Source organism: Oncorhynchus clarkii, chromosome 13 (assembly GCF_045791955.1).
Source record: "Oncorhynchus clarkii lewisi isolate Uvic-CL-2024 chromosome 13, UVic_Ocla_1.0, whole genome shotgun sequence".
In the NCBI taxonomy this organism is placed as follows: Eukaryota; Metazoa; Chordata; class Actinopteri; order Salmoniformes; family Salmonidae; genus Oncorhynchus; species Oncorhynchus clarkii.
This window is the reverse complement of record NC_092159.1, coordinates 45,740,890-45,882,553: the sequence shown is the minus strand read 5'-3', so window position 1 is coordinate 45,882,553 and position 141,664 is coordinate 45,740,890. Positions and strand designations below refer to the sequence as shown.

At 42.8% G+C, this 141,664-nt stretch overlaps 9 protein-coding genes and 1 pseudogene across 14 annotated transcripts in view; 8 read left to right on the top strand and 2 right to left on the bottom strand.

The window, feature by feature from the left end:
• Positions 1–4,573, top strand: part of LOC139423980 (phospholipid phosphatase-related protein type 5-like) — a 45,619-nt gene extending 41,046 nt beyond the window's left edge. The window contains exons 5-8 of one of the 3 annotated variants that reach the window (XM_071175648.1): positions 201–451; positions 602–778; positions 3,219–3,346; positions 4,094–4,573. In XM_071175648.1, the coding sequence (XP_071031749.1) occupies positions 201–451; positions 602–778; positions 3,219–3,346; positions 4,094–4,202 (665 nt within the window). In that variant the 3' untranslated portion in view covers positions 4,203–4,573. Of the gene's footprint in view, positions 1–200; positions 452–601; positions 779–3,218; positions 3,363–3,865 lie in introns of all 3 variants that reach the window. The other 2 variants (XM_071175651.1, XM_071175649.1) reach the window with 2 other exon arrangements.
• A 37,250-nt stretch (positions 4,574–41,823) lies between these two features.
• On the top strand, positions 41,824–58,963 carry LOC139364882 (TLC domain-containing protein 4-B-like). 3 transcript variants are annotated; one of them, XM_071102067.1, is made up of 7 exons: positions 41,824–42,357; positions 44,196–44,348; positions 47,967–48,056; positions 51,434–51,492; positions 51,617–51,711; positions 51,883–51,956; positions 52,059–58,963. In XM_071102067.1, exons 2-7 carry the CDS (start codon positions 44,203–44,205, stop codon positions 52,393–52,395), a joined length of 801 nt encoding a protein of 266 aa, XP_070958168.1. In that variant the 5' UTR covers positions 41,824–42,357; positions 44,196–44,202; the 3' UTR covers positions 52,396–58,963. The 3 variants fall into 3 exon arrangements, with proteins under 3 accessions (XP_070958168.1, XP_070958169.1, XP_070958170.1); XM_071102068.1 differs by having other exon boundaries at positions 42,034–42,774; positions 52,059–55,680; XM_071102069.1 differs by lacking the exon at positions 41,824–42,357 and adding an exon at positions 43,044–43,231 and having other exon boundaries at positions 52,059–55,678.
• A 1,419-nt stretch (positions 58,964–60,382) lies between these two features.
• On the top strand, positions 60,383–74,726 carry LOC139364881 (calponin-1-like). The gene is made up of 7 exons (XM_071102065.1): positions 60,383–60,693; positions 69,678–69,799; positions 70,013–70,079; positions 70,716–70,853; positions 70,996–71,112; positions 71,302–71,448; positions 71,626–74,726. The coding sequence occupies exons 1-7, from the start codon at positions 60,634–60,636 to the stop codon at positions 71,863–71,865; spliced, it is 891 nt and encodes a 296-aa protein (XP_070958166.1). The 5' UTR covers positions 60,383–60,633; the 3' UTR covers positions 71,866–74,726.
• Positions 74,727–76,850: 2,124 nt separating this feature from the next.
• Positions 76,851–79,186, bottom strand: LOC139364880 (uncharacterized). 2 transcript variants are annotated; one of them, XM_071102063.1, is made up of 11 exons: positions 79,155–79,186; positions 79,035–79,062; positions 78,846–78,922; positions 78,631–78,712; positions 78,237–78,459; positions 78,015–78,082; positions 77,856–77,911; positions 77,578–77,666; positions 77,398–77,471; positions 77,122–77,245; positions 76,851–76,961 (listed from the first exon to the last, which is right to left on the bottom strand). In XM_071102063.1, exons 1-11 carry the CDS (start codon positions 79,173–79,175, stop codon positions 76,952–76,954), a joined length of 852 nt encoding a protein of 283 aa, XP_070958164.1. In that variant the 5' UTR covers positions 79,176–79,186; the 3' UTR covers positions 76,851–76,951. The 2 variants fall into 2 exon arrangements, with proteins under 2 accessions (XP_070958164.1, XP_070958165.1); XM_071102064.1 differs by having other exon boundaries at positions 78,846–78,919.
• A 26-nt stretch (positions 79,187–79,212) lies between these two features.
• Positions 79,213–81,894, top strand: LOC139364879 (transmembrane protein 205-like). Its single transcript, XM_071102062.1, has 4 exons — positions 79,213–79,441; positions 79,982–80,090; positions 80,260–80,423; positions 80,695–81,894. Exons 2-4 carry the CDS (start codon positions 79,991–79,993, stop codon positions 80,995–80,997), a joined length of 567 nt encoding a protein of 188 aa, XP_070958163.1. The 5' UTR covers positions 79,213–79,441; positions 79,982–79,990; the 3' UTR covers positions 80,998–81,894.
• A 1,685-nt stretch (positions 81,895–83,579) lies between these two features.
• Positions 83,580–96,816, top strand: LOC139364878 (ras-related protein Rab-3D-like). The gene is made up of 5 exons (XM_071102061.1): positions 83,580–83,833; positions 88,463–88,702; positions 93,167–93,285; positions 93,378–93,502; positions 93,716–96,816. The coding sequence occupies exons 2-5, from the start codon at positions 88,463–88,465 to the stop codon at positions 93,901–93,903; spliced, it is 672 nt and encodes a 223-aa protein (XP_070958162.1). The 5' UTR covers positions 83,580–83,833; the 3' UTR covers positions 93,904–96,816.
• A 929-nt stretch (positions 96,817–97,745) lies between these two features.
• Positions 97,746–103,587, top strand: LOC139364871 (erythropoietin receptor-like). Its single transcript, XM_071102048.1, has 8 exons — positions 97,746–98,062; positions 98,431–98,566; positions 98,759–98,925; positions 99,028–99,179; positions 99,327–99,483; positions 99,627–99,714; positions 99,847–99,934; positions 100,103–103,587. The coding sequence occupies exons 1-8, from the start codon at positions 97,963–97,965 to the stop codon at positions 100,799–100,801; spliced, it is 1,587 nt and encodes a 528-aa protein (XP_070958149.1). The 5' UTR covers positions 97,746–97,962; the 3' UTR covers positions 100,802–103,587.
• LOC139364872 (ATPase SWSAP1-like) lies at positions 102,358–105,309 on the bottom strand. The gene is made up of 2 exons (XM_071102049.1): positions 104,663–105,309; positions 102,358–104,187 (listed from the first exon to the last, which is right to left on the bottom strand). The coding sequence occupies exons 1-2, from the start codon at positions 104,924–104,926 to the stop codon at positions 103,636–103,638; spliced, it is 816 nt and encodes a 271-aa protein (XP_070958150.1). The 5' UTR covers positions 104,927–105,309; the 3' UTR covers positions 102,358–103,635.
• LOC139364870 (zinc finger protein 653-like) lies at positions 104,975–110,215 on the top strand. Its single transcript, XM_071102047.1, has 10 exons — positions 104,975–105,389; positions 105,615–105,652; positions 105,761–106,072; positions 106,216–106,751; positions 106,888–107,062; positions 107,402–107,492; positions 107,634–107,745; positions 107,926–108,040; positions 108,775–108,874; positions 109,096–110,215. Exons 1-10 carry the CDS (start codon positions 105,094–105,096, stop codon positions 109,271–109,273), a joined length of 1,953 nt encoding a protein of 650 aa, XP_070958148.1. The 5' UTR covers positions 104,975–105,093; the 3' UTR covers positions 109,274–110,215.
• A 6,001-nt stretch (positions 110,216–116,216) lies between these two features.
• LOC139423979 (tetraspanin-1-like) lies at positions 116,217–138,487 on the top strand (annotated as a pseudogene).
• Positions 138,488–141,664: the final 3,177 nt, after the last annotated feature.

The following is a 141,664-nucleotide window of genomic DNA, read 5'->3' as shown; positions in this document are numbered from 1 at the left end:
TGATGATGGCTAAAACTGGTGTGAAGAATTTCAGACAGATTTGCATGTTCATCACTTCAGGTGATCATGAAGGCTTTTGCAATTTCACACCTCCGCTGATAACAGGGGATCCGAGGGAGGCTGGGGATAACTAAACTCCTCCTATTTTAGTTGGCTGTCATTGATCTCTCTCGTTCTCTCTCTTTCTCTCTCTCCCTCAGGGGTGTTCTCCTTCGGCCTGTTCACCACCACCATCTTTGCCAACGCGGGTCAGGTGGTGACAGGAAACCAGACGCCTCACTTCCTGTCTGCCTGCCGGCCTAACTATACGGCCCTGGGGTGCACATCCAACATGCAGTACATCACCCAGCCCCGTGCCTGCACTGGAAACCCCCTGGTAGTGGCATCCGCACGCAAATCCTTCCCCTCCAAGGACGCAGCCCTCAGTGTCTACTCTGCAGTCTACACTGTGGTAGGTTCTGGTCTGGGGAGTAGGAGTTTGGACAGTTTGATACACATGTTTTGGTATACCACCCTATAGTATAGAGTTGATACCCAGCCTACAGTATTACAATTATTGACAGTCCTCCTGGTCTCCTCCCCCTACCTCTGTCTGTCTCAGATGTATGTGACGCTGGTATTCCGGACCAAAGGCACTCGGCTGACCAAGCCTACGGTCAGCCTGACCCTGCTATGCCTGGCCATGCTGGTGGGAGTGGTCAAGGTGGCAGAGTACCGCAACCACTGGGCCGACGTCCTGGCCGGCTTCTTCACTGGAGGAGCTATCGCTGTGTTTCTGGTGAGGGGGAGGGAGGCGAGGATGGAGGGAGCTGCTGAGGGAATGGTGAGGGAGAAGAGGGTGGTTAGGGAAGTCATTATTCAGGGAGATGAGGGTGATAGAATGTAACAGTGATGTATATTGCTGACATTTTCCGTTGATATTTAAGTTCATAAGCACAGGGGCTGTTAATCCTGGTACTTCTCGCCATGGGATGAGAAATGTCACTCTCATTTCACTTACAGTGAGCCCCAAAAGTGTAATATTGAGGAGTGAGAAATCTAGAGGCTGGAATTTCATACCCCCCCCCCCCCCGCTAACCTTCCCTGTTATTGTAGTGGTAAGAGGTTATTCATGATTCATTTTATCTTTAATCATGTTAGCATCCACATTAATGTAGATGTGTTTAGAAGATATTCTATTCTTATTTACAATTACTCAGTTACACCAGCTCTGTCAGGAGGAATGGGCCGAAATTCACCCAAAATGACACAATATGTTATTTACCATTCGTAAATTATACTAAATTGGACTAATTGACATAATTTGAGTCATTTGGAGGTGTACCTGTGGATGTATTTCAAGGCCTACCTTCAAACTCAGTACCTATTTGCTTGACATCATGGGGAAATCAAAAGAAATCAGCCAAGACCTCAGAAAAAAAACATTGTAGACCTCCACAAGTCTGGTTCATCCTTGGGAGCAATTTCCAAACGGCTGAAGGTACCACGTATTTACAATAGTATGCAAGTATAAACACCATGGGACCACGCAGCCATCATACCGCTCAGGAAGGAGACGCGTTCTGTCTCCTAGAGATGAACGTACTTTGGTGTGAAAAGTGCAAATCAATCCCAGAACAACAGCAAACAACCTTGTGAAGATGCTGGAGGAACCCGGTACAAAAGTATCTATATCCACAGTAAAATGAGTCCTATATCGACATAACCTGAAAGGCCACTCAGCAAGGAAGAAGCCACTGCTCCAAAACCGCCATAAAAAAGCCAGACTATGGTTTGCGACTGCACACGGGGACCAAGATCATATTTTTTGGAGAAATGTCCTCTGGTCTGATTAAACAAAAATAGAACTGTTTGGCCATAATGACCATCATTATGTTAGAAGGAAAAAGGGGACGGCTTGCAAGCCGAAAAACACCATCCCAACCGTGAAGCATGGGGGTGGCAGCATCATGTTGTGGGGGTGCTTTGCTGCAGTAGGGACTGGTGCACTTTACAAAATAGATGGCATCATGAGGATGGAAAATGATGTGGATACATTGAAGCAACATCTCAAGTCATCAGTTCAAGCTTGGTCGCAAATGGGTCTTTCAAATTGACAATTACCACAAGCATACTTCCAAAGTTGTGGCAAAATGGCTTAAGGACAACAAAGTCAAGAAATTGGAGTGGCCATCACAAAGCCCTGACCTCAATCCTATAGAACATTTGTGGGAAGAACAGAAAAAGTGTGTGCGATCAAGGAGGCCTACAAACCTGACTCAGTTACACCAGCTCTGTCAGGAGGAATGGGCCAAAATTCACCCAACTTATTGTGGGAAGCTTGTGGAAGGCTACCCAAAACGTTTGACCCAAATTAAACAATTTAAAAGGCAATTCTACCAAAAATCGAATTGAGTGTATGTAAACTTCTGACCCACTGGGAATGTGATGAAAGAAATAAAATCTGAAATAAATCGTTCTCTACTATTATTCTGACATTTCACATTCTTAAAATAAATTGGTGATCCTAACTGAGCTAATATGGAATATTTACAAGGATTAAATGTCAGGAATTGTGAAAAGCTGCGTTTAAATATATTTGGCTAAGGTGTATGTAAACTTCCGACTTCAACTGTATCCATGTTATTGTTTTTATTGTCTTACTATTTAGTTTTTTTTGCGCAAATATTTGTCTTACTTTTTAACTCTGCAATGTTGTGAATGGGCTCTTAAGTAAGCATTTCACTGTAAAGTCTACACCTGTTGTATTCGGCACATCTGACCAATACAATTTGATTTGATAAGTGAATTTGCCCCAATACTTTTGGTCCGCTAAAATGGTGGGACTATATACAATAAGTTCTGTAATTTCTAAATGGTTCATCGGGTATTGTTGAAAATGCCCTCAAATTAAAGCTGACAGTCTACACTCATAGCCATTGTATCATTTCAAATCCAAAGTTCTGCGGTACAGAGTCAAAAAACAACACAATTATCACTGCCCCAATAATTTTGGCATTACCTTTTATTTTCTTATTAACTCAGTTTTTCCCTCTCTCTCTCTCTCACTCTCACTCACTCTCACTCTCACTCGCTCTCACTCTCACTCTCACTCGCTCTCACTCTCACTCTCACTCACTCTCACTCTCACTCTCACTCACTCTCACACTCACTCATTCACTCACTCACTCACTCACTCACTCACTCACTCACTCACTCACTCACTCTTCTCTCTCCAGGTGACGTGTGTGATCAACAACTTCCAGCAGACGAGGCCCCATCCCCTTCCCCCGCGACCCCAGCGCCCTGAGTCGGTGCTAGGCATGCCCATGGTGGCTCTGCCCTGTGTGGAGAGTCCACTCGAAAAGTTAAGTGGAACTCAGGTAAGGGGTGGGGGTGGGTGAGCGGCAGGGCTGCACACACAGGGGGGGGGGCGGACATGCACCCCTTCTCTCCCCTTCTGTCGTCCCCCCAATCCCAAAAGTAGATGTCCCCTCACAGTGCATGCCCCAGCACCACCCCTTAACCCTCAACCCCGACCAAAGCACAAGAACACCAAACCTTGTCTTTAGAGGGAGCCGTTTGCAGTAGTCTCTTCCTCAGCATTCATTCACCATCCCTCAGTGGTTTAAGCTTTGAAGGCCTCTTAGAACTTTGAAGTGAATGAGAGGTGCACTGTGAGCTCTTTAGATAAGGGAGAGCAGAAGGCACTAGAGAAGGACAACCTGTTGGAAGTGTGATTCAAGGGAGCAGCTTTGAGATTGCTTGTGTCTCCTCTTGTCTGTCACCTACACTAACCCTCACCTGACCTCCTCTCCCCTGTCTCCCACCTTGCTCTTTTCCCTTATCCCTCACTTGATCTCTATCCTTCTATCTATGTCACCAGCATCCTGCACTCTCCTCCTCCTGCCCTCCCTACAATCCCTACGTTCACCACCCATTTTGACCAACTTTGGATCTTTTTCTCTTGCTCCTCACTCGTTTTTCTTTTTTTCATCACTCTTTCCACCCCATCTTTCTCTCTCTCTTTCATTCCCTCTCTCTCTCCTTCTTCCTCCCTCTCTTCTCTTCTGTCCCTCCCTCTCTATTTTTCACTCCTCTCTCTCCCCTGCAGACTCCGAGGGGATCTCCTTTCACAGAGATCACATGACCATCAGCCGTATCGGTTCCCCGCCACCCCAGATGTCCTCATTCCGTCTCGCTCCATTTCCAGCGAAGTCTAGACCAGCCACACGAACATGAACACTCACACGAACACCACTGCGCCGCCCACCCGGCAGGCCGCTACTCCACCCTCTACAGATCCTACTCCACGCAGGTCTAGACTTTCAAAACGCACGCACACAAACACAACACACACAGCATACTCAGACCTCTACGAACCTCCCCCTAACCTTGTCCAAGCCCAAACCCCTGGGGGAACCGAAAGGTGAGCTCATAAAGTGAGACTCACAAAGACTTAACAGCTGTCCAGCTGAACATTCAGTACAGTGTCAGGTACAAGTATGCCTCTTTCATTTAGCTGTTTTCAGAGGCTTCTTTTTTGTTTTGCAGACTTTTTTTTTTTTGAATGTGCTTCATTGTGTGAAGTACACATTTCACTGACATCACAAGGTGATGTTTCATCTTCTACGTGCTTGTAAGGAGAAACTGTCAGAATCCATTTGAGAACTGTGTTGTTTTGTGTTTTCAACTGTCTGTCGGAGGTGTCCTCACAGGCAATGCAGCCAGTCATCCTGAAACACTTCAGTCATTTGTGTCTCTGTGCAATTGTAAGATGAATCCAAACAACCGCTCAATGAACGCTCTCCGCTGGCTTTAGGGCTCATTTTCAGTATCCTAGAATGAGCCAATCATCAAATATCTGCAAGAGTCAACAAACTCAAAATGTTTACGGACCAATCACCTTCTGTAGCAACTGTGGTACTTAATTACTGTACCATCCAAATACAGCATAGAGACAACACACACAGATCAGACCTCTCTTCAGCTCTGCACGACATTACCCAGATCAAAGGATTCTGTTCATATCACTGAGGAGAAGACGATACAAGAACAAACAGGATGAAAATGCAGACGGTTTATTTTTCTCCGCTTTCGATTGGTTGCAGCTGCCGCAAGTCAGCGTGAAATAGATACAGATTTGGTAAGACCGGATGAGACACATTTTGAAATACATCACAAGTGACAGGACATGAGCTTTGTACAGTACAAAACATTTTATTTTACACTCAATGTATCTGGACAGGGAACCTTGGTTACCAAAGCTTTGTCATTGTGATGTCACTAAAATACTTGTTTACTTACACACCCCTTTTGCCTGGAATGGAACGGATCACATCGGCATGGAACGGATCACATCGGCATGGAACGGATCACATCGGCATGGAACGGAACGCCACACTGGAAAACCAAGATTCCCTGTCTCTGGGCTGTAGAGAGATATTATTGGACTTTGCCTATTCATGTGATAATGTGATTTTATTTATGAGGAGATTGATCGTAGATGTATTTATTTGATGTGTATATATGGTGTGGTTACCACAAACAGTTTCATTTTGATTTGCACAGCCCTCACTCATATCCAGTGGTGTAAAGTACTTAAGTAAAAAATACTTTAAAGTACTACTTACAGTGGGGCAAAAAAGTATTTAGTCAGCCACCAATTGTGCAAGTTCTCCCACTTAAAAAGATGAGAGAGGCCTGTAATTTTCATCATAGGTACACTTCAACTATGACAGACAAAATTAGGAAAAAAAATCCAGAAAATCACATTTATTTGCAAATTATGGTGGAAAATAAGTATTTGGTCAATAAACAAAGTTTATCTCAATACTTTGTTATATACCCTTTGTTGGCAATGACAGAGGTCAAACGTTTTCTGTAAGTCTTCACAAGGTTTTCACACACTGTTGCTGGTATTTTGGCCCATTCCTCCATGCAGATCTCCTCTAGAGCAGTGATGTTTTGGGGCTGTTGCTGGGCAACACGGACTTTCAACTCCCTCCAAAGATTTTCTATGGGGTTGAGATCTGGAGACTGGCTAGGCCACTCCAGGACCGTGAAATGCTTCTTACGAAGCCACTCCTTCGTTGCCCGGGCGGTGTGTTTGGGATCATTGTCATGCTGAAAGACACAGCCACATTTCATCTTCAATGCCCTTGCTGATGGAAGGAGGTTTTCACTCAAAATCTCACGATACATGGCCCCATTCATTCTTTTCTTTACACGGATCAGTCGTCCTGGTCCCTTTGCAGAAAAACAGCCCCAAAGCATGATGTTTCCACCCCCATGCTTCACAGTAGGTATGGTGTTCTTTGGATGCAACTCAGCATTCTTTGTCCTCCAAACACGACGAGTTGAGTTTTTACCAAAAAGTTATATTTTGGTTTCATCTGACCATATGACATTCTCCCAATCTTCTTCTGGATCATCCAAATGCTCTCTAGCAAACTTCATACGGGCCTGGACATGTACTGGCTTAAGCAGGGGGACACGTCTGGCACTGCAGGATTTGAGTCCCTGGCGGCGTAGTGTGTTACTGATGGTAGGCTTTGTTACTTTGGTCCCAGCTCTCTGCAGGTCATTCACTAGGTCCCCCCGTGTGGTTCTGGGATTTTTGCTCACCGTTCTTGTGATCATTTTGACCCCACGGGGTGTGATCTTGCGTGGAGCCCCAGATCGAGGGAGATTATCAGTCTTCCATTTCCTAATAATTGCTCCCACAGTTGATTTCTTCAAACCAAGCTGCTTACCTATTGCAGATTCAGTCTTCCCAGCCTGGTGCAGGTCTACAATTTTGTTTCTTTGGTCTTGGCCATAGTGGAGTTTGGAGTGTGACTGTTTGAGGTTGTGGACAGGTGTCTTTTATACTGATAACAAGTTCAAACAGGTGCCATTAATACAGGTAAAGAGTGGAGGACAGAGGAGCCTCTTTAAGAAGAATTTACAGGTCTGTGAGAGCCAGAAATCTTGCTTGTTTGTAGGTGACCAAATACTTATTTTCCACCATAATTTGCAAATAAATTCATAAAAAATCCTACAATGTGATCTTCTGGATTTTTTTTCTCATTTTGTCTGTCATAGTTGAAGTGTACCTATGATGAAAATTACAGGCCTCTCTCATCTTTTTAAGTGGGAGAACTTGCACAATTGGTGGCTGACTAAATACTTTTTTGCCCCACTGTAAGTAGTTTTTTGGGGTATCTGTACTGTACTTTACTATTTATATTTTGCCTACTTTTAATTGACTACATTCCTGAAAAAAATGATGTACTTTTTACTCCATACATTTTCCCTGACACCCAAATCATTTTTTATGCTTAGTAGGACAGGAAAATTGTCAAATTCATGCACTAATCAAGAGAACATCCCTGGTCATCCCTACTGCCTCTGATCTGGAGGAGTCACGAAACACAAATGCTTTGTTTGTCAATTATGTGAGTGTTGTAGTGTGCCCCTGGCTATCCATAAATTAAAAAGATTTGCTTAATATAAGGAATTTGAAATGATTTATACTTTTACGTTTAACTAAGTATATTTTAGCAATTACATTTACTTTTGATACTTAAGTATATTTAAAACCAAATACTTTTAGACTTACTCAAGTAGTATTTTACTGTGTGACTTTCATTTTTACTTGAGTCATTTTCTGTTAAGGTATCTTTACTTTTACTCAAGTATGCTCATATCTCACCCTCCACTCCCCACTCCCTCCCACTGGCATATGGTTTTCTACCACTGTTTGGTTCTCTTCTTTGTGTTGTATCCTGACTATACCGTCACTGTGCTGTGTAATGTTTCCCTCTGCTGGACAACACACACACACACGAAAACGCTCATAAGAAAACATACATTTAATATTGACAAACTTACCAAAATACACACACTTTTGGATGTACATACACATACTCACCCAACGAAACAAACAAACACACACACTCACTTACCTCTCCTAATCTCTAGCCTGTACCTCCCCTCTTTTCCACTTTCTTACACTTAAACCTATTTGTATGGTTTTGTAAATAGTAATTTTTTGTAATGAGAATGTGATTTTTACACAGACACCCCACTGCTCTCCTTACATTAAGTTGTTATGGAGAAATGGGAACATTTAATTGTATCAACTTTATTACTGAAGACAAGAGTGTATGTAAAGGTTCTGGTCCACTCTAAATCAGGCCTGGATTGGACCTCTCCTCGTCCCAAACTGGCAGCCATTCTGCATCAAACCAGGTGCCCTCCCGGACCAAGGTTGGAGTCAACCAAAGATGACTCGTGGTTTTATGCTAACAATAGAATCCCCTCATGGTTTAGTTTCTCTTGTAATAGTTCACCTGCCAGCCCATATTGGGCCAGTAACCAAAATGTTGCTGAATTGAATCCCCGAGCTGACAAAGTAAAAATCTGTGGTTCTGCCCCTGAGCAAGGCAGTTAACCCACTCTTCCCCGGGCAACGATGACATCGATTAAGGCAGCCCCCCCGTGCCTCTCTGATTCAGAGGGGTTGGGTTGAATGTATTCAGTTGTACGGCTGACTAGGTATCCCCCTGTGAATGCATTCAGCAGTACAGCTGACTAGGGGTCCCCCTGTGAATGCATTCAGCAGTACAGCTGACTAGGTATCCCCCTGTGAATGCATTCAGCAGTACAGCTGACTAGGTGTCCCCCTGTGAATGCACTCAGCAGTACAGCTGACTAGGTATCCCCCTGTGAATGCATTCAGCAGTACAGCTGACTAGGTGTCCCCCTGTGAATGCATTCAGCAGTACAGCTGACTAGGTGTTCCCCTGTGAATGCATTCAGCAGTACAGCTGACTAGGTGTTCCCCTGTGAATGCATTCAGCAGTACAGCTGACTAGGTGTCCCCCTGTGAATGCATTCAGCAGTACAGCTGACTAGGTGTTCCCCTGTGAATGCATTCAGCAGTACAGCTGACTAGGTGTTCCCCTGTGAATGCATTCAGCAGTACAGCTGACTAGGTGTCCCCCTGTGAATGCATTCAGCAGTACAGCTGACTAGGTGTTCCCCTGTGAATGCATTCAGCAGTACAGCTGACTAGGTGTTCCCCTGTGAATGCATTCAGCAGTACAGCTGACTAGGTATCCCCCTGTGAATGCATTCAGCAGTACAGCTGACTAGGTATCCCCCTGTGAATGCATTCAGCAGTACAGCTGACTAGGTATCCCCCTGTGAATGCATTCAGCAGTACAGCTGACTAGGTGTCCCCCTGTGAATGCATTCAGCAGTACAGCTGACTAGGTGTTCCCCTGTGAATGCATTCAGCAGTACAGCTGACTAGGTGTTCCCCTGTGAATGCATTCAGCAGTACAGCTGACTAGGTGTCCCCCTGTGAATGCATTCAGCAGTACAGCTGACTAGGTGTCCCCCTGTGAATGCATTCAGCAGTACAGCTGACTAGGTATCCCCATGTGAATGCATTCAGCAGTACAGCTGACTAGGTGTCCCCCTGTGAATGCATTCAGCAGTACAGCTGACTAGGTGTCCCCCTGTGAATGTATTCAGCAGTACAGCTGACTAGGTGTCCCCCTGTGAATGCATTCAGCAGTACAGCTGACTAGGTGTCCCCCTGTGAATGCATTCAGCAGTACAGCTGACTAGGTATCCCCCTGTGAATGCATTCAGCAGTACAGCTGACTAGGTGTCCCCCTGTGAATGCATTCAGCAGTACAGCTGACTAGGTATCCCCCTGTGAATGCATTCAGCAGTACAGCTGACTAGGGGTCCCCCTGTGAATGCATTCAGCAGTACAGCTGACTAGGGGTCCCCATGTGAATGCATTCAGCAGTACAGCTGACTAGGTATCCCCCTGTGAATGCATTCAGCAGTACAGCTGACTAGGTGTCCCCCTGTGAATGCATTCAGCAGTACAGCTGACTAGGTATCCCCCTGTGAATGCATTTGGCAGTACAGCTGACTAGGGGTCCCCCTGTGAATGCATTCAGCAGTACAGCTGACTAGGTATCCCCCTGTGAATGCATTCAGCAGTACAGCTGACTAGGTGTCCCCCTGTGAATGCATTCAGCAGTACAGCTGACTAGGTGTCCCCCTGTGAATGCATTCAGCAGTACAGCTGACTAGGTGTCCCCCTGTGAATGCATTCAGCAGTACAGCTGACTAGGTGTCCCCCTGTGAATGTATTCAGCAGTACAGCTGACTAGGTGTCCCCCTGTGAATGCATTCAGCAGTACAGCTGACTAGGTGTTCCCATGTGAATGCATTCAGCAGTACAGCTGACTAGGGGTCCCCATGTGAATGCATTCAGCAGTACAGCTGACTAGGTGTTCCCATGTGAATGCATTCAGCAGTACAGCTGACTAGGGGTCCCCATGTGAATGCATTCAGCAGTACAGCTGACTAGGTGTTCCCATGTGAATGCATTCAGCAGTACAGCTGACTAGGTGTCCCCCTGTGAATGCATTCAGCAGTACAGCTGACTAGGGGTCCCCATGTGAATGCATTCAGCAGTACAGCTGACTAGGTGTCCCCCTGTGAATGCATTCAGCAGTACAGCTGACTAGGTGTCCCCCTGTGAATGCATTCAGCAGTACAGCTGACTAGGGGTCCCCCTGTGAATGCATTCGGCAGTACAGCTGACTAGGTATCCCCCTGTGAATGCATTCAGCAGTACAGCTGACTAGGTGTTCCCCTGTGAATGCATTCAGCAGTACAGCTGACTAGGTGTCCCCCTGTGAATGCATTCAGCAGTACAGCTGACTAGGTGTCCCCCTGTGAATGCACTCAGCAGTACAGCTGACTAGGTGTCCCCCTGTGAATGCATTCAGCAGTACAGCTGACTAGGTATCCCCCTGTGAATGCATTCAGCAGTACAGCTGACTAGGTGTCCCCCTGTGAATGCATTCAGCAGTACAGCTGACTAGGTGTCCCCCTGTGAATGCATTCAGCAGTACAGCTGACTAGGTGTCCCCCTGTGAATGCATTCAGCAGTACAGCTGACTAGGTATCCCCCTGTGAATGTATTCAGCAGTACAGCTGACTAGGTGTCCCCCTGTGAATGCATTCAGCAGTACAGCTGACTAGGTGTCCCCCTGTGAATGCATTCAGCAGTACAGCTGACTAGGTATCCCCCTGTGAATGTATTCAGCAGTACAGCTGACTAGGGGTCCCCCTGTGAATGCATTCAGCAGTACAGCTGACTAGGTATCCCCCTGTGAATGTATTCAGCAGTACAGCTGACTAGGTGTCCCCCTGTGAATGCATTCAGCAGTACAGCTGACTAGGGGTCCCCCTGTGAATGCATTCAGCAGTACAGCTGACTAGGTATCCCCCTGTGAATGCATTCAGCAGTACAGCTGACTAGGTGTCCCCCTGTGAATGCATTCAGCAGTACAGCTGACTAGGTGTCCCCCTGTGAATGTATTCAGCAGTACAGCTGACTAGGTGTCCCCCTGTGAATGCATTCAGCAGTACAGCTGACTAGGTGTCCCCCTGTGAATGCATTCAGCAGTACAGCTGACTAGGTGTCCCCCTGTGAATGTATTCAGCAGTACAGCTGACTAGGTATCCCCCGTTCCCTACACACCAAAGTCAGTGAATTAGGACAAAGTGCACTGTATACTACTATCACAATCTTGAGGGGGTCTGTTGCTTTTACATTTTAGTCATTTAGCAGACGCTTTTATCCAGAGCGACTTACAGAAGCAATTGTGGTTAAGTGCCTTGCTCAAGGGCACCTTGTCATCTCTGGGATTCGAACCAGTGACCTTTCAGTTACTGGCCCAGCGCTCTTAACTGCTAGGCCAAAAATTACAGCAGCTACAAAATACTACACAAATGGATTGATTATGTTTGGGTCAGAATGTGTGTTCCTTGGTGCACATACAATACATCTGCAGTTTGATTTAGTTATATTTTAAAATAATAAGACGATAAATAATGCAGTAACAAAAGAAAAGTGTTCTGAGTTTTAACACTTCATTTCATCTTGTTACAACGTACCTTCTGTTTTGTAAGGATTTGTCTGATGAGAACAATAAATGGATATTGCAATAAAAAGGATGTTGAGTGTTCGCTCTTGCCTTTTATGAGGGCAGGACACATTCTGTTTTACTGTCATTGATTTTATCCTTTGACCAATCACAATGCTGATTGTTGCTCAAACGTGGCCCAGGGTGTGGATCATAGCCAACAGGAATGTCTTGTACTTTTTAATCAATGTTCTCATTTTATTTTCTCTATTGGACATAATATGCACTTCTGCCTCAGCAACAATCTCTAAAGGTTTGAGAAGAACATAATAGTAGGGTTACTGCCACCTGCTGGTGAGAGACGCATTACATGTAAATAATTTTTATTATTAGTCAATGCAGAGCTGCAAAGTCTGAGTTGATAACTCTCTAACCTCTGTGAATATACAAGTTGTTTGGGAAGATTAAATATTCACTTACCTTTTGAAAATCTTCCTCTGATTTGTCATCCAAAGGGTCCCAGCTAAAACACAGTGTCGTTTTGTTAGATAAAATAATTTTTTATATCCCAAAAAGTCTGTTTATTTGGCGCCATCGATTTGAGTAATCCACTCATTCAACTTGCAGAAAAGGAATCTGAAAATCTACCCCTAAACTTTGTTTCAACAAGTCAAAATACATTTCTATTTACTCCTCAGACAACCTAAAATGTAATCAAACTATAATATTTATTTTGGAAAGAAGTATGTTCAATAGGAAACCAATTTTAGCAGGTGCGCAACTTCGTCATGGCTCGCAAAAACACGGATTTCCAAGACTGTCCTCTTACAAAAACTGCTATATCTTATTCATGAGCCTGAAGTCTTGAACATAGACTGCTGACATCCTATGAAAGCCATAGGAATTGCATCCAGAGAGCTATTTTACAATATGACCATTCTCTTGCATTTCTAAGAGGATGGCCTCTCAAAAAAAAATTCTGGTTGGTTTTTCTTTGGGTTTTCTCCTACCATATCTATTGTGTTATATTGTCCTACACTATTTTAGCATTTCTACAAACTTCAAAGTGTTTCCAATTGTATAAATTCTATGCATATCCTGGCTTCAGGGCCTGAGCTACAGGCAGTTTACTTTGGGCACATCATTCAGGCAGAAATTCAGAAAAAAGGGGCCTAGCCCTAAGACGTTTTAAAATGTCCTTATTACCTCAGTAATGTCTAAAAACTAGCAGACATGCAAGTTACTGAACAAGGAAACACTGTATTTTTTGTTCTTAGCCTAACAATTCCACAAATGGTAAATATATGTTGGGAGAAAATGTAGAATATATGAATTATGTGCAAGCTAGCATTTGACAGTAATCGCAAAGACACTACAAATTGTAATAGCAATGACTAGGCTTTATTGATTACGTCCGTTGACTATGCAGTGACAGTAGAAGGCCACAAGATGGCGACCTATATCAGATATTTCCACCGGTGCTATCACTGTGTTATTCAGAGAGGCAACGTACCTATGTTAATAATGCAAGGTAAGCACTTATCAGAGTGCATCACTGATTACGAGGTTGTCATTCCTGTTTCTTGTAGGTGATGTTCCAATATTTTAAGGTATTCCAATGACACAGTAGCATTGGCTCTTAGGCTCACCTCATTTACTACAAACTTAGATTTATATAGATATCTTAGAAAATAAACCTTTGACTCACAATGATTCCAGAAGCTTCAAGACCTTTTAGAATTGCACCTGCAATTTCTAAACCTGGGTGAATTAATATAAAGAACCAAAGACTCCATGTAGAGAGGTTGAAAGACCCTATGGGGAGAAATGTTCCCCTCACAGCCGGACTCTGGGGTTTATTCAGGATGATTTAAACCTGGATTGAGTGCTCTAAAGTGTGAACAATGTGCTGAATATCAGTTGAGAATGTAATTCCATGTGTATATTCTGTTATTGATTTTTCTTATTTCTAAACAATGCTAAATTCCTGACCCTTAGCATACATAGAAGTTGTAAAACAGGCCAGATTAATATTTATTACGTTTAATGTTACACATTCCGAATACAACCCCAGAACCATACTGCTCAACCCTAAAGTCTCACCAGGTGCAGTGACTTGAGGCAGCAGCAGATTCCCTTGTCAAAGAGGAAGTTATGTGCGATCAGCTGAGTTGTTCCATTGAGGAAGTCACACGTGTCATCATCATCATTAACTGAAGGAGGCGAGGCAGGCAGGATGAGTCATGATGGGGAAAGAGAGAGAGAGAGAGAGAGAGATGGTGTATAACACTCTACAGAGAGGAAGGGGAGAGAGTGACAGACCGTCCCGGATGTTCCGTGGTTGATAGATTAGGTGATAGGGGTATAGAAAGAGATGGAGGGAAGCTGATTGATGAGAGAAACCCAGGCAATGTTCTGTGACTTGTTCTTCAGTGCTCTCTCACTCTCTCTCTCTACACACACACACACACACACACACACACACACACACGCCAACTGAAGGTCAATATTGATTATAATTGTTCAGTTTGACATATCAACAGCCTTACACTCCCCATTCTCGATACAATGAAATAGAAATGATAAATGTACCTACATGTAAAATGCAGAGAGTGAGAAAGAAATGGTAAGAGTATCATTATAGGCAGTGTGCAATGAAGTTGTCTCCGGAACATGACTAGCAATTACATTTACCCTTGGAAAAGCATGCACACGTAATCAGGCTATGTTTAAACTCCTATCCAGTGGAGGCACGAGGTTAATTAGTGTACATGGCTGAATCAGACATGCAGGAAGCTCAGGAATCATGTTTGTTCAGATACATGACAGTGTAGTGTCCACGGATAATGCTCACATGAAGTATTTCTACATTTACACCGCCACCCTTTACACTGCAGTGATAAACAGAGTACACTCGCTACACCTCTACTCACCACCCGCCTTTCTCTCTCTCTCCCTCTATTGTTTTCTATATGTCTTTCTCTCTCACCATCCCCTCTCTCTCCCTCCCCTTCTCAAGCACAAGCACAAGGTACACACTTCCCCCCTCTCACTCGCGCATTATCTTTCCCGGAAATTGCATTTCCAGCACAGCTAGGGCCCATTATAAAGAGGGAGCGACATGCTGTAACCTTTTTATAAAGCTATTAGTGATGCACCTGCCCCTCCTCCTTCCCAGCATCCCACTCCACCCGTTTCTCCCATCAGCCCACTCTGACCCCCCCTTCCGAGCTTCCCTCCCTACCCCTTCCTCCAATCAGCCCACTCTGACCCCCCCCCCCTTCCGAGCTTCCCTCCCTACCCCTTCCTCCAATCAGCCCACTCTGACCCCCCCCCTTCCCCCTTCCGAGCTTCCCTCCCAACCCCTTCTTCCCATCAGCCCACTCTGACAGTGGGCTGATGTCAGTGTCAGTAATGTTATTAGCCTGTTTCTACACCCATTACCCTGATCTAACCAAACCCCTGGCCTGCAGCTGCTTAGGGAGCAGGGTACTGGGTGTACTGATAAAGTGGTTTTGGTGGAAAAGACGGGTAGAGAGAGCGAGAGAGAGAGGCTCCCTGGCAATCAATGAATGTAAACAATGAACTGTCTATCTCTCCATCCCCCCCAACCGATTCCTAGATATCTAAACACAAACAGCCAGTGTAACACCAGAGCACGCATCAAACATCACACAAAGGCTCCTAGAGGCAGCAGCATGCGGACCGCGGCTCAGTACACAGCATCAGCACAAATACATACGGATCTCTGCTGTTGTTGTTGCACAGTCATGTGGCCAGTTACGAGAGCGATAAAAGGCAGGGCAGGGGAGAATGGAGAGCCATAGTGAGTGAAGAGGATGTTGAGACAAGCCAGACACACCGACGGACAGAGACCAAATCCAATTGCATGGGCTGGTTCCAAGAAGTGGGAACAGAGAGTGGAATTGAAACTGCGAAGCGAGGAAGAGGAGGAGGAAGGAAGGATCGTTTTCTGTAGCAGGCGGTGCTACAGTCAAGAGCCCAGCAGCCCTTAGAGACGGTGTCCCTGTTCTGTCCCACACCACCCTGGAGGGCATGATGCTGCACTCACTTCACCCCACTCACTGTCTGTGTGATGGAAACACAACAGTTTTACAATTCACATATTGACCCACCCATGGATGAGAATGAGCAGTAGCTGGAAGTAATGTGTGGATTCATCCTCCTCACATTTCCCCAGTGTCTCTGGAAGTTGGCTAAAAGGCTTGAGTCACTCTCAGCCAGTGAGGCACTCTGCTGTCCCTACCCCCCACTCCTCCATCTCTCCCTCCCTCCTCTATCCCAGCCAGCGCTGACACCCAACCCCACAGCAGACGCCCTGCTGATCTATACCATGACATCATCAGCGTGAGCCACCATCAGAGCCTGTGGAAGAGACGGTGACCTGAGGGAATGAGATGCCTCTCTCTGCCTGCTGTTAATCTGACTGATGGCAGGATCAGGACCTCATCACTTACACACACACACACACACACACACACACACACACACACAGAGAGAGAGAGGGAGAGGGAAGGTAAGGTAATGGCCCATGAGCACATGCTGCCAGAGGAATCTTCTGGGTGTGATTAGTTATGTCCTAAACTGAACATGCATCCACTAAGGACTAGAGATTGTTAAGGTGAAAGCCCACCACATTGGTACTATCACTGCAATACTCTTACAGAACAGGAAAGAGAAAAGGATACAGTCTTATGTATTTGGTGAAAAGCAAAAGTGTTTGATGGGATGACAGGTGGGAACAAAGGTGCTCTTGTGACTCTGCCTCACTGACGACAAACAGTGTCTGTTGTCTGAACTCTGAATGCAGGAGGAAGCATCGGAAGCATCAACCAACCAACCACAGACCCAGCTGGGGCTCTTCATAGGAACGTCCCTTGTCAGGCTACCAGCCAGTCAGGAAGTGAACTCAGGACAGAGGCCTGAGTTCCTTCCCTCCCTTTCTCTCTTCCTTGAAGTCATCTCTGATCCAATGCAGTTGGACCGGTGTAAACATGGATTGGTTGATATTTCCATGTCAAGAGACAGCAATAAACTTGCAATGTGAGTCCATACCTCATGCAGTACCTCTAGCCGATCACGGACCAGACAGACTGTCAGGGTCTCTACGGGATCCACTTCCCATCTAGAGTCTGGGCATCTGGAACCAAGTAGTGGTGCTGGAAGCCTGGCCTGCAGTGGGCGCGGAGTGAGTCTGTCTCCCCAGGGGCTGGAGCTCAAGTCTGGCTGGGAGTAGTGGGGAGGCTCCTGTGGGGAGCCTGCTCCACAGTTGTAGTCAGAGCCAATGAGAGGAAGAGAGGAGGAGGTGAGCAACAGCAAGCATCACACCTCATTCTCAACTGAACATTACACATCTTTGCACATGTGTGTGTGTGTATGTCTTTCAATACAATTTCCTCTGTCATTTCAGCTGAGGGTAAATGTCAGGAAATACTCCAAGTAAGATGTTCCTGTATGGGCCCTCTGAAGACATTTCAGGGGAATGGTAAATAGCCAATAGGCTGCCTTATCCCTCTTCAATCTAACCATCCTACATTTGACTATGTGATAGAGCAAACTGAAGTGTTGCTTTGAGTTCAGTCCTCTCTGCTGATTGTGTTCAGAGTGAATGGGCTTGACTTTGAGTTCCCCCCAGAGCAGGTGGCGCCACTGGCAATGAGGCAAAAGGGGCTTTGATTTCTAAGCCAGTGGCTCAGTGCATATTCAAACTAGCTCTTTTGTTTGTGTTGCTCCCAGCCCTGAGTCAGACAGACATGCAAGGAATACAAATCAGACCTTTGACAGGAGCAGTTAACCTGGCTCTAAATATAGCTGCCCTGGCCGGTTCTGGGAGAGACGGAGCACAGGGAAGAGAGGAGGAGAGGAGTGGAGAGGAGGAGACAGAGAGCAGCGTGGAGCTCTCTGTGGGGCTGCTGCTCGTTGCTCTCTTTCTCTTTCTCTCTTTCTCTCTCTTCTCTCCCTGAACTAGAATATGGAGGAAAGTGTAAGAGCAGAAACTACATGGAGCAATGACTGATGTGCTGTACTGATGTATCCAGCTCTGTGTGTGTGCAGGGACGTGCGCGTGCGTGAGTGAAAGAGAAAAATAGAGTGAAGGAGAGAGGAGGGAATGGGAAGCAGATTGACAAATGAAAGATAGGGAGAGTCTGTTTAATAAAGCAGCAATCTGGAGGGAGCGAGGGAGCGGGAGAGAAGGATAGAAGGAATGAGAAATGTGCTCATTCCAACAGGGATCTGAGGAGACTGCAAAGGAGGAAAGAGAGGGGAGAGGGGGAGAGTCAGACAGAACACAACAGGACGGGCGGGCGGTTAGAGGCATACAGGACTCCTGTTCAGTACTCCGCTGTGCTCGCCAGGCCATTTGGAACTGCACACACCACAATGCCATTGCCTATGCATATTTAGTCTCTTGGGTAGCAGATAAGAGAAGTGGAAATTCTCTTCACAAAAAAGGAAAAAAAAATAGGCGTAGATTTGAAATAAAACGTTTACTTTTTGCCTTCCATTGTATAGGCAGATTTATTTGAGCCTCTGACAGTTTCACTTCAGAAATACTCATTTGTATCTCTAATAAATTGTGACAAAATACACAATATCAATTGATTGACAGACTAAATCCATTGCTATATTTTTTAATGGCAGATCTACAGGCCAATGGGGAGCTGTGAAATAGCCAGATGCATAGAGAGCAGGCTATCCATGGTGCAGACCTGTGTTATCCCCCAGAGGATGAGGATGGTTTGGGGAGATTTGGTAAGCAGAGATCATAGAATTGAAGCTGTCTGTGGTTAAATGCCACACCTGGAAATCCCGTGAGATTAGATTAGAGTGGATACAACCCATTTCTGAGATATCACTGTCACTCACCACATAGCCTACTGTGTTCCTCAGGCAACATGGAGTGACCACTGCATGGGACTCTGCATGCACTAGCAAGACATATGCACTAATTGCAATGATATACCCATCATAGCCTCATATGTTTTGTATGTTATCCTTTATTAAAAAATGATTGGGAGTCCCATAAGGCAGTGCACAATTGGCCCAGCGTCTTCTGGGTTTGTCCGGGATAGGCCGTCATTGTAAATAAGAATTTGTTCCTAACTGGCTTGCCTAGTTAAATAAAAGTTGAATAAAAAATTTAAACATTTGGTCTTTATTAAGATATATTTAAATATTCTTTATTAGTCCTATAATTTGATGTATATGTTTTAAAGTATAGTGTACCCAGCATCTAGGTGACAATGTTCCGGCAGCCTTCATTTGATTTGGCCCCCATGTTTTCTGAGCAAACAACATTTTTATTTTTATTTCTTACTTAGATTGTAAAATCACAAGGAAATCAGCTCAAAGTGATTTTAAATTAGGAAGTATTTTCCCAAGTATTCCAACGCATAAATAGAAAGGCATTTGTGATTGTATCCAACCCAAGGTAATCAAGTTTTAAAATATGTATATATTTTTTTTTGTCAAATACTGTTTTATCTGTTTTTGATTCTTGCGGTCAATTTCCAGTGTATAAATTATGTATAACTATGTTCAGGCGCCCCACCGACCATACGCTCAAGGAAAAAATGATGATCCCTGTTTTATAACCATGTTATAGTGCAAAGGCGAGGTGGGGCATGAATTTATAACAGAAATGTCGATCAGTCTGCCCTGAATCTAAATTCAGGACCATCTGTAATTTTAAGTTACAGGTAATTAACGCATTCCACGGTCATGTTTAGGGCAAAACGGCTCAAAGAGGGAGGTCTCTTAGCAGCATGGCACTGGTGTAATTAGTGTCCCTGGTGTGCAGTTTCATAATTCGACAACTTTTCTGAAGGTTACATTAGAATAATTGTCCTGCATTTTTAGCACCATTGTTTAATGTGGTTATTAATACAATGAAGGCAGTTGGCTGATTACAATAAAATGGTAGGCATTAGACTTCACTGGATTATTATTATTATTAGGCTATTATGACACAATCACAGAAGTCATCACCCGCTCTTTTTGGTACTTATAACCCTCATTATCTTGATCCGTAGGCTATGCATCGTGATGATGTGTGAGCGTAAATGTATTTCTCTCCCAATCTCGAGTCGCCTCCGCCGCGCCCCTTTGACCACGTTTGAATCTCAACAATGGGAGGTTCGAAGCGAGATAGAATCAGAGAGAGAGAGAGAGGCATAGAGAAAGAGAGACAGAGTGAGCGAGAGAGAGAGAGAGAGAGAGAGTGAGCGAGAGAGAGAGAAATACAAGAGATAACGAAGGGAAAATGGTGTAAGCGTGTGGCTTCTGCCTCCCGGATCTTCTTTTTTTTTTTTTGAAAAAGGGAGAGGCATTGGGATGGAGTATCTAGAAAGCGGGAGAGAGAGAGTTGGAGGGGGCGTTTCTCCTGGCTATGATTATCAGATATTTCCAATACATTGTCAACATCGTGTCGTCTACTTGAGTAGGGGAAACTGACAGGACTAAATAAAATTGGTGAGTATATGACATCTGAATGTAATATTTGGTAATGCTTTATATTTCTCCTCTTGCTGACAAAATACCCCAGTGGCTTACAATCACGAAACCCACGAGGATTTATAGATTGGTTGAAATGATCATATTTTGAACCAAACATTCGTGATCAATTGAACTTCATTGATACAATAAGGAACAGTACTCTTAACTGGTTGCTATGTAGGCTACACGTGATGGTAAATACTTGTTTGGCCATGGTAAAAGATAGCCCTTCATCATCAAGTGGGAAAAGCGCTGAGTGTTTGAAGCGCATCACAAAGCCAATGACTTCTCAAGCTATGTTATTCCATTTTACTTATCTGAAATGTAATTGTTTGATCTCAAATGCCCTTAACAGGACTGACTGTTTTTGTAAAGGCTAGTCTATGCATTCAGAGATAGACCTACGTGACTTGGTAGACTACCTTGTTCTAAATTCGTATTCCTCAATAGACAGCTCGAGATGTCACGAGCGACTTTATGAATGCATTTTGAGAGTGAGGCCCAGTGTATTGCCAATGATTTACTTTTACCATGTCTGTTTGTTTTTACAGTAAATTCAAGTTATTGTTTGTAAATAGAAGTTGATATAGATACAACACTCAATAACCTAAACCTTTGGAAAAAAAGGTAGCCAACTAAAATGAGATATGAAACTATTTTGATCAATAGGCCTACAGCTGAAAGTGTTGCTTGTTTGTGATTTTTCTCTATTGGGCCCCTTTGTTTTTTAAAGGTTTGTCATTTGGTTTAAAATAATGCCACATATGAAACAGGACTATCCATATTGAATATGTGTAGCAGATGGCAACCCAATGCACAATGCAACACACAGATGAATGATATTCATTCACCTAAAACGTAACAGTATATTTAGGCTTAAAGCTAGAATCCTTAATTGCTACATCATTTTTTTAAATGTTAAATTAATGATATATACCCATTGCACAGGAGGCTGCTGAGGGGAGGATGGCTCATAATAATGGCCGGAACAGAGCGAATGGAATGGCATCAGACACATGGAAAACACTCATTCCGCTTCGGCCATTACCAAAAGTCTGTCCTCCCCAATTAAGGTGCCACCAGCCTCCTGTGACCCATTGATTCTCGAAGAATGTATGCCTCATGAGCTTCAACTATATTAGGGCCTACCCCATCAGAAACCAAAATATAAGCTTGTTTTACTCCATGTAAACAAACACCGTATAGCAACAAAAATACAAAACATGGTTAAACTATCATTTTGATTTCCTGGATGGTCAGCCCTTGCATCCATAGCTCTGACTATGAATTTGAGAGTGGTAACATTTCCCCAGGCCCATCCCTCGACTTTTTACCAAAACGGAGGTGGGGTGGCTGCTTTGTTATTCTTTCAATTAGGTATTCAAGCTTTTAAAGATAGGTATTCACGTATTTAAATAAATAAATATAATTTTTGTCGCTACACGGTTAACGTAATTTCTTTAAAAAGAAGGTGATTGATGTGTCAGTCGTATTCTTTCACAATCTTATTTAGAATTGAATGATAATCTTTATAAAACACTGTAACTATTTGCATTTGTCCTGCATACATTTTTTGGGTTGTGAATTGTTTATATCTCTTGATCACTATTTATAAGTATCTTGCATTTCAGTCTCTATGTTGTATATTTAAATGAACTTCTTTGAGGCAGGCAAGGTATTTTGTTTCAGTCAATCAATCAATTTTAGCCCATCAATACAACGTCCAAGGTTTATCCTATAGGTTTACCCGCTAGTGAGATACATAATTCAATAATGTGTGAATTATTACTCGAATGTCAGTCATATGAGCTTGGGACACATACTGCCTATAGACTGAATTGGATTGAATTAGTAGCATTTGCAGGGAACATTGTGAGTGTGCGTGTGAGCGTGCAAGTGTGTGTGTTTGCGCATGTGTGTGTATGCATATGCGTGTGGAGTGTGTGAGTGTGTGTGTCAGTCTCAGTGTGCAGTCAGTTTGCCCATAGGCACACCGGCCAGCATGAACTCCCTGAACTCAATCTTTGTCCATTAAATTCATATTGATCAAGGAGCAGAGAGAGACATAGAGTTCCGTCACATCTGTTTTTGGACTGGGCTTGAAGCTGTGAGTGTATCTCCTCTAAGGAAGGAGATGAGAACAGAGAGGAATAAAAGAAACCAAGGGAAAATAGAAAAGGAGAGGGAAATGGGTGTGTGTGTGTGTGTGTGTGTGTGTGTGTGTGTGTGTGTGTGTGTGTGTGTGTGTGTGTGTGTGTGTGTGTGTGTGTGTGTGTGTGTGTGTGTGTGTGTGTGTGTGTTTCTCTAAAAGCCAAACAAGCGGGACATCCATTTAGTAAACCAGCACAGACCTCTCCACTGGGAGCTGTCCTTGGTTCTGATCTGTGCTCCAACCCTCCTCCATCCCTTCCACCCCCCCGATCTCCTCCCAACATCTCCCATCCCCCCCCCCCCCCCCCCCCCCCCTCTCCCACCCTGCTAATTGACAATCTTAGCCTCTCCATTTGGCAAGCAGTGTGTGTCTGTGTGTGGGGGGGAGGGGAGGGGGGGCTAGGAATATCCTCAGAGGGCTCTGAACATACTATGTTGGGAAAAGGCGAGAGAGGGATCAAATCTAATTTTATTGGTTGTATACACAGATTTGCAGATGTTATTGCAGGTGCAGCAAAATGCTTGTGTTTCTAGCTCCAACAATGCAGTAATACCTAGCAATAAATGGCTCACTGGAGAGACTCTATCCGAAGCGGTGCAGCCAACGGGTTTCTCCACGCATCGCGCTGACAGAAACAAACATCTTTCTGGTAAGAAGAGGGGCGGGGGCGTATGCCTCATGGCCAACGTGACATGGTGTGATGAAAGAAACATACAGGAACTCAAATCCTTCTGTTCACCTGATTTAGAATTCCTCACAATCAAATGTAGACCGCATTATCTACCAAGAGAATTCTCTTCGATTATAATCACAGCCGTATATATCCCCCCCCCAAGCAGACACATCGATGGCTCTGAACGAACTTTATTTAACTCTCTGCAAACTGGAAACGATTTATCCGGAGGCTGCATTCATTGTAGCTGGGGATTTTAACAAGGCTAATCTGAAAACAAGACTCCCTAAATTTTATCAGCATATCGATTGCACAACCAGGGGTGGAAAGACCTTGGATCATTGTTACTCTAACTTCCGCGACGCATATAAGGCCCTGCCCCGCCCCCCTTTCGGAAAAGCTGACCACGACTCCATTTTGTTGATCCCTGCCTACAGACAGAAACTAAAACAAGAGGCTCCCACGCTGAGGTCTGTCCAACGCTGGTCCGACCAAGCTGACTCCACACTCCAAGACTGCTTCCATCACGTGGACTGGGAGATGTTTCGTATTGCGTCAGATAACAACATTGACGAATACGCTGATTCGGTGTGCGAGTTCATTAGAACGTGCGTTGAAGATGTCGTTCCCATAGCAACGATTAAAACATTCCCTAACCAGAAACCGTGGATTGATGGCAGCATTTGTGTGAAACTGAAAGCGCGAACCGTAGTGGAGAGGGTAGCAAGTTTTAAGTTCCTCGGCATACACATCACAGACAAACTGAATTGGTCCACTCACACAGACAGCATCGTGAAGAAGGCGCAGCAGCGCCTCTTCAACCTCAGGAGGCTGAAGAAATTCGGCTTGTCACCAAAAGCACTCACAAACTTCTACAGATGCACAATCGAGAGCATCCTGGCGGGCTGTATCACCGCCTGGTATGGCAACTGCACCGCCCTCAACCGTAAGGCTCTCCAGAGGGTAGTGAGGTCTGCACAACGCATCACCGGGGGCAAACTACCTGCCCTCCAGGACACCTACACCACCCGATGTCACAGGAAGGCCATAAAGATCATCAAGGACATCAACCACCCGAGCCATTGCCTGTTCACCCCGCTATCATCCAGAAGGCGAGGTCAGTACAGGTGCATCAAAGCTGGGACCGAGAGACTGAAAAACAGCTTCTATCTCAAGGCCATCAGACTGTTAAACAGCCACCACTAACACTGTGTGGCTGCTGCCAACACACTGACACTCGACTGTATCTTTATGTAATACATGTATCACTAGCCACTTTAAACTATGCCACTTTGTTTACATACTCATCTCATTTGTACATACTGTACTCGATACCATCTACTGTATCTTGCCTATGCTGCTCTGTACCATCACTCATTCATATATCCTTATGTACATATTCTTTATCCCCTTACACTGTGTACAAGACAGTAGTTTTGGAATTGTTAGTTAGATTACTTGTTTTTACTGCATTGTCGGAACTAGAAGCACAAGCATTTCGCTACACTCGCATTAACATCTGCTAACCATGTGTATGTGACAAATAAAATTTGATTTGATTTGATTTGATAAATAAATAAAAACAATAATCCATAAAAAATGATTAAGAAATATCAGAACGAGCAATGTCAGAGACAGGAATATATACATATAGTGAGTGTGTGTGTGTGTGTGTGTGTGTGTGTGTGTGTGTGTGTGTGTGTGTGTGTGTGTGTGTGTGTGTGTGTGTGTGTGTGTGTGTGTGTGTGTATTTCTACTGTGTGTATGTATGTATGTATGTATGTATGTATTATATATATATTCTGAACAAAAATATAAACGCAACATAAAACAATTTCAAAGGTTTTACTGAGTTAGAGTTCATATAAGGAAATCAGTCAATTGAAATAAATTCATAAGGCCCTAATCTATGGATTTCACATGACTGGGCAGGGGTGTAGCCATGGGTGGGCCTGGGAGGGCATAGTCTCACCCACTTGGGAGATAGGCCCACCCACAGGGGAGTCAGGCCAAGCCAATCAGAATGGGTTTTTCTCCACAAAAGGGCTTTATTACATATAGAAATACTCCTCAGTTTCATCAGCTGTCCGGGTGGCAGGTCTCAGATGATCCCACAGGGAAATAAGCTGTATGTGGAGGTACTGGGCTGCCGTGGTTACACATGGTCTGCGGTTTTCAGGCCGGATGGACGTACTGCCAAATTCTCAAAAAGGACGTTGGAAGCGGTTTAGGGTACAGAAAATAATATTACATTCTCTGGCAACAGCTCTGCTTGACCTTCCTGCAGTAAACATTATTAAAGTGACCAGTGTTCAATGACTATGTACATAGGGTATCAGTCTCTAAGGTGCAAGGTAGAACAGTGACTAAGGCTAGTGGTGATTATTTAACAGTATGATGACCTGGAGATAGAAACAGTTTTTCTGTCTCTCGGTCACAGCTTAATTTAGTATTTTTCTTTGGTACTTTTTACCCCTTTTTCTCCCCAATTGGTAGTTGCAGTTTTGTCCCATCGCTGCAACTCCCGTATGGACCCTACAGAGGCGAAGGTCGAGAGCCATGCATCCTCCGAAACACGACCCTGCCAAGCCGTACTGCTTCTTGACACATTACTCGCTTAACCCGGAGGCCAGCCGCACCAATGTTTCGGAGGAAACACCGTCCAACTGGCGACCGTGTCAGCGTGCATGCACCTGGCCCGCCACAGGAGTCACTAGAGTGCGATGGGACAAGGACAAACCGGCCGGCCAAACCCTCTCCTAACCAGGACGACGCTGGGCCAATCGTGCGCCACCTCATGGGTCTCACAGTTGCGGCCGGCTGGGACACAGCCCGGGATCGAACCCGGATCTGTATTGATGCCTTTAGCACTGCGATGCAGTGCCTTAGACTGCTGCTCCACTTGGGAGGCTGTCTCTGTCCCAACTTTGATGAACCTGTATTGTCTCAGTCTTCTAGATAGTAGTGGGGTAAACAAGTCGTGGCTCGGGTGGCTTAGGGGGCCCCCGTGTTGAGGGTCAGCGTGGTGGAGGTGTTGTTGCCTACCTTCACCACTTGGCGTAGGCCCGTCGGGAAGTCCAGGACCCAGTGCCTTCCAAGCTTAGTGATGAGCTTGGAGGGCACTATGGTGTTGAAGGCTGAGCTGTAGTCGATGAACAGCATTCTTGCATAGGTATTTCTCTTGTCCAGTTGGGATAGGGCAGTGTGCAGTGCAATGGCGGTTGGATTTGTATGCTAATTGTAGTGGGTTTAGGGTGTCAGGTAATGTAGAGGTGATATGGTTCTTACCTTAACTAGCCTCTCAAAGCACTTCATGATAACATAACTGAGTGCTACAGGGTGATAATCATTTAGTTCAGTTATTTTCACTTTCAAGGGTACAGAAACAATGGTGGACATCTTGAAGAAAGTGAGGACAACAGACTGGGATATGGAGAGATTGAATGCCAGTAAACACTTCAGCCAGCTGGTCTGCACATGCTCTGAGGATGCGGCTTGGGATGTCGTCTGGGCTGGCAGCCGATAGTTAACATGCTTAAATTACTTATGTTGTCCACTGAGAACGAGAGCACACAGTCCTCGCAAGCGCCAGGGGCCCGTGTCAGCGACTCTATTTTGTTTGCCTTGAAGCGGGCAAAGAAGGTGTCTGCGATCTGGCTGGCTTTCCCTTTATAATCTGGGATTGTCTGGAGTCCCTGCCACATATGTCTCTTGTCACGAGCCATTGAATTGCGACTACACATTGTCCCTGTACTGTAATTTTGCCCCTTTGATTACCTTACGGAGGTTGTAGCTGGTCTGTTGGTACACATCTGTGTTCCCAGTCACCTTGCCATGGTTAAATGCAATGGTTTGCGTTTTCAGTTTTGTGGGAATGCTGACATCTATCCAGGGTTTTTGGCCTGGATAAATTCTAATCGTCAGTGGGAATAACATCCTCTATGCACCTGAAGAACCCCGTCAGCGAGTCAGTGTACGGTCAGCATTTGATGGTTAGGTATTCCAGATCAGGAGAACGAATCCCTGGAAGGAGATCCTCGCCCTGAGCTTGTCTACCTTTTATTGTCCAGTTTATTGTCCAACAAGTAATATACTCGGAAGCAGTGGATGGTATGCACGCCGTCTGAGTCCGACTCGGGCCCCATTCCTGACTCGGGCCCCATTCTTCTTTGGCGTCAACATTTTGGTGCAGCCCCCAGGATGAATAGCTCCTGTCTCGGGAAGTTCATACAAAGGATCCAGGTTTCTGCTCAAATTTCGGGTGAATGACTACCGATCTAATATCCCAAAGTTATTTCCGGCTGTAGGTAATAATAAAATCAACGTTCTGAGCAAATAATGTAATAAAGAAATATTGCAAAGTTGTCACGGAGCTAGAAACAGGGCTACCATATCTGTCGACACCATCTTCTCGTGTGAAAATAAAACATCTGTGTGGTATTTGGGCTCCACTTAGTATTGTAAAACATACATTGACATCTGTTTGATAATTGGCTTCCCTGGCTCCTCGGCTTGGGTCATGCTACATGCCGGTTTGGTGGAGAGGAAAACAAAGGTGTGTTATTGTGAGTTTAAACTAATGGGGGAAGGGGTCGCATTGGTCAATAGTTATTCTACATCTTTACAAAGAAAAATCACTGTTGGTAGTCATAAAAGAGACAAACCACTGGACACACACTGGTTGAATCAATGTTGTTTCCACGTCATTTCAATGAAATTATGTTGAACTAACTTGGAATAGATGTTAAATTGACATCTGTGCCCAGCGGGTATTGAATACTATCATACTGCCAAGCTAGCTTGTTACAGCCTTTCCACCATAGCCTCTGAGCATTCTGTATGTTGTGTGGTGATTTGAGACAGAAGCCATATTAGCAGCTTCCGCAATTTGTTAGGAGCTTTAGAGAGGAGCGTCCGTTAAATTGCATAGATAAATATGGTGAATAATTGATGTGATGCGTAGTGGGGAGCTGGTTTGGAGTGGCACGGATGCTCCTGGAATCCCACAGACTGTCAGTGGTAGATAGGTGTATGTATAGCTGTATCTCCTCTTCTACTTTAGGTGTCCATACCCAGGGTGTAGTCCTGTTAGACAGCCCTGTCATGTTCACAGTGTAGACATTATATTGTATATACCTCTATACAGTGTCATGACGTTAGCCTGCGGATAGGTTTATGACAGTCATAAATACCTCTTACCCCCTTTTTCCTCTCTCTACCCTACTGATGTTACATTTGCAAAACCCTTGGTTAACATAGAGATTCTGGGAACATCAGAAGGTGGGGGGAAATTAACTATATTCTGGTAATCCAAACAATTGAACATTTATGCGGTGGTACTTAATGAATATGATTTCAGTTCGGTTGTCATCTGAGACATTCTCATCAATGATAAGATGACATAAACTCTACAGTGTAAAGTCTACATCAGAGTTATCGGATTCACATGGAATTGTTGTTCAATTTAAATGTTTGAATATGAAATTATTTGTGATGGGATGAAATGAAATGTGATTTTAGCTTCTAAAATGAGAGATTTGTGTTTTCATAAGATAGGGCTCTGCTCAATCAGTGGCCCGCCCCTGTGAAGGGACATGGGCTATAAAACTTTTCAAACACGCCCTCCTCTCCCTTCCTATATAAGCCCTTGACGACAATATAACCTCCTGTTCCGAGGACGTGAGGACGACGGGCCGATGTCAGAATGGTTCAGATCAGCGTGAGCTTTGGTTGCGAATGGTATGAACTTTGAACTCTTATTCACTACAGAAATGATACCTCCTAGCCGTTGAGTTAGCAACAGCCGCTGCAAACGAGGGTTAGAAAGGAACAGACAGAGTATCCCGTCTATCACACAACGACGTTACTACAACGTATCCAATTGACAACCAGAGACATTCTTCCAAGGACTCGGTTGGGCAACACGGCCTTCCATCTACCACCAACCTACCGAAGCGCAGCTCAGAGTAAATATTTATTGCATTTTCCTTTTCCAAATGGGCGGTAAGAATGCATAAGATACTGTATTTACGATAGCACAGCTTCGCCCTTTGTTCCTCAGTCTTCCCGCTCTTTCACTCAAACCCAGACCCTTTTCTTTTGTGTAACAAGCTGTCATATCTGTTCCGCCCGCTAGGGACGTTTTCCTTTATGACGTAATTTGTAATCAAGTTATGATTTAATTATGTGTATGTGTAATTCTGTGTGATTAGTTAGGTATTTAGTAAATAAATAATTAAACCCAATTTTGCATTGCTGATTCAACTTGTTAGCCAGGGTTCGTGCAGATAACTAAGAATTTACAACTTTCAGATGAGACTGAATTAAGATTTCGATTGATATTGACTGCTATTGATGTAAAATATTACTAGGTCTTTAAGAGTTTATTCGGAAGATAACAGCTCTATAAATATTATTTTGTGGTGTCCGACGTTAATTACATTTACATGATTAGCTCAATCAGGTAATATTAATTACGGAGAAATTATTTTATAGAATAGCATGTCATATCACTTAATCCGGCAAAGCCAAAGACACAACAACAGTATAGACATATAGGCATCAATAGAAATCATATAAACAGTAGCCTAGAGTATATGTCATAAAGGCCCATCTGTACACCTCATACAGTATGTTCCATGATCATGTACATTTTATAGATGACATCTTTGGTTCAGGGCTACAGTACTAGCTACATCCCATTGGGGTTTGGGATATGGGAGACTGCCCCTCTCCATCCTTCCCTTTAATTCACTCTCCTGTGTGAGAGCCTAAGGCAGTTTTTAAAGAGGGAGTGGAGCTAAAAAGACAGCTTTGAATTTCAGGCCTTGGAACCACAAGGATGCTATCAGACTCCTACCAAAATCCTCCCATTTAAACCCTTTCAGGGCTTTCTGTCTTCCTTCTTTCACTCCTCCTCCAAACGTGTGGTATGTCACATGCAGAGGTGTTTAGAATAATAGAGCTGGATTCATTCCTTTCATGTGCTCGCCTTTTAGCAGAGACGTGCAGAGCAGTGTTTTCTGGGTTTGATTCCAACCCCTTGAGGAAGCAAGGGCATGAGGATGTGAAGTCTCCTTATCTCCACTGACAGCCAATCACCGCTCATCACGCCAGTCCAAAGCCAGGCGATAGCAGGCCCTTTAAGTTTACAGTCTGCCTGTCCCAATAAACATATCTCTCACTCAGTCCCTGCTCCCTCCTTTACGCTCTCTCTCTTTTTCTCTCTCTCCATTTCTCTCATGTGTTCAGCGTGGGGGCCTGGTCTCCCGGTGCTGCAGGGGCAGCACACTCCTTCAGATGTGTGTGTGACTGTGGCTCTCACTGATAGACACAGGGACAGGGATGGCAAGCCTCACAGCTTACACTCAGTCAGGGGCCGGGAATTCAAAAACTGCCAACTTTATTTTACACTGGTGTGGTGCGACAAGGTGACCGCACACGTGAGCTTGCAGTTACATCACGTTCAGCTGGCCTTTCACTCACCCCACACTGTGGGATATGGACTAGATGTCAGATATGGACTAGATATGGGAGAATTACTGCATTTTAATACTATTACAGGCATAGATACAGGAGATATAGACATATAGAAGACATAGATACAGGAGATATAGACATATAGAAGACATAGATACAGGTGATATAGACATATAGAAGATATAGATACAGGATACTTATTCATTCATTGACTGTTAATTCCAAATTACTACTCCAAACTGAAAGACGATTCTTCCTTTGCAAGTTGTTTTTCTTTTTTTCTCTAGGACCTGGACAATGTTAGCGGTAAATGAACCCCCACCCACCCCTCCATTTCTCTTCCACTGTAATGAAGCATGGATAGGGGATGGGGAGAGGAAAGGGAGGAGAGAAGATGGAGGGGAGGAGGTGGCCGGAACGTTTGCTCCCGTCTCGACCACGGGTATTCTTGGGTTGATAATACAGATGTCGATGTTATTGCTTGAGAATACGCGTAGCTGAGTGGAAGCCATTTTCCTCAACCAACTTTTCCTTCTGGAGTCATATAGACATACAGGAGCAACATCCTCCTCCAAAGATCAATCTTCACTTTTGTACTATCATTTGTTTTAAATGTTCTACATTATATGGACCCTTAGTGTTGATCCAAGCAGCCTCAACGCTGCCCAACACTCTCTCTCTCTGAGCTGTGTTGTGACCGGTACCTTGAGCCCCAACCAGACATCCTCTTCAGAAGGTAAGCGCCTCCCAGCCATATATCACATCCCTTTTTTGCTCTGATTATTCCTCCGCTTGACAGATGCCCTTATCAGAGGCAGTGCGTGGTGAATGGGGAATCCAATAAGAGTTTGTGAGGAAGTGGGCCTGGGCGACACCACACCACACATCAGAGGTCCAGCAGCAGCTCCTGTGGCTCGTGGCGAATAAGGTCACAGCCAAAGAGCAAATCCAATATCCAGACTGGCAGGTAGGAGCATGGACTGAATGCATTAGAGCACAAAGATAAATCTCAGCCTGGATGCTGTTTTACAGGCTGGTTGGAGGTGGTACAGGGACAGTCAGATGGGCAGGTTGAGGCATGGCAACAGGGAAGGACAGTCTAGGCTGAATGGTGTGGGAGATTTAACAAGCATTCCAACCAAAGATGTGTGTGTGAACTGGTGTATTTGTGATACAGTGATCTTGGTTAAACTACCTTTTTGTAACGCACATCCAAAAGTAGACATTTGACAAAACAGTATCATTGCCTTGCAAAGGTATTAGATTTTTTCACATTTTGCTGTGTTGCAAAGTGGGATTAAAATGGATTAAATTGTCATTTTTTTGTCAACAATCTACACAAAATATTCTCTAATGTCAAAGTGGAAGAACATTTATTTTTTTATACAAAACATTATAACTAAAGTATAGTTGTTGCGTAAGTTTTCAGCCCATTTTTTTTTTAGGAGAGCCTTAGTTAAATCACATAAAACAGTTACATGGACTCACTCTGTGTGAAATAATAGGGGTTGACATGATTTTTAAATGACTAACCCTTCCTCTGTCCCCCATACTGTACATACAATAAGGTCCCTCAGTCAAGTGTTGAATTTCAAGCACATATTCAACTCCAAAGACCAGGGAACTTTTCACATTTTTATAAAAAAACAAATTAGACATTGAATGTCTCTTTAAGCATGGTCAAGTTAATAATTATGCTCTGGATGATGTATTAAACCATCCAGACACCTCCAAGAACCAGTCATCCTTCTGAACTGAGCTGCAGGATGTTGCTCAGGGATGTTACCATGAGGTCATTGGTGATTTTAAAACAGCTATTTTAAAACAGAGTTCAGTGGCTGTAATGGTAGAGAACTGAGGATGGATCAACAACATTGTAGTGACTCCACAATAATGGCCTAAATGACAGATTAAAAAGAAAAACACAAATATACAATATATTCCAAAATGTGCATCTTGTATGAAACAAGGCACAAAAGTAATACTGCAACAAAAAACATAGCAAAGAAATACACTTTTTGGCCTTAATGCAAAGCCCTATGTTTGGGACAAATCCAACACAACACCTCACTAAGTAACTGCCTCCTTATTTCCAAGCATGGTACTGGGGAGTTTTTAAGGATAAACACAGGCAAAATCCTAGAGCAAAACCCGCTTCAGGAATTCACTTTTCAGCGGGCAATAACCTACAACATAAGGCCAAATCTACACTGGAGTAGCTTGCCACTTAGAAGGCCAAGTTACAGTTTTGACTTGAAATACTGCTTGAAATACTATTGCAAGACTTGAAAATTGTTGTCAAGCTATGATCCCCAACATCTCGACAGAGCTTGAAGTATTTTAAATAGAATAATAGGTAAATATTGTACAATCCAGGTGTACAAAACTCTTAGACTTACCCAGAAATACTCACAGTTGTTATTTCTGCCAAAGGTGTTTCTAACATGTATGATGGACTCAGGGAGCTGAATACTTATGAATTACTATATTTCATTTATAACATTTGTATTCATCTTACATTTTTTATAAATTTTTTCTATCTTTCACTTTGACATTAGAGTTTATGTAGATTGTTGACAAAAAAATGACTATTTTAATCCCACTTTGTTGCACAATAAAATACTGTATGAAGAAATCGAAATCGTCTGATAACTTTTGCCAGGCACTCTACATGTAATACTTCCACTTGTTTTAACTGCACCTGTACGTGGACAAGCAGAAGAGAACTAGTGGGGTTGTGTCGGGTGGTCAAATGAATAACTTCCCACCGTGGTGGTTTTCATTTGAGTGTTTTTTTTTATAGGGTGTAATAAGATTATGTAAATCCCTTCATTTCACAGTGGGAGGAGTCTGGGTCTCATCCATGTAAAGGGTCTTTGACAGCGTCTCTGCACTAAACACTGGAGACACTCAGCCAAGAGGATTCTCCACAGCAGCCCCTCGAGACAGCACTGACATGAGCTCCTCTCCCTCAGGGTGGTGTGTGTGTGTGTGTGTGTGTGTGTGTGTGTGTGTGTGTGTGTGTGTGTGTGTGTGTGTGTGTGTGTGTGTGTGTGTGTGTGTGCGTGTGTGTGTGTGTGTGTGTCTGTCTGTCTGTCTGTCTGTCTGTCTGTCTGTCTGTCTGTCTGTCTCTGTCTCTGTCTGTCTGTCTGTCTGTCTGTCTGTCTGTCTGTCTGTCTGTCTGTCTGTCTGTCTGTCTGTCTGTCTGTCTGTCTGTCTGTGCACGTGTGATAGACAGTTGGCCTAAGGTTAGCACAAGACTCCAGACTCTTTATTCCAGTCTCTTCCTCCATTCTTTAATTCATGATAGAACTTGATCTCTAAGCCCCTGCTCATTAACCATTTTAATAACTTAATTTGTCCCTAATAAAACAAATTCCATGTTGACCCCATGTAATGGAAAGCTAGAAAGTAAACTACGGACTTGGCGGGTAAGATGCCCAAGATTTGGGTTTGTTTACTTAATTACATACAGTACTGTATGTATTCAAGTTAACAATAAATGCTAAAGAGATTGCTCACACTGTTATTCCCTCCACTCCCATGGTCTTGCACTCAGCAATGTTACAGTAATGTCATATTTACAATTTTTCTATTTTGGCTATATCAACTGACCATGTTTATTTTCTGTGCATCTTGCATGCGCTTGACACTAGCATATCACTAATGAGATCTACATCTGTGATGAAGCTGGTATGCTACTGTATATTGTTCACAATGAGCAACTACATCAACACCGGACAAGTCTGACTGCAGCCTGTCTCTCTGTACACTTCTCCTAATAACCATCCCAGTGAACAAACAGAACAGAGACTTCAGACTGGGAATAAATAAGGAGGTCTTGGATTTGCTGGGTGGGGATAGCTGTAATTTCCCCTGGATGGGTCACTCCATTACAATTACCCTGTAATATTTATCTAAAACAAAAGGCTGTGTGCGGGAGCAGCCGGCCGCAGGGAGGAAATCACTATGTAATAAGGGCCCTCTCTTTAGGACCCTGTCTTTATCATGGAGGAGCTCTTATGAGATGTGGCAGATTAGAGGAGGGCAACAGAAGGCCAGGAGAGAGCCATGGAGATTATTACCGTCATTGCAATGATCATCACTAATTGTCATCCAACGTTTGCACCTGTGGTAAATGTAAATGTAAACTAACCATGTGTGTGTGGGCTGTGAGTGTGTATGTGTGTGTGCATGAGAGAAAGTGAGTGGAAGAGAAAAAAGAGTTTGCATCCTTTTATGTGTGTGCATGCATGTGTGCGAGAGTGATTGGATGCATTTAGAATGAAGAAATAGATAAAGCTAGAATTAAATAAATAAGATGCAATCACATGCATTGCTCTTGGTGCCTGGCAACCAGATCTCTTGGTTGTCATGGCAACAGTTTCTACCGAATGTGAGGTGATTGGCAACCATGCCAACGAGGAGGGAATAACATTTGACCCCTCCTGCTGACGAGGAGAGGTGGGGGGCAGAGGGGAGCTGAGAGAGAGAGAGGGGGGATGGAAAAGAGTAGGCCAAATAATATAGATATTCATCCTCTGAAACCTCTTCTATCACACTCCTCCTTCTCAAACTCTCCCCTCTAGCACCAGCACACTACACTACCACAGATACTAACACACACTCATGCTGCTCGCCTGCACACACACACATTCACACAAGCCCAAACTCACACTCTCTCACTCACTCTATCACACCCCCACCTACAGACACACAAACACGTACAGTATCTACTCAACACAATCTCTCACACATGCATACTCAGCAGACCTGTATTCATCAGCAAGGCATTGTTTTGCTCCTGAAGCTATGCGAAACAGAAGGCAGTGTGAAATCATTATGTGAGCTGCTCTGCCAAGAGGAGGGCCTCTCTCTTCCCTCTCCATCTCTCTATCTCTATCCTTGTTCTTCACTCTATATCTCTCTTTCTCTTTATCTCTCCTCTCTTTCCTCTGTCTGCATGGCTAAACTAATAAGTGAGTGATTAATGGTCTGCTAATTGCTGTGTAATCTCCGTTAATTAGCGTTGAGATTTTTCAGTGGCTGAGTGCAGTGAGAGACAGATCTAGAGTTACTGACAGTTGTACCCACAGACATACACACAGAAATACAGACTCAGAGAGGGAGAGGAGAGAGAGAGAGCAGGGGGAGACAGACCATGGGACAGATGAGGGAGTAATTTGATAATGTATACATATATACAGTATTTGCTTGTTGGTCAGGAACCCTCATGAATATGTTCTTTATTACTGAATGGAGTTTCCTCTTTGTTCACTGGTTATTCAACCAAGATGGGCAGAATATAGCACAGCAGTGTGTCAGTCAGGTCAAACCTGCACATTCACCAGATACAGATCAAATGAATTAAAGTGCATAAACAGTACACAATGTCTGTTCACAATTCCCATTTAGACTGTAAACCAAACACTGGCAGTGCTTTTGAACTCTACACCTGACCCACATGCACCACAGTGTCTGGACTGGAGTATCTGCAGGTGTTTTGCACCAGTGTTTAGACTAGTAGATGTAGCTAGAGCCCCAGGGATGTAAAGTAGCCTCTGGGAGTTGGGCTCCAGGTAAGCCAGGTGACAGGTGTGTGGGTGTCTTCAGGATGGAGAGCAGCCATCTCAGGCCAGAAGTGCTGCTCCACAGATGTGTCGGTGAGAGTCATAACAGACCAGAGCCCAGCTGCTTAGAGAACACATTGCGCCTCGTCTAATGGCTGCCCTTAAACTGTGCGTGGCAGGCCTTGTGTTAGACGGTAAACAGGGTTAAGTTCTGCTTGACATTCATCAGGGCAAATGTATGGGCTGATATGTTGTTTGTGGTCATTGTGTGTCTGTGTCTATGTGACCTGTGTGCAATATTTGTGCTTCATGCTTTATATGAATGTGTGCTCTGCTTGGTTGTGTGTATGTGCATGTTTCTGTTAGTTGTGTGTGTGTGTAGGTGTTGCATGGAATAGATTGTGCATGGCACAGTACAATTTATGGCACCTTCTACCACCCTCCCTTTCAGACGCCTCCACACGCCCCCACACACAGAGACCTGGCAAAATCTGTACTGCTACACATCTCATTCCAACTGTTTTACATTAATAGCAGAATATTACATAATGTGGAATAAACTGAATATACACACAGAATGTATTCCTTTGGGATGAGGGTAAAGAGAGCAAAGGAGTTTGGTAAATATGGTTTATAATTTGTTTCTTTGCCATATTCACTTCTTACATCATGAAATATTGGCGCTCATAATGCCGAGTTTCACAACCACAGGAGTCACTGACGACAATAAACACCTCGACTACCTTCAGAGCTGCTGCCTGTTACTGTATGATAACAATGATGCCATCTTGTGTTCCTCACCGGTACGACAAGGCCTTCACATATTTTGAAAGCTTTGTCTCGTTTTGGCCTTTGACCTTTCTTTTTTAATATGAATTACAATAATAATACGGTCATTTAGCATACAATTAGCATGCATGTTCCTTATATACAGGTTTTGTGGACATTTTACTCCCAATCTTGGCCTTGTCAGCACTAAGCCCCAGGTCCAAACAACTGGGCCACTTTACTAAAACTGCTAATCTAATGTCATTATGGATGAAGTCAGCATGTTCCAGGTTAGTTTGTCCTCATTAAAATTCTATTATTTTACAAGTGAATTGGTACTTGCAATAAACTAAGGCTACTGATTTGCACCAGAATTAGCTATTTAAACATACAGTGCCTTGCGAAAGTATTCGGCCCCCTTGAACTTTGCGACCTTTTGCCACATTTCAGGCTTCAAACATGAAGATATAAAACTGTATTTTTTTTGTGAAATGACATTTATTGGATATTTCAAACCTTTTTAACAAATCAAAAACTGAAAAATTGGGCGTGCAAAATTATTCAGCCCCTTTACTTTCAGTGCAGCAAACTCTCTCCAGAAGTTCAGTGAAGATCTCTGAATGATCCAATGTTGACCTAAATGACTAATGATGATAAATACAATCCACCTGTGTGTAATCAAGTCTCCGTATAAATGCACCTGCACTGTGATAGTCTCAGAGGTCCGTTAAAAGCGCAGAGAGCATCATAAAGAACAAGGAACACACCAGGCAGGTCCGAGATACTGTTGTGAAGAAGTTTAAAGCCGGATTTGGATACAAAAAGATTTCCCAAGCTTTAAACATCCCAAGGAGCACTGTGCAAGCGATAATATTGAAATGGAAGGAGTATCAGACCACTGCAAATCTACCAAGACCTGGCCGTCCCTCTAAACTTTCAGCTCGTACAAGGAGAAGACTGATCAGAGATGCAGCCAAGAGGCCCATGATCACTCTGGATGAACTGCAGAGATCTACAGCTGAGGTGGGAGACTCTGTCCATAGGGCAACAATCAGTCGTATATTGCACAAATCTGGCCTTTATGGAAGAGTGGCAAGAAGAAAGCCATTTCTTAAAGATATCCATAAAAAGTGTTGTTTAAAGTTTGCCACAAGCCACCTGGGAGACACACCAAACATGTGGAAGAAGGTGCTCTGGTCAGATGAAACCAAAATTGAACTTTTTGGCAACAATGCAAAACGTTATGTTTGGAATAAAAGCAACACAGCTCATCACCCTGAACACACCATCCCCACTGTCAAACATGGTGGTGGCAGCATCATGGTTTGGGCCTGCTTTTCTTCAGCAGGGACAGGGAAGATGGTTAAAATTGATGGGAAGATGGATGGAGCCAAATACAGGACCATTCTGGAAGAAAACCTGATGGAGTCTGCAAAAGACCTGAGACTGGGACGGAGATTTGTCTTCCAACAAGACAATGATCCAAAACATAAAGCAAAATCTACAATGGAATGGTTCAAAAATAAACATATCCAGGTGTTAGAATGGCCAAGTCAAAGTCCAGACCTGAATCTAATCGAGAATCTGTGGAAAGAACTGAAAACTGCTGTTCACAAATGCTCTCCATCCAACCTCACTGAGCTCGAGCTGTTTTGCAAGGAGGAATGGTAAAAATGTTCAGTCTCTCGATGTGCAAAACTGATAGAGACATACCCCAAGCGACTTACAGCTGTAATCGCAGCAAAAGGTGGCACAACAAAGTATTAACTTAAGGGGGCTGAATAATTTTGCACGCCCAATTTTTCAGTTTTTGATTTGTTAAAAAAGTTTGAAATATCCAATAAATGTCGTTCCACTTCATGATTGTGTCCCACTTGTTGTTGATTCTTCACAAAAAAATACAGTTTTATATCTTTATGTTTGAAGCCTGAAATGTGGCAAAAGGTCGCAAAGTTCAAGGGGGCCGAATACTTTCGCAAGGCACTGTACATAAGCTACGAACAGAACCTTTTATATTCAGACAGTAGGCTAACGCAATTGAACATGGAGTTTGGTGTTGCATTGCTCACAAGTGACCCTTCCATTGTCTTTTCTGAACCACACACAAATCAGCTTCTTGACAAAAATAGCCATAAGAGAAAGCAGTGTTACCCATCATTCTCTTATTTTCCATCAGCCACTAGACCGACTTATTTTACTCCTTTCCTCCCATCTCCTTTCATTCAGCCATATTGAATACCCACTAACTTTCTCTCACATAATTGAGTACCGTCTTCTCGCAAGATTGTGTCTATTGCAGAGGGATCTCATGGATCCTCAATTCTGTTCCTACTGGGCAAAATAACCTGTCTCTTAGTCTCTACAGTACATGCGATGCACGTTGCACTATAATTGAATGACATAAAGTACTTTAGCTGGGAGGGGCCTTTTCTTTCTCAGCTGCTGACCTCCACCTCTAGATCTTCCTGAAATCCAATCAAGTCTCAAACAGCTGTTTCCTCAGGCCACGGCCAAGGCTATGTATGTATGTGTTTCTGTCATAGATTTGACTCTCATCTCCTTTCTTCTTTTTCCTCAGAGACATGTTCTCCTCAGCCTGCCAATCGACGACCTTCTCCTGGGCTGGATGACAACTATCCAGGACCTCCATCCTCTTTGCCAGTGACATCACACAAACCACTCTCTATTCCCTATGCTTCCCCTGAACTTGACAGTGGTTCACTGTTCCTGTTGACACACACCCAAAGATTCAAATAGTATCTTGAAATCTACTCTGCCCTCCAGCTAGTAGTGCTTAAGATTCATTGCTTATCATTACTGAGGACACCCACAATTGGCACAGCAGTAAGGTGACACATTCACTGGATAATTTTGCTAGCATGAGCCTAGAATAGCTTCATTAAAATAGCTACTCTCATACACATATCATTATCATGATCTAATTTATTTAATTATTTTAAAGAAATGTATGTTGCGAAAATAAGAGTGACAATGTGTTTAAAGAATGTGTTACTGGCAATTTGAGTTTGATTTGGTCAGAAAATAAATCTGTTTGACAGCCTTGATTGTGGTAGACACAGCAACCTCCCATCATGCACCAGGAGAAAATGATTAGAATGGTTTTGACTAGATGATATACAGCTATGGATGAAAGTGACTTTTTTGTAGCAGGTTAGTAGAATTTAAGCTGCAGGTTAAGAGAATGAGCTTAGAAGGTTAGGATAATTAGATGGAGGTTATGAAAAGGGTTAGGGTTAGCTAAAATGCTCTCCTAACCTGTTACAAAAAGTCACTTCCGTCCATACCTGTAGCCTAGCTAGTCAGAACTGATAAGAATTGACCTGTTAATACCACTGCTTAGTGCTGATAGAAACATGGTATGACAACCAGGCAGCACTTTGGTGTCAATTATCTGCCAGTTATTCTACAGGCTATCTTCACAGAGCAGGCATTCTGCATTTTAAATATAATTATAAAAACACATCCACAGTAGAAACATCTGTGGTATGACCAAAGGTCAATGCAGCAATCTGAGCAATTCACATAGTTTAGCAGAAAGCAGATGTTATGGAATAAGCCATGTACTTTACCACTGTACTATACTGGACTGTATAGCATACTGTTTTCCTCATTTAGCTAAAAGCAGCCTTTATGGAATAAGTGGCTACATGTTAGAGGCCTGTCATAAGGATTTCCTTTATCTTTCTCTAGGCATACGGATAACAGTGGGCATGGCAAAGCACTGCCCTCACACAGTTTATGTAGGGCAAGTTTTGAATGTTGCCTGCACTCATGACCATGAAACCTCAGGAAGGGAAACAGTATTTCCCTTCAATTTTAAACTGAACGTCAATAAAAACACGTGCTACTCTGTGCAATAGTTCACGATCAATAAAGTGTTAGATAACAAAAATGGCATTTGTAAAAATTCTATAACTGTTCTTACAATCCTGAAGTAGTTTTCATTTCATATTTCCATTGCATGTGATTGCATTATGTCTCCCAAGGACGTGATTTTTTGGAAGACTGAGTGGTGTTTAATCTGCTCTGATTAGCAGTTCATGTTTGGTTAATCTTTGAAGTCCTTGATTGTTAACGATAGGATTACTTTCACCTGTGTCATCTGTCTCCATCCACTCTTTCAGCACTTTACTGTCTTTGTCACTGGATCTCTAGCCCATGGCCTTCTATTTACAAGAAGGCTCTAATCTAGTTTATAATCAATGCCAAATACCTAAGTGTTAACATGGGAAGTGCAGGGAACACAGGATGTTATGGCACCTTAATTGGGGAGGGTGAGCTCATGGTAATGGCTGGAGTGAAATAATTGGAATGATATCAAATACATAAATCACATGGTTTCCAGGTGTTTGATGCCATTCCATTTGCGCCATTCCTGGCATTATTATGAGCCATCCTCCCCTTAGCAGCCTCCTGTGCTGGGGAAACCAGACAGACAACCTTGACTCAGGAGGATGACTCAGTAGGTGACAGCACAGAGCCATACAATTACAGAAATAACCACTCCTTTCAAAATACATTGGATTCATAATATCTCTGTCTGTAAAACCCTTTCAGTTTCCAATTATAATAAGTAAAATACACATATGAAATACACACATATGGAAATGTGCTCATGTAAAAAATGTAGCCTTGATTTAATTGGCCTATGGCAAGTGTAAAAATATGACCTAACTATTTGTGGTGTGTTATTCAATAGCTTGTCAAGCTGCCGGCAGTCCTTCGTGTTTTAGTTGTGGACATCATACAAATGCAGGGTTCATCATAGCAACGATGCTAACTAAGCCTTTGCATGCTATTGGTAGTGGTATCAGCTGTTCCATGTCTTTGTCATTGAAGAATATAATGCTGTAATGAATGTGGCCTTTGTTTATTGTGGGTGTGGCCAAACCAAGGGGTGTGAGCTAGAGGGCGGGTGGTATCTGCGTGTTCGCGTCACAGGTCAATGCTAGCTGTCAATTGGAAAACAAAACGTCTAACTCCAACTTTATATTTTAGGCAAAACTTGGAACCCATTGTTGCAGGGAAATTAGCCTGGAATCCGCAATTATCTAGTTACTGTAATAGTTATGCATGAATGTCGCTGCTTTCGTCGTATAGCCATTTTCACGAGGACGTACACTAGAGAGCTAGCTAGTGGGCTACTGCTATCTAGCTGACTTGCTAAATTGGCTACCTAAGAAAGTGAAAGAAGACGGCAGCTGAACCGAAGCCATACCAATTTACTCAGACCTATGCGACTGATATCAGGTAGTTATTGATCTAGCTAGCCTTTCACTTATTATTTTGTTCACAACACAGCGATACATTGAGCTAATGCACTGCAATTTGTATGTAATAAACATCTAGCTAGTGACCGCAATACGACCAATGAATACGACCCTGGTTGTGGCAGTATAGCACTGTTTTCTAGTCAATAGCTGAGCTCTCACAATTCGTGTAGTTAGCTTGGTTAGTCAACTTGTGGCTAAACTGGAAAGTGTACTACTGGCGACAATGTTTCCGAAAATCGAAGGATTGTACACGTTTCTTGTCGTGCACACGTTTGCTGTGTCACGCGCTGCAGAGAACAAGGGACTGTGCTGACAAGTTACGCATGATGATGTAGCTCTCTGCAACCGCAAAAAAAGAGCACTACACCAGACGGGAGAAGCTGTCCATTTACCAGTTATGTTTTAATATCCTCATTATTTTAAACTCTAGGCCAGGGCAAGTAATTGTACTCATTAACCCAAGCGTTGGTGAGGGGATTTGTGTCTGCATCCCAAGATTTACGTTATTAAATTGAAAGGAAATCTCATCACTTGTCAGTTGGCCTAGAATGCCAGTCGTAATTTTACCGTCATATGAGCTGCATTTAGACTAAACAAATATTACATTCATTGTATTTTTGCACAATCTGTCTTCTAAAAACCTCAATGGCATATGCATTGCAGGAGAGAGGGGACGTTTTATATTTCCACTGGAACATGGGAAATTTAACCTCTATTTGTGTTGGTCGATATACCAAAAGGTCATAGTTTGCTGACAACAGCATAGAGAGCAGGAGAACAAGGTCAAAGTGGATGGTGGTTGTCGGTATGCAGGCCTTTCCCCTCCTAGGCAGTCAAAACCAGCTTGCCAGGTGAAGAATGCTAATGAATAATTGAAGCACATGCAGCATATGATCAGCATGCTCTGGAACAATGAGGCTTCTCTCAAACACTGCTATTTTATTGGTCAAAATGCTATCTGGATAATACTACAAATTCCTGATTGCTTACAGAGTTAGGCCTATTCCAGGGAGAGCTGGCGTTATTGCATGGGCCACTGCAGTAGCTAAGCTACCGGTTTCCTGTGATAGTGTTGATCAGCTTGACACAATGGCCTGTCCTCACATCCATAGATCTGGAGATTGAACAATTATTTTGCTCAGAGCACATGGAACTGTGGTTTGTAGTAGCCTATGTTAAACAGTGAATGTGTTTGTATCAGACTAAAGTGGCATTAGGCTGTACTGTACCAATGCTCCTTTGTACTGGAAATGTGTGTTGATTTTGACACTAGACACCGAGTGAACATGGGGTGTTCCCTATTGTTCGGCTGTCGCTCTGTGGGTCCAGTCCTATTTTCTGTACATTTAGGCCAGGGGTACTGACTTACCCTATGAGGTTCTGAGCCTGCTGGTTTTCTGTTCTACCTGATAATTAATTGTACACACCTGGTGTCACAGGTCTAAATTATTCCCTGACTCTTGATAGCGTGCATTCACCAACAGGAACCTCTAGCTCTTTACAATCATATTTCCTTTCAATTCTTAGCCACAATTGCAAATTTAATCCCTGTGCAAAATATTTGTCTAATAATGAATGATTTATTTTCTCTCGTTTCTGCTCTTTTACAACCATCTCCTTTTCAATGGCTCTCTCCCTTGCCCTCCTGTCCCTCCTTTGCCATCCTGTTTTGCTTCCTTCCATCCTCCACTTCTTCTCCTATTCCTTCCCCCCCCCCCCTCTACATTCCCCCTGCCAGTCTAGGGGTATTGTGTCTTCTGTACAGTAACAGTACATGCCTCTCACCCTTCTCTCTCCTGGTGTGGTACACTGTAGGTGAGTGATGGAGACAAGAGAGTTGACTGTGGTGGCTGGCAGCTTCGTGGGGTTTCAGCTGCTCTTCTCCGTGGCCAGCCCGCTGTTCTCCTCAACCTTCACCCCTGGCTACGGCCGCCTGCCCTCCACCAAGCTCACTGAGTGGAACTCCAGGTACAATACCCTTCCAACAGGCCTCTTAACAGGTTTCACATTATAGACTAGTACTGTACCGACTCTGCTGTAACACACCTCTATCAGACATTAACCCAGGCACACTGATCTTAGGTCAGAAATAGAGGTTGACCGATTTATCGGAATGGCCGATTTTAATTAGGGCTGATTTCAAGTTTTCATAACAATTGGTAATCTGCATTTTTGGACACCGGTTATGGCCGATAACATTGCACTCCACGAGGAGACTGCGTGGCAGGCTGACTACCTGTTATGCGAGTGCAGCAAGGAGCCAAGGTAAGGTGCTAGCTAGCATTAAACGTATCTTATAAAAAACAATCAATCTTAACATAATCACAAGTTAACTACACATGGTTGATGATATTACTAGTTTATCTAGCTTGTCCTGCTTTGCATATAAATCAATGCGGTGCCTGTTAATTTATCATTGAATCACAGCCTACTTCGCCAAACGGGTGATTGAACAAGCGTATTCGCGAAAAAAGCACTGTCATTGTACCAATGTGTACCTAACCATAAACATCAACACCTTTCTTAAAATCAATACACAAGTATATATTTTTAAACCTGCATATTTAGTTAATATTGCCTGCTAACATTAATTTATTTTAACTAAGGAAATTGTGTCACTTCTCTTGCGTGCTGTGCAAGCAGAGTCGGGGTGTATGCAGCAGTTTGGGCCGCCTGGCTCGTTGTGAACTGTGTGAAGACCATTTCTTCCTAACAAAGATCGTAATTAATTTGCCAGAATTGTACTTAATTATGACATAACATTGAAGGTTGTGCAATGTAACAACAATATTTAGACTTATGGATGCAACCCGTTAGATAAAATACAGAATGGTTCTGTATTTCACTGAAAGAATAAACGTTTTGTTTTTCGAAATGATAGTTTCTGAATTTGACCATATTAATGACATAAGGCTCGTATTTCTGTGTGTTATTATATTATAATTAAGTCTATGATTTGATAGAGCAGTCTGACTGAGCAGGGGTAGGCAGCAGCAGGCTCGTAAGCATTCTTTCAAACGGCACTGTCCTGCATTTGCCAGCAGCTCTTCGCTGTGCTTCAAGCATTGCGCTGTTTATGACTTCAAGCCTATCAACTCCCGAGATTAGGCTGGCAATACTAAAGTACCTATGAGAACATCCAATAGACGAAGGTATATGAAATACAAATGGTATAGAGAGAAATAGTCCTATAATAACTACAACCTAAAACTTCTTACCTGGGAATATTGAAGACGCATGTTAAAAGGAACCGCCAGCTTTCATATGTACTGAGCAAGGAATTTAAACGTTAGCTTTTTTACATGGCACATATTGCACTTTTACTTCTCCAACACTTTGTTTTTGCATTATTTAAACCAAATTGAATAGGTTTAATTATTTATTTGAGACTAAATTGATTTATTGATGTATTAAGTTAAAATAAGTGTTCATCCAGTATTGTTGTAATTGTTATTATTATATATAGAGATCACCTTCTGAGTCAAAATGCAAGCCGAGAATTACCGTTCCGTTTTTTTTTTAACATTACAAAAGAAACGTACGCCAATGCAACATTGACCAATTAAAAACAGTACTGTAGCAATGAGGTTTGTGCAGTAAGCTATACAAATCTTAAAATCTAGACAGAAAATATTTACACAAGAAGCAACCTAATATCACACAGTCAACCTCTGTCATTTAGTAAGTTCACCATTCTGCGATTTTTCACTGTTAACATTGCACAGTGTTCAACACAATGGCTCCTTATGTCATTATTTATACACTATCACCTCATATTGGTTTTGCTTGAATTGCCCAATGCGTTGTTGTTGGGCCATTTAAAAAAATTATACTTCAAAATTTGAGGAAGGCCATATGATCACACCAGTAATAGATCCATTGTTGCATTACTTCTGAGGCACTGATTGAGAATACATTTAAATAATTTGTCTTTTATTTTACTGGGCAGATGGTGCCTGCATCTAATGGTCAGTCTCAGCGGAGGGAGAGAATAGCAGACTGAGGTTCCGCCTCTCAACATCCCTCCGCTCTCTCTTTCCTCCACTGACACTGACCAAAAAGAGACACCGTCTTCCAGCTGATGGTAACTCGAGTTGCACCGTTATTTCTGCCTCATGCACATATTCATGTTGTTACTCCTATGAACAAAGAAAGTGAACTATTAAAAGACCCAAGACGCTAATAATAACAGCAATGCAAGCCTATAGATACACTTTCCTACTCATTCATTACTGCTGCAGTGCTTGTTGTAGCGCTGAGTGGAAATGGGAAGAACATGTGTTTTATGGCTTATAAAAGTGTTGAATACAAAGTGTTGACAGTGCTGAGGGAGAACTTTAATGTGATCTCACTCATAAAACAGCAGTTCTTTGACATATTTGTTGACAGTTTCTCTAGTCATGGTTTTAAACATATTGAAATCTCACAGTATCAATTTTGCTGTAGCTTTCTTTTATGCCTGCTACCTTACTGCCAATACAGTAATCTGAGCCACCCGATTGGCCAGCGGTAGGACTATAGTGCACTTGATTTGCTCTCCAGCCCTGCCGGGAAGGCAGAGTTTGTACCTTCAGACACATGAAATGGTTCAAAATGGCAACAGTTCAGCTACTTGGCACACAGGGCAGCTGAATCGGTTGCACCTACCACCATCAGCCCGAGACAAATAAAATAGGAACACAAGGCTTTATCGTTGTTTAGTTTTTTTACAGAAAGGTTTGTCGATCGACTAGGAATGCCTTGGAGATCCACCAGTTGATCGCAATTCACCTGTTGGGGGGAGTCCTGAGCCTCAGTTCATACAGGGGTCATGCACACTAAACACTGCTACAGGATGTGTGTACCATGGCATAACAAGCCAAAGGTGCCGCGCTGATAGTGGTTGAAGTTTGATACAAAGTTACCCTTCATTGCATAACGGCTCCCAGTGTGTCAGTGTGTTATTATTTATTCAAGCTTTGCTTGTAAAGGTACACAGAGAATATCTACAGAAAGATGCACAGCAGAGATGTAACCCTGAGGCGTAGGCTAAGGAACGCGGCCTAGCTAGATGGAGGGAGGGGCTAGAGGGAGAGCTAATGCTCTTGCCCGTTCTGCTTCATAAGAGACTGTCTCAAATTCCACTCTCCTCCTTGGTCATGGTAGTTATGCTCTCAGATAGTCATGTTATAATGGTGACACTAAAAATAACAATGTTCATTGTACAGTGGCTGGTTTGTGGAGCCAGCATTGTTAGGCCTGTGGGACAGCTGGTGTGCTCAGGGTCTGGGGACTGTGTGCTGGTGAGGGGCGATAAGAGGCGTGGTAGCACTGGAGTTCTCTTCACTAGCCCAGATAAAGAGTCCCAGAGGTCAACGAGACCTGAGTAGTTTTACACACACACACACGATTCTCCTTCAAATGAGTTTGATTGCCAAGGTTCCACACGGCCCAAATTAGGTTTCTTCATTGTTTTCTCAGTGCTATAAAGGATGTTATTGTTATGTTACTTGAACTGTTTATTAGTATTACTGCTGCCGTGGTGCTAGTCTTGCATCATTCTCTGCCATGGCGCTGACTGTCCCTGTTTTCTGTGTGCTTGCCCAGATTGGTGTCCACTGTCCATGCCCTGATCGTGGGCCTCTTCTGTCTCTACATCCTGTGGTTTGATGATGCTGTCAACGCAGACCCCGTCTGGTAAGATGAACTGCATTACTGTCTGCTTTCTGTCACTCTAGCAGCCATGGCTACTAGCCTACCCCAAGAGGGTGGGAAGGATGATGCTGCCATTCCCCACTGTCAGAGAGAAATCTCGGTGGAGTCTCCAGAGGTGTAGATTCAGTGGATTTGTCCTTTCATTGTCTTTTCTATGTTCTCTCTCCTACTGCTGACTGTGATTACATCATTGTATCCTGAAAGAGAGGAATGGTAATTTCCCCCTCTCCCTCCCTCTCCCTTCTGTTTCTGTCTTCTACTCTCTTTGCTCTCCTCTTTCTGTCTTCTACTCGTGTTTCTCTCCTTCTGTTTCTCTTCCTCTCTTCCTCTGATCAGACAGGCCAGAGTCCTGCCAACAAGGCTCCCTTTCATAGCAAACAACATCAGCCCAGTCTTCAGCCCCCCCCTCTCCCCTGAGTCCCCCTGACCCCCAGCAGCACCCTGCGTCTCTGGCTGTCTGATCAATACAGCACTTCCCTCGCTCTCATTGTCTGTCTGTCGCTGATGTAGCGGAGAAAAGGGGAAGTGAAGGGCCAATGGGGAGGAGTCCTGCCACCCCCCTTCATCTGCTCTGTGTCCAAATGTCTCACATTTAGACTACTCTCTTTTTCCTTCTTTCTTTGTTGTTCCTTTACTCTCATAGGGTTTGTTTAATAGGGGTGTAATTGTTGTACCCTCCCAGCCTAAGCCATGTTGTCTTGTTTCTTTCCTTTGTTTTGGTCTTTGTGTCTGTGTAGTATTGGCACTGTCCTTTTGTCTCTTATGTATTTGCTTTCCTGCCCATCTCTTTTAGTCTCTTACTTTTCCTCTATTTAGACTGGTAGCCATGTTATTTTGCTAGCGCAGTAGCTAGTTCCTCTTATTGCAACACTGAATGGCGTAAGCATTAAATCCTCAGACAATCTGATTGCATTACAGCATCATTTAGACATGCCACAGACTGGCATTGTGCTGGGCTTCACAGAACTAACCGCCCACAAAACCTGCATTGTGACAGATTCAGCTTCTTGCAACGTCACTCTGGCAGTTCTGCCTGGGTTTTGTCGTCATAATCCAATCAATCCAAAGCGTTTTCCAAATCCGCCTCCTTCACATCGCTTGATTGGTTTATCTGAGCTTTAAAGGTACAATGTAGGCCTCCCGGGTGGCGCAGTGGTTAAGGGCGCTGTACTGCAGCGCCAGCTGTGCCACCAGAGACTCTGGGTTCGTGCCCAGGCTCGAGGTCCGTGGGGCGATGCGCAATTGGCCTAGCGTCGTCCGGGTTAGGGAGGGTTTTGCCGGTAGGGATATCCTTGTCTCATCGCGCACCAGCGACTCCTGTTGCGGGCCAGGCGCAGTGCGCGCTAACCAAGGTTGCCAGGTGCACAGTGTTTCCTCCGACACATTGGTGCGGCTGGCTTCCGGGTTGGATGCGCGCTCTGTTTTAAGAAGCAGTGCGGCTTGGTTGGGTTGTGTATCGGAGGACGCATGACTTTCGACCTTCGTCTCTCCCGAGCTCTACGGGAGTTGTAGCGATGATAGTAGCTACTAACAATTGGATACCACAAAATTGGGGAGAAAAAGGGGGTAAAATTCAACAACAAAAAACAAACAAAACAAAAAAAGTACGATGTAACCAGTGAGCGCAGAATACAGACTCAATTGGTTTAAAACAATAGAGTCCAGTGATGTAACCCCAGGTGTGGTTTACTGTACCATTAAGATCCCTTTATTGGTCAAATACACACAAGGTCCAACTGAACTGTGACTTCTGCTTTTTAGCCCAACACTTCCAAAAGACTCATACATACACATAAATATAGAGGTTTTGGAGAGGTGCAGGGGACTACCACACTGGGTGCCCGGGGAGCTGTTGCTGGGGGGGTTAAGTGCCTCGCTCATGGACACAACGGCAGGCAATGGAATCTAGGATTTGATACCAGCAATCCTCCGGTTGCCAGCTCACTTCCCAACAGATTTTTCCCGGCAGACCCGGGATTCAAACTGGCAACCGTCCGGTTGCTGGCTCGCCTCTAACCGCTAGGCTACCTGCTGCCCTGCCATACCTGGATCAGTGATGGAATCTGAGAATCTTTGGACCGATCTCATCCTGACCCCTCCTGTTGATCTGTCTGAAGTTTATCTTAGCTTTAACAGTTTCACAAGTTTATCTACGAATGTCTTTGATTCTCTATATGGGTGAATAGATTATTAGGCTTATGGGTGGGCTCCAGGATGTACAGTAAACATGAGGAAGTGGAGAAACGATTGGCTGCATATGACATTGATCGTGGCTACATGAGTGGGGTTCAGAGAGGATGTTGCACTCAGACATACCCGTTCAGGGTACGTTGGGGTAGAGGTGAGGGAGGGCGGTAGAGGTGAGGGAGGGTGGTGTCACGTGGAGCCCCCCTCTGATCCAGAGAGCACGTCGTGGTGTGCTGTCACAGAGAGCCATGACCCCGCCCTCAGCAACAGGATACCTGTGATGGAGAGAGGACAAAATCACACACATTATGACCACAGTCACTTAGCAGATGCTCTTGTCAAACGCCTCTTGAACTCTAGTCGACACCCAGGCCTAGGCAGTAACTGTGGCCCATGTGATACGGTGAACTGATAACCATGGCGTTGCCCAAACCTTGTCCAAGCAACTGAGTCGTACAATCCACTCCTACAGTCAAGAGAAGTGGTTCTCATTCTTACAGTATGTACTATATGCAGGCTACTGCTCACATGTACACACATCCTGACACGTATTTGTCCATGAGCACACAATTACACAAGGGTACAGCAGGCAAACAGAAACACACCCTCTGTGTGTGAGCACAATGCATTTGTCAACACAGTGCTGTTTAAACTGGACCTTCCCTGGACTACGGTATGTCAGCAGTAGCAAGACTGACTCTTGACATGGCCATAAGAAAAATGTGCCCATTTGAATGCTAGAAAAAAGATTGTAGTTAGAAGTTTCATTTTATTTAAATGAACTCTCATTGGAGACCCCTGCAGTGGACTTCACTAATATAGTATGTAGAATGTTTTGTGGACTTCACTAATATAGTATGTAGAATGTTTTGTGGACTTCACTAATACAGTATGTAGAATGTTTTGTGGACTTCACTAATATAGTATGTAGAATGTTTTGTGGACTTCACTAATACAGTATGTAGAATGTTTTGTGGACTTCACTAATATAGTATGTAGAATGTTTTGTGGACTTCACTAATACAGTATGTAGAATGTTTTGTGGACTTCACTAGATTTCTGTGAAATCGTAAGTAGCTTTTGTTTCTGTTTTACAGTAGTTTTACTGCATTAATCTGTAATGTGGCAACTGTTATTCTGAAAGAACACTTTGTTTTGTTTTTGCTGTACAGGGGGGAGCCTGGACTAGTGAAACTTAATGTGGCCATAACGTGTGGTTATTTGCTCTATGGTGAGTCTCTCTCTCCTCATGTTTATCTTCTTGTATAATAATAATAAGCCATCCACATTTCCCTGTAGACAGTAGATGAAAATAATAAACTGTGTGCTAACTACCCACTTGTTGTTCTGTGTAGACCTTGTGCTTCTGGCCACTAACTGGAGCACAATGGGGGACAGCTTTTTTGTCTGCCACCACTTGGCGGCGCTCTATGCATATGGATATGTCTTGGTGAGTCTGGGGGAAAACCATGAGCACTGTGGTTAATATTAGATGGCTCTTTGGGTTTTGGTATTGAAATACTCACGTCTTCTTTCTAAAGATGTGTTGCACATTTAGTCTGTGTTTAGTTTATTTCTGCCCATGTCTATTTGTGGTAATACGTCTTTACGCCCTCTGCAGTCTCGTGGCGTGCTTCCCTATTTCGCCAACTTCCGTCTCATTTCAGAGTTATCCACACCTTTTGTGAACCAAAGGTAAGCTAGCTCTCGTTTACCCTATATTAATGAATACTCCTCCTGTTTATCAGCCCCTGCCTCTGTCAGTGTTGACATTATTCCGTTCTCCTCCACGTATAGGTGGTTCTACGAGGTGCTGAAGTACCCTCGCTCGGACCGCTTGGTTGTGGCCAACGGCATGGCCATGGCAGTGGTCTTCTTCATGGTGCGCATCTTCGTCATGCCTCCCTACTGGGCTCGGGTGTTTGCCACCTTCGGAACGGAGGCCTTTGAGCGCTTGGGCATCGGTGCTCAGGTGGCCTGGATCACATCCTGTATCGCCCTGGACATCCTCAACACCATCTGGATGTACAAGATCGCCCGCGGCTGCTACAAGGTCATGATGGGCGCCAGAGGCAGGAAGGCCAAAGAGGTCTCCCCGCTCAAGCAGAACCATGTGAATAACCACACAGACTAAGAGATACTGGCCGGAGGGGGGAGATAGACAGACGCTGTGGAAGGGAGACAGGAAGGACTTCAAGGGCTCTTATAGCCCCTGCTAGCTCCAGCCTTGCTATTATCTCCATACCCAGAAATCATGCAGCCGAATGGATTCAGGTCCTCATCAGATTCAGCCTCACAGAATGAGACTGGTCCCACACTAGCTTCTGTACCTCAGTGTTTCATCAATGGTATGGTGGTACCCTGGCTGGGTTTGGTCGGAGATGACAGAGTAGCTGTTAAGTAAACTCATTCTTGTTCACCTTCAACTTCAACCCAAACTTAGTCATCTGAAGTGCCTGTGATGGACAGGTAGAAAGCAATAAAAGAAGAAACTGTACTCTGGCTCTGTCAGAGACTCCCTCGGCCATCATCCTTTACCCTTTTCAGTTCCCTGACCCGTCCACCCAGAGGGGAGCCTCCTGCTTTGCCCTCAGAATAAGTACCTGTTAGTGTGCTAGTTTGACAGACCGAGACACCGCAATTCCTCTTACTGCATTTGCTGTGGCCTCCTTTTTATGAACACCACCTACATCGCCAGTAGACCGGTCCCCCTCTCACAGCAACAGTTCAGATTGAATCACCACTGGATTTCCCATCCACAGCCTGGATGCACATCCAGGGGAAATGGAGACAGGGATGTGGGGATTGGATCCTACCGCTGCCGCCAACTCTCCGGAATCATGTTTTTCATTGGACGCTTTTGCCTCATCTCGTCCAGGGTCTGGCTGTGCTCTGTTTGCGTCTCTGGGATCTCAGTTATCCCATTTGTTCCTCCTGTTACTCAACCTCAAAACCAGGAATTGACAACGCGTCTTAACTTCACTACACTATCATAACCCTCTGTCACAGCGGAGCGGTTGAATCCATCCAGTTTGATGCTTCTGTTCTACCTCTCCCCTGCCTTATAAAGACTTGTCAGTCCCTCCATATGAGAATAATCACAATGAGGTTTTTTCTCCTTCTGTAAAGATGTTTTAGCCTTTGGAAAGATCTCATCCATTATCTCTAGTTCAGTGGACTGGAAAGGACGTTTTCTCTGTTTCTCTGGAGATTTTCCCAGCCACTGCAGTGTAACACTACTGTTAAACACAACCCTTGATCTAGTGTCTATCTAAGGTACCTCTGGGGATTTTAACTTCCATTTTTCTCCTCTATTTTCTGTGTTCTATTGAGAACTGAATTTGGAACAAGAGCGGGTCCCTTTAGGGGGGAAACATTCTCCTGTCTTAGGTGCTGTTCTGCCTACAGAGTGGCAGCCACAGGAATGCTGGAAATGTGACGTTCCCAATTGTTTCTATAGATATTCATGTAAGATCAATTATGAATGACCTATCTGACAAGAACAGCCATACGCTGGCAATGTTGTACTATATGTGTAGCCATGTAAAGTCCTACTGTATTACTCAGTTGGAAATCGTCCTTTCAAATCAAGTTGAATTGATTGATTCAAATCACAGAGCTTGTCAAGGAAACGTTGGATTATGATGATTTATACTCTAGTTTGGATCACTAAACAGGATAAATATGAATTGCATTAATCTATGGGTTCCTCTGCACTTCATTTTAATCAGTGTATTTTATGTGTTTCACCCAGCTGTATTGAGTGCATGTTAAGTGTTTTGTTTTCTGTCCTCCTCCCTGTCCCTACAGCGTTGATGTTGTTTGGGACGGGGGGTCTGAAATGTTTGACTTTTCACTGTGGAATGAAAGCACACTCCCCATGGTGGAGCAATAACCTTTTGAGCCCCTCCATGTACCACCGAGGAGGGTTGTATTGTCGTGCCTTTACGCAAACAGGAAATCTTAATGCAGTCCGGTAGAGATTAGCATGACATTTTAATGTAAAACTGCTGTTTTTCCTTTTTTCTCGCTATTGTAATCTCTTCTCTCTATGGATACTGTTATGTATATATTTTTGTACCCTGCACAATAATGAATCCAGACAAGTATTCTCCAAAGTGGACCCCTCTGTAGGGCCTGCTTGTTTTTCTTCTGAATACGGGAGCAGGCCTCGATATGAATGTTGTGGTGGTTCTAGTGACATTAGGAGGAGTGGGAAGTGGCTTAGAGGCTGCTGGTTATGACCAGAATGGAGATGAGATTGTAAATGTAATTATTGTCATGTAGTTATTCAGCTACTTCAGCTCGGTTGAGAAGCTAGTGAGATTCAGCTCACTCTTCTCACCCAGTCCTCCAATACTTCAAGCTGTGAATAGAGCAACATGTTTATCATTCATCAGTCAAGAAAACAATATTTTCAACTGAGTACATGTGTAGCCTGATGATGAGATTTCTGGTTCACCAGTAGGCTGTGGTGTGCATTTAAGTCTGCTTCGGATGCCTGTGAGAGAGGTTGTACTTCTGCACAATGTCCAAAGTTTGTACAAACTATTAATTGGATGTTTAGTGTTTCACTGGCTTCAGTGTGTCTGTGGTGTGTTGAATTGCAATGTAGACCTCTGGGTGATTTAAAATAGTCAAAGTTTTGGTTTTTGAAAATGAGGAAGTGACACAGCGGTTTCTGTAACATCATGCCCGAGTGCACTTGTATCCGCAAGAAATAACCGTGTGGCCTTCTATCCCTTTGAAAGGCTAACATTGTGTATTAAGAGAAGGTACAGATGGACTCGGGCCCTGGTGAGAAATGAGGACATGTTGTAGCTCCTGGAAGAACTGGTAGAACCGTTGCATTTATTTCAGCTGCATTTCATCTCTTGTCTAAGGTTGAACTTAGCAGCGTCTCAAGACTTTTAGCCATTTGATACTAAATGCAATGGATTAGCCAGTAAATAACCTTTAACTGAATCCATGAATTCTTGCCCCAGCTTTTTGTGGACTCTCTCGGGTAGTCCTGCTTCACCTGTGGAGCAGATCTGTAGACCGCAGCAGTCGCATCCTTTGAGTCACAAGGAGGTGCGGAGATGGAACAAATTAAGTCAAGAAAATAACTAATATACATGATAGTGATGAAACGAGTGAACATGAACTAATGAGGAAAAAAGCATAGATCAAATGTTGCCAGTGGGTTTTTGGTTGTTTTTTTTTATTATTTTAATGCAATGACATTTATTGTTACATTATTTTCTGAATATTTTAATGTGAAAAGAACAATACACAGGCCTTAGGGTCCCTGTCTCAACACCATGTGATTTAGATTGTCTGTCTACAATGACCACTACTAATGATGTCGTTGTAGCACTGAAAGTTCAGAATTACTTGAAAGTTTTGCTCTTCAATAAATTTGAAGACAGAAAAAAGATTTGTCTCAATCGTTGCTTTTTGGCTTCAGATTAACAATTCAAACACCATTGACTTTCAGGTATTTTGTTTACACTGGTGCACACAAACTGAGACAATTTCATGAAAATACTGCATGTTGGATGCATCGTAGTCAGAATGCGTACAGCAGTGTTGGATGGTTCTAAGCCTTCTAAGGTATGTTTGGATCAGTCCAGTCTAGCTAGTCCATAACATTTTAATTGTTACATGCTTTGTAAACAACAGGTGTAGACTAACAGTGAAATGCTTAGATATGTACATATAGGTAGGGCTACTGAGTGGCACAGTGGTCTAAGGCACTGCATCTCAGTACTAGAGGCGTCACTACAGACACCCTGGTTCGAATCCAGGCTGTATCACAACCGTCCGTGATTGGGAGTCCCATAGGGCGGTGCACAATTGGCCCAGCATCGTACGGGTTTGGCCGTCATTGTAAATAAGAATTTGTTCTTAACTTACTTGCATAGTTAAATAAAGGTTACATTAAAAAAATGAAAAGGGATAGTGACTAGGCAACAGGATAGATAATAGTTACCTGTGTGAGAGGGTGCCAGCTACCGCTCCTCTTCTGCCCATTCTAGAGGAGTTAGAGAGAAAGAAGCATCTGAACCACTGTTTGGCTCTGATTGAATCCAGCTCTACTGTGTGCGCCGGTCAAGGGGCTGGGTCACAGACTGGGCCTGGAGAGCGTTACCAAACATGGTCACATGAGACTCAATGAAAGTCTCTTCTGCTACACACACACACACACACACTATGTCACCTACACTAGTACACAACATAAATGCACAGACGTCAGTGCTTGTAATGTTTTTGTAGTCTGACAAATCTGTTGTTGCTCCTTGGATCACAAATCTGTCTGTTTACTGTAAGTGGATAGTGTATTTAAACACAGATCTGATCGTTTAGGTCTATAAGTATTAGTGAACTCAAATTTTCCATTTTTACATAGCATCTTCACAGCTTTCAGCAGTTGCATTCAAGCTCCCCATGTCTTTTGCCAGCACTATTGAGCAACATAGCAACTAACAAAGGCAGTATTGGGATGTTTGAGGAGGTATTTGTGCAGAAAGCTTTCCCAGCCTTAAAAAAACTACTCTGAAATCAACATTCCAGACTTCTGAGAGGCTATTAAAAATAACTGTTTTTTTTACAAGGTACTTGAAACCCTTGACAATTCAGTGGGGATTTAACATGACTTTTAACCAGTTTATCAAATAGCACTTTGCTATACTATACACAAACACTTTATAAAAGCACCCAGACACTTGGGTATTAATTCACAAAAAAAAATATATTAGTCAAGCCCAGATTTCAGTCCTACTGTACATAGACAGCCCAAATTATGATGCTAAGAACCCAGCCTTCTGAATTCTTCTCAGCCTAGGTTGAGGAGGCCTTCTACCCTAAATAGCCAGACCGAGTGGTTGAGGGTGTGGAGAGGGGGGAGCTGGAACTTTGGAAATGCCCCTCTACCATCCAGAACAGCAGTTTTCTGTCTCTCGGTACTTCTCCATCTTTCTCAACAGTTCCAGCTACACATGTGCACATTTCTTTGCTTTGTCAAATATTATGACTTGCACAATTTGTCTGCCTCTTGAATCTTGTAGCTCTCCCAAAGCCTGTCTTCTCATCTCCCTTTGCCTGAGCTCTGTTTGTAGCCTTAGGTGTCCTTCCTACCAAGGTGTACTCTCTCTAATGGCTCTTTTCTTGTGTTTCTAATTCAGTTTGAATTTAAAGTTGTAATGTTATCCAAACCTTGTCATCAAGACTCCATGCAACACAGTATTTCCAGCATGTTAGCGTTCAAATAAACAGACCATCATAAGAGGTTTCCAATCTGGAGGTGTGGTATGTTCCCTATGCTTCCTCTCACTGTAAATGACCCACAAAAGACCCACAGCACAGCAAATGTGTAACAGTAGTTCATTATCAGTTTGAGGGATTCCACTTTCACATCACATTACATCTGGGCTGCTCCAGCCAGTTATGGCCCTTCCTTCTCCCGCCATGCCCAAATAAAGTGTCCAAATTCCTCCCGTGTGCCTCTTCTCTCCTTGAGATGTTTATAAGACCCTTGCTTGGTCCCACACTCAGCTACTCTCTCTCTGTGCTTGTGCGCTTCTGTATTTCACTGACAGTCTGTTTATGGCCACGTTACATAAGGCTCCACTATAATTTTAGTTTGTCATCGCAGCCTCATACCTAAAGTAAGACTTTAAGGTGAGCTTTAAAGGGGCAATCAAGCATAAATTAGTGTTTCCTTTGATTCTTGAAGAATGTAACTCATAAATGCCTCATGAGCTTAGTTGTAATGTACTACCCCATCAGAACCCAAAATATAAGCCTTTTATACTCCAATGTTTATAAACAAATTCAATGTAAACAAACACTGTATAGCCTCAACATGGTTAAAACTATAATGTTGATACCATGGATGGTCAGTCCTTGCATCCATAGGCATGCCTATGAATTTGAGAGTGATTACATTTCTCCAGCCCCATCCCTCAGCTTTTTTTTACCAAAACAGTGGTTATTGTTTCAACTGCTGATTGGCCCTTTATGGTGTAAGAGCTTGTTTGTGAAGATAGGACTCAATCTAAGCTTTGCTTAGTGTACCTTTTTCTGGTCATTGTTTGTTAAAGTGTGTACTCAGATTCACAGTGTTCCTCAAACTCTTCATGGCTATGTCCTGTTATTAAATGTCAACTATTGGGTTATAACGTAGTTGTTAACATTGTTAATGGTGCTCAGTAGTTAGATCAGTAGCTCAGTAAGAGTCTAAGCTTCATAACCTCTTGGTTTATACACTATAGACTACTGTGTGTAAAGATGTCTGCCAAACTCAAACGTCTACTAACACTACAGCTAGCCTATCAGGCTGAAACTCATTTATCGTCAAATAATGTGTGACCTTTTCCACACAAATGCAGTGTATTTGCAATCGTCTGAGCTGAGTCATTATTACTCTTCTCAACCCAAATCATTTACTTTTATAATGTTAGCAGGTCTGTGATCTTCTAGAAACCATTATAAAATAGGTATTTCTCCACTGGTGTACTGTTGGAAATAGTTCATTTGTCTTTGTCGCAGGCAGAGAAAGTCCACCTGACTTCCACTCTTCTTCATTTGAGAAGCCCTGCAAAAAAACACATTGGTGTCCCAACGATATGCTCCAACGTGTAATTACACTGTAACTGGAATTAGTCATTAATTGTCCATCATTGTCTAGGAACCTCCATATTAAAAAACACTTGGAATCATGTGAGCTTTGCAGACCCTTTCACTGCTGCTGAACCATACTACTCTTGGCATGTTATCATCAACTTGATTGATTTACAGTAATCCTGCCTGTATTGTTACTGGGTCAGGGTGTTTGAACTCCACTATTCCAGCACTCCCACAGCCCTCCACCATAACCCCTTTCCCCATCCTCCATTCCCCTCATAGTGCTTTTTCCAGAACCTTCTCCTCATGCCCTGTCTGGTAACGCATTACCACCATATGTGTGGGAGAGTGAAAGTGGGACAGGACAAACAGCAGTAGGGTGAATCATCATGCTGCTCTCTGGGGAGCAGTGCTGCCTGTTCCCCTTTGACACTCCACAGCCCGCTGGCTTTGCATTCCATTCCCTTGTCATCTGCCTGTGGACGAGCAGAGCAGTGGAGTGAAACACTGGGGTATAAGAGGAAAACCAGCTCATTGTTCCAAGTGACGTCAGGCCCCCAAGCCATATAGGTCAGACCAACGACCTCGAATGAAACTCTATGGAACACACTATACTATATGTGTGGGTATAGGGGGTGTATGGGGGTGTTGTATAGGTATTGACAAGATGGTAGAAAAACACTTACCAACAAGGGTGTTTAGCACTTTTTCTTGGCTTCTTTTCAAAAATATTTTTAAAGTAGATTGTAGTATTTAGTTCCAAGTTTGTTATGGAAAAACCAAGACATGAATTGTAAAGCATCAGGGTTGAAAATGGTAAAGGAAGAATACATATAAAATGTGAATCACTATATAAATACATTTGGGATACATTCAATGTATTATTATCAGGATGAATCATATTGCTATTCATACTGAAATCCTTTTGCATAAGAAAGTGATCAATTAAATATGCTCAAGTGAGAAAGTGTCCATTTAGCCTTTTCAATATCTGCTTTCTTAGCCATCCTTGACCATGACCATAATTAGGGTTACACTGGTCTTGAACCTCTTTGCCCAACAATATAAACCAAGCTTCTTCAGGTTTATGATGGATGGGTCAATACTTTCAGGCCTGACAAATAATTTTGTCATATAGGATCTACACATACAGTAATGAAACACCTTGCCGCATGTATAAATATTACTTTATAATACTTTGTATAAATATAAAGTTAAATGTGTAATTCAAAACTCTAAAGGTCTGCCTTGACCTGTGATTGTGAGGTAGACCCTCAACTATTTAATAATAGCTATAGGTCTATGAATTTGTGATGTGCTTGATATTTATTTCATTTGGTAATGAAAGTGAAATTGGATGCAGTAAAATTAGGCAATTGAAAAGGATCATCCATCCAACATCCAATTCCCCTTAAGGTGGAAAAAGTGACACTGAGCGAGTCTAATGCCATACTGGTGACATCACCCAGAGGAAGAGGCAACGTCGGGATTGGATGGTGGCCCTAGCCAATCGCGCCGCACTCCAGAAATCCACAGATGGGAAGAGTTTAAAAAAGATTGAGAAAAGTGTTGCAGAGTGGTCCACCGCCTCACCAGAGCGAGCAAGAACGTTACAGAATCTGAATACTCCTGCAACATCCGCGGGTCTGTCATATCAATTGGAGTCCAGGGAGAAAGAGGACTTTGCTGTGGGTTTTCTCGTGCCAGGATAGAGGGGTGTATTTCACCATTTTTAAATATCCTCTGTGAATAATCAAAGATAACTATGTCAAAGAATTTCAAAGGTGGACCATCCTTCGGACTTTCTGCTGAGGTCAAAAGTAAGGTATGTATCTCGCATTTCATGTAGCTTTCCTTTTAATTGAAATGAAAATAATGGGGTCTTTGCGTAATTTGCATCAGTGGGCCAAGAGAATGCTCGCAATCAGGAAGGTGCGCACTTGACGCTCGCATATCTTGTTGTTGGTACGCGCATCTTCTCAGATGTATTAGTTGTAGGGGAACCAATGGTATATCGAGGGCCAATAATATATTTTTAATTTCTGTTAGGAGGTTTTGTCGAATAGGCTTTTTGGACCGTCAAATTGGACTGTCAATGGTGATCATGGATTACTCATTAGGCCTATACTGATAAATGGCAGCCTACCATTCTGACAGTTTACTTTATCGTTTAATATGTGAGGGTATCCAAACCAATTGTATCTGATTCATAACTTTGAACTGGGTCGTTTAGATTACAAGTGATATCATCTCACCTGTCTGCCACAGAGCACAATGACAGAATTACTCCCAGATGAGCCCACAAGGCCTGATTTCAAGGTGTCTCTAGAAGGCTACCAGTATGTACATATTTTTTAAAGAGGCAATCTGTGATCGCTACATTCATTTTGGACTTTTAAATTCATGATATCCATTGATTATTGAAGAATATGACTTCATAAATCCTTCATGAGCTTACCCCATCATCAGAACCCATCAGTGGTTACATTTCTACAGACCCATCCCTAAGCTATTTTACCAAATGAGTCGCGGTTTGTTATTGTTTCAACTGCAGATTGCAGCTTTAAAGTCTAGGCGAGAACTAAATGAGTCATCAACACCCATCAAGAGTCAATGGACCAGTTACTGTAGGCCTACCATGTAGGCGACTGTGCTGTCAACATCCACTGATGTTCTGGGAGAGATTGTATTTTCAGTGACAGTGCAATGACAGTGATGCACAAAATGTGTGTGTGTAACATAACTGCTGACAACCCATGTTCAACTTGGACATAGCATGACTCTGCCAATGGGATCAAATAACTATCCCATGATATTCCAGAACTCCCAACTCCATGTCTGTCAATGACAACTGAATTTGCTATCCCTATCATCAACCTTATCGTGTTGGAAGAGCTGTGGTTCCTGCATACATAGTGGTTTCCTATCCATACTTTCACAGGGGCACTCTTCAAACGAACATTTCCTTATAGTTGGCCACCGTGCCTTGCGAAAGTATTCGGCCCCCTTGAACTTTGCGACCTTTTGCCCCATTTCAGGCTTCAAACATAAAGATATAAAACTGTATTTTTTTGTGAAGAATCAACAACAAGTGGGACACAATCATGAAGTGGAACGACATTTATTGGATATTTAAAACTTTTTTAACAAAGCAAAAACTGAAAAATTGGGCGTGCAAAATTATTCAGCCCCTTTACTTTCAGTGCAGCAAACTCTCTCCAGAAGTTCAGTGAGGATCTCTGAATGATCCAATGTTGACCTAAATGACTAATGATGATAAATACAATCCACCTGTGTGTAATCAAGTCTCTGTATAAATGCACCTGCACTGTGATAGTCTCAGAGGTCCGTTAAAAGCGCAGAGAGCATAATGAAGATCAAGGAACACACCAGGCAGGTCCGAGATACTGTTGTGAAGAAGTTTAAAGCCGGATTTGGATACAAAAAGATTTCCCAAGCTTTAAACATCCCAAGGAGCACTGTGCAAGCGATAATATTGAAATGGAAGGAGTATCAGACCACTGCAAATCTACCAAGACCTGGCCGTCCCTCTAAACTTTCAGCTCATACAAGGAGAAGACTGATCAGAGATGCAGCCAAGAGGCCCATGATCACTCTGGATGAACTGCAGAGATCTACAGCTGAGGTGGGAGACTCTGTCCATAGGACAACAATCAGTCGTATATTGCACAAATCTGGCCTTTATGGAAGAGTGGCAAGAAGAAAGCCATTTCTTAAAGATATCCATAAAAAGTGTTGTTTAAAGTTTGGGAGACACACCAAACATGTGGAAGAAGATGCTCTGGTCAGATGAAACCAAAATTGAACTTTTTGGCAACAATGCAAAACGTTATGTTTGGCGTAAAAGCAACACAGCTGAACACACCATCCCCACTGTCAAACATGGTGGTGGCAGCATCATGGTTTGGGCCTGCTTTTCTTCAGCAGGACAGGGAAGATGGTTAAAATTGATGGGAAGATGGATGGAGCCAAATACAGGACCATTCTGGAAGAAAACCTGATGGAGTCTGCAAAAGACCTGAGACTGGGACGGAGATTTGTCTTCCAACAAGACAATGATCCAAAACATAAAGCAAAATCTACAATGGAATGGTTCAAAAATAAACCTATCCAGGTGTTAGAATGGCCAAGTCAAAGTCCAGACCTGAATCCAATCGAGAATCTGTGGAAAGAACTGAAAACTGCTGTTCACAAATGCTCTCCATCCAACCTCACTGAGCTCGAGCTGTTTTGCAAGGAGGAATGGGAAACAATGTCAGTCTCTCGATGTGCAAAACTGATAGAGACATACCCCAAGCGACTTACAGCTGTAATCGCAGCAAAAGGTGGCGCTACAAAGTATTAACTTAAGGGGGCTGAATAATTTTGCACGCCCAATTTTTCCGTTTTTGATTTGTTACAAAAGTTTGAAATATCCAATAAATGTCGTTCCACTTCATGATTGTGTCCCACTTGTTGTTGATTCTTCACAAAAAATACAGTTTTATATCTTTATGTTTGAAGCCTGAAATGTGGCAAAAGGTCGCAAAGTTCAAGGGGGCCGAATACTTTCGCAAGGCACTGTATATGTACAGATGGGCAAAAAAGTATTTACTCAGCCACCAATTGTGCAAGTTCTCCCACTTAAAAATATGAGAGAGGCCTGTAATTTTCATCATAGGTACACTTCAACTATGACAGACAAAATGAGAGAAAAAAAATCCAGAAAATCCCATTGTAGGATTTTTAATGAATTTATTTGCAAATTATGGTGGAAAATAAGTATTTGGTCACCTACAAACAAGCAAGATTTCTGGCTCTCACAAACCTGTAACTTCTTCTTTAAGAGGCTCCTCTGTCCTCCACTTGTTACCTGTATTAATGGCACCTGTTTGAACTTGTTATCAGTATAAAAGACACCTGTCCACAACCTCAAACAGTCACACTCCAAACTCCACTATGGCCAAGACCAAAGAGCTGTCAAAGGACACCAGAGACAAAATTGTAGACCTGCACCTGACTGGGAAGACTGAATCTGCAATAGGTAAGCAGCTTGGTTTGAAGAAATAAATCAACTGTGGGAGCAATTATTAGGAAATGGAAGACATACAAGACCACTGATAATCTCCCTCGATCTGGGGCTCCACGCAAGATCTCACCCCGTGGGGTCAAAATGATCACAAGAACGGTGAGCAAAAATCCCAGAACCACACGGGGGGACCTAGTGAATGACCTGCAGAGAGCTGGGACCAAATTAACAAAGCCTACCATCAGCAAGGGCATTGAAGATGAAACGTGGCTGGGTCTTTCAGCATGACAATGATCCCAAAAAATAAGCATTTCAAGGTCCTGGAGTGGCCTAGCCAGTCTCCAGATCTCAACCCAATAGAAAATCTTTGGAGGGAGTTGAAAGTCCGTGTTGCCCAGCAACAGCCCCAAAACATCACTGCTCTAGAGGAGATCTGCATGGAGGAATGGGCCAAAATACCAGCAACAGTGTGTGAAAACCTAGTGAAGACTTACAGAAAACGTTCAACCTCTGTCAATGCCAACAAAGGGTATATAACAAAGTATTAAAATAAACTTTTATTATTGACCAAATACTTATTTTCCACCATAATTTGCAAATAAATTCATTAAAAATTCTACAATGTGATTTTCTGGATTTTTTTCCCTCATTTTGTCTGTCATAATTGAAGTGTACCTATGATGAAAATTACAGGCCTCATCTTTTTAAGTGGGAGAACTTGCACAATTGGTGGCTGACTAAATACTTTTTTGCCCCACAGTATGTATATATGTACATGCATAATATATATGTATACACATTATATATATATATATATATATATACATACATACATACAGTGGGGAGAACAAGTATTTGATACACTGCCGATTTTGCAGGTTTTCCTACTTACATAGCTTGTAGAGGTCTGTAATTGTTTTATCATAGGTACACTTCAACTGTCAGAGACAGAATCTAAAAAAAAAAATCCAGAAAATCACATTGTATGATTTTTAAGTAATTATTTTGCATTTTCTTGCATGACATAAGTATTTGATACATCAGAAAAGCAGAACTTAATATTTGGTACACAATTGCAATTACAGAGATCATACGTTTTGTGTAGTTCTTGACCAGGTTTGCACACACTGCAGCAGGGATTTTGGCCCACTCTTCCATACAGACCTTCTCCAGATCCTTCAGGTTTCGGGGCTGTCGCTGGGCCATACGGACTTTCAGCTCCCTCCAAAGATTTTCTATTGGGTTCAGGTCTGGAGACTGGCTATGCCACTCCAGGACCTTGAGATGCTTCTTATGGAGCCACTCCTTAGTTGCCCTGGCTGTGTGTTTCGGGTCGTTGTCATGCTGGAAGACCCAGCCACGACCCATCTTCAATGCTCTTACTGAGGGAAGGAGGTTGTTGGCCAAGATCTTGCGATACATGGCCCCATCCATCCTCCCCTCAATATGGTGCAGTCGTCCTATCCCCTTTGCAGAAAAGCATCCCCAAAGAATGATGTTTCCACCTCCATGCTTCACGGTTGGGATGATGTTCTTGGGGTTGTACTCATCCTTCTTCTTCCTCCAAATACGGCGAGTGGAGTTTAGACCAAAAAGCTCTATTTTTTTCTCATCAGACCACATGACCTTCTCCTATTCCTCCTTTAGATCATCCAGATGGTCATTGGGAAACTTCAGACGGGCATGGACATGCGCTGGCTTGAGCAGGGGGACCTTGCGTGCGCTGCAGGATTTTAATCCATGATGGCGTAGTGTGTTACTAATGGTTTTCTTTGAGACTGTGGTCCCAGCTCTCTTCAGGTCATTGACCAGGTCCTGCCGTGTAGTTCTGGGCTGATCCCTCACCTTCCTCATGATCATTGATGCCCCACGAGGTGAGATCTTCCATGGAGAACCAGACCGAGGGTGATTGACAGTCATCTTGAACTTCTTCCATTTTCTAATAATAGCGCCAACAGTTGTTGCCTTCTCACCAAGCTGCTTGCCTATTGTCCTGTAGCCCATCCCAGCCTTGTGTAGGTCTACAATTTTATCCCTGATGTCCTTACACCCTCTCTGGTCTTGGCCATTGTGGAGGGGTTGGAGTCTGTTTGATTGAGTGTGTGGACAGGTGTCTTTTATACAGGTAACGAGTTCAAACAGGTGCAGTTAATACAGGGAATGAGTGGAGAACAGGGAGGCTTCTTAAAGAAAAACTTGTAAGTTTGTGAGAGCCGGAATTCTTACTGGTTGGTAGGTGATCAAATACTTTTGTCAAGCAATAAAATGCAAGTTAATTACTTAAAAATCATACAATGTGATTTTCTAGATTTTTGTTTTAGATTCCATCTCTCACAGTTGAAGTGTACCTATGATAAAAAATGACAGACATGCTTTATAAGTAGGAAACACTGCCGATTTTGCAGGTTATCAAATACTTGTTCTCCCCACTGTATATATATATATACATATGCCAGTGGCATGACATCCGATGACAGCGGATATGCTCCAGAGTCTGACAGACAGGTACGTCAGCAACCTAAATCTCCTTTTAAGGTGTCCCTGAGCTCTGTCTTACAACCTGAGCAAGTGTCTCTCTGTAAACAATTTACACTCCAGTGGGGAATGACAAAACACTGTTGAGGCAGAGGAGAGGCAGACAGAACAGGGCCTTGTGGATTCACTGGAATGTCAACCTTCAACATGTTTGTATCCAGGGGTGAAAGGAAATGTAATGTATTCCCGGGACAGGGACCTCCAATGTGTGTACACACCAAAAGAAAATCTATATGGGCCTAATCATAGAATTACATTTAGAATCCCTATTAATTTAATAGGATCTCTACAGGCCTAATAGTAAAGATGTGTCCTTTAACTTTTAAAATGTATTAGACTACCTTTTAATGTGGCATAAACATGACCTGTCATGTCTTTTCATCTGATTGTCAATCAATTACTTCAAAGGCTAATGTAGGCTACCTGTGCAAGTTACTCAGGTACTTCTGAACAACAGAAGGTGCGGGAATAGTTTTAAAGCTATATTTAGATATTTTTCTGCTTTTTATTACGTAACATTTGTTAGTCAACTTGTCTATAATTAGATCCTTACAGCTCCTCTTCTGTTATGACTTGATGATCATCTAGAATACTAGATAAAGCCTTGCTAATGATGGCATAAATCGATAGAATGATCAATGCATCATCTACAATCTATACAGAACAAAAATATAAATGCAACATGTAAAGTGTTTGTCCCATTTTCCATGAGCTGAAATAAAAGATCCCTGAAATGTTCCATATGCAATAAAAGCTTATTTAGTTTACATCCCTGTTAGTGAGCATTTCCCCTTTGCCAGGTGTGGCAGATCAAGAAGCTGATTAAACCACATGATCATTACACTGGCCTACAACGTTGTTTTAGAGAATTTGGCAGTAAGTCCAACTGGCCTCACAACCGCAGACCACTTGTAACCATGCTAGCCAGGACCTCCACATCCGCCTTCTTCACCTGCATGATCGTCTGAGGAGGGGGAGTGGGGGTGCTGAGGAGTATCTATTATGTCTGTAATAAAGCCCTTTTGTGGGGAAAAACTCATTCAGATTGGCTGGGCTTGACTCACCAGTGGGTGGACCTGGCTCCCGAGTTGGTGGACCTATGCCATCCCAGGCCCGCACTCCGGCGCCCCTACCTAGTCATGTTAATTAATTTATTTAAATTGACTGATTTCTTTCTATGAACTGTAACCCAGTAAAATCTTTGATATTGTTGCATGTTGCGTTCAAATCTTTGTTCAGTATAGGTGACATAGTTCAAGTTTATCTTTCATTTCTGCTTCTCTCGCGGACCGAGGACGTTTAGGGACCAGGGAGATTTCCAAATGACATCTGTTTGACCGGTTTAAAGGAAATGAAAAGCTGTGAAAACGATCCAACATGTTTCTGATAGTATTTCATTTCGTTTTGGATGCATATTTAATGTGGCTGAAAATTAAATACTGTCAGCTTTTATGTAGCTGATGAAATTGCACTTTAAGGCTACACAACAGGTCCCTAAAAGCGCTCAATCTCATTCGCTCAAAATGCTGAAATAAATCAATCGTATTTCTCCACTCCTGATCCCGAGACAAAATTAACATTTGGATAATAATTTTACTGCGAGGAACACTATATTCTGCAGGAGTTAAAATTATAATAGGCGACATGTGAGACCTACAGTCAGTGTCCAGACCTCAGTTACTATTCCAACTATTAGGCCAATCCACGCTAAAATAATTCCAACATCCATGCAGCAGTGCCTTTTGATAAATGCAAAGAGACATCACTTACACAACACCAAAGTGTTCTGAATGACATTCGGTGATTGTCCTTCATTGGGCCTACACAAGTATTGTAACCTGAATTGATGCGTACACTGCTGTCCGCGCGCATCTCGGTCTCGGCCGCTCATCTCTGCCTTATCAAAATGTCAGTGTTATTGTTGAACCACACTGCAAGTCTATTCGCTCATTTTTCATGCGAATGACATGCGGTATGAAAAATAGTGTGATAGCCTACAGTTTTCTTGAAATCTGTTTTAATAATTGTGATAGGTTCATGTTTTACCGGCATGACGTACACCCACTCTTTATTTTGCCGGTACTCCATACCGGACCGTTCTGTCTTACTTTCACCCCTGTTTGTATCAACTTCAACCATTTTATTCCTTATGCCATGGCCTACACTGATTTAATTTATATTCTCTCCACTGAGTTAATACATGAAAAACACTGATAGAATCAATGGATAGGTGCCAATTTTGGCATCAAATAAATAAATTAACCAGTTCTGATTACATTCCTGACCTCCTGACACAGTTAAATGAAACTCTGACCAAAATACCTTGGCTGGATGCAAGTGCTGTTTGCAGGTCTTGGCATCTCATTATCAGATGTGGTTTGCCTGAGTAGATTGCCTCACTGTAAAAGGACAGATTCCGGAAAACCCAGAGGGAGAGAGGGAGCACAGGGAGGAGTAATAGGGAGAGCTGTTTCTCCCAAGTTTGGTGTGATGGACTGGAAGCTACGCAAACCCTGCTGCTTTGAAATACCTGTTTGTGTTGGCTCCTGGTCTCACAAGCCCTCTCCCAGACTGTGAGTGAGCAGAACATTCAGAAAAGGAGAGAGCGCAGAGCAAGAGGGGGGCTACAGACCCACCATAGAATTTCTGGTATTAGGGGGATGCGTTTGTGCCAATAGGGAAATACATGGAAGCGGAGAATCAGTGTTTCTCCATGCAGGAATGTCCCATGGCCATTTTAACATTTCTTCCTGTTTTTTAACTCTAATCTTCATAGGTTTTATTACAACGGGTAGGCTTTCAAAGGAAAGTCGAGAGGAATGTTATCCCTCTGTTACAAGATGAGAAAGGAAAAGGGAGAAGGGGGGATAATAGCTCTGATAAATATCATAGTTATATGACTTGTTTACTATAGTTAGTTTGTTGTAAGATCATTTTTATTTTTCAGGTAGCCAAGCACCTGTCACAAGATCATTCATCATGCAAAACTGACAGTTACAAGACCTGAGTGTCTGCAGATGTTAGGATGCAGTCAAATGCAACACATTTACAGTGCATTGGGAAAGTAATCAGACCCCTTCACTGCGTTGTTTTCGCTGTGTCATTATGGGGTATTGTGTGTGGCGGAAAAATAATAACTTAATCCATTTTAGAATAAGGCTGAAATGTAACAAAATGTGGAAAAAGTGAAGGGGTCTGAAAACTTTCCGAATGCACTGTATAACATTTGACCTCTGCCTCTTCAGTTGGCCCAGAAGTATGACCCCCAGAAGGAGGAGGAGCTGAGGCTGTGGATCCAGGACGTAACAGGCAAGAAGATCGCTGATCCTTTCATGGAGAACCTAAAGGATGGGGTCATCTTGTGCGAGTGAGTGAACGATTACTCTCCTCAGTACTGTGGCCGTGCAGAATGTCATGCAGAATGGCAGAGAGCATATTGTGTGTCATATCACCATATTACTTTCTGTGGCTTCCAATATCATTCAGTCTCATTCATTTCCCCACTGTTAATGATGACTGGGCCACTCAAAGTCAGAACAGTATTTTGACTGTTCTGTGCTTTCTCTTTCCTTGTGTGTAGACTTATCAACACACTTCAGCCAGGATCTGTGAGAAAGATTAACACTTCCCCTCAAAACTGGCATCAGGTAAGCTTGTTCTGAGACAGAATAAATGTTTTTGTATTATTATATAACATCATGCCCATCAGTAGGCTATAGTTCTTATAGATACTTTGCTTAGTATTGAGCAGCAATAAGCATGCCAAGAGTCAGTAGTTTTTTCCACTCCATACCTTCCATCCACTGAACTCGCTGAAATATGTATCCAGATAGATAGTCTTTTGCTTGGCATAGTGTTTATTTATTTACATTCCAAGCTGCAGCTACGTTGTTTAATGGGGCACATCTCAGCATGCGTCTTCAGATCTCTTTGTATGAGACTCAAAAAGAAAACAGCACTTTTAAGTGTTTGTTGAGGCACTTTCAAGAATCATCCATGACATACAATATTACTAAGAATCAATGCACTCACATGTGGTGGTCCATTTGTCAAGAATAAAAGAGAAAAAGATTATCCAACTGGTGAGTAGGGCTTTGAAGAAAACCCCACACAGCTGACCATTCTGAAGTCCTGAGTCTCAAATACAATGACTATTTAAAGAAACATGACAATATCAAAATAACAAATAACTCAGTAACTGGTGTCCTCTTTGTTTGTACTCTTGCTTTTACCTCAGTGGACCATTTTCTCTTGGCTAATTATTTTTCCTTTTCATTGCCCAGCTGGAAAACATTGGCAATTTTGTCCGAGCCATCACAGTTTATGGTATGAAGCCATACGATTTGTTTGAGGCCAACGACCTGTTTGAGAATACCAACTACACCCAGGTCCAGAGCACGCTCATCACCCTGGCTGGAATTGTGAGTGGAAACCCATAGAGGAATCTCAGTACATTGTACAGTACTGTATGTAGAAAGTATTGTCAGTGGCTTGTAAGAAACCTACTTCTACTTCACGTGAGGATCCATAATGTGTCTTTCTAACCTTCCCCTCTTTCACCAGGCCCAGTCCAAAGGTTTCCACTCCAAGCATGACATGGGAGTGAAGTATGCAACAGCACACCAGCGCCGTTTCGCCCCAGACATGCTGAAGGAAGGGCGCAATGTCATCGGCCTGCAGGTCAGAACAGTCTTTGTATCATATACACCTTATACACTAAGATATCACTGTTATTACAGGTGTAATATAAGTAGTAGTAGCAGCATGTTATAACATACCTTCATTTGTTTTTAGTTTGGCCATTAGGATTGGTTTAATGGTATTATAGTTCAGGCATAACCAGTGCGCTACCTTTGCCTGTCTGTCCAGATGGGTACCAACAAACTTGCCAGCCAGAAGGGCATGACATCTTATGGCACGCGGCGTCACCTGTATGACCCGAGGGGGGGAATGGAGAACCCTCTGGACCAGTCCACCATCAGCCTCCAGATGGGCACCAATAAGGGTGCCAACCAGGTGGGGCGCCATTTGATTTCACAAATAGATATTCTCTGGTAGAGATAGAATTGACTAACATTCTGCACATCTTGGGAGTTTTCCCTCTCTGCCTATCATGAAAGCAATTAATATGATATAAAATATTACACTTTGTAGCCTATATCTAATCCTCCCCTGCTTTTCTTCCTCTCTCAGTCTGGCATGACGGCCCCTGGCACCAGGAGACACATTTATGACAAGAGTCTGGGCTTGGAGGAATGCGACACCTCCACCGTTTCACTGCAGATGGGCACCAACAAGATGGCGTCCCAGCAGGGCATGACCACATACGGCCTCCCTCGGCAGGTCTACGACAACAAGTACTGCTCCAACCCTGATGAATTCGTCAACAACGGAGAGAGGGCTGAGTTTGACGGTACTATGTACTATGACTAAAGAGAACAGAATAACCCCAGTCCCCTCTTCTCAAGAACCCCTCTCCACCAGCAAGACCACCCAAACTGTTATTTACTGTTTCCATTATTCTCGTCCCTTGCTGTTTTTTTTGTTGTTGTGATCAACCATTCAAATCATTTTTGTCCTTTGAGGGGATTCATGCCTGGTTCAATCTCTTTGACCTTGTTATTTTAAATCACTTTAATGTAGTGGCCCACACCCCTCTCTCCCTTTGCAATGGAGATTTTTCTATTCAAATACGGTGAAAATAAATACTAAGAGATACTAATAATGTCAAGAGACCCATTCCTTAATCAATCTTATTGTTATGTCATTTTTTTATTTATAGATCTTTTATAGTTTATAAAAATGTATATTTTCAGTTGTAGATCCCCCATCCAGCTTAAACATTGAGAATATAGGAAAAAGTTCCTTGAATGGAAAGAAGTGACCGACATGTTGCTGTTAACCTTTAACCCCTGAGGAACAGGAGTCCGCTCTGGGATTCAATCCCTCGGGGCCCACAGAATCAGACGGAGTCTTCCAGGACACAGGGACATGGACTAAAAACTTTGATCAGATGTATTCCTTATGACTTTGCCTGTGTATGCACGTCTGCACTGCGCTGACACCCTGCTCTAGCTCACAGGACTGCCAATCAGCAATTTTATACCACAGATGGATTTTTTTATCTAGTATTCTTTAAATCATTAGAAGATCAGTAGTAGGGTTCTCAAATCTGATACTTGAATTAATGTAAGCCCCTAAAGGCATCGTGAAAAGCCAATAGATTTTAATATTTTTAGTATTATAAGCAGTATTCACACTTCATTAGTGATAAACAATGCAGAATCAATTTTAGCCATTGTGCCAGCTATGTTAATGTGGATGTCACATAGGCCAGTTTGCATGAGACAAGTTATAATCCCTCTATAGTTTCCATGTCACACAGCTTTAATATATTGCTGCGCTATTTGCACTTTGCATCACCTTGTTGAATATGTACATGGATAGAATTGCTTATGACTAGAAGGCAGACAAGCCAGGTCGTTGAGAGATCCATAACATCTGCACGCTGTTATACACGAGATAACGGTCTAATTAACGTCCACTTAGTCATAGCTCAATACAGCAGACCCTGTATCACTAACTACTACATGATATGGGGTACCCACCACAGATCTTGAATGTAATGTGATTTTGAGCACTGCAAGATGTGACTGTCATTCTGTGGATTCATTAATCACCTTGTACCAGCAGTCGCAAATGAATAACATAAGTTTGCAACATATTTATGCTTGGGATAATGTAGCCTAACACAGCTGCTAATGGTTTAAACATTAAACTGTGCATGCTTGACCAAACCTTTGAAAAGCAGGCTTGTTTGCTTGCTAAGAGGTTTGTTCAAGATCATGTCTTGCACCTGGAACGTTCCACAGAACACATCTCTATGCCTTGCATGCTCATGTACAAAGTATGGATTGGTTATGCCTTGTCCACAGACTGCTTACAGTAAGGAAAACAATGTAATTTTTAAAGTTGGGTTTACAATCCATTTAAGTTAAATTTGAAAGGTCTTGATATCGGTTACTGGGCAGTATTGTAATGTTTTTTTTAAATAGGAGGTATTGGAGATAAAGCTACATAAAATATTGAGTCCCTCCTGAGGTTCTGACCTCTGGAATTTATAGTGATGATTTGTCAAACTTTTGAAGGCTTAATACTTTAATTAAAGGGAACATCGTTTGATGCTGAGCCCGTAATAATCTGAAGGCCATGTTGCATTTTCCCCCCTACATTAGTGTGCCATCTAGTGTTTTGAAATCCCTTTAACATTTGGAGAAAAAAACAGACTACATTCCACAGACTTAAGGTAAAAGTCATATGTACCACAAGAGGTGTCTTTATTAAAGCACCTAACCTATTCTGTATAGTCACATGTCTAATAGCTATATAAGAAGTCAGTTGTGTATTAATAAAATGTTTTTCGTTTAGAATGAGAGCCAACAGTGCCTAGCCAAAATACAATTGGCAATATTACCCTCTGGTCTAAAACATGTGTCAATGTTGTTCAGACAATTAATTATTCAGTATTCTTAAAATATTGTATTTATTTGGCTTTCACTTATAATGAAATTAGCTGCAATACAATAAAACACATCAAAATTACAATTATTTAATTTGGGTCGTGAGTGAAAAACTTGCCACCAGGCCATATCAGATGAATTTTCGTTCATATTTGTTCTAGATATTTTAACCATTTCAGCGGTATGTGACAGATGCAGTTAGGTGTGAATTACATTGATGTGTTTATTGATCAAGTCATTCCCGTACAAAAAAAACCGAATTGAAATAAAAATCATGACATAAAATAAAAACTACAGGATCACCTCTTTTTTTTCTTTTTACAAATGAAATCTACTTGCTCCAGTAAAGGGGGACATGGCAGCTTGGGAAAGTCTAAAGACATATCCACCAACAGGCTTGCCTGTAAAACATAACAAATGATGAGGTGGTTTGAAACTTAGTGGGATTCTCAAAGATCAGGACCATTGGGACATTTCATTGCCCTACCCACATCCCACCCTGCCACAGAGAGGGAAGACAGGAAGTGTATCTTTCTTCATATCAAATCCATTAGTGTGTAGACACTGAAGATTTCACAGATGTGTTATCTGTCTTCGTTTGTTCTCCACATTCACTACTTGACAAAGCCCTGGCCCAGCCAGAGATATGTGACCCATCATAGGGAATGAGGGGTGAGGTCAAACAGGAATAGAGTCAGGGGTACCACTGCTACTGATTGGCTGCTTCGCAAGCATCTATCCAATCACTATAAACATCCACTGGTTCTGAAAGATCTGGAGACAAATGTCAAGGAGAAGTTCATTTGGGAGGTGCAGTTGTAAAGACATAGCATTTATTTTTATTTTTTTAAACAAATGCACAAGCCATTCTGTGAGCAATATGGTGTATAGATAAGTGAATATAGTGATCCAATCAAAGAATCAAAAGGATACAAGTAATGGGAGTCTGGAATTCTTCCAAGCAGACGGTGCACGATATTATTCCTGTGTTTCGAGTGCGTTCCCTGAAAAGAGAAAAGAAAATGTGCATTTGAATAGGGTGTTAGGATATGTATCAACATGTAATCAGTGATCATATTTTACAGCCAGACCATATACTGTTCCAACACAACCAAGTGAACGTACATTTTGACATCACAGGACTTCTCGTGGTTACAAAAGGGACAGGTGAATTGGGTGTCCAAGTTACCCGTCAGTTTCTTTTTGGGAGGTGGCTTCCTCTTTGATTTTCGGCGTCCCATTCTGGATGTATAATCTGTAAAATACAATAGCTACATTTTTCGGAGTTTACTAAACATGTTCTGTTGGCGGTCAAATTCAATAAATAATTATGTCAATCGTGTTAGCTAGCATATATTATATCTACTGCATGGTGCTGATATTTATGATTTTGGGCAAAAAGTAATATGCTGCGTTCAACTCGTAATCTCGGAAAACACTACTTGTAAACTAGGAACAACGAGATGTGTGGGTTCATGTGCTTTGAACTCGTTGAGAATGCCGATTGCTGGTTAATGGCAAACAAACTGTGTCAACCATGAACGAAAAGGTACAGCTTTCATACTCATAGACATATTACTGTTAAAATAATACTTTTATAAATCATGTTTTGTTGTTGAATTTAACTGCTGAAATTGCTGTTATCGAGGTATTGGCCTTAGTAGTTGATGTCAGAGACAGAGTTCATCATATGGGCAGTCCAGCAAATTGGAGCACAGGGATCACAGACAAGTTTCCCATTAGTAATTACGAGTTGGAGGTGCGTCAATGTATTTTCCCCAGTCCTATGCCCATATTTGCAAATTTACGAGATGTTATAAATGCATAAATATTCTGCCGCTATAGACCATCTGCTAGTACGCATGTGCGAGCTAATACTTGACTCGTGTAAACAAACACATTTTTTGGACCGTATTTTCCACATACATTCTAATTATATTTTCGCTAATTTAAAAAAGTCAGATGTCGATGATTAATGCTATTCTCTTGTTGGAGCCATGTTCACACTACACAAACGTGTAGTAGTAGCTAGTTCTCCGCCATCGCGCATGGACTTTTTTTTTTTTTTAGCTTGCAGCTATAAAATAGAAGCTCAACCATACTACCTTTAACACAAAACATCCTGCAAATTCTACAAATCCATGTACAACAATGTTGTTAATTGCATGAACCGTTTATTTTGGGATGATTTCTGAAGAGGCAGCTAGATAGTATTAGCTAGTAACGTTAGAGCGCGAGGAAAACAAAAGTTAGCTTGTGTTAGCTAGCTAACTAACACTGGCTTTGTAATATGCTAGCTATGCACAATTTAAACAACATAGGAGAATCACACATGTCATTTAAAATCGTGCTGGATGTATAATTTTGTTGTTTGCATGTTAGCCATATAATAAAGCACGCTGGATTAAGCATTTTCTTACCAGATAAATGACCCAAGTAATGACGCTAACAAATAGAAATTGTATCCGGAAATTATTCTGAACTCTTTCATCTGATTGGAAGATTAAGGCGTTTTTTAGGGTTGTCATTGGTCAAACAAATTATCAACCCGCCTCTCAGAATTTATAAACCTATTTGATACAATACCAAAATATATACATTGATTATGTAGTCTACCACAGGAGGCTGCTGAGGGGAGGACGACTCATAATAATGTCTGGAATTGAATAAATTGAATGGTATCAAACACATGGAAATAATGTATTGATGAGTTTGATTACCATTTAATTTATTCTGTTCCAGCCATTACTATGAGCCCGTCCTCCCCAATGAAGGTGCCACCAACCTCCTGTGTTTAATAGTGTACAGTAGATAATTATTGATAAAAAAATAACAGCCTTTTATGTGAATTATTGATAAAGAAATGTGTTGAATGCACAAAGCTCAAACAGAAAATAATTGTCAGTGTAGACCACATTTGATTTTATTTGGCTGTCATAAAGAAGACAGTGTGAGACAAGGTAGGGCAAAAGGTAGGTAGAGGATTCCAGCTATGAACTTTATTTCCTTCTGCAACAGAGACAAAATGAAGAATTCACTTCTAATGTGGTTACCCTTATAAAATATACATAAAATTAAGTGTGCTTATTAATAAGATGATAACATGAATTACTGTTGTCAGTAATAGATGAGAAACAGCAAAGCAGGATATTAGTGTGCTTTCATTTACCTGGCAGACACATCGATTTCCACTTTGATCTTTGGTGTCATTCCTTTAGCACATATTCCACTTTGCCCTTCATCTGAATCTGAATTGGCTGGCATAACCCTCTGTCCTATTCGTTCAGTTCGGCCTAGTATGCGATGCAAGAGACCATGCACATAGCAAAAAAAACGATCTATCAATAAAAACTGATCTCAGCAAACAGAAAAATACACTTTGTATTTCAATGCAAATGCTGCATATTTTGTAGATCAACAGCAAGTTAATTACCAGATATCTTACCTGTTTTATTGGGAGCCTTGCCTTTCGATATTGTTATAGTCTGAAGCTTATTCTGTAACTCAGAAACATCTGACCTAGGGGAGAACACTTGTTATAGGGATGCATCATCATAATTCCTTTAGTAATAGCAGTCTGTCAGATTGCTTGCCATCTACTCTAACCTCACCCCAGAGCTTTCACCTTGCATTTGACCTGAGCATGTCCTGAGGCCTCTGCAGTTTGAGAGCGTCGTCCTTCATCTTATAGCTGTCAATCATCCTCTCCATACACTGAAAATGGAGACAGATAGACACATTTTCCAGAACATGTCACATTACATTAGATAAGCTTCAGCAGTCCAAATTATTATAGCCCAAGTACAGTTCAGAAGATTGTTTCAATTGTAAAGTTTGTATAATTTGAGTGAAATCATTCAGGTCAAAGTGATTTGGGGGAGAGAAATGTGAGCTCTGAAATACCATATCTTTGCAGTATTTCTCTGTCAATCTGCGCATAGTTTCATCTCTTAGTTTTTCTAAAAAAGGAAAGGAAAACTTGAGTAAGGTTTTAAAAAACCTTCCATTAGAACAACATCATGGAAGAGGGTCTTGTTCTGAAAAACATAAAATCAAACTTGCTAAGCAGGCCATGAATGTTGTGGATTTCCTCCCTTAGCTCAGCAATCTGCTCCCACAGGACTTTTCGACTGAAGAAACAGACAACATACACATAAAAAAATGGAGAGAGAATTACATGTTATTACTGCATTAGCCCACTGAGCTAAATTCTACTTATCATCATGCAAGTGTAGTTCACCAAAGTATCCCCACCACACTTCAGACTGCCTTATCCAGATCTACCTGTGGTAGAGTTCCTGAGAGATGTGGTTGATGGCAGCCTGCCTCTGGATGTCTGAGGGGTGAGTGCTGGAGCAGGAGGCTTGGAGAGTAGGACAGGAGCAGAGAGAGTGGGACAGGAGATTGCGCAAGTAGTGGAGCTCAGTGGATACCTCACAGCGTAGGCCCTCAAAACGCTCCTCAAGGTGCTGAGCGGAAACATGTGCAGCCAAATGGTGCACCTCGGCTGGAGGAACAAGGACAGGAAGACAGTTTATGTAATCTTTAAGTCATTGTTATGACAGTGCTATTTAGCCCTTATGACAGAGGGTTCAACTCAAGTAAACAGTAATAATAATAATCATGGAATCAAGGGTCAGGTGTGGTTCGGGCGTGATTGTGTTGTGTCCTCACTTACATTGAAGGACTGCCATGGTATTGAGATTCTGGGTTCTCTCTGCCTCGTGCATGAATAAAGTTTTGCACAGGGAATCAATAGTCTACAAAACAGCAAATATTAGTTGAAACAATATCCCCTGAATAAAACAGTAACCAAAACAAGCCACCAAAGAAAACAGTAGACAATGGTGAATATGGGAAAAATACTACATTTGACAGGAAGCAGTTAGTCACCTTGGCTTGTGTTTCAACCTCTGACCTAATTCTTTCCACAACATCTCGGAGAGACTCCTGAGATTCACCTACTGCTACTAGAAGACAACTCAAGAAAGTCAGTGAACAATGACCATGCAGTATTACACCAGGTATTGTCAAGTTATGTTAGTTTCTGATGATCACACTGACACAATAACACTTACACACCTTCAGCAGGAAGGGGCGGTGGTTCACACTGAAACAACAATCGGCATTGTATTAAAAATCATTCTAACAAACTATTTTGGTACTGTATGACATTGAGTGCCACATGTGTTTTCTGCTCACCAAGGCCCTCTTGTCGTCCATGTCAACTGACCTGAGCTAAGTAAATTGTAAGTGGGTGGATAAAAACAGTGTCACAATGACAAGGCGAGGATACGTTCTATCTCATTGATGATTGGTTTGTGGGTTATAATTTAACGTAATATTCATTCTGTAATCATGTGATTTGTAGATATTGCTTGAGGGCGTGGTTAATGGAAATTGACGTCTGAGAGAGGAAGTGTTGTTCTGGTGTTCGATCAACGGGAGTTGCGAAGACTGTTTCTCTTCAGTCAACATACCACATCCAGGTAGATATTTTTCAGTTGAGTTTTTAAAGGAAAAAATAAGACAAACAAGTGAAAAGCCACTGTCCTCTCTTTGGAATGCACTGCAACACTACAGGCGCGCAATTGTGTAACTCACCTAGCTACGAATTACTATGTTAGCTAGCTAACGTTAGATGAGTTGTGCTAGCGAGATTTCTAGTTTATCTGACAAATGTCATTCCACTTATGGTTTCCAATTCCCAAAATATGATATTGAATTAAGTATTTAATCCTCAGTATAGCATTTTTGTTTGCTAGATAGCTAGCTATCCAACGTTGGAGTATTAGTCTTAGTAAACAGGTCAGAACTCTTATCTCTCGAAGCCACCATCACTTGCATGCATCAGGTTTGCACGTGTAGACGGACCACTTTCCAGTCCTCAAATTATGCTGGTCTTTGTTGAATTTGAGTGGGGATGTGTTTTTTTGGTTTTATGTCCCCAATGCTGTAATGGAACTTAATAATTTATCTGGGTTGCTTGCTAACATTTATCTGGGACTTTTTCTCTTTTTGTCCCCCAGATTAATACCATGGTCACAGAAGGGGAGCCTACAGATTTGGTGAAAGTGCTGCACCTGCTGGTGCTGTCCTTTGCATGGGGAATGCAGTTGTGGGTCTCCTTTATAGCAGGTGATGGATGATATTGGGATCGATAGGGGATGAGCAGAAGACATCTGTTAGATTGTAGGGTTTTGCTAACACTCAGTGGCATATCAAAAGAAGCCAAGATTAAGAATTTGAGGCACAGTATTTGTCTCCCCATTTCTCTCACTTACATTATCCCTTTTCCCACCCACAGGTGTTGCACTGGTGAAGCAGGTAACACTGCACACCTTTGGGCTGGTGCAAAGCAAGCTGTTCCCTGTATATTTCTATTGCCTACTGGGCAGCAACTTTGTCAGCCTTGCTGTGTATGCAGTCTACCACCCCAGAGAGCTGCTGGATTGGCACGAAAGCCTGCAGGTCATATCACATTCTATTTTGTAATTTAGGGCAGGATTCAATCTGTACCGGTGAAGCATTACAGCTTGCACAATCGACATGTAAAGATTATTTCCGATTTAGATAATGGTTGTATATACATTATAGACGTCACCTATGTCCAAATCAAATTTATTTATATAGCCCTTCTTACATCAGCTGATATCTCAAAGTGCTGGACAGAAACCCAGCCTAAAACCCCAAACAGCAAGCAATGCTGAAATTCTGAATAAAAATTGTTCTTCCCCTATAGATGGCTCTGTACTTTGTGGCAGTCATCATGGCAGGTCTAAACGCACAGTGGTTTGGTCCGTCTGCCACAGAGGTCATGTTCAAGCTGCGGGAGGTGGAGCAGGAGCATGGCCTGGGGAACCAAATAGGGATAGGAAGCCAGAGGGAAGCCTACGCCAAACTCAGGGAGCAGGACCCCAAGTATAAGGCCTACAAGAGCACCTTTGGCCACTATCATGGCCTGTCCATCCTATGCAACCTGATTGGGTTTATCTGCACAACCACCAACATAGTGTACACAGCTCTCAATTTACACACCATTTAGAGATTGTGTATATGTGGTGTTTGGTGACAGGTTTTCATATTGACTTTCAATCAGGGGATGTATGTATCAAGTGTCTCAGAGTAGGAATGGTGATGTAGGATTTTTGCCTTTAAATCACAATAAATAAGATTCCATAGATTTCTCATCTGAACAATCAGATCTGGAAAAAATCTGAAAAGATCTGATGTGATTGGTCAAGACCAATTAGTGGGAAAAAAATATCAGAATTGGCTGCTTGTGTAAACACAGCTTTAGGCATATTACATATGGGGCTGATCTTATTTCAGCACTCCTAGTGAGACGCTTGATGCATACGGCCCCTGAACATAACGCTTAACCATATTTTTTTAATATGCCTTTTTAATCTAATTGTTTCACCTGTCAATAGAAAACAGAACACAATGTCAAAAGATTTCAAAGTATTTTTGGTCTTTCCTTTGTCAAAACGGGGAAAGGATGAATGTAATAAAGATCGATTTATATTTTTCAGATGTACATGATTTAGAAAAATAATGAATGTTAGTGATCCTCTTTTTGATTTCCCTACAATTATTATTAATTTTACATTGATATACTTGAAGGGTTAGAGCTGAAGTATAATGTGCAGTGATCCTGATAATGTTTCAAAACGGAGGTTTAACACTTACACAGAACTTGTAGATACATTTTTGTTGTTGTTGAAAAGCACAAGATTCTGGACTGTTATTAAATGGGAAATTGTATTGCTTGTGACTTCCACTAGAGGGTAATATCTGAAAAAAAAACTTTGTACAATCATTAGGTGGATATTTTTTAACAACATAACATTTAGCGCAGGGTTGTTGCACATAATTATGTACTGTGAATAATAATAATAATTATGGAAATTCCTACAAATAATGAATTCAATAGCAACAATAATATTGTTAAGTCATCTTTGATGTTGAAACAAGAAAAAAAAATCAGTTTTAGTTGTTACCCTTGATGGAAGCAGGAAATGCACTCCTACAGTTTGAGCATTTTCTTTGGAAAATCAGGTGCAACACAGGGTCAATAACATGCAACATATTAAGACCAGACCACACAGTTGTTGCCCACCTCTTGAACAGACTGGTTCTAACTTCATTATTGTGACGGACATCATGTAAAAAACAACAACTTTTAAACAGCTTTGAATAAATGGGCCGACCAGTGCTTTGCTGGCAAGTCTGGGAGGAGAGGGATGATGTCTTAATAAAGATAAAATATCACTAATGGATAACTGGACAGAACCCAAAACTGTAATGGTGTTTCAGAGTGAGTGAAAAGGCTTCTACAACCTACATGTTGTGATGTATTAGTCTGGTTGTTTTAGCTGTATGCATGTATGTATCTTTATTAGTGTTAATGTCAAACTACAATGTTGAGATATTGACTCAGAATAGTTAGTTTACAGTGGTAGATCATCCAGATGAAACCGTTTGGTATGGAAAGTACAGGGAGAGTGACAGTGTCATAGGAAGTGTTGTTTAGATTCTTATCATGCCTATACTGTATGTCTCTCAGCAGTCTGGGCCACTCTTGGCTCAGAAGGAAAGACTTGCTCTTGAGATGAGCCTTGTCAGACAGGCTTAAGTGGCACCAGGAAATTGCATTCTTTTAACTCCAGCAGCACAAGTTCACCTACTCTTTGATTAGGTGAGATTTCAAGAGAAATCTCTCCCTATGTAATTAGAGGTAAACTAGGCCACCAATTCTGGAGTTTCTCTTGGAGTGAACTAACACTGTTTACTTTTCAAAAAAAGGAAAAGAGACCAAATTATTTACAGATATACAGGTACACCACAACCAAACTCATTCACTCCCCATGTTACATTACCCAGATACCACAGCAGGTCAATGAGCCACAAACTGGTGGTATGGTGTTGCTGGAAGTAAGGCCGTGTGAACTAGAAAACAAAGTACCCTTCATGTGTAGTAGTAGAAAAAACATTTCACACACTGCTGATTTCTGGAATTCCTAAGTAGTGAGCAAGTGTCTAAAACAGGATTTCCAAAATTCGGTCCTGGGTGCATGTTTTGTTTTTCCCTATCACTAACCACAGGATGTTGGTGGCTTTGATTATTTGAACCAGCTGTGTAGTGCTTGGGCAAAAAACAAAAAGTGCACCTAAAGGGGGCCCCACCAGGAAGTGTCAAGGATGTGCACATATTCACTCATGGAAATAATTCTGATTTATTAACTGGTGGATGCTTTTCCAAAGTTGGCCTACCATATCGGCATGAAAATATTAACTTAGACAACATTTTAGGATCTAAGCCCAGTGATCTCATTAGTGTATTTCTAACGATCTGCATTATCAAATGTTGAGTTATACTTAATAAATGAGGTTGGCAGACTGCAGAGCATCTCTGAAGTTCAGATCAGAAGACTGACCCAGCTCAGAATATTCTCTATATTATTCAACAATTTAATACACATAAACATCAATCAAACACAAACATACTGTAAATGCTGCCTTGATTTGTGAAAGCTCTTATTTCGAAACAGGCTAGAGCTGAGTGAGGGATCATAAAGTACAGGAAATTTGCTCTCTGGAAGTGTGTGAGAGAGATTATAGCTGTGTGAATACTGTCGTGTGAGGTGATCACAACACTGACTGCTGCGCTCTCGAAGGGTGCTCCTTTGTACACAAACGAGATCCGGGAGCTGCCTGTTCTATTCCACAAACGCTCAGAGGAAAACGGTGAGGCAGAAAGCGGTGGGCGGAAAGACAATTCAGGTTGTTGAAGACCCTAGGGAACTTTCACACTTCACTTGAAAGGAAATAACATTGAAGATTAAAGTCAAAGAAATTCCGTTTCCATAGATTAGTAGGTAAGTGGTTGGAAAAAGTTTGGTCATATTTTCTGCACCTTTGTCCAGCTTCCTTCATGTCCAAACGAAAATAATTTGCTGGGCATTATATTATCGTTTACTTAACTCAATTTAATGTATACTGGACTTAGTTTTACATGTTACTATAATGCGACAACAGGTTTTCGAGACATCGCCAATTAATCCTCGAGGCTCGAGCACCTGGTGCGATTTGAAGAACTGAAAGGACAAATTGTCAGCTATGGATTTTCTTCACCCCCATTCTCTGTATAGGGTCTACTTTGGCAGTTCTATATCATATAGAGATATAGCTGTCAAACTCTAGGCGGCATTTGCCTTATCCCTACAGTTTTCAGCCATTCACGACTCTCATGTGAACTTAAATCCCAACGCTGTTTCAACGTTTTGAAACGTCAAATCGTCGCTTGCTGTGGCCTTTGCATTAGCCAGAAAGAATCCTTCAAATAAAAAAAAAACGCACAGATCTATACAGCTATGGGTGCCTCCATCTGACAAAACTACACCTCCCGAGTTACGCTTACATACAGGTGTTCAGAACACGCTCCGTAGCTAATTAGCACAGGTGGTCGGTCGCCTCTTATCTTCAGTAAACAAGCTCTGTAACATGGAGATATGGCCTTGTGGGAACACTAACCACAGGAGGTTGGTGGCACCTTAATTGGGGGGGACAGGCTCGTGCTAATGGCTGGAGTGGAATGGTTAAAATGCATCAAACACAAAGGTTTCAATGTGTTTGATGCCATTCACTCCTTTCCAGCCATTATTATGAGTCGTCCATATCTGACACCAACCCTATCAAGGTGTATCAATTCAACCTTTTTAAATGATTTCTCACTGATATGAAAGATAAGGTCCTGTATGCTTCCAAAATAGACGCTTGTTAATGTTCAGATTGAGCATCGGGCTCTTAACAAAACTCCCCCATACAGAAGATGCCTTTGTCCAATGATTTATGTGTAATGTAATGAAACTGAGAGTCATGATCAAGGGCTTATAGAGATGGAGAATGGACACTTGACAACTTTCAATATGATGGGTAGAGAGTGAGTTGACAAGTATAGGCCTACTTATTGTGCTATTAATTTGAGCTTGTCCAGGTATACTGAAACCACTAAATTTTACTAACCCACTTCCTTCACCTGTGTTTACGACCATTCTTTAATAGGGAACAGACAGCTGCCAACCAATCAAGAGCTAATTTCCTATAACAGCCAGGGACCTTACTCTGCAAACAGTGCCAGCTGAGAGACCACAATAGGCCTATTCACCATAATGGCCTCTATTTGTTTTACAGAACGAATGCTTCTCCAGTGCATAAAAAATGACTCCCATTTCAACTCTACTAAGTGGAGGCCTGTTCTGTGATGACAGTGATGTAAAATCTGTCCCGTCAGAGATGTACCCGATTATTGTGGCAGATGGTGGCATGCCAGTATTAAATTCATCACCCCCTGGTCAAAGTGATCTAATGCTACTTGTCCACAAAGAGTTTTGGCCATGTGTTTCTCAACACTTCATCATCCAGTAACTTTGGTCTCTAATATCTTAGTATAATTTGGACAGTATGACTGCAGCATTGGGATGGATTATATCATATTATTATTGTACAATGGGATATTGAATTGAGTGATATTGGATATTGTAGGCTACTCATTGCCTCAGCAGCACAACAGTTGTCACAGATATAGGGTAGAAAAACAGTTTCCCAAAATATTATTTTGCCTCAAGACTTCTTGAGCCACAGTGTAAATGTGCATGATGTGACCAGGATTTAGCAGGCTTATGTTCTGAGAGGAAAACAACATTTGATCCAATGGGTTTCCCGCATATTCTTTGTACACACAGTGTGGGACCTATGATCCAATGACTTTAGACCCACAAAGCAACATACATTATACATTATTCGTTGTACACACAGTGTGGGACCTATGATCCAATGACTTTAGACCCACAAAGCAATGGTCAGATGAAAGTTTGATTGGTGCCATGTGATAGGGGATTATAGTACAGACCTGCCTTTTGCACAGAATCATTTTGGCCTTTACATCATACATTTGCCTTATTTAACATTTACCGCACAGATCATCCCCCATGTTACAAGTAAGGGGCAGTGGACTCACTCTCACACCCCTATAATCTCGGTGGGCACAAACATGGAATCATAGAGAGACAGCTTCAACAAGATTTTCTTTGCCCCACAATAGTGTCTGTGGACTAGAGGTCGACCGATTAATAGGAATGACCAATTTAATTAGGGCCGATTTTCAAGTTTTCATAACAAACCGGTAATCGCCATTTTTGGACACCGATCATGGCCGATTACATTGCACTCCACGAGGAGACTGCGTGGCTACCTGTTATGTGAGTGCAGCAAGGAGCCAAGGTAAGGTGCTAGCTAGCATTAAACGTATCTTAACAAAAACAATCAATCTTAACATAATAACTAGTTAACTACACATGGTTGGCGATATTACTAGTTTATCTAGCTTGTCCTGCATGGCAAATAATCAATGCGGTGCCTGTTAATTTATCATTGAATCACAGCCTACTTCACCAAACGGGTGATTTAACAAGCGCATTCGCAAAAAAAGCACTGTCATTGCATGAATGTGTACCTAACCATAAACATCAACACCTTTCTTAAACATCAACACCTTTCTTAAAATCAATACACAAGTATACATTTTTAAATCTGCATATTTAGTTAATATTGCCTGCTAACATTAATTTATTTTAACTAGGGAAATTGTGTCACTTCTCTTGCGTTCTGTGCAACAGAGTCAGGGTATATGCAGCAGTTTGGTCCGCCTGGCTCGTTGCGAATTGTGTGAAGACCATTTCTTCCTAACAAATACAGCCAACTTCGCCAAACGGGGGAAGATTTAACAAAAGCGCATTTGCGAAAAAAGCACAATCGTTGCACGAATGTACCTAACCATAAACATCAATGCCTTTCTTAAAATCAATACACAGAAATATATATTTTTTTAAACCTGCATATTTAGTTAAAAGAAATTAATGTTAGCAGGCAATATTAAACTAGAGAAATTGTGTCACTTCTCTTGCGTTCATTGCATGCAGAGTCAGGGTATATGCAACAGTTTGGGCCGCCTGGCTCGTTGCAAAGTAATTTGCAGGAATTGTACGTAATTATGACATAACATTGAAGGTTGTGCAATGTAACAAGAATATTTAGACTTAGGGATGCAACCCGTTAGATAAAATACAGAATGGTTCCGTATTTCACTGAAAGAATAAACGTTTTGTTTTCGAAATTATAGTTTCTGTAACTGACCATATTAATGACCTAAGGCTCGTATTTCTGTGCGTTTATTGTAATTACGTCTATGATTTGATATTTGATGTGGTGGTAGGCAGCAGCAGGCTCGTAAGCATTCATTCAAACAGCACTTTACTGCGTTTGCCAGCAGCTCTTCGCTGTGCTTCAAGCGTTGCGCTGTTTATGACTTCAAGCCTATCAACTCCCGAGATTAGGCTGGCAATACTAAAGTACCTATGAGAACATCCAATAGTCAAAGGTATATGAAATACAAATGGTATAGAGATAAATAGTCCTATTATAACTACAGCCTAAAACTTCTTACCTGGGAATATTGAAGACTCATATGAAAGCTGGTGGTTCCTTTTAACATGTTCTCATGTTCTGAGCAAGGAACTTTTTTTTTTTTACATGGCACATAGTGCACTTTTACTTTCTTCTCCAACACTTTGTTTTTGCATTATTTAAACCAAATTGAACATGTTTCATTATTTATTTGAGACTAAATAGATTTTATTGATGTATTAAGTTAAAAAAGTGTTCATTATTCATTCAGTATTGTTGTAATTGTCATTATTACAAATATATATATATTTATATATATAAATAAATAAAAATTGGTCGATTTAATCGGTATCGTCTTTTTTTGGTCCTCCAATAATCGGTATCGGCGTTGAAAAATCATAATCGGTCGACCTCTACTGTGGACCGTCCTCTACATTCCCCTTTGATGTTAAATATCACTACTTCTTAAGATGGCCATGCTGAGCTAGCTGGCCTGGCCCACTAATGGGCCTGGCGGCTATGTTCTTGACCGGTTTTCAAGGAGACAGTCCTCATCAGAAGGAAGCTGTGGTGTGCAGCCCTGATTGTTCAGCTGAGGATGAGGGGGGAGGCCATGGACTCTCCTTTCACACCCATTCCTTGCAGTCATTACACCCACTTTTAGGAACAAGTGACAGACACTAAAAGGTCTTTATAGTGTGCAATTTGATACCCAGTGGCAGATGCTGCAGCCTGCAAGTGACTGAGTCATAATAGCTATGATGAGCAGGTTTTGAAAACTCCCCGCAACATACTGGATCATAACAATTTAGGGGACTGGGCCTGGCCTGTTGATTTTACCTACCAACTGTTGAGTTGTATTGGTATGAAATTCAAAGATTCCTATCAAATGTTATTAGTCGCATGCGCCAACTACAACAGGTAGTACAACAGGTAGTAGACCTTAGTGAAATGCTTACTTACGAGCCCCTAACCTGATGATTTGTTGTTTAATTCACCCTGAGCTGTAGTATCACCTCTCACATCTCTGCCTTCCCTTCTAGATGGCGTCAGTGAATGACTCTCGCCTTCAGCAGCAGCCTGCCCAGAAGGATGCGGCTGACCAGAACTTTGACTACATGTTCAAGCTGCTGATCATTGGCAACAGCAGCGTGGGGAAGACCAGCTTCCTGTTCCGCTATGCTGATGACTCCTTCACCCCAGCCTTTGTCTCCACCGTGGGCATAGACTTCAAGGTCAAGACCGTCTTCCGCAATGAGAAAAGGATAAAGCTACAGATATGGGTGAGTTAGCCTTATGCATTTTGTCTCACATGCCAGCTATGGTCTCTACAACATGATTGCCACCTTTGTGCCACATTTTTGCCACCATAGTGGACTCTGATACACATCCCATCAAGAGGAAAGTTGTCCTCTGTATTAAACCAGAATATAAATCCATAGACCAAATCCTTCACTATTGAATTGAGTTTTTCTGACAGGTGGCTGATAATTATATAGTGGGTCAATCACAAACTTTCATCTGCAAGGCCCTTGCATTTTACACAGTGGTGTAAAAATACTTTGAAGTACTACTTAAGTCATTGTTTGGAGGTAGTTTACTTTACAATACATTTTTGACAAATTTTAATCAATTCTATTCCAAAGAAAATATGTACTTTTTACTCCCATACACTTTCCTTGACACCCAAAAGTATACATTACATTTCAAATGCTCAGTAAAGGCCTCAATATGGTCCAATTCACACACCTATCAATATAATGCCTCTGGTGAAATCACTAAACACAAATACTGCATTTTTAAAAGATGTCTGAGTGTTGGAGTGTGCCCCTGGCTTTCTGTAAATCACGCCATCGGGTTTGCTTAATATAAGGAATTAGATTTATAGCATGTCATTTTTTACCTTTACTCAAGTATGACAATTTAGTCATTTTTCCACCAATGATTTTACCCTCCGTCTCTCTCGTATGTTTTGCAGAAAACTTGGTTTCTCATCTCAAGCTACTGCAGTGTGTTGTTGCTGCTTGTACCACATGCTCTCGAGACTAAGGCTGTGTTTGGACAGGCAGACCAATTCTGATCCATTTTCCACTTATTGGTCTTTTGACCAACCACATCAGATCTTTTTCAGAGCTGAACTGATTGGTCAAAAGAACTGATTGGAAAAAAATATAATGTTCTGTGGAAATACTAGAATTACAGGGCTACCAGAAGTGTACAATTTGTTACAATGTAGCCTAGTACCTTGACGTCTGAAAGTGTTTCAAGGCAAACTATTTCACCGTACAGTGAATGCTGTTTAAACAAGACAAACACCCTATATGTTATTGTATTCAATCAAGATGAATCAGCAGCAACCGTGTCCACACCAATGTACACACCAAAACCAAGCTGACTGACGCACTGACCCTGTTTCCACCTAGGACACGTGATTTGGCTTAATGTTGTCAGTGGTGCCTGGGATCACTGAATGCCATCTGATGAGTTTCAAATCAGAGAAGAATAAAACCCTCCTCAGTTTGCCTCATACATTGGAGGTGTAGAAGTAGCAACCATGTCCAATAAATGAGCCCTGGCTTCGAGAGCAAGTATACAGTTAATGAACAACCCTATGTGGAATGGCCAGGGGCGTTTAATCCGCAGTGTCCTGTTTTCACTCAAACCCTCTGAGCCTCGCCTCTCTATAAAGAGTATACAGGTGGTGCCCTGTCCACACTGCTGCAAGCTTTCCTCCACGTGTGTGGCATGAGAAGGGCTTGAAATGATTTTTTTATCATGGTTTTAAAAATGAGTTTAATTTGAAGCCTTCTATAGATAGTACCATTATGGTTCTACTTTCTCAACCTGAACCATACTGTTTATTCTAGGAGGATATACCACATGGCAATATGTTAACTACACAATGACACACCTGGTGTCGGAACCACAAAGCCCAGGGCTTAGAGTGTCCCTGCTTTGTGTGGGCGGGCAGGACCAGGTGACGCATGCTGAGAAGGGTCCTAGTGACATCAATGGCTCTGACCCCCAACCATTTTACACTCATTGTCATCATGCATATGCTTTTGGACAGTATTTTCTTTACTTGTTGTATAGATAGTTATGGAGACAGTGTGAGCCATGGGGACAGTGTATTTGGTTAGTGCTACTGTAAGATCCATTACCCTGACAAATATTTGATCATGTCTGCTCATATCAGGTAAGATATGCATCTGGTATCCTTCATTCATAAATTAAACAAAAATGACCCTGAGATGACGCAGACTCTCCTTCTGGGTAACGTCATTTAACAGAAGTACACCGCTGCGGATACACCGACTCACACACTTATAGAGCACTTGTGTCTCTAGCCCGGCACCTGCTCTCAGTTAAGAATAGCTCTATTTTTTGCAATCTCTAAATCGGTGGCAGTTCGTTCGGGCTGACTACACTGCACACTATTAGCCCTAATGAAACATTCATAACCCCCCCCCCACTATTCAGTGATGTAAAGTCCTCCAATGCAAATGAGGGACCCAGGCCAGGTTACCAAGCGACGGCCAAGGATAGTTGCCGTGCCAATTTAATCTCCTCACCTGCTTGACTATTTTTTTTCATGTTAACCTTTTCCAGGGAAGCAACTCTGACATCACACTCAACCTCTACTTAATTGAAAGATGTTTCCGATAAACAGGTCTCTACAGCTCTGCGGCACCAGAGAGCTGTTATCGACATCTGACGCTCTCCATGTTCTTTTTGTTCTTACTGGGTTTTTGTTAGTGGGCCAGGGTTTGTTGTTTGACAAGAAGTTATGTTGATGGACATGGCAAATGTAGGTGTTACTCTGTTTAATCATGTATCTGACACTTTAATTTCTAATAGTCTGAAGTTAACAGTGGCTTTGGGTGGGAAGGTTTCGGCTGATAGTGCTTTGTCCTTTAAATTGTCCTATCACAGAAATATGTTTATTTATGTCAAATATCTATTTTGTATGTTAACAAAAAAACATGAATTGTAGTCTTTTCTAGACCTGAATATTTACAAGCGTATACACACTAGAGGTCGACCGATTAATCGGAATGGCCGATTTCAAGTTTTCATAACAATCGGAAATCTGTATTTTTGGATGCCAATTTTGCAAAAAAATGTTTTTTTTTACACCTTTATTTAATTAGGCAGGTCAGTTAAGAACACATTTTTATTTTAAATGACGGCCTAGGATCGTTGGGTTAACTGCCTTGTTCAGGGGCAGAACGACAGATTTTTACCTTGTCTGCTCAGGGATTCTATCTTACAACCTTACAGTTAACTAGTCCAACGCTCTAACCACCTGCCTCACAAGGAGCCTGTTACGCGAATGCCGTAAGAAGCCAAGGTAAGTTGCTAGCTAGCATTAAACTTATCTTATAAAAAACAATCAATCAATCATAATCACTAGTTATAACTACACATGGTTGATGATATTACTAGTTTATCTAGCGTGTCCTGCGTTGCATATAATCGATGCGGTGCGCATTCGCGAAAAAGGACTGTCGTTGCTCCAACGTGAATCTAACCATAAACATCAATGCCTTTCTTAAAATCAATACACAGAAGTATATATTTTTATACCTGCATATTTAGCTAAAAGGGATGCCATCCGTTAGATAAAATATGGAATGGTTCCGTATTTCACTGAAATAATAAACGTTTTGTTTTCGAAATGATAGTTTCCGTATTCGACCATATTAATGACCAAAGGCTCGTATTTCTGTGTGTTTATTATGTTATAATTAAGTCTATGATTTGATAGAGCAGTCTGACTGAGCGATGGTAGGCACCAGCAGGCCCGTAAGCATTCATTCAAACAGCACTTTCCTGGGTTTTGCCAGCAGCTCTTCGCTGTGCTTCAAGCATTGCGCTGTTTATGACTTCAAGCCTATCAACTCCCGAGATTAGGCTGGTGTAACCGATGTTAAATGGCTAGCTAGTTAGCAGGGTGCGCGCTAATAACGTTTCAAACATCACTCGCTCTGAGACTTGGAGTGGTTGTTCCCCTTGCTCTGCAAGGGCCGCGGCTTTTGTGGAGCGATCGGTAATGCTGCTTCGAGGGTGGCGGTTGTCGATGTGTTCCTGGTTCGAGCCCAGGTAGCGGCGAGGAGAGGGATGGAAGCTATACTGTTACACTGGCAATACTAAAGTGCCTATAAGAGCATCCAATAGTCAAAGGTATATGAAATACAAATCGTATAGAGAGAAATAGTCCTATAATTCCTATAATAACTACAACCTCAAATTTCTTACCTAGGAATATTGAAGACTCGTGTTAAAAGGAACCACCAGCTTTCATATGTTCTCATGTTCTGAGCAAGGAACTTAAACGTTAGCTTTCTTACATGGCACATATTGCACTTTTACTTTCTTCTCCAACACTTTGTTTTTGCATTATTTAAACCAAATTGAACATGTTTCATTATTTATTTGAGGCTAAATTGATTTTATTGATGTGTTCATTCAGTATTGTTGTAATTGTCATTATTACAAATAAAATACAATTAAAATCGACCGATTAATCGGTATCAGCTTTTTTTTGGTCTTCCAATAATCGGTATCGGCGTTGAAAAATCATAGTCGGTCGACCTCTAATACACACACACACATTCACCTCTAGCATCTCAAGTCTGTTGGTCTTAGTCAATATTGCCCCCTTCTGGTCTCACAAAATACCACACAATTTAACATGTTCCCAAACCCAACCTGTAAAGAATGACCATACATCATGTTCCCCACAGGACACAGCGGGACAGGAGCGCTACCGTACCATCACCACAGCCTACTACAGAGGAGCCATGGGCTTCCTGCTCATGTATGACATCACCAACCAGGACTCCTTCAACGCTGTGCAGGACTGGTGAGTGAAAGGTGAAAGGTTCCATCATTTCCATATTGACCCTGCTGCCTTCTCAGACTGTGTATTCGTCTACTCTCACCTCGGTCATACAGGGCAACTCAGATTAAGACATACTCTTGGGACAATGCACAGGTGATCCTGGTGGGAAACAAGTGTGAACTGGAGGATGACAGGCTAGTCCCCACAGAGGATAGCCAGAGACTGGCCAAAGATCTTGGTGAGTACCATCCACAACAGCATGCAGTCTTCGCAAAGACTATACACCAAGAGGTCACACTACCACAGCATACTGACCTCATGAGAACACACTTACACACCGATATAGCAGGGGACACCGAAACCCTTAAGCCTAAATATCTCATCTGCTTTTCTTGAAATCTCTGCACAGTAAGTAATTACTCTACTCAATTTCCCCGTCTCTGTCTGACAGGGTACCAGTTCTTCGAGGCCAGCGCCAAGGACAACATCAACGTGAAGCAGGTGTTTGAGCGGCTGGTAGACGTCATCTGTGAGAAGATGAACGAGAGCATGGGCGGAGATGCCAACCTGTTGTCCAATCACAGGAGCACCAGTCTACAGGACTCACCTCCAGAGAACCATGGGGGCTGTGGCTGCTAAATCCCACCTCATTTCTCCTCACAGCCCCACACCAAACCCCGTCACTGTGCCTGAAGTATAGAGAGTACACCTCACAAACTACACCCCAATCTCACACCCCCTAACACAGCCACTACACAGTGAAAACCATAAAGCAGCCAGCTGAGATAACCATTGGTCCCCTCCTCTCGGTCCATCCAGTGTTATCCCACATCGCATCCCCTCTGCTCTTCTGGCACAAAAAAAATGTAAGTACTGTATTTATTGTGAGAACTAGCAAAGCTAGTTCAAATCAGCTTAAAGAAGTGCCAATCTGAAGAAGATTTGTCATAATGAAATAGTTTCCAGTAGTCATTATTTTAGGTCATTGTTGTGTTCAGAGTTTAATTAATGAAAATATAATAGTTCAAGACTCAAACAGAGCAGAAGGTGCTTTTGTTTTGGATGCCCCCTGGCTAGATGCTCACCTTTGAATGTATTCATTGGACTAAACTTCTCCAAATCCAAAACCGGAGAGAAAACAGCACCCCAAAACCTGATAAAAAAATACAACAAAAAACGTTGTCTGTCATATCCTTGATCAAAATCTAAATGTAACTGTTATTAATGAAGATGACATCATCCAGACAATCACAAAACGGAGTTATTCTGCTGCTTTGGCCTTTTGCTTCCTCATTCCCTGACCTCCATGCTTTACTCTGTGACACTGAAGATGCTATTTTGCCATGTCCTCAGAATAATTGTGCACTACTATTCTTGAGACTTTCTTAACCACTACTGCTTATGGGAAAGAGAAGGTGAAAAAGTATGAGATTGTTCCAAACAATGTTAGAGCAATGTTGTGCTCCAGGATATTTGTCTGGGAGGAAGTCGTATAACACTAGTGACACTGACACGCGTCATGTGATCTGCTCTGGCATGTCCTCACTCACCCCTCTGTGCCTCCCCTTCCTACTCATTGTTCTTACAATTTCCAACCTGATTGCACAAGGCTTCAACAGTGTCCTGTAATCTGGATGTGCCAGTGTAAACTGCCTGCATTACTTGCATGATGTTACTGTACTGTTCTTACATCTAAATTACTGTCTATGAAGTAGCCTAATTAAAGCGTGGTGATTGGCCAAGCATGACACCCATGTTAATTCATTTTCCAAATCATATGCTTGAACAGAAAGACAAATGGTGCACCTAAAGCATGTACAGTACATTCCATTGTACTGCTTGGATGGCTTCAGTAGAAAAAATATGCATCTCTCCAACTGGACTGGACTCCAATCTCCCTGTTCTCCGGCCCTCTGTTACTCACAGACACTGCCATTTCCCTATCACTAGCCCCACACTGTTCACTGGTCCTCTGTTACTCACAGACACTGCCATTTCCCTATCACTAGCCCCACACTGTTCACTGGTCCTCTGTTACTCACAGACACTGCCATTTCCCTATCACTAGCCCCACACTGTTCTCCGGCCATCAGTTACTCACAGACACTGCCATTTCCCTATCACTAGCCCCACACTGTTCATTGGTCCTCTGTTACTCACAGACACTGCCATTTCCCTATCACTAGCCCCACACTGTTCATTGGTCCTCTGTTACTCACAGACACTGCCATTTCCCTATCACTAGCCCCACACTGTTCTCCGGCATTCTGTTACTCACAGACACTGCCATTTCCCTAGCACTAGCCCCACACTGTTCACTGGTCCTCTGTTACTCACAGACACTGCCATTTCCCTATCACTAGCCCCACACTGTTCTCCGGCCATCAGTTACTCACAGACACTGCCATTTCCCTATCACTAGCCCCACACTGTTCACTGGTCCTCTGTTACTCACAGACACTGACATTTCCCTATCACTAGCCCCACACTGTTCACTGGCCATCAGTTAGGGACAGGCACGGTCTCGGCGTGATAGCAGCCTTATGTTTTTACGCCAAAGCACTGCTAAAGCTGAGGGGTTGGGTCAAAGCCCGCCAAAAGTATTAATGGGCGCCTACTCTCTCCAATTGCTTATCACACCTATCCACCTGGAAGCACAGCTGATACTGACTCGTTGTTTGATATTAGCTGGCTGATTTGTATCAAGTGATCTCCTCTGTTCATCTCCTACCACAAGCAAGTGGTCTCCCCTGTTCCTCTCCTACCACAAGCAAGTGGTCTCCCCTGTTCATCTCCTACCACGAGCAAGTGGTCTCCCCTGTTCATCTCCTACCACGAGCAAGTGGTCTCCCCTGTTCATCTCCTACCACGAGCAAGTGATCTCCCCTGTTCATCTCCTACCACGAGCAAGTGGTCTCCCCTGTTCATCTCCTACCACGAGCAAGTGGTCTCGTTGTGGTGTGAAACATTTGACTGGAGACTTAACTGTTAACCTTTTATAGCTGTGTAAAAACACTATACCCACATTACATCTGCATTATGCCCAAGTTGTAAAGCTTTCTCCTGGGTGGTGTTTGTCAGTGTATTTAAATAGTGTTTTTCTTTCTGCTGCTGAAGGTAACTGGATTGAAAGTGGTGAGGTTTTACTGAAAGTCCTGAGGAGGACTTCTCTAAATCACATGCTGATGCACTGATACCCAGTTTATCTAAATACTTCTCTAAATCACATGCTGATGCACTGATACCCAGTTTATCTAAATACTTCAATGTCAGTTGATTAAAAGGACCCATAACATATATTTTGATAATTATGTTCATCTGAAGTTGTAAGTTTAATTTCTTTCTGTGGAATTGGTTAGTTTTTTGTGTAGTATGGCATTCCATAGGTTATATAGGAGGTTTGTTATACTATTAAGGGGGAACTATACTGTTGAGTCAATGTATATTTGTTTTGTTCCAATTTAAGGCTCTTTGTTTGATGGACAAACATTAGAAAAGGCATATACATTGCATGTGTTTATGAAAATAAAGACTTCATTACAAAATATAAAATCTTGAGTTGTCGTTTTATTGTGCAATCCTGATGCTAAAATCGTTTAGATGATTAGAACTTGTGAAAGCACAACATCTATGCAGTCAAGCCGACAAAGGCTTGAGACCCATTCTCTATGTGGTTAGGTTAGTCTTCATGGTGATATCATTAATCATTTATGGCCTTACGTCCTACCTCCCTTCCCATTTGGAATGGGGGGGGGGGGGGGTTGTGGTGTTTTTTTAATCTAACGACACAGAAAACCACACTGCCGTGGTCCTCCTCAACAATAAGAGGTTTCCTGGTGCCCTTTCCTGTCACCTACCAGTTAACCACAGCCTTTGTGTCCTTTGCAGTTAATCTACTTGCAATGTTTTGTAACCTTTTTATATTTTTACATCATAGTAGTCTTCCATCATATACTGGTGCCTATCAGTGATCTTCCTTAATGCCAAATGAGAAATCCTCAGCCTGAGCCCACTAAAGTCAAGTGATGTAAGGCCAGGCTAAATTACATTCAAATGATGTAGGGTTGGGATGAGCCTAAACGCCCCCATGCTTATCACGGGACACTACCCCTTGCAATACAGATAACGCAGGTCAAGCTCAAAAACATGGGTGTAGGTCAGAGATAAGAGACCGTTTACGCTGAGTTGTGAGTTCACTGGCTCCATGTGGGTTTTCCGTTATTAGGCCTACCCTATTACCTGTGTATGTCTGACACGTGCCTCCTTTGTTCCTCACAATAAGGAACCTCAATTATGCATGGCGAAAAAATAGCCCACTATAACTAAATGCAGTTGTCACTTAGAGTTGTGTTGTGGCCCCCAGCTTACTCCAAGGTTCCCTGTGGTTTGGTGGGACATATTGTCCTGTTGGAAGCATGTTGTAACCTTACTCTAGTCCCGCCCACAGACATGAGTGAAATGTTTTTGTATGCTCCACCTCTACAGTTGGGCTTGAGTAAAAAGTAAACAGCTTGGCTTGTCACTCGCTCACCTTATCTCCTATGATGCACGCACAACTGTGTTGCACTATCCATAGTATCTCGGAGACAGACTGTCACGAAGCGAGATGGAAAAAACAGACGTTTGGAGCTGGTCGCCTACCAGTTATGCAGTACAACAGAACGCCTAGGCCGCTTTGTTCTCAGAGGAGACAAAAAGATGACAAATGATAACCTGAATAAGCTGTTGGTATTTTGTGTATTATTTTGCGCTCAGAAAACGTCCATCGTGCATGGTGCACAAGCTTTGGAAACTAAAGGTAGGACACATTTTCCCAAATAGCCTACTTGTTTTCTTCACCTTCTGTAACACAAGTGTTTACAATTACAACGCTGATTTTCAATCATGTTATATTTTGTATTTCAACATAATATGTTTGGTGTTTTAGATTTGGGTTAAGATAGAGACAGGTTATCAATTGTCAAAGGTTTGTGTTTCCTCGCACAATTTGGTGAATTTAATAGCTGTTAAAAATAGTTAGAATAATCACTAATCAGCAATAGTCATTCCTCTGGAGCTGTTTGGAGACTTTAAGTCTTCACCTGTGTTTACTAAATTGTTCAAACCAATAATGCCCCAACACACATTTTCCTTGTGGACTAAGACTTCCCTCCCTTATCCACACAGTGGCTCTGCTGCTCCACGCTGAGCCAGAGAATCCAAAGTGCTTTGCTGAAGGGATGTCAGACCTCACCTGCATCTGGGAGGAGGATGAGGAAAGGGCTGGCTCTGCTGACCAATACTCATTCATATACACATACCAGTATGTCATGATCAAGCAAAGCGCTCCGTTAATAATTGCTGCTACGTGTACCATATTCTCTCACCTTGTCTTGGTAGAAGGTTGCTACCTGCTATGAAGATGTGTTTTGAAGAATGATCACCTCAATTTTCCATTTAGCCTAGAAACTTTATACATAGTGTAAACAATCCAAATGTCTCTCCTCCTCTGCAGGAATGAGAACAGCAGTGAGTGTTCCGTAACTGCCCTACCAGCAGCAGGTGGCAAGAGGCTGTATTTTTGCAGGTTGTCCCAGACTCAATTATTTGTGCCCCTTGACATCCGGGTGTTTCGGGACGACCTGCTGATCCACAACCGCAGTCTCTTCATTGAACTTGTCTGTGAGTTATAGAGTTTTGGTTGTGGGTAACTTTTGGGAACTATTCAATTTGTTTTTTCTCAGGATTTAGGAATGACATTTTCTTCTCATGTCTGTGTGTCAGTCCTGTTAGACCCGCCTGCCAATCTGACATTGACGAGTACAGGGACGCAGGGGCAGCTGAAGGCCAGCTGGCTGCCTCCCTCTCTCAAGTACATGGGTGACAGCATGATGTACGAGGTCAGCTACGCCATGGCAGGGAGCCACATTGGAAAGGTATGAACAACACACACTCATATCAGAGGTAGAAGTTTTTTACCAGACAAGAGAAACGTTTGAAGTTCTTGTGAATAATGGTGCTGTTCCTTTCTTGGCCTTCGGCAGAGATGTGTTAATGACAATGCATTATCATCTCGTCTTCAGGTGGAGGAGGTGCAAGCCAGCTCTGAGCTCATCTTGCGTAGTCTGCAGTCAGGCACTAAGTACAAGGTGCGCATTCGTGTCAAACTGGACGGCATCAGCTACAGCGGCTACTGGAGCGCCTGGACTGACCCGGTACTGATGGAAACAATGCCTGGTGGTAAGCTTCTTTCTCCTGCAGCAACATTCACAAAAATAATGTGCATGTCTCGTGAGCTCAACACCTTTGTTCTATTTGTGAGGGATCCCTCCCTTGGATTTCATCCCTGGTGTAACCTTGTTGATGTGTTATCTTATTTGCAGACTTGGACCCTCTCATCGTGTCCCTGAGTCTCATCATCTCTCTCGTCCTCACCCTGCTGTCTCTCCTTGTGCTCATGTCTCATCGCAGGTCAGTTACCATAAACAACAAGTTTCCAATGTTCTTAGTCTACCACTGTAACTACACTCTTTAGTGATCTCCTTTGTAGAGACATCCTCAGTGGTGTATTTATGGAATAAGGCTGTACAATATTGTCCTCAGGTTCCTGTTGAAGAAGATCTGGCCAATCATTCCCACCCCTGAAAGCAAGTTCCAAGGCCTCTTTAAGGTTTATGGCGGTGACTTCCAGGTGAGACAAATAAATCCAGTATTAGTCTTCGCATCCTTGGAATATGAAACTCGGTATGAAGTACCCTGTGCAGTGTTTATCTATATATTTTGTGTGTATCGTAGTCTGTTCATCTTGACTCAATATTAGTGCAGACTCCTGAACCTCTCTCATTTGGTTTGTCAATAGGAGTGGTTGGGCCACAGCACTGGAGGCTTATGGTTGAGGCCAGCCTACTTCTACTCCGAGGAATTCCCTGCGCCACTAGAGGTGCTCTCAGAGGTTAGCCTTGGTCCCGCCTTACCCAGCTCCGCTTTGCCACCCAAGGCCTCAGAGGCACTTGGTGAGGAGGATGAAGACGAGAAGCTAAAGAGGGTGGATTCTGCATTGGAGGGGTGGAGAGAAACCCCCCAGGAGCACTGGCCGATGGACCAGCTCCGGGCTATTCATCAGCACCCTGCACCCTGGACCCAGTCTTCTCTACTGGAGTCCCATGATGCCTATGTCACCCTCAATGCTCAGAACCACAGTGGGGAGGAGTTTCTGGACGACATATTGGAAGAAACCTTGCCCCTGCAGGTTCTCTTTGCCTCTGGAAGGACATCCTCTGAATCTCGATCAGACTTGGGCTCCTTCCAACAGAGCTCAGGATTGGGCCGCCTCTCGTCCCAGTCCAGTTTTGAGTACCCAAACCACACCTGGCCGCCCAAAGGCCCCGGGTACACCTACATGGCAGTGGCCGACTCAGGCGTCTCCATGGATTACAGTCCGATGAGCTCGAGTAAGATCGATGACATTGGGAAGGGAGTTATCTATACCAATGAGTACAAGAACGAGATCCCTGCACACAGAAGACCCATAGGTACGCCCATCCACTTTGCATTCTGAATTAAGGCTAAGCTATGTAACAGGCTATGAACTGAGGCTTAAAGGTCCATTGAAGCTGAAAAACAGTTGGGATGTTTGGCCAAGGCTTCTACATGGACTCCATCTTCTTGTCAGTGGAATGTAAAAAGCCAGGGTGTAGGCTACTCTCATAACTATGAGATAACAGACAAAGCAACATTTAAGCTCAAAGGCTTTGGTGAGGAAAAGTCAAAGGTATCCCTGATAAGGATTTCGTAATCCTTTGGATGTCACATGCTCATTCTCACAATATCCCTTCAATCAGAAGGCAGCTGTTTGAGAAATACATGACCAACTGAAACACTCTAAAGCTGATATTATACAACACGTGTAATGTGTATATTCTTAAATCACTGGATCTTGTAGGTCAATTTATAAGGTTATTTTCTATATTTTTATTGGAATAACTAGATAATGTTGACACTTATATTGTGTTTGTCTATTGTGTATTGTACAAGAGTATCACTAAGATGTAACCATGGTCTTAACATGAAGCTCCTGCGAGAATGAAGAGGTACTGTAGGATGTGCAGGAATGTGTTTAGGCAATGTGTCACATTTCAGTATGATGCTATTGTACACCTCTTGCTTGCAATGCATAGATCAACAAAGGTTGTAAAAGTCATGATGGTTCCAGTGTATGAATGTTTGTATATTTGTATATCTAATTGTCACCTCATTGAATCTTACATATTATCATACATTTTGAGAGGCCATAATTGTTGAAACTGTAAATAATTCAAATGACATTTTTTGGGGTTTAAATAAACACCAGTTTGTTGAAAATGTAGGTAATTCCTCCCACCCAACAAACAAAAATTGTGATTTGGCTAAATGTACGAGTAGATTGAAAAAACGTTGTCACATTTTAAGTTGTTCCATTGGTGAAAAAGAGTTGTTTACATCGACACATGTGGATATGACAATTCAATGTGGTAGGGCAAGCATACTCAACTCTGACCCTACGAGGTCCGGAGCCTGCTGGTTCTCTGTTCTACCTGATAATTAATTACACACACCTGGAGTGAACTGGCTTTGAGGTCCAGAATTGAGATTGAGGGTGGTAGAGTATCGCAATATTTTTGTTCATGGCAAAATGGAAACACAATGCAGATGAAACTCTTCGGTCCTTTAAAAACCCGCTGTATGTAAAAATAATATTGTGCGCAATAGCTTGGAAAATAAATAAATGTGACTCTGGATGACAGCAAAATGATTTGCTTTCAACATTAGGGCTGTTTTCCTAAAGAAGTTAAATCCGTTTCATGTTTTGTTTCTTTGCCAAGATAGTGGTATCATCCCGTTCCTTAGAATGTGGACAGTAGTTGAGTAGCCTGGGCATTGGGGAAAAGGGCATTGGACGTCATAACAAGTGAAGTTCACAACAATTTCCTTATATGACTGACCTAAATCTTACCATAATGAGATGAGGTTCTGATCTGTCCAGAGAAAATAAGGAACACAATCCCCTCACAGAACACAGTTATAGAACATAGGCTAGTAAATAAGGGAAAATCTTTTAAAAACAACCAGTGAACATTTGTTTAGAAAAGGCTCCAATCAAACATGTTTATTTTTTGTTTACTAACATTTAGAATATTAATTAGTTCCTAATTTGTCTATCTTTAAACCCTTTAGTTTTCAGTTATTTTCAGTGTTCATTTCTAAACAAACTGGTGAATGTTTCCTGACTTTTTCATTACATGTTATGATAATACTGTGATGATTACCTATACGGAACTTCTGACAAACATTTCTGTAACTCAGTATCTCTTTATGGTCAACAAAAATGTCAATATGCCTGAAATATAACAAATGTTAATCAATTCTGATGTGCTTCCATATTAGATATCTTCAATGGTTTTTTTTGTACTAATATGATTTAAAAATGTATGGCATTAAAGCAAATCAAATGTTATTGGTCACATACACATATTTAGCAATGTTATTGCGGGTGTATTGAAATGCTTGTAAACTGATGTTCTTGTTGTCCTTTAGTTGAGAAAAACGTGGGGAGACATTCTAATTGCCCCTGATAGCTAATATCTATAGATGGGTTGGTTGTTTAGCAATAAAACCAACGCGTGCACAACTATGTGGCAAAATCAACGGGATTGGCTTAGATTGTTGACAACATGTACACTATATTTCATGTCCAATGTTTATTGAAAACATAAAGGTTGTACAATGAGCACTTGTTGTCTCAAATACATAGTTAGCTAGCTAGCAACTGTTTGCCATATTAGCGTAGACGTGACATCAGTCAAAACAAGACATGGTATCAAGAACAAGATAAAACTAGCTGAAACGAGCCACTTGGCCATTGTTGTTAGCTATCTGGCCATCCAGAATGACAACACACAGCCTTCTGCCCCATTGAAGAGTGCACATCGTTTTCGTGATGTTCTCTGCTGTCCCGTCTATAACATCAGCCTAATCTTCCCTCTACAAATGATTTTAGAAAGCGCCACAAGCAAAACAGTTAGACAGAAAAGTAATGTAAATTAGAATTGAATGGTTGAATGTGAAGTCACATTGTGTAGGAGAGAAGACAACAGGGCAAGGGAGAACTGACTCAAATTATATTGTGCCAGAGCAGTCAGGAACAGTACAATTCGGTCAGAGTGGTTTAATTCACACAAAAACCTTGCTGAAAACCTTTTGTATACACTAGTGAAAACCATTTTGTGCATTGGGGGGAAAAAAAACTGTCCCCCTTGCATCTGTCTTTGGGAATGCAATTGTTTAATATAAGTATATAGTTTTTTTTGCATGTCTTATTTCTTCTTTGTCCACTAGTAAGTAATTTAATAGATTTCAAACCATTGTAAACTCCATTGAGCGATTGGGGCAAATGACCAGTCGCCATTCTCGAGCCAGACTTGAGTCCTCCTCATCCTCAGCAATAGGGGCTTCTGTGATCCCAGCACCAGAGAGGTAAACATGCCACGTGTCCTGTGGTCCTGCTACAGCAGGGGCAGAGTTCCAGTCCTGGTCCAAGGTACACCTAACCTGAAAGTAGCGGTCTAACACTGAGAGGACAGGGTCTGAGGAGTCCCCACCAGCATGCCCTTCCCACTCGGACTGGAACGAGGCTATGACCCGACAGGGGGCCAGACTAGCGGCTCTCTCTTCCAAGGTCTGTGAGAGAAATGCAGCCGTGTCATACAGCAGAGCAGAGATGTGTGCAGCAGAGGACTGCTCCGCCTGCTGAAGGCCACCACTCACTCCAGGCCCGCGCAGGTAGCCCTCCAGTCCATCCACGATGATCAACGACGGAGGGGCAGCAGATCCAGAGGCTGATTCATGCAAAGAGGCCACGTCCTGAAGCAAATCTTCCAAGGACCTGGGGTATGAAAACGTGATTTTCTGCAATAAATTCATGCCAATAATCAGAACAATTTGTTTAGTTCTTTTTAGGAAAACATTTTCTCCCTCTGATTTTTAGGGAGGACTTGGCAGTGGGCCCATCAGACATGTTTTGTGCTGATAAGTGATGCACATCCTTGTGACTGATTGGGGGTGCTTAGAGCAAGCTCTCTTATCTGCTTAGGAGGCAGAATAGTGAGAAGAGATAAGCCTCCATCATTGGGCCTACCTCACAAACAAAGGACATACAAATGTATAATTAACTTGCTACATCTTCCAATTGAACATGGCACAAAATAAAAGTGCTTGATGTCATAAGACATTGTTAGGTCAGTGGGCTGACCAATGATTTCAATAGGGAGTGTGGTGCTGTGTGTTATTTCATGTTTATCAAGGTAGTGCCAAATAACACAGATGCTGGGAGCTAGTTGGGTAGTTGTTATTAAGGCCTAGTAGTATGTAAATAGCTAATTACCTTCAAATTGTCGGGGCTCAGGTTGGACATGGATTCGTGCAATGATCCTGGAAGGCTCTGAATTTGAACCTGAGTGAAAAATGAGACTTTGAGCCCCAATTCAGAGGCAGCCGTCACCGCCGCAAGTAGCAGCATCGAACGGTTGACGCTACAGTCTCCGACCACCAAGGTACTGCATTTTGATGGTGCGATGATTTTGAAATCCTTCGTTTTTCCATTGTGTTGGATAAATGTCCTAAAGACATGGGTCAAAATATCGGCCATATCTTTCTATGGCTATCTATCTACATGTATGAACTTGGTTTATCGTTGATAAAACGTTCTGCTCAATGCGTGATCTGCAAAGAACATATTCGTTTCCCGCCAAGTGGTGTCACTTCCTGTAAGACAACTTCCGCTAGGAATGACAACAACAGACAGCTGTTGTCAAGATGGCGGATGACTATGGAGGAGAAGAGGGTCCCCTGGACGCTGAAGAAGCTGGGGATCAAATAAAATCAATTTTGAGGCGTTGTAGAGGCCGTCCCAGGCTCACGGATTCTGACCGAGCACAAAGACGCCTCGAGTCCCGCAAGAAGTATGATGTTAGGCGAGTTTATCTTGGAGAATCTCACAAGGTTTGGAGTGAGCTTCGCCGGCGAACGAGTTTGAGTGACGCTGGACTTGCCGAGTACCTAATCCTGCTCAACTCCACGTACGGGGAGAGATACCAGCAAAAATACGGAGGGTATGTTTACTAATAATACATAAAATCAGAATAGCAAACTAGATAGTAACTACTATTGTTTAGCTAGCTTATCCCCTCTCTCGTCCTCTGTTAAATGTGAGTCCCTTCCCCAGGCCACCTCCTTCAATCAATTGGGTTAGCTAGCTCGGCTATCAACTCAATAGTGCTTAACGTTAACACAGTATCCTCATGCAATAACGTCATATTTATATTCCTGGTCGCTAGGAAGACAGCCCCAGAAGTATGTACAAAACTGAAAAGAGGTAAGAAAGAACAACGCATTATATCCACTTAACCATGAAGAAAAGTATCCCTACATGAGGGATTGATTGATTACATTTATGTCACTGTTGATACTTATTTTCTTACAGGGAAAAATGAGAGAGTGTCTAGCCTTTGTAGCATGGTGACCTGGTACCAGGATCACTCCCACACCTGCCCACATGAACCGCAGCTCAGAGCTCTGGAACCCCAACCTGGATTCTCCACCTCTGCTATCTGGCAGTGTGATGCTGACCATTCATTTGTGCAGCACCTCTCCTCACCACCAAGAGGGGCCAGTGAGCCTGAGATGGAGACAGAGACGGAGGAGGAAGTTGATAGTGACACAAGGACAGAGGATACCAGAGGAATCATGACCGGTAGGAGGAGGAGAGAGACCGATGCCCACAGACAGCTCACTGGTAAGAGATACAGTACATTCAGATACTAATTTGGCTTTTAATTGCTCTGGGTCACATGTAATTGTATGGGAACCACTGATTTGACATAAACAGGGTAACCTGTATTTAAATGCATCCGTATTCTGTAACCTTCTCTTTCCTAGATGCAGGAGGGGATTTGGAAGTGGCCAGAGCCCCGGTGACTATGGATCAGGTGGAGCAGGCCACGGCTCTCAGCCAGCTCCAAGGGACGGAGGCCCCATCCAAAGACACTCCACTAAGGGAGCATCTCTCTGAGAATCAGTCTGTCTGGGAGATGGAGGTGGTGATGGAGGCAGGCAGACAGCAAGCCCAGGAGTCTGACGAGGAGGAGACCGGTTACAATGCTGTAGGGGAGGACATCGACCCAGAGGAGGAGGCGGAGGACCTGAGAAGAGATGGAGTGGGTACATCACAAGATGGCTATGAGTGTGTTGTAGTGACCGCATCCTTAACTGACAGACTGGACAAAGCCAATGAGCAGGACACCACACAGACAATGGGTGACACAGTTGGTGTAGACACTCAGACCAACCTCCATCCAGTCCCAGCCTCTATGCAGGTGCCTGGGCAAGGGGAGCTGTTTGATTCTCAGACACTACAGACTGTGGGGACCACCTGTGAGATACCGGACCAGCGAGGAACTCTGGATGGTTCTCAGGTTAAGAAAAATACTCATTAGTCATTTGTCTTGGAATTTTATCACAATCAAGTAGTTGTTGTCCCTGAAAGCACTGCCTTTATATAGTAATATTAACATCTAGCCTATCCTATGTCCCTCTCCCTGTCGTTTGTAGCTGATCATCATCACTGGCCCCAGCTATGAGGCTTTGGCATCCGAGGGTATCCAGCTCAACATGGGGGGTGGAGACGTGGAGGAGGTCACCTGCACTGTCATAGAGGGTGTGGCTTACAACCAAATGTGCCAATCAGTGGCAGACTTTAGGACGACAGAGGAAGAATCCATCACAGGTACTTTTTTTAATTTAATTTAATTTATTTCACCTTTATTTAAACAGGTAGGCTAGTTGAGAACAAGTTCTCATTTGCAACTGCGACCTGGCCAAGATAAAGCATAGCAGTGTGAACAGACAACACAGAGTTACACATGGAGTAAACAATTAACAAGTCAATAATACAGTAGAAAAAAGGCTGCTGGCACAGAGTATTTTAGCCTTTGCTTACACCAACAGACAATGCATTAGAATATGCTGTAAATGTTGTATATGCTGATTTAATGGATACTGACATTGACAAAAATCAATGATGAATAGCTTGCTATTCCAATGGTTTGAGATATTTTTCTCTCAGGCCTGAGTGACAAGGAGCTGCTCCAGCCCAGTGTTGAGTCTCATGGCTTGGAGCCCACCTGTGAAAGGGAGCTACAGAGGGGCCTAAGCAGGTGAGTGGCCAGCATGGAGAATTATGGGGATCATATTTGTAGAGACAAACTTAGATGGACATGCCATTTTCATTCCCATCTTGACTTCCTCAGAGCACTTCTGTAGAAGAATCATGGGCATCACTCCCTTTTCTATTTCAGATGTAGAAGGAGCAGACGAGGTCCTGTCATCGAGGCAGACGGAATGCTCAAGATGTTCCACTGTCCGTATGAAGGCTGTAGTCAAGTCTATGTAGCCATCAGCAGCTTTCAGGTAAATAGGCCATTTTAGGCACTCTACTCTTCAGCTTTTGCCTTGAGTTGGAACACCTTGACCTTGTCGTGCCATCAAGTTACGAATAAAGATAATAAAAATGCACACATGTTGCTGTAACTACCATTTCATGCTGTGATTCATAATATGTACGTTTTGTTCTTTGTATGTTCCCTGCAGAATCATGTGAATCTGGTTCACAGGAAGGGGAGGACCAAGGTGTGCCCCCACCCAGGCTGTGGCAAGAAGTTCTATCTGTCCAACCACCTGCATCGCCACATGATCATCCACTCAGGTGGGCACAAACTATACTGATAAACTATACTGATATACTGTACAGTGGCGCATGAGCTAGTAATAATGTATTCATATTTATCCTGCTATGATATGTACTATATAATGCCGCTTTGAATGTCAACCCATCTCTAAAGCTAATGGTTTTGACCGTATGGAACTTTACTGGGTGATGCTTCTTATCTAACCGTGCTGCCCGTGAAATGATTTGCTGACCTGGTTGTAAAATCACCCAACTTTACACTGGTCTGTAGAATGGCCATTTAGAATGACCAAATACAATGGCTGTTAAATACACTGACTGATTTAAGTAATAATGTCTAATGGGGATTCTGAACCACTTCCAAATAAAATCTAATTGTTGAGAGCCCCAATCAGCAGAGAGGCTAAATGAGTTGTGAGCTGTCCTGGCGACTCAACATTACAAGTATCTGAATTCTGCACCTCCGGGCCGTGCCCAAGCCCAACTAACTTGGGCTTGTCCCTTCATTTCTTAACTAAGTTTGTCGCAGATGCCGTACCCCCACACATTGACTCGGTACTGGTACCCCCTTTATATAGCCTCGTTATTGTTTATTTAGTCAATATTTTCTTAACGCAATTTATTGAACTGCATTGTTGGTTAAGGGCCTGTAAGTAAGTATTTCACGGTAAGGTCTACTACACCAGTTGTATTCGGCGCATGTGACAAATAAAATTTGATTTGATTAGAATTTTTCGTCAAACTTTGTGCAGGAGTCCGAGACTTCATCTGTGAAACATGTGGGAAATCGTTCAAAAGGAAGAATCACTTGGAGGTTCACCGGCGCACGCACACAGGGGAGACGCCCCTTCAGTGAGTAAAACACTTTGACCACTCAAGTTATTACTCCCAGACGGTGTATTTCATTTTCTCTACACATTTTATATTTTGGTTTTGTACAATATATGCAATTTTGTCTCACAAACAGAAATGACTACATTTCACTCCTAAAAACACTTTCTGCAGATTAGAATCATCTTACATTTTCCCCCTTTATCTCGTCTCCCTCCTCCACCCCTCTACCTCTTCTGCAGATGTGAGATCTGTGGGTACCAGTGTCGCCAGCGAGCATCTCTCAACTGGCACATGAAGAAACACACCCCCGAGGCCCACTACAACTTCACCTGCGAACACTGTGGCAAGAGGTTTGAAAAGCTTGACAGTGTTAAGTTCCACAAGTTAAAGAGCCACCCAGACAAACAGGCAACATAAGGTGCAGTGCTGCTGGAATGTGCACTAAATATCAACTGGTCAGGGTCAGACCAGAAAGGGACTGAATCTGTCGACACAGAGAAGAAGAGTGCCCGTAGAGACGGGTATGCCCTTTTGGGGAAAGAGCAGCTCTTTTGAATGAACATTGCTTAGACTCTCTCACTATAATGGACTTTAGAACCTGCTCTCAAAGCTGTGCTGGACACAGCCTTTTTAGAGCTCACAGAGGCAGCCTAGCTGTTGATATTGTACATTTCAGCACAGTTGTTTACATAATGTGCTGTACGCCTCTAAACCATACGGTCTCTATACCATATTATTAACATATCCATAGATTCTCTCTTTTTTTTATTCATTTTTATACCCTTGTCATCCACAGTTGTAATGTACTTGTTGGGAAAAAATGTTTTTTTTGTTGTTAATTCTTGTGTTCTCACGTGAGTACATGAACTGATGCCTACTGGTAAAATGCCAAAACTTACATATTCATGGGGAAATTATAATTGCATCTTGAGTAGTAATTGTAACAGTGTGCATATGGATGTAAAGGACATGTCAATGGATTCAGAAAGAAGAGTTGTGTTGTCACACAAGTAGGCTGCCTACATTGAAATAGAGAATTGGACATTTTTGTCATTGACCTGACCAAGGAGTAGTCTTTTTGTGTGAAAGTCTTGCATCATCTTTCAGGTCTGTCTGTTGAACTGTGTGTCTATGAACAGAGTGGTGTTGTATTGTGTACTAAAATGGCAAATTTAGTTTTTGAAAAACTTTTTTTCTAAAGATCCAAAGCAGAATTGCTAATTTATAGTCGTTTTCCTGTTTTCTGTATTACTGAAATGATCAATGTAAAATATGTGAATATGACCCAAATAGACTACATATTTATGGAAGAGACATTTGTTTGAGACAAATGTAAAATTAAAAAAAAAGAGTATTGTATTGGAGTTTGGGATTGTCTGATGTGGCAAGGAAATGCATAATGTGAGTGTTGTCACTGACACACAAGGAACTGGCAAACATATTTTCAGTGGATGATGGGATGAATATAAGACACATTAGGTATGTCACCAATGGCTAGTATGACAAATGTTCCAAATAATTTCATTGAGTAAGTCAAGGTACTTGAATGCTAATGCTCTAACCTGATCATTAGACTTGAGCTAAAATCATATACTCACCACAATACTGTATTAAAGTAACTGTCCAGTGTTTCCATATTTCTATTAAATATGTCATATAGGGTAATTAATTACAATATAAGTGAAATAGTTTTACTTCCAATTTATTTTAAGTATTTTCAAAAGCAGCTTTTCTGTGTTGGAATGACATCACGCTCTGAGGAAATACAAGCATTTTTGAAACGGTCTGTTTGAGTTAGGTTTTATTTAAGTATAGGATTAACTTCTAAAAGTTAGATTTTCAATGGACAGTTAAGGTTACTGTTGAAAAGTAGATAGGCCGTGAAATGGTCAATTCACAGAAGCTTGCGACTCCGTAAGGTTCTGTTTCAAGAGGGAGGGATCCTTAGATCAAATCAAATTTTATTTGTCACATACACATGGTTAGCAGATGTTAATGCGAGTGTAGTGAAATCCTTGTGCTTCTAGTTCCGACAATGCAGTAATAACCAACGAGTAATCTAACCTAACAATTTCACAACTACCTTATACACACAAGTGTAAAGGAATGAAGTATATGTACAGTGCCTTGCGAAAGTATTCGGCCCTCTTGAACTTTGCGACCTTTTGCCACATTTCAGGCTTCAAACATAAAGATATAAAACTATTTTTTTGTGAAGAATCAACAACAAGTGGGACACAATCATGAAGTGGAACGACATTTATTGGATATTTCAAACTTTTTTAACAAATCAAAAACTGAAAAATTGGGCGTGCAAAATTATTCAGCCCCCTTAAGTTAATACTTTGTAGCGCCACCTCAGAGACAGAGTCTCCCACCTCAGCTGTAGATCTCTGCAGTTCATCCAGAGTGATCATGGGCCTCTTGGCTGCATCTCTGATCAGTCTTCTCCTTGTATGAGCTGAAAGTTTAGAGGGACAGCCAGGTCTTGGTAGATTTGCAGTGGTCTGATACTCCTTCCATTTCAATATTATCGCTTGCACAGTGCTCCTTGGGATGTTTAAAGCTTGGGAAATCTTTTTGTATCCAAATCCGGCTTTAAACTTCTTCACAACAGTATCTCGGACCTGCCTGGTGTGTTCCTTGTTCTTCATGATGCTCTCTGCGCTTTTGACGGACCTCTGAGACTATCACAGTGCAGGTGCATTTATACGGAGACTTGATTACAGACAGGTGGATTGTATTTATCATCATTAGTCATTTAGGTCAACATTGGATCATTCAGAGATCCTCACTGAACTTCTGGAGAGAGTTTGCTGCACTGAAAGTAAAGGGGCTGAATAATTTTGCACGCCCAATTTTTCAGTTTTTGATTTGTTAAAAAAGTTTGAAATATCCAATAAATGTCGTTCCACTTCATGATTGTGTCCCACTTGTTGTTGATTCTTCACAAAAAAATACATTTTTATATCTTTATGTTTGAAGCCTGAAATGTGGCAAAAGGTCGCAAAGTTCAAGGGGGCCGAATACTTTCGCAAGGCACTGTACATAAAAATATATGAATGAGTGATGGTACAGAACAGCATAGGCAAGATGCAGTAGATGGTATCGAGTACAGTATATACATGAGATGAGTAATGTAGGGTATGTAAACAAATAAAAGTGGCATTGTTTAAAGTGGCTAGTGATACATGTATTACATCAAGATGGCAAGATGCAGTAGATGGTATAGAGTACAGTATGTACATACGAGATGGGTAATGTAGTGCTGCTGCGCCTTCTTCACCACACTGTCTGTGTGGGTGGACCAATTCAGTTTGTCCGTGATGTGTACGCCGAGGAACTGAAAACTTACTACCCTCTCCACTACTGTCCCATCGATGTGGGTAGGGGGGGTGCTCCCTCTGCTGTTTCCTGAAGTCCACGATCATCTCCTTTGTTTTGTTGACCTTGAGTGTGAGGTTATTTTCCTGACACCACACTCTGAGGGCCCTCACCTCCCCCCTGTAGGCCGTCTCGTCGTTGTTGGTAATCAAGCCTACCACTGTAGTTCGTCTGCAAACTTGATGATTGAGTTGGAGGCGTGCATGGCCACGCAGTCGTGGGTGAACAGGGAGTACAGGAGAGGGCTCAGAATGCACCCTTGTGGGGCCCCAGTGTTGAGGATCAGCGGGGTGGAGATGTTGTTACTTACCCTCACCACCTGGGGGAGGCCCATCAGGAAGTCCAGTACCCAGTTGCACAGGGCGGGTTCAAGACCCAGGGTCTCGATCTTGATGACGAGTTTGGAGGGTACTATGGTGTTAAATGCTGAGCTGTAGTCGATGAACAGCATTCTCACATAGGTATTCCACTTGTCCAGATAGGTTAGGGCAGTGTGCAGTGTGGTAGCGATTGCGTCGTCTGTGGACCTATTGGGGCGGTAAGCAAATTGGAGTGGGTCTAGGGTGTCAGGTAGGGTGGAGGTGATATGGTCCTTGACTAGTCTCTCAAAGCACTTCATGATGACGGAAGTGAGTGCTACGGGGCGGTAGTCATTTAGCTCAGTTACCTTAGCTTTCTTGGGAACACAAACAATGGTGGCCATCTTGAAGCATGTGGGAACAGCAGACTGGGATAAGGATTGATTGAATATGTCTGTAAACACACCAGCCAGCTGGTCTGCGCATTCTCTGAGAACGCGGCTGGGGATGCCGTCTTGGCCTGCAGCCTTGCGAGGGTTAACACGTTTAAATGTTTTACTCACGTTGGCTGCAGTGAAGGAGAGTCCGCAGGTTTTGATAGCGGGCCGTGTCAGTGGCACTGTACTGTCCTCAAAGCGAGCAAAGAAGTTGTTTAGTCTGTCTGGGAGCAAGACATCCTGGTCAGCGACGGGGCTGTTTTTCTTTTTGTAATCCATGATGGACAGTAGAGCCTGTGTCACGACTCCCACCGAAGGTGGCTCCTCTTCCTGTTCGGGCGGTGCTCGGCAGTTGCCGATCCCTTTTCCCTTTTCTGTAGGTTTTGTCATATTGGTTACACCTGTTTCTTGTTTAGGTTTTAGTTGGGCTATTTAAGCCGGTGATGTCCGCCTGCTTTTGTGCGGGCTTATTTCCTCTGTTCGTGTTTGTGCGATTTTCTTGTTTTTCTCCGGACTGGTTGGGTCCTGTTTTTGGGCCGGTCTTTGTTATGCACCTGGTGTTTTGGAATGGACCGATGGGAGAGGAGTGGTCTCCCTACCTCGCCTCCAGCTCCTCCTCCAACTCCACCCACTCCTCCGGCAGCGTCCGGCCCCAGCGCACTTCGTCTCGCGCCCCCGAGGGAGCACGTTGGAGCGGCTGGGTGCCAGGGATTTTTGCTCCAGCTCGAGCTGTACCTGGCTACCGTGAGGCCGACTCCCTCGGGTGAAGAGAGTGTGAGCGTCCTTGTCTCCTGCCTGACGGGCCGAGCCCTGGAGTGGGCCAACGCAGTTTGGAATGGCCCAGACTCGGCTAGGGACCACTACACAGAGTTCACCTGCCGTTTCCGGGCCGTGTTCGACCACCCTCCGGAGGGCCGAGCGGCAGGTGAACGGCTGTTCCACCTTAGGCAGGAGACGAGGAGCGCGCAGGACTTCGCGCTGGAGTTCCGGACCTTGGCCACTGGGGCGGGGTGGAATAACAGGGCCCTGATGGACCACTACCGGTGCAGCCTCCAGGAGGACGTACGCAGGGAGCTAGCTTGTCGGGACGCCACTCTCTCCCTCGATGAACTCATAAACATGTCGATCCGACTGGACAATCTGCTAGCTGCCCGCGGGCGTTCAGAAAGGGTCCTGTCAGTTCCACCTCCTGGCCCTCCCACTCCCATACCTATGGAGTTAGGGGGGGGGGGCGTATCGAGGGGTACCGGAGGAGGCTCCTCCTGCGCCAGCTGTGGTCAGAGAGGACACACTTCCGACCGGTGCTGGAGGAGCTCGTCTGGGAGTCGAGAGGGCAGGCAGAACACTTCTTGGTCACCCCAGGTGAGTCAGCACCAAACTCACCCAGAGCTCCCTGTTGGTCACATGTTTGTATTCATTTATTTTTCTCTCTCTCTCCAGCATAAGGCGCTAGTCGATTCAGGCACAGCTGGGAACTTTAAGGATCGCAGACTCGCCCGTAAGCTGGGGATCCGATGGTGCCGATAGATCCACCCTTCCTCGTGCACTCCTTAGATAGTCGACCGTTAGGGTCAGGGCTGGTCAGGGAGGCCACGGTTCCACTGGACATGTTAACGCAGGGGGATCATAAGGAGCAGTTTAGTCTCTTCCTTATCGATTCACCTGCATTTCCAGTGGTGCTGGGGATTCCCTGGCTGGCTAGTCACAATCCCAGGATTTCATGGAAACATGGGGCTCTCCAGGGGTGGTCAGAGGAGTGTTCAGGTAGATGTATAGGAGTTTCCATCGGTGCCACGTCGGTGGAGAGTCCAGACCAGGTTTCCACTGTGCGCATTCCCTGAGAGTATGCCGATTTGGCTATCGCCTTTGGCGACCAAATTACCACCTCATCGACAGGAGGATTGCGCGATAAACCTCCAGGTAAATGCTGCACTTCCCAGGAGTCACGTTTACACATTGTCACAGGAGGAGACGTTGGCTATGGAGACATATGTCTCTGGGACAGGGGTACATTCGGCCCTCCACGTCACCCGTCTCCTCCTCGGGAGACCGCCCGCCTGCTTTTGTGCGGGTTTATTTCCTCTGTTTGTGTTTGTGCGATATTCTTGTTTTTCTCCAGACTGGTTGGGTCCTGTTTTTTGGCCGGTCTTTGTTATGCGCCTGGTGTTTTGGCGTGACCGTCTTCCTGCGCTGGAATTAAAAACAATTGTCCTTTACCCTCTGTTCCCTGCGCCTGACTCCGCACCCACTACTCATAGAAGTGCGTTACACCCTGCCACATACCTCTTGAGTCTGAGCCGTTGAATTGCGACTCTACTTTGTCTATATACTGAGGCTTAGCTTGTTTGTTTGCCTTGCGGAGGGAATAGCTACACTGTTTGTATTTGGTCATGTTTCCGGTCACCTTGCCCTGATTAAAAGCAGTGGTTCGAGCTTTCAGTTTCGCACGAATGCTGCCATCAATCCACAGTTTCTGGTTTGGGAATGTTTTAATAGACGCTGTGGGTACGACATCACCGATGCACTTGCTAATAAATGTTAGATTTAATTCAACAGGCATTGTTTCAACTGGTAGAATTATCATTGAAGGCGGTGAATTGAAAAATCTAAGTTAATCTTGTTATTATACGTTTATTCCAATTTACCTCCTCCAAATTCCTCCATCACTGTCACTCTTGGGTATTTTTAAAACTCAACTCAGATTCCTGCATGATTGTGGAAGTCTACTTTTCATTAGAGGCTGTCATGGGAAGATTTAGGTCAAAGTCTGAGCAAATTTCTAAGCAAGAGAAACATTCCGACTGATGAATTATCCTCTGTCTGCAAAACAATGACTTCAATGGAACTGACAGTCAGGTCTTGAAGTATGTTAATTAAATCTAACATTTTCTTAAAAATCCATAGATATATTCTTTCTCTGCTTCCATAACATTCACGTCTCCAAAAGCCCACTTTAATATACAGTGATGCCACAGGTAAAAATGGTGATAGAAGAATGTGCTTACGCCTGTGTTTATGTAGCTGTAACATTGCTGTGACACTCCCTCAGGTGGGCCTTCTACTCCACAGGGAAGTGAGCTCCTTGCCTCTGAAACCTGCCTCACTCCCACCTGTTTGCCTCAGCACACCCCCTCCCTGACTGTTTATAACCAACCTGCAGCCACCGAGAAGCACGGGAAGAGAACGAGAGAGTTTGTGTGTAGAAGAGAGAAAAACGCAGTACAGGTCACTCTCCGAGGACACAGGTAAATTAGCCACATTCGCTCTCCATCACCCCAGTGAAGGTAAGGCCCAGTCTCATCGAAACCTGTTGTACCACTCCACTGTAGGGTATACTATTGTAAATGAGAATAACAAGGGTTGACTCATCTGGTTGTTGAAAATGCTCCATAGAGTAGTGTTAGTGTTCAAATACTGGAGAGTTGAGACCAAATCACGGACGCTGGACAGAGTGGATTTCAGTTGTAACAAAAGACAGTTTTAATGAGTCAGAGATATCTTGTCCCGCAGTTTTACGTGCACGGACCTAGTTCACATAACTCGGCAAGGAGCCAGGTGAAAAAGAGGCCTATACAATGGTTACACACATTTTTATACATAGAATAAAGTAGGTGGAGTCTTGTCGTTTCGGTCTTCTTGACTGGTCGGAGGGTTGGAGGCGGGCCTTGCTCTAGCCAGAGCGGGCCCCATTGGTGCACAGCAAAAGTTCTTTGCTCTTGGGACCGGCCAGTTAGAGGGAGATGAGATGTGTGTTTATATAAGGAAGAGGGGGTCAGTCTTCTGGCTGGGTGTATGTATTCTTACGACGGAATGTCTTTGTTTATATGAGCTATGTGTATGAATATTTATATAACAAATCCCCCTCTTCACGTCTATTAGACGTGAAAACTATAGCAGAAAGGTGGCGGTTGCAATCGTGGGTATACATAAGGTGGTGCTCCTAACCTTGTCTGATTTGCATGGTGGGTCTGTAGGTGTAGTGCTACGTTTGGGACGGGAGTGATTGGAGGGAGTGATATCAGGAAAGGAGTTAGGGACATGTGTAGGGGTTGGTGTATGTGATGTGGCAGGGTGAAATAGTTGTTCAATTAACCATGTGAAAGTCCTAGGGTTACTCCAAATATCAGTATGAATATCACAAATAAGGGACCAGATATCCCCAGCCTCACCCAGAGAGGGAGAAATTTCCCTCTAACTGGGCGAGGTTCCCTTCTCAGGGGAGGCGGAGTTTGATGCCGCATCACCTGAGGAAGGAGTGTCTTCATTTGGAATCGAATTTAGGCCGCTCAAATCAGCTCTGACTTCAGTCAGTGTTCTAGAAGGAATTGGGGCTGGGGTGCAATGTGTAAGGCGGTGTCAAGGTGTGCCTGATTTACCTTTGACCTGGACTGAGTGTGAAGTAACCTCCTTCACTTCGTACGGTCCAGTCCACCTGGGTTCCAGCCACTTTCTCTTGTGGACTGTAACCCTCACCCCGTCACCAACCTTTACCTTCAGTAGTGTCGTGTCCCCCGGCAGCTCCCCCTCCTGGACCTTGTGAACCTGGGTAGAGAGTGCTGCAGAGAGAACCGTCAGTTTTTTCACATAATTAGACATTACAATTTGTTGTACATCAAGGGCGGGCATATGACCTCCCTCCCTTGGTGGACCATGCATGACTCTACCAGTCATTATCCCAAAGCTATCTTAGCTTTTGGTTTGACGTTCCACCAGATTTTGGGATTGGGGCCTGTACACAGATCCAAATCTGTGGGTTATGCCAAATCTTTCTTCCACCTGTCTCAGGTGTTTGTTAAATGTGAGCCATTTGTCAAATTTGATTTGTCTTGGGATGCCATACCTGGGTATTAGTTTGGTTTGTAGCCACTTAAAGACTGACCTAGCATCCTCCCCTTTTGTTATTATTGCCTCTACCCATTTGGAGAACCTATCTACTATGACTAGGAGATAGAGTTTGCCTTTAGATAAATTTTCGGGGCCCATGTCGGTGTAGTCTATACTAATATCCTGAAAACATGCATTAGGTATTACGTATGAGCCCATTGGTGTTTGATATGGTTTCTTTGGGTTGTGTCTGTCACAACCATTGCATTCGTCACAAAATAAATCATCGTCATAAAATAAGTCAGTCATATTTTTTATGTGAGGGTGCCACCAGATGTGCGAGGCCTTTTTGGAGGGTCTTTAGTTTGCCTTCGTGTGTGGGGCCATGTGTTTCTCATAAAAGTTCTGGGTCCATCAGTGTGGCCTGCTTCATGGGCATGGGCTGAGTCTGTATAGATATTCAGTCTTTCCTTTTCCTCTGATGAGGACCTGCGTCAATCCGATGATTTCAGCTAATTTGGCCGATGCTGGTTGAGGGATGATGGCTGATTGAAGGGTGACATCACGAGGTGAGCTGTTTTTTCAATAGCTTTTGCTACTGCAGCAACGTATCTGGAGCATGTTGACTGTCCTACCTCAATGTGGTCAAGTTTGAAGAGTAGTACATCAAGACCCTTCTCTCCCCCTCTTGTTTCTGGAATAGGACGGATGAGGTGAATCCTTCCCTTTCAGAAACATCCAAATGGAACTTGTTCTTGTAGTCAGGTGCAGTCAGAGCTGCTGCCGCTGATAGATCTGTTTTCAGGAATGCTATGGCTGTTGATGCTTCAGCCGTCCAGGCCAGGGGTGCATGGAGGTTCCTTGATCGTAGGATGACCGGTGCTGCCACCCCCTCTGGGCCACACCCAATGGTACAACACCTGATAGGTGGGGTCAGGTGCATCATGTCTTCGTCCCAGTCTGCAGTGTAGAGGCAGTCATCAGTTTCTGTTGCATTGAGTGTGCAATGGATCTCAGCTTGGGGAGTCTTATATGGGTGCAGAGTGTAGATTTGAGCTTTCAGTTGGTTGAACTTAAACTGGATGTGAGGGGTGGCAGGCCCTGTGGGTAGGCATTTTAGCCAGTACACTTCTTGGGCTTCAGACAGTGTGGTCATCGGCAGGAGTGGCATCCTCATCATTCTTACTGGGTGATCAGGTGTTGAAGTGGGAGGGTTGGTTGTAATCTTGCTGCTCCTGCTGCATGTGGCTAGATTCTGGGTGGTTGTATGCTGGCTGTTGCTGATGCATGGGTGTGGGTCCTGGTTGCTGATGTTGCAGAGGTGGGTTTCCCCCACTTCCTCTTGCTCTCCATTGCTGTTGCTGCGGGGAGAGTGGTTTCATGCAATCTCTGGCAAAATGACCGGTAATTCCGCAGTTAAAACACTGGTAATTTCCCCCTCTGTGTTGTCCAGTGTAGGGACCCCGTCGAGCCCATACTGGGTGTTGTTGTTGCAGGATATACTGCTGTGGGTGAGGGTATTGGGGTGGTGGGGCTGCCTGCTGTTGGATCATCTGAGAGACAGTCTGTGCCACGATTTGGGAGATGTCTGTTTTGGTTCCCGGCTCCTTCGTTTCTTCCGCCACCATCTGTTTCTTAGGTTTTTCTCCTTGTTGTGCTTCCTTCAATTGGAGTTTCAGGAGTTGTACCTGGAGGGACTGCACCTGGCTCTCAGCACCCCCTCTTTCCTTGTTGTGCTGGGTCACATGGTGGTGCACATGAGTGTTGAATTGGGTCAGAGGAAGTGCAAACAACCCTACCGTTCCTCTGAGTTTGGTTTTAACATCTCCGGGACACCCGTTGACCACCATTTCCTTCCACATGCTGAGTGTGGTATCAGTGTGATCGAATGGTTCTTCGTGGACCGATCTCCATGTGGTCTTAGCCCTGTCCAGGTATGCTGCAGGTTGCTCACCTGGGTTGATTGTAAAGGAGGATAAGGTGGCATGGTTTCTTTCTGTAGGGTATGCTCTCCGTAGAACTTCCCATAATCTGGTACGGAAGTGGTCTATGGGCAGTGTTGGGGCCCGCCATCCAAGGTCAGCTGCTGTCATGAGGGCCTCCATGGTTCCGTGGTCGGTGGCTCTTGCTAGAAGTGCTTTCATGTCTCCTAGGCAGAGTTGCAGGCCTGACGTAAGTGTCTGCAGTTGAAGTAGCCACGCTGAAGCTCCTCCATGTAGGCTAGGCATCTGTCCCATCAGTGTTGTTAAATCAGTCATTTTCCAGGGCTGGTACTCCACAGTGTGTGCATCACCTGGTGTCGGTCGCAGGGGGTACTGTCCTGCCATCTCCTGCTCTCGCTCTCTTCTATCAGCAATTCTGGAGGACCGACGGAGTGTTTCGGACCCCATTGATTCGGTAACTTTGGTTACTGTTCCTCTCATTATGCCTTCCACACGGTAGGCTCCCTCTCTGTTGTTATCTTGGTTAGCTATTAGCTCCCTGAGTTCCTTAGCTCGAGCTATTGATGATTTCAGCAGCTCCTGCATCTTAGTCACGTTTGGAGCTCCCATCGGAGCTGGGGTGAGCACCATGTCAATTTCTTCTTTGTTTTCGATATCCATGTTCTGATGACAGTCCTCCCTATCCGTCTGATAGAAGTGGTTTGAATCTAATCTTGTTTGTAAGTGTCCTCTGGTTTCAGAGGTGAGAGAGTTCACAGAGGAGCATTGCGGCCTCCGTTCCTGGGGGAGGTCTCCTGCTCCTGGAATCCCAGTTTCGAACTGTTCACATACCATATGGCCAGCCGTTATCCCCAGGGTAATTTCCCCTTTTAACTCCCCTTGGTCTATTCTCAGAACTGGAGCCTGTATTGTGGGAGGTGCCCTGGGTAGGAATGGGTTGTGTGACGGGCTCCGGTGATTTTGTCCCTTTGAGTATGGCTGGGGCTGAACTGCCTCCATTGTCAATTGTGGATATAGTGAGGGAGAAACGGCCACAGGGGGAGCCGTGGGCAAGTTCTCAGGCGGAGCTTTAACATCCCCCGACGCCACAATAGCCACGCCCATCATGTCTGGTGTGTTTTTGGGCAGCACCCTCCTACTCTCCTGTATGGCCCATGTACCTATCTTGAGCTCCCCCTCTGCTCTCTCTCTCTCTCTTGTACCTACTTTTTTGAACCTGTGTATGTTGTTTCTCTCCGCCTCACTCGCTTTTGCATGCTCTACTGCGTCCTCTAATTCTGTCTGCATATCTTGGAGTTTCCCCCCTGTAGGTGGTCCTCCGCTAAAATAACCTGCTTGTGTCCATCTTATCCGTAATCCTTTCCACACTTTCTCCACTTTCCCATACTGTTTTTTACCTCCCGCTCTATCAATCATACTCTGATCTAAATAATCATTGAATTTTAGTTTGGGCGTGGTAGCTGCAGACATTTTATCTAGTTCGTCTGATAATGTGTATAATGCGTTATTTAGGTATATTCAATTCTTACTATGTGGTGTTTATTTCTATCGTTGTATGCTTAGCCTGTCCCTGGTCGAGACAAAGGGGGTTATCAGTATGTGACGCCCGCCACGTGTGTATTTCACCGGTATTTTATTTGAATTTGTTCAGCGATTCGTTTAGGTATTTTCTATAAATGATTCTGCGATTTCCTTTTGGAACAATATATCAGTGAATATATGCGGTTCTATAACAATTTTCAGAGTAATTCTAGCTCTTTAGGAAATATAGATAGAATTTCTAGACAACTAAAAGTTGTTCAGTGAATTATTTAAATACTTTCTGTAAACAATTCAGTAAATTCCTTTATGAACTTATATCAGTAAATTCGAGCGATTCTATAGCAATTGTCAGAATAATTCTATATATTTAGGAAATATGGATAGAATAGAAAAACCCCAAAATCAGTGTGTAGCTTTTAGCGTCTGTAAAACAAAGTCTGTACTAAGCTCGGCGGCTTATTTAAATACTTTCTAGAAACAATTCAGTAAGTTCCTTTATGAACTTATATCAGTAAATTCCAGCGATTCTATAGCAATTGTCAGAATAATTTTAAACTTTAGGCAATATCAACAGGAATGAAAAAAAAAAACGAAAATCAGTATTCCAGCCCGGCTGCTGTCAAAGTTGCACGGCCATTCGATACTAAGGTGGCTTTGTCTTTCAGCACGTGTGCCTAATAGCCCAGTTACGTATCCCAACCTACTCCGCGACAAACGTTTCTTTCAATTTAATTTCCCCCATCTCCAAATCATGGAATGTCAACTCTGGTTCATCTTATGTTTATTGTTTGATGTGCAATAGCCACATCATTCCCGATCTCTGTCTAGTGGAAGGCCAAACTTACATATCCTGTATCTACTCGACTACACCTCTTACAAAACCTATTAAATAATACACAGCTTTTTTAATAGGGCATTTTTCATGCAGATTCATTCAATCCAACCACACCTCCACAAGACCTATTCGATGTTATATGTATCAACAGGAGATTTTACTTGCAGATCCGGTTCATCTATCATTCAACTATAACCACACCTCCACAAGACCTTATTCGATAGTACAGAACGTATCAAAATAGGAAATTTTTACTTGCAGATTCGGTTCATCTATCATTAAACTATAACCACACCTCCACAAGACCTTACTTGCAGATTCGGTTCATCTATAACCACACCTCCACAAGACCTTACTTGCAGATTCGGTTCATCTATAACCACACCTCCACAAGACCTTACTTGCAGATTCGGTTCATCTATAACCACACCTCCACAAGACCTAACTTGCAGATTCGGTTCATCTATAATTCATTCATTCGTATGAAATTCTCATTGAATTTCCAACATCCATAATTGTGTCCATTACGTGTTAAAACACAGCCACTATTTAACGTCACCTCTATACACAACCCAATACATATATAATTAGGACAGTTTTCTATGCAGATTTCAGAACAAATAGGGTCCCTGGAGGAATTTAACACATTGGTCAATCACAATTCACACATTCCTATTAAAATAACTGAGTATAGGCCCATTAATAAGAATATATATATATATTTTTTTTTTTACAAAACAAGATATCTTTAATCAATGTCTTAGGTTCTTATGTAAAAAATTTGGGCACCGATTCATACTCACGCCCAGTACTTTCTGATCAAAATTTGGTTTAGACTATAATACAATATGCAGATTTCGATATAACGGGCTCTGCTCACCTTTATATAGAGCGCTCCGATCAGATTTCCTGAGGCAAGATGAATGGCTGGGGAAGTCACTCTTCCGTCTGATTTTTTTAGCCGTGATCAGTCTCGTCCTCTCACACTAACTTATAATAGATCGAATTCAAGAACAACCATCCTCTGCTACCAATTCTGTTAGTGTTCAAATACTGGAGAGTTGAGACCAAATCACGGACGCTGGACAGAGTGGATTTCAGTTGTAACAAAAGACAGTTTTAATGAGTCAGAGATATCTTGTCCCGCAGTTTTACGTGCACGGACCTAGTTCACATAACTCGGCAAGGAGCCAGGTGAAAAAGAGGCCTATACAATGGTTACACACATTTTTATACATAGAATAAAGTAGGTGGAGTCTTGTCGTTTCGGTCTTCTTGACTGGTCGGAGGGTTGGAGGCGGGCCTTGCTCTAGCCAGAGCGGGCCCCATTGGTGCACAGCAAAAGTTCTTTGCTCTTGGGACCGGCCAGTTAGAGGGAGATGAGATGTGTGTTTATATAAGGAAGAGGGGGTCAGTCTTCTGGCTGGGTGTATGTGTTCTTACGACGGAATGTCTTTGTTTATATGAGCTATGTGTATGAATATTTATATAACAGTAGTAATTTGATGTTGCGTTTTATATTCTCCTGTAGTCAGGTGCACTGACAAAAATGTATTATTTGTTCCTCTCCGGAGACCTTGACTCAAGACTGTAATTATTCCTCTCTTATAACCAGGTTTCCATCCAACCGTTTTAGGCGAGTAAAGTAGATGTCGGATAAAAAAAAATTCACAGGCCTAATGGCAACATAACATTTTTCGGTAAACTTTCAAAATGTCGATAAAACAAAATACACTAGACAAGATGAGACCTTTTTGTGTCGGTAAAATAAATTATGCGATTAATGTAGGTGGAAACGCTTTTATGCGCAAATATTGATATAATAACCATCATATCGAAGGAAATGTGGGAGTCACGCGATGACTTGTAGTCCCCCACTACGATTTGTCGGGAAAGCATGAACTGTATTAGGTTACAGTTAAAATCAATTATGAATTTAACAGGGTGGTGATAGTGAAAGGTGTTGAGCTTGATGCGCCTTCCCAACAAATATCGAGGGTCTTATTATGGTGACATGATAATCGATGCTTTACTGCGGTTAATTTTTTAAATTTTTTTAAATCTCGCTCTTTTGTCCATAATAATCTCATGCGTACGCTTTAGCACGTGCCAATACCAGAGTGGACACATTTACTATAGAGCTCCACAATGGAGGCGTCATAATACCCATAAAAGCTAGCGGTCAAACAGGAAAATGGTTCCAATCACTTTTCCACCATTCATTTTTCCCCATAGGGGATTTTTTAGAAACACTTGTTTCATGTTGTGGTACTTTATGTAGCCCAAGGCACTTTTTTGTGAGACAACCACCAGTAGAGTTGAACATGGGATGGAAACCGATTTAACTGCAACGTATATGTTTATGTGCACTACGTTGCATGCATAGCCTTTTATCTGCAGCAAGCCAATTTGATGGATTCACATCTCTGCTGGGTAAATGCGCATAGTTTTTAAACACATTTTAGGATATTTGAATTAAAATCTGTCGCCAATTGGATGGAAACATTGCTCATGACATCCTTTTAGATTTGTCTAGTGTTTAGAGTTTTAGCACGCTCAGCTCAGACAGAGAGTCTGACAAAGGGTTGTCTCTGTGAGTGAATTACTGTGTATATTCTTTCTGACAATTATTTAGATTTGTCCTTGTGGAATGGAATATTTTCATGTATTACCATTAATCCCAAAACCCCATTACTCAAAGCACTACCCTAGGGCTCATGAGGAAACCCACCTTCAACAATGTAATCCTTCATACATTTCAAACGTTCCCATTTTGGAGTAGACTACATGTTAGGAATTGTCATTGAACCATATTAGGTCAACTGTTACACGGGATGACAGCTGACTGAGATAAAGCTTTGATAAATATTATGTCTTTCCTTTCTTTCCTCTAGTCGTTAATTGGCATGTTCGTCAACAGGGGTTTGCTATCTTGATCATCATTCCAGGAAATGTTTGTCACCAGGTCACTGGCTTCCTTGTGGATGAATTCATTATCCCGCTCTTCATGACTGAATACCACATTACTCCTAACATGAAATCAACAAAGCTATGCCACTCACTGTGTCATATTATTCAGCAGATTAAAGAATACTTTCCTGAAATTCACCTGATCATTGTATCTATTGATTTCGTTTTTAGGTTACTCTTGTCTAAATGATGTTCTTTACATTGGGATTGTGGGTTATTTAGCTGCTTTGTGTTTATTGCATTTTCATTTTCAAAGCATGTAAAGTCTTAAGGTCCATAGCTACTGTATATTATACTCACATTCGTGTTGCATTTGCCTTTAAATAAGGGTAAATAACAGTGTCAATTTATTTTTCAAAACTTGAAAGGACCAATATTATGTGTCGACTCATTACAATACAGTGCCATGAGGTTGTAATTCACTGTCTAGCTCAAAATGGCAGTCCTCAACATTTCTGTTGGTGTCTTTGTACTGTGTGTTGATGGCTCCTGGCTGGGATGTTTTGTTAGTCATTTGCATGTGACTGGTTGTTTTACATCACTAGGCTAACTATGGACTCCGCTGTTGCCTATGGCTTTGTGAAGGCAGAAGATGAGTGGCCACTTGCAGGAAAATCTCCATGAATGAAAGAGGGAAAACCAATTCAGGATATGTTACTATGGCCCCTTCATATGACTAACCTGATGCTCATGGCTAAACATTGACACAGTGATAAACATCCTGACGTTTAGCATCCGTCTCTCAGTACTTGTACTGTATGCCGATGCCATTTCACTTTCTAAGTACTCTATCTGGGACCGTATAAGATAAACACACTATTATGGATACTTTAATCAGAACATCAGAAAGAAAATGACATACATGTCAATCAGAAACTCCTTGACATAGTTCACTGTCACACTACTGGTGCTACTGATCTGTTATTGCTGTTATTAAGAGTACAGTACAAACTAGCTGTCGTTTAGTCACTCAATCACTGTTCCCATCGTATGGGGTTATATGCAGTCAGACACACTAGGGACAGACAGTCCTAAACACACATAGTGATAAAGGGCACCACATGGGGTCATAAAACAGAGCAGTATGAGATGATCCACAGATGGTTTAACTAGCAAAACGGGACAGGACATTAACCTGCTGTGTGTGTGTGTGTGTGTGCGTGCTTGCGTGCGTGCGTGCGTGCGTGCGTGTAATGGGCTACTGTGTTTTAATAAGCCCCTGATTGACACGGAGGGCGAGGAAGATAAAGTTCCTTACAATTTCCTTGTACAGCCTGGACAGGTGATGGACACTGTTCTCATCTGAATAGCAGACCATGTTGAACATTTTGATAGTTTTCTTGTAATTAGATGTCTTTTGCATTGAACATTTAGTGGCCCCAGGTGGAAGAGGGTTTTCAGACATCAAGTGAATTACTGTGTATACTCTTTCTGACAATTAGGCTTTGGGACTGGCCTGCCTCTTGTAAAAAAAATATTCTGTTTAGGGGCCAATTAATTTGTTTAGGGGCCCATTTAAATGAAAATACAGTGGGACATGCTGCCTAGTCGTTGCCTTTGGACTTTCCTTAATTCTAAAGCAAAGGCTCACTTAACTCTTGTTGGTGTTGGGAAAGTGGACTGTACAGTAAATGTCATATAACATTAGTAAAATAAAAAATAGCAAGGGCGCTCTTGACTGTTCAAGGACGAAATGGTGATAGGGAGGATAAGTTAAGTGGCTGGTGTTTTCCCCCACTCTTACTGTAGATGACAAAGGGCTGGTTTCCTGCTAACAAGTCAAGAGACAGCAAACAGCATCAGAGATTGTGTAGAACTGATAATCTGTCACCTAATTAGCCAGACATAACAACTCAATGCAAATGGCACGGAACAAATCTGTGCTAAAGTAGCAGAGAAATGCTTTGTCTTTGTTGTTTGACATAATATATATTTGCTTCTTTAGTGACTGATTGTGTCCACAAAACCATAACTGTCACCTTCCAATATCATTCAATATGACGCAAAGGTTTTTTCAGGAGGTGTAGAAAGGTTCCTGGTGCAAGTTTTCAAAATAAGATTGACCAAAACCCTCAACATACAATTTCCAAAATGTCATTGATAAATAACATAAGAAGTCCATAATTTAGCCGTTATGTTAAGATAGTACTTCCCAAATGAATTAAAGAGAACCTTTGGTCATTATGCTTCCTCCTCTAGACAGTAGGCTACAGACATAGGCAGTAGATTTAGTTCAGACTTTTGACCTCTGATCTCATCTTAATGATTCAGAAGTCTCATAGAATAACTAAACATTATAATCATTACCATAGATGATTATTCATAACAATGTTCCCTTTCTCACCCTTTTCCTCTTCTTTTCTTCCAGGCAGAATAATTCATCAAGAATGGGTTGCTTCGGATTTCTCAAAGTCATGATGTTTGTCTTTAATGGCATCATCTTTGTAAGTTGGAGATGTTTTCATCTTTTTGAGTAAATTATTGATGATTATTGCAAAAGAGTTCAGTTATGCTTCACAATAATGAATCTGAAGGCAATCAGAACACTCCTTATCGATCCTTATCACTTACCACTCCTTATCCTTATTCTGTGTCCCAGAAAAATCAAATCTAATTTGCAATGTGAAAAAGTTCTGAGAACATGGAACAAAAGGACAGACATTTGTTGTGGTTTTACTACTTTTTATGACACAGACATGTAATTTTGGACCAGATAAATAAGATTAGGCACAGAGTAGAATAGTGTGATGTGCTGCAAGGTAAATGCAGCATGAATGTCAGAGAATGTGACGGAGCTATTAAATAAATAAATAAATATTTAAATTTACTGGAAAATACCTATGTAGACATAAAAAAATGATGAAAAGAGAACTGTAGAACGTATTCATACCTCTTGACTTTTTCCACATTTTGTTGTTACAGCCCGAATTCCAAATGGATTAAATCAAATAAAAAATCTCACCCATCGACACACAATACCCCATAATAACAAACTGAAAACATGCTTTTAGAAATTTGACAATTTAGTGAAAATGAAATACAGAAATATCTAATTTACGTACACTACCATTCACAAGTTTGGGATCACTTAGAAATGTACTTGTTATTGACATAAAAACACCTTTGTCCATTTAAAATAACATCAAATTGATCAGAAATACAGTGTAGACGTTGTAAATGACTATTGTAGCTGGAAACGGCAGATTTTTAATGGAATATCTATATAGGCGTACAGAGGCCCATTATCAGCAACCATCCTTCCTGTGTTCCAATGGAATGTTGTGTTAGCTAATCCAAGTTTATAATTTTAAAAGGCGAATTGATCATTAGAAAACCCTTTTGCAGAGCTGAAAACTGTTCTGCTTTAAAGAAGCAATCAACTGGCTTTCTTTAGACTAGTTGAGTATCTGGAGCATCAGCATTTGTGGGTTTGATTACAGGCTCAAAATGGCCAGAAACGAAGCACTTTCTTCTGAAAGTTGTCCGTTTATTCTTGTTCTGAAAAATAAAGGCTATTCCGTGCGAGAAATTGCCAAGACACTTGTACAAAGATATGTACTACTCCCTTTACAGAAGAAAGTGCTTTGTTTCTGGCCATTTTTTCGAACCCACATATGCTGATGCTCCGGATAGTCTAAAGAAGGCCAGTTGTATTGCTCCTTTAATCAGAACAACAGTTTTCAGCTGTGCTAACATAATTGCCAAAAGGTTTTCTAATGATCAATTAGCCTTTTAAAATTATGAACTTGGATTAGCTAACACAATGTGACATCATGTCAGTGATTCTCTCGTTAACACAGGTGTGAGTGTTGATGAGGACAAGGCTGGAGATCACTCTGTCATGCTGATTGAGTTCGAATAACAGACTGGAAGCTTCAAAAGGAGGGTGGTGCTTGGAATCATTGTTCTTCCTCTGTCAATCATGGTTACCTGCAAGGAAACACGTGCCGTCATCATTGCTTTGCACAAAAAGGGCTTCACAGGCAAGGATATTGCTGTCAGTAAGATTGCACCTAAATCAACCATTTATCAGATCATCAAGAACTTCAAGGAGAGTGGTTCCATTGTTGTAAAGAAGGCTTCAGGGCACCCAAGAAAGTCCAGCAAGCGCCAGGACCATCTCCTAAAGTTGATTCAGCTGCGGGATCGGGGCACCACCAGTACAGAGCTTGCTCAGGAATGGCAGCAGGCAGGTGTGAGTGCATTTGAACGCACAGTGAGGCGAAGACTTTTGGAGGATGGCCTGGTGTCAAGAAGGGCAGTAAAGAAGCCACTTCTCTCCAGGAAAAACATCAGGGACGGACTGATATTCTGCAAAAGGTACAGGGATTGGACTGCTGAAAACTGGGGTAAAGTCATTTTCTCTGATGAATCCCCTTTCCGATTGTTTGGGGCATCCGGAAAAAAAGCTTGCCCGGAGAAGACAAGGTGAGTGCTACCATCAGTCCTGTGTCATGCCAACAGTAAGGCATCCTGAGAACATTCATGTGTGGCGTTGCTTCTCAGCCAAGGGAGTGGGCTCACTCACAATTTTGCCTAAGAACACAGCCATGAATAAAGAATGGTACCAACACATCCTCCGAGAGCAACTTCTCCCAACCATCCAGGAACAGTTTGGTGACGAACAATGCCTTTTCCAGCATGATGAAGCACCTTGACATAAGGCAAAGGTGATAACTAAGTGGCTCGGGGAACAAAACATCAATATTTGGGTCCATGGCCAGGAAACTCCCCAGACCATAATCCCATTGAGAACTTGTGGTCAATCCTCAAGAGGCGGGTGGACAAACAAAAACCCACAAATTCTGACAAACTCCAAGCATTGATTATGCAAGAATGGGCTGCCATCAGTCAGGATGTGGCCCAGAAGTTAATTGACAGCATGCCAGGGCGGATTGCAGAGGTCTTGAAAAAGAAGGGTCAACACTGCAAATATTGACTCTTTGCATTAACTTCATGTAATTGTCAATAAAATACTTTGACACTTAAGAAATGCTTGTAATTATACTTCAGTATTCCATTGTAACATCTGACAAAAAATATCTTAAGACCCTGAAGCAGCAAACTTTGTGAAACTTAATATTTGTGTCATTCTCAAAACTTTTGGCCATGACTAGGAAGAAACACAGTTGTCTATGTAAGGTCCCACAGTTAACAGTATATGTCAGAGCAGAAACCTTACCATGAAGTCCAAGGAACTCTCCGAGATAGACTTGTGATGATGCATCTATCTGGGGAAGGGTATAAAACAATTTCAAGACTGGTGAAAGTTTCCAAGTGCACAGTATGGGACTACTCAGACTCTGCCTAGAGCTGGCCGTCCAACCAAAATGAACAACCGGGCAAGGACCTTGGTCAGGGAGGTCACCAAGAACCCAATGACCACTCTGACAGAACTACAGTGTTCCTTGGCTGACAACCTGCCAGAGGGATAAGTATCTACAGCACTTCACCAATCTGGGCTTTATGGGAGAGTGGCCGAACAGAAGCCACTCCTGAGAAAAAGGCACATGACAGCACACCTGGAGTGAAAAACTCTGAGATCATTAAAAGATTCTGTGGTCTGATGAGACAATAATGTATTTATTTGGCCTGAATGCAAAGCGCTATGTCTGGAGAAAGCCAGGCACAGCTCATCACCCATCTAACACCATCTCTACCGTGAATCATGGTGGTGGAAGCATTATGCTATGAGGATGCTTTTCAGCGGCAGGGACTGGGAGACTGGTAAGGATAGATGGAACAATGAATGGAGCCTAATACAGGCAAATCCTTAATGAGAACCTGCTTCCGATGTGCAAACGACCTTAGACTGGGGTGATGATTTACGTTCCAACAGGACCATGACCCCAAGCATACACCCAAAGCAACGCTGCGTTGAATATGAAGAATAGAATATATGAAAGTCCTAATGTGGCCCAGCCAAAGCATTGACTCAAGTGTGTGAATACTTACGTACAGTAAATGGGATTTCTGTATGTAGATGGTGTCACACCCTGACCATAGTTTACTTTGTATATTTCTATGTTTTGGTTGGTCAGGGTGTGATCTGAGTGGGCATTCTATGTTACATGTCTAGTTTGTCCAGTTCTATGTTCGGCCTGATATGGTTCTCAATCAGAGGCAGGTGTTTGTCATTGTCTCTGATTGGGAACCATATTTAGGTAGCCTGGGTTTCACTGTGGGTTTGTGGGTGATTGTTCCTGTCTATGTGTTTTCACCAGATAGGCTGTTTTAGGTTTTCGTTACGTTCATTACGTTCTTTATTTTGTAGTGTTTGTATTGATTCGTGTTTTACGTTTGTTTATTAAAACATGGATCGCAATCGACACGCTGCATTTTGGTCCGACTCTCCTTCTCATACAGAAAACCGTTACAGAATCACCCACCACAAAAGGACCAAGCAGCGTGTCAACAGGCAGGAACAGCCCAAAGTGGAGTACAGTATGGACTATACTTCTTGGGAGGAGATAGACAGGTGGGCGGTCGACCCAGGGAGAGTGCCGGAGCCCGCCTGGGATTCGATGGAGCAGTGCGCGGAAGGATATAGGAGAATGGAGTTTGCGAAGCAAGCAAGGCGCCGCGGACGGAGGCCCCAGAGTCAGCCCCAAAAATTTCTTGGGGGGGGGGCTCAGGGAGAGTGTGGCAGAGTCAGGAGTCAGACCTGAGCCAACTCTCCCTGTTTATCGTGAGGAGCCAAGGAGGAGACCAGAACCAGAGCCGGTGTTGGAGGTGAGCGAAACAGAGACTGTGAAGGAGTTAATGGGGAAATTGGAGGAGAGAGAAATGAGGGAGTTGCTGTGTTGGTGCTTTTTGCATGGAATTCACCCGACGGAACGTGTCGGGGATTTGATGGCACCTGGGTTAGCGCTCCATACTCGTCCTGAGGTGCGTGTTAGTCGGCTGGTGAAGTCGGTGGCAGCCTCACGCACCAGGCCTCCTGTGCACATCCCTAGCCTTGCACGTTCTGTGCCAACACTGCTCTCAAGATCTCCAGTACGCCTTCACGGTCTAGCCCATCCTGTGCCACCTCCACACCCCAGCCCTCCGGTAGCAGCTCCCCGCACCAGGCTTCCTGTGCGTGTCCTCGGCCCAGTACCACCAGTGCCAGCACCACGCATCAGGCCTACAGTGCGCCTCGCCTGTCCAGCGCTGTCGGAGCCCTCCTCCTCTCCAGCGCTGTCGGAGTCTCCCGCCTGTTTAGCGCTGTCAGAGCATTCCGCCTCTACAGCGCTGCCGGAGTCTCCCGCCTGTTCAGAACTGCCAGTCTGCAAGGAGCTGCCAGTCTGCATGGAGCTGCCAGTCTGCATGGAGCTGCCAGTCTGCATGGAGCTGCCAGTCTGCATGGAGCTGCCAGTCTGCATGGAGCTGCCAGTCTGCATGGAGCTGCCAGTCAGCATAGAGCTGCCAGTCTGCATAAACCTGCCAGTCTGCATGGAGCTGCCAGTCTGCATAGAGCTGCCAGTCTGCAAGGAGCTGCCAGTCTGCATAAACCTGCCAGTCTGCAAGGAGCTGCCAGTCTGCAAGGAGCCGCCAGAGCTGCCAGTCTGCAAGGAGCCGCCAGAGCTGCCAGTTAGCATGGAGCAGCCAGAGCCGCCAGTCAGCATGGAGCAGCCAGGGCCGCCAGTCAGCATGGAGCAGCCAGGGCCGCCAGTCAGCATGGAGCAGCCAGGGCCGCCAGTCAGCATGGAGCAGCCAGGCAGCATGGAGCAGCCAGAGCAGCCAGTCAGCATGGAGCAGCCAGTCAGCATGGAGCAGCCAGAGCAGCCAGTCAGCATGGAGCAGCCAGAGCTGCCAGTCAGCATGGAGCAGCCAGTCAGCATGGAGCAGCCAGAGCTGCCAGTCAGCATGGAGCAGCCAGTCAGCATGGAGCAGCCAGAGCTGCCAGTCAGCATGGAGCAGCCAGTCAGCATGGAGCAGCCAGAGCTGCCAGTCGACCAGACTCTTCCAGATCTGCCAGTCGACCAGACTCTTCCAGATCTGCCAGTCGACCAGACTCTTCCAGATCTGCCAGTCGACCAGACTCTTCCAGATCTGCCAGTCGACCAGACTCTTCCAGATCTGCCAGTCGACCAGACTCTTCCAGATCTGCCAGTTGACCAGACTCTGCCAGATCTGCCAGTCAGCCAGACTCTGCCAGATCTGCCAGTCAGCCAGGATCTGCCAGATCTGCCAGTCAGCCAGGATCTGCCAGATCTGCCAGTCAGCCAGGATCTGCCAGAACCGCCAGCCAGCCAGGATCTGCCAGAACCGCCAGCCAGCCAGGATCTGCCGGATTCAACTACCTGCCTGAGCTTCCTCTCAGTGCTGAGCTTCCTCTCAGTGCTGAGCTTCCTCTCAGTGCTGAGCTACCCATCAGTCCCGAGCTACCTCTGTCCCGAGCTGTCCTTCTGTTCCGAGCTGCCCCTCTGTCCTGAGCTGTCATTTAGGAGGGTAACCTATCTAGGGACGCTAAGGAGGTGGACTAAGACTATTATGGAGTGGGGTCCACGTCCAGCGCCAGAGCCGCCACCGCGGACAGATGCCCACCCAGACCCTCCCCTATAGGTTCAGGTTTTGCGGCCGGAGTCCGCACCTTGGGGGGGGGGGTACTGTCACACCCTGACCATAGTTTACTTTGTATATTTCTATGTTTTGGTTGGTCAGGGTGTGATCTGAGTGGGCATTCTATGTTACATGTCTAGTTTGTCCAGTTCTATGTTCGGCCTGATATGGTTCTCAATCAGAGGCAGGTGTTTGTCATTGTCTCTGATTGGGAACCATATTTAGGTAGCCTGGGTTTCACTGTGGGTTTGTGGGTGATTGTTCCTGTCTATGTGTTTTCACCAGATAGGCTGTTTTAGGTTTTCGTTACGTTCATTACGTTCTTTATTTTGTAGTGTTTGTATTGATTCGTGTTTTACGTTTGTTTATTAAAACATGGATCGCAATCGACACGCTGCATTTTGGTCCGACTCTCCTTCTCATACAGAAAACCGTTACAGATGGGTGAGGGGAAAAAATCAATTTAATCCATTTAGAATTCCGGCTGTAACAAAACCAAATGTGGAATAAGTCAAGGGGCATGAGTACTTTCAGAAGGCACTGTATGTGCATGTTAGGTAAGACACAAAGGGCAGCAGTTGATGTGGTCTTCTTTGACTTAATGGAAACCACCCAACAATGCTATGCTCTCTTCCCCCAGTTGGCGGGCGCTGCCATCCTGGGCGTGGGGATCTGGGTGAAGGTTGACAGCGGCTCGATCCTGGGGTTCCTCAAGGGTATAAAAGACGCTCCGGCGGAGATGAACCAGATCCTAAATGTGGGCTACCTGTTGATTGCTGTGGGGGCCGTGCTGCTGATCGTAGGTTTCCTGGGCTGCTGTGGCGCCATGAAGGAGAGCAGGTGTATGCTGCTCATGGTAGGTTACCTAAAATATGAGCTATTTGTTATATGTGCTATGTTATCACCAATGTGATTGACAATGACTCAGTCAACAAGCTTGATTATCAAGCTACTCATTTCTCCTTTCAGAACTTTCTACAGTAGAGTAGGTAGCTACACTGGTAAATGCAACAATTTCATATAAGGAAATCAGTCAATTGAAATCAATTCGTTAGGCCCTAATATATGGATTTCACATGACTGGGAATACAGATATGCATCTGTTGGATACCTAAAAAAAAAGGTGTGGATCAGAAAACCAGTCAGTATCTGGTATGTCCACCATTTGCCTTATGCTGGGCGACAACTACTTCGCATATAAAACATTTTCCCCCAATTTTGTGATATCCAAATCCAATTCCTGTGATATGCAATTAGTGTACGGATTCGGGATAGGCAAAGGTCGAGAGCCACGTGTCCTCCAAAACACGACCCGTCTCGCTTAACCCTGAGGCCAGCCGCACCAATGTGTCGGAGGAAACACCGTACAGCTGGCGACTGAAGTCAGTGTGCATGCACCCGGCCACCACAAGGAGTTGCTAGAGCACGATGGGACAAGGACATCCTAGCCGGCCAAACCCTCCCCTAACCCGGGCGATGCTGGGTCAATTGTGCACCGCTTCATGGGTCTCCCAGTCGCGGCTGGCTGCGACACAGCCCGGGATACGAACACAGCCCGGGACACGAACCCGGATCTGTAGTGAAGCCTCTAGCACTGCGATGCAGTGCCTTAAACTGCTGCGCCACTCGGGAGGCCCTTCCTTCGCATAGAGTTGATCAGGCTGTGGAATGATGTCCCACTCCTCTTAAATGGCTGTGCAAAGTTGCTGGATAGTGGCGAGAACTGGATCAAGCTGTCGTACATGCCTATCCAGAGAATCCCAAACGTGCTTAATGGTTGACATGTCTGGTGAGTATGCAGACCATGGAAGAACTGGGACATTTTCAGCTTGCAGGAATTTTGTACAGATCCTTGTGACATGGGGCTGTGCATTATCATGCTAAAACATTAGGTGATGGCGGCAGATGAATGGCACAACAATGGGCCTCAGGATCTCGTCACGGTATCTCTGTGCATTCAAATTTCCATCGATAAAACGCAATTGTGTTTGTTGTCGGTAGCTATGCCGGCCCATACCATAACCCCACCGCCACCATGGGGCACTCTGTTCACAACGTTGACATCAGCAAACCGCTTGCCCACATGACGCCATCTGCCCGGTACAGTTGAAACCGGGATTCAACCGTGAAGAGCATACTTCTCCAGCATGCCAGTGGGCATTAAAGAGGAGCATTTGCCCACTGAAGTTGGTTATGATGCCAAACTGCAGTCGGGTCAAGACCCTGGTGAGGATGACGAGCATGCAGACGAGCTTCCCTGTGACAGTTTCTGACAGTTTGTGCAGAAATTCTTTGGTTGTGCAAACCCACAGTTTCATCAGCTGTCTGGGTGGCTGGTCTTAGACAATCACACAGGTGAAGAAGCCAGATGTGGAGGTCCTGGGCTGGTGTGGTTATACGTGGTCTGCGGTTGTGAGGCCGTTTGGACCTACTCCCAAATCCTGTAAAACAACGTTGGAGGCGGCTTATGGTAGAAAAATTAACATTACATTCTCTGGCAACAGCTCTGGTGGACATTCCTGCAGTCAACATGCCAATTGCATGTTCCCTCAACTTGAGATATCTGTGGCATTGTGTTGTGTGACAACTGCACATTTTAGTGGCTTTTTATTGTCCACAGCACAAGGTGCACCTGTGTAATGGTCATGCTGTTTAATCAGATTCTTGATATGCCACACCTGTCAGGTGGATGGATTATCTTGGCAAAGGAGAAATGCTTACTAACAGGGATGTAAACAAATTTCTGCACAAAATTTGAGAGAAATAAGCTTTTGTACATATGGAACATTTCTGGGATCTTTTTTATTTCAGGACCAAAACTTTACATGTTGTGTTTTATATTTTTGTTCAGTATAAATGAAATGTGTGTAAATGCACTGTAATCCGTTTTCTCGGTTCAACCACTCAATCTCTCTTTCTTATTGTCTCCTTTTCCTCTTTTTCTAGTTCTTTGTGATTGTGTTGGTGGTGTTCATTGCAGAGGTGGCTGGAGCAGTGGTTATCCTGGTGTTTAAACCCTTGGTAAGCGTACATTAGGTTCATTCGCTCTCCTCATATTGCTAAAGGGGGTTACAGACTGTCTGTGGAGAATTTGATGAAAAGACTACACTCTTAGAAAAGAAGGTGCTATCTAGAATCTAAAAGGGTTCTTTGGCTGTCCCTGTAGGAGAACCCTTTGAAGAACCCCTTTTGGTTCGAGTTAGAACTCTTTTGGGTTTCATGAAAACCTTTTCCCCAGAGGGTTCAACATAGAACCCTTTTGAGTTCTACCTGGAACAAAAAGAGTTATCCTATGGGGACAGCCGAAGAACCCTTTTGGAACCCTTTTTTCTAAGAGTGTGTGATTTGTGTTATGTCTTTCAGGCAGGTCAGTTGATTGAGAAACTGGGAACCAAAGTGGTTCAGAACATTAGGAAGGACTATGGAGAAAATTCAGACGTCACCGCTCTCTGGAATGCTACTATGGATACGGTACTTTACAATATCCTGCCGGCCTGTTTTCATACCTTGAAAATAAGATGTTAGGCCTGCAAATAATGTCTCAAATAACATTACGTCATTTATATTTGCTTGTGTATTAGACATCTTATTTAGTTTTTCAACAGAACTGTTCTAATGAGATCTGTCTCTGTGTCCACTCTAGCTAAAGTGCTGTGGATTCTACAACTATACAGACTTCACTGACTCTCCATTTGAAAAATACACCCATCTCTATCCTCAACAGTGCTGCCACAGAGCTGATTTCAGCTCTTGTGATGATACAAGTGCTGTATGTTAAGTTCATGTTTTAAGTATCCCTATATTTATGTTATTACGGTGATATCACTGTTATTAGTACGCCTGCGCAGTAGTATAACTGTTGATGGAACTGGCCTGAGTGTAATGGTGACGATATACGGTGAAGTAAACCTTGTTAAACTGGAACCTAGTCGTTGTATCATTTTGAGTTAACACTGTAGTCAGTGCGGGTCCAAACCTGGTATGAGCTCTGAACTCATCACCTCAACAAGTTAATCACACTCCATCCATACTCAAACTCATCAATAGAAGGCCCGTTTGAGAATGTAACACACTTTACAGTTGGACACCCAGTGGCCTCACCTGTCTAAATAACTGTATTACATTTGTGTGTCCCCACAGACAATCATCGGCTGCTTCCCAACGCTTATGCAACTGATTGATAAAAACACTATTGTCATTGTGGCAGTGGCATTGGGGATCGCTGCCCTTGAGGTACTGTTGACTCCTTCCCTCGCTCTGTCTATTTCAAGGTCACATTCTCTTTTGTTTTGAAATAGCACAAATGTAGATGCTTTGATGCAAATTCAACAAAAATAATGTGATGTTGTGTTCAGTTTCATACAGTGGGCTTTGTTTAAAAGTTTAGCATAACCACAGCATTTATTTACTGTTCCTGTTTTCCTAGATATTGGCGATGGTTGTCTCCATGACTTTGTACTGCATAATAGGCTCAAAGAGTGACTGACTGAAAACCAATGGAGGGAGGGCCATAGAAACACCTGCCTGGATGGCATCTCTGGACACTCCTTAGGACGACTACAGGGATGGATGCATAAGGTTCTCTGAAATCACCAAGACTGAAGAGAAATCTAAGGAAGCTTTGTGATAAGGAGAGGCGCCCCACCACTGAGCCCGTTTAAATTAAATCCTGTACGAGATTATTGGATATGGGAAATGTCTATTTGTATTGAAATCTTTTATTGTATTGTATACATAGTTCACCTGAAAATGATGCAGTCTTACATTTAGATTGCAGCAATACATTGCCCTATGTCCATTCCACTCTGCACAGTATCATCAAAGTTTTTATTAAAATAACAATATCAATTCACTGTCAGGAAATATTTATGTGCCACTTTTTATTAATTGATTTTCTACAGATGCTACATGCTCTGGAGAATGAATAAAAAGGTTGCAACTTGCAACGCTCTGAAAATAAGTTTAACTGATTTATTGCATTGTAACTATTGTATAATGGCAATGTTTTTAAAATACGTTTAACTCACGTTTTGGTATCAAAGGCACACATCTTTTCTAGTCCAAGTTCTCTCTAAAATAGTTCAATCTGTGTGGTGTCTATCTGCTGTTGGAAATTCTGTCTTTAGTGTCTTCAGAAAGGACGCAAAACGGAGATTCACCACAGAACAGAGTTACTAAACCCAGAGGCGCAACATCGCGAGACTTCCGGGATCGACCAGGCCGTGGTTTGTGGTTTAAAAAGTTAATGAGATAAATGAAATATAAAGGCACAACGTAGATTCGAGGCCATGTCTTAAGTAGTTGAACATGTTATTACTCCAACCTCGTGAAAGTGACAAACTGACACGTTTTCATTTTCGTCAAAAAACTAAGGAGTGCATTTGATTTTGACGGCCTGCACATGCGCATTTCGGTGCGAGACGACCGTTAGAGCCGATGACGTTTTCTATGCATGAGTTTAGCTCGCAAGGTCGCCATGACATGAATTCATCCTATTTCTTTAGACTTGAGAAATTTCACTCTAAAAATAACACTATCCATAAGCTAAACATTGATGCTGTTATTACAGATGACCAAAAATTAATCGCTAAATACTGTAGCAATTTTTACAGAAAATAGTATAGCTCTATGTACTGTCAGGAATCCACAGATATGTTTTTTAACTCACTGAATAATGTTCACTCTATCAGGTATATAAAATCTAAACAGTGTGATGAACCCATCAAAGTTGAAGAGATTATAGAGTCTATCAAACATCTAAAGAACAATAAATCACCAGGTGTTGATGGAATTACATCAGAATTTTACAAATTATTTTCTGAACAAGTAGCTCCCTTCCTATTTGAAGTCTTTTTAGAGAGTATTAAAAACAAAGTTCTCCCTCCTACAATGAGTCAGGGGTTAATAACACTGATACCTAAACCTAAAAAATAAGTGCTGCTTATCGATAACTGCCGTCCAATTTGTCTTCTTAATAATGACTATAAGATATTAGCCTCACTACTTGCAAAAATAATTAAAGAAGTCCTGGATGCAATCATTGATGAAACACAGTCTGGCTTCATGAGGAACAGACATATTTCTAACAATGTCAGACTAGTATTAGACGTACTTGACTACTCAGACCTAATAACTGAGGATAGCTTCATATTATTTTTAGATTTTTATAAAGCATTTGACACAGTAGAGCATCAGTTTCTCTTCCACTCCCTTGAGAGACTTGGCTTTGGGGATTTTTTCTGTAAGGCTATTAAGACTCTCTATGCAAATGGTAACAGCTCTATCAAATTGAAATATGGCACCTCACCTAGATTTGAGTTAAAGAGAGGAATCTCTCTGTACCTGTTTTTATTAATCACCCAACTTCTTGCAAATTCTTTAAATAATAGTCCTGTACAAGGTATTTCCATAGCTGGTAAAGAAATTATTATAAGCCAGCTGGCTGACGATACTACACTTTTTCTGAAAGACGCTAACCAAATTCCCATATCGATCAATGTGATACAATCCTTTTCCAAAGCGTCTGGTCTATCTTAACATTAATAAATGTGAACTCATGCCTGTCAGATTGTGTGACACCTTCATATTATGGTATTCCAGTAAAAGAAGAACTTACATATTTAGGCATAACCATTACAAAGGATCAGAAGTCTAGAGGCTTACTAAATTTTAACCCTCTTATTAAAAAACCCCAGAAGAAACTAAATCAATGGCTACAGAGGGACTTATCTTTAAAAGGTAGAGTCCTAATAACCAAGGCTGAAGGTATCTCTAGACTAACATATGGTGCTCTATCTTTATATCTTGACCGTAAAATAAGCAAGGAGATAGACCAGATGCTTTTCAACTTTCTTTGGAGAAACCGTACCCATTACATTAGGAAAACTGTTGTAATGAACACTTATGAGAATGGTGGACTGAATTTTCTGGACTTTACTACTTTAAATAATACTTTTAAGATCAATTGGATAAAACAATTCCTAAGAAGACCCACTTCTATCTGGAATTTTATTCCTCATCACGTCTTCTCTACTTTTGGTGGCCTTAACTTCATGTTGTTTTGCAATTATAATATTGACAAGGTTCCAGTGAAACTTTCTGCTTTTCATCGGCAGGTTTTCTTGTCATGGTCCTTAATTTATAAACACAATTTTTCTCCACACAGATATTATATATGGAATAATCGGGATATATTGTATAAAAATACCTCTCTGTTTTTAGAATATTGGTTCCGAAATAATATCCTATTGGTGAGCCAACTGGTAAATGCAGAGGGTCTTTTACTCAGTTATAAAGAATTCTTATCACTTTACAAGGTCCCTGTAATACCTAAAGATTTTGCAATTGTTTTAGATGCCATTCCCTCAGGTGTTGCTATGTTATTCAGGAACATGTCAAGACCTGACCCTCAGAGCCTACCTTCAGTTGACCCTGTTGACTCATCAGTAGGAAACATTTTGTTTCTCTTTTGGTCCATTCAACAACAGAGTGATACGATCCTTGTTTCAGCAGGATACCTTATGTCATGCCTTATTGGAATGGATTTATTGATAATATCTGTTGGAAAAAAGTTTGGATGTTGCCACACACATACCTACTTATTAACAAAATGAAGGAAGTTTCCTTTAAAATTATTCATAAATATTATCCTGCCAACCACTATATGAAGAAGTTTAAGAAAAACATCAACTCAAATTGCTCCTTTTGTAATGACCACCCAGAAACAGTTTTGCATCTTTTTTGGCATTGTATGCATGTAAGAAAACTGTGGCAAGACATCAGTAGGTTTATAATTGAACACATTTATGAAGATTTTACACTATTGTAGAGAGATGTACTGTTTGGATTCTTTACATACAATAGAAATAAGCGGAATCCTTTTTATGTAATTAATTTCATTATTCTTTTGGCCAAATTTCATATACACAAATGTAAATTTACAAACAGAAAACCACATTTTCGTACCCTACAAAAATAAATTTAACTGTATTTTAAGACGGTTAAATGCTCTACTAACAAAAAAGCTGTTC

Bases quoted from the DNA above. Each gene is read 5' to 3' on its own strand.
- LOC139364882 (XM_071102067.1), top strand. From the start codon at position 44,203: ATGGAGACAAGAGAGTTGACTGTGGTGGCTGGCAGCTTCGTGGGGTTT. The intron at 51,493-51,616 runs GTGAGTCTCTCT...TGTTCTGTGTAG, and splicing joins GTGTGGTTATTTGCTCTATG to ACCTTGTGCTTCTGGCCACT. The intron at 51,957-52,058 runs GTAAGCTAGCTC...CTCCACGTATAG, and splicing joins ACACCTTTTGTGAACCAAAG to GTGGTTCTACGAGGTGCTGA.
- LOC139364881 (XM_071102065.1), top strand. From the start codon at position 60,634: ATGTCAAAGAATTTCAAAGGTGGACCATCCTTCGGACTTTCTGCTGAG. The intron at 69,800-70,012 runs GTGAGTGAACGA...CCTTGTGTGTAG, and splicing joins GATGGGGTCATCTTGTGCGA to ACTTATCAACACACTTCAGC. The intron at 71,449-71,625 runs GTGGGGCGCCAT...TTCCTCTCTCAG, and splicing joins CCAATAAGGGTGCCAACCAG to TCTGGCATGACGGCCCCTGG.
- LOC139364880 (XM_071102063.1), bottom strand. From the start codon at position 79,175: ATGGACGACAAGAGGGCCTTG. The intron at 79,063-79,154 runs GTGAGCAGAAAA...TTGTTGTTTCAG, and splicing joins TGGACGACAAGAGGGCCTTG to TGTGAACCACCGCCCCTTCC. The intron at 77,912-78,014 runs GCAAGTTTGATT...TTCCTTTTTTAG, and splicing joins CAACATTCATGGCCTGCTTA to AAAAACTAAGAGATGAAACT.
- LOC139364879 (XM_071102062.1), top strand. From the start codon at position 79,991: ATGGTCACAGAAGGGGAGCCTACAGATTTGGTGAAAGTGCTGCACCTG. The intron at 80,091-80,259 runs GTGATGGATGAT...TCCCACCCACAG, and splicing joins GTGGGTCTCCTTTATAGCAG to GTGTTGCACTGGTGAAGCAG. The intron at 80,424-80,694 runs GTCATATCACAT...CTTCCCCTATAG, and splicing joins ATTGGCACGAAAGCCTGCAG to ATGGCTCTGTACTTTGTGGC.
- LOC139364878 (XM_071102061.1), top strand. From the start codon at position 88,463: ATGGCGTCAGTGAATGACTCTCGCCTTCAGCAGCAGCCTGCCCAGAAG. The intron at 88,703-93,166 runs GTGAGTTAGCCT...TGTTCCCCACAG, and splicing joins GGATAAAGCTACAGATATGG to GACACAGCGGGACAGGAGCG. The intron at 93,503-93,715 runs GTGAGTACCATC...TCTGTCTGACAG, and splicing joins GAGACTGGCCAAAGATCTTG to GGTACCAGTTCTTCGAGGCC.
- LOC139364871 (XM_071102048.1), top strand. From the start codon at position 97,963: ATGACAAATGATAACCTGAATAAGCTGTTGGTATTTTGTGTATTATTT. The intron at 98,063-98,430 runs GTAGGACACATT...TTATCCACACAG, and splicing joins ACAAGCTTTGGAAACTAAAG to TGGCTCTGCTGCTCCACGCT. The intron at 99,935-100,102 runs GTGAGACAAATA...GTTTGTCAATAG, and splicing joins TTTATGGCGGTGACTTCCAG to GAGTGGTTGGGCCACAGCAC.
- LOC139364872 (XM_071102049.1), bottom strand. From the start codon at position 104,926: ATGGCCGATATTTTGACCCATGTCTTTAGGACATTTATCCAACACAAT. The intron at 104,188-104,662 runs GTAATTAGCTAT...AATTTATTGCAG, and splicing joins TGAGCCCCGACAATTTGAAG to AAAATCACGTTTTCATACCC.
- LOC139364870 (XM_071102047.1), top strand. From the start codon at position 105,094: ATGGCGGATGACTATGGAGGAGAAGAGGGTCCCCTGGACGCTGAAGAA. The intron at 107,063-107,401 runs GTACTTTTTTTA...TTTTTCTCTCAG, and splicing joins AGAGGAAGAATCCATCACAG to GCCTGAGTGACAAGGAGCTG. The intron at 108,875-109,095 runs GTGAGTAAAACA...CCTCTTCTGCAG, and splicing joins ACAGGGGAGACGCCCCTTCA to ATGTGAGATCTGTGGGTACC.